Source organism: Triticum aestivum, chromosome 7B (assembly GCF_018294505.1).
Source record: "Triticum aestivum cultivar Chinese Spring chromosome 7B, IWGSC CS RefSeq v2.1, whole genome shotgun sequence".
NCBI lineage: Eukaryota > Viridiplantae > Streptophyta > Magnoliopsida > Poales > Poaceae > Triticum > Triticum aestivum.
This window is the reverse complement of record NC_057813.1, coordinates 389,991,439-390,135,617: the sequence shown is the minus strand read 5'-3', so window position 1 is coordinate 390,135,617 and position 144,179 is coordinate 389,991,439. Positions and strand designations below refer to the sequence as shown.

The 144,179-nt window shown below is 46.9% G+C and overlaps 1 protein-coding gene across 1 annotated transcript; it reads left to right on the top strand.

Moving 5' to 3' along the window:
* The first annotated feature begins 8,658 nt into the window (after nucleotides 1-8,658).
* LOC123160660 (BTB/POZ and MATH domain-containing protein 1) lies at nucleotides 8,659-10,634 on the top strand. The gene is made up of 2 exons (XM_044578490.1): nucleotides 8,659-8,798; nucleotides 9,249-10,634. The coding sequence occupies exon 2, from the start codon at nucleotides 9,278-9,280 to the stop codon at nucleotides 10,349-10,351; it is 1,074 nt and encodes a 357-aa protein (XP_044434425.1). The 5' UTR covers nucleotides 8,659-8,798; nucleotides 9,249-9,277; the 3' UTR covers nucleotides 10,352-10,634.
* The last annotated feature ends 133,545 nt before the right edge of the window (nucleotides 10,635-144,179 follow it).

Here is a 144,179-nt window from a genome sequence, read left to right as displayed (position 1 = left end):
GATCGAGAGAAGACCAAATCATATTGCACTGGATGCTCCTCCATCATGTGTGGTTCATTCTCATGGTTCTGGCTGTTGGTGAAACCACTTACGTTTGCAAGAGGAATTGCAGACTTCACAAACAAATTTGTCTTTCACTCTATACTGAATGTTGGCCCAGAGAAGCATCCATGTTAGTAGGAAGAACAGATGTTTTTTCTAGATCTTTGCTTTTGGAGCTACATATTTGTATATGATCTATGAATCATTGAGATGCATTAACATGTTGATCTTATGTATGGGGATCGTACTAGTTGGTTGTGAATTTGGGCTACTAATGTGAACATATTACAATATCAGGCCTGTGAGTCTCGTGTGAACATTTCGAACGGATCGGCTCTTACTACTGAGCATAGCTGATCCTTATTTCTGTGTTCTTAGTGTTTACAAGTTACTAGCAGTTCCTTATTTCTGTTCGCTCAGTGTTTACAAGTTACTGATCAATCACTAGCTAGCCTACTAATATGATCCCAGTAGTTTTAGTTGCGACGCGAGATCCGAAGTGGTTGTTTTTTGAATAAAAATGCCTATCTCTAAAGAAACTGACATGTTGTTCTGAAGAAAATGCCATGCGAATCTGAAGAAACTGCCAGCAAAAACTTTCACAAATGCCTTATCTCCCAACGAACATTCATCTTCTATTGCGATCCTACACATACACTATCCGACCAACTCGATCCTACGCGAATAACCCTCGGATCACGCACGTACCTCATCTAGATGAATCGAGCGCACTTGTTTGACCATCATGCCGACGTGCGACCCAGCACAGACGGGACGCACCACTGGCAGGACGGGACAGGATGGCACAATCATAATTTCAGTTTTTCTAGTTTTCCATGGCAAGCTGGCACGGTAAGCCATGCCTGCTTATGCATTGAATTCAGATGACTGCGATGACCGTCGCGTTTCCCGTGACACGCTGGTTCACCTACCTTCCGCCTATAATTATTGGTTCCTGATGTTCTCCGATGGCACCATCACCCAAGCCCCCATCGGCCCACCGTCGCTCGCCACTTCTCCTTGCTCTCGCCACGTCCATCATGCCCCCGCCAATCCGCAATAGGCGACGCCGGAGGCGGTCACCGCCGGAACTAGTGTTGAGTTTTTCACCGAAAGGTAGACGGAGGGAGGAGGCATTCTATCGGTCTTTAGATTGCAATGCAGAGTATGGGGACTTGTTGGAGCACGACTGCCTGGCGGTGGAGCAGTGTATCATCGATTTGCACCGCCAGCAGGGCATGGAGCAGTAGCGCACCGACGCTCTAAGTCGCGATCAGAGCGCCCGCAACTGGGCCGACTATGTGGAGGCCAGCGCACGGCAAATAGCCCCAGAGGCTGTCGGGCATGCACGCATTCGTGACACTGAATTTTACTACCAGCTCGTCAAGTGGGTTTCCCACTTAGAAGCCGAAGCTTCGGTGGACCACGCCGGCATGTAAAGGGCCAACACGCGCGAGCAATGCGGCATATCGCACCTCTGGCAAGTCTGAGGCGAGGATGAGGACGTTAGTGCCGGTGTTTAGCGTGTATTACAGATGGCGGCCGGCATCGTCTAGTTAGCTAAGAGTAAGTTAGTACTGGTACACTACTAGAGCATTAGTGGGAGTAGATAGTTAACTTGGCTATGATGGTTGTCAACGTGGAAGTTTAGTACTCTATATCTGGTTTAGACCTGTTTACTTTGCTCCAAATGTTGAACTTTCTGTTTGGACGTATGGAATGGGCTGCTATTTTTTAAATGGGTTGTATTTGTCTGCCACGGGTTTAGAGGCTGACATGTGGGCCTACTAGGTTGACGCATACACGATCAGGAGATGATTGTATGTGAAGAGGATGACAACAGGAACCCACCAGGGTCATGGCAGTACGCAAGCAAGTGACTCCTTATTTAAAGCCACAAAAAAGGTTCCTCCTAATGGATTTATGACATATGGGTCTCATGCCATTGTCAACGTAGTCAATAAACGATAAAATTGCACAATGAGCGGCTAACACCAGGGACCCAGCAGCTCACCTAGTTATTTTTGTTTTTGAGACAGAAGTAGGGTGTCAACTAGGCTGTGCGGGGCACTCTGGCCTATCTAGCCACCTTTTCTTTATGTTTACCACAAGACCAGCCCATTAGTTTTTTTCTTTCTCAAAATGGCTAGCCCACTTTTTTATTCTTTTGCAGAATACCCAACCGAGGCCTACTTGCTTTGTCAGCCCCGCTGGGCTACAAATCTTTCAAGACGAAGAGAGCTTCATTTGGCTTGCCCAGAAAATGGGCTATTAGTAACGTGAAATGGGTTGTACATTTTTAAAACACATCAAACCGGCAATTAGTTTCAAATTTCTTTTTTTTCATTTGGAGATTTTAAATTCCATTGATTTTTATGCGTGGACAATTATTTGGATTTTATATTGATATAAATTTATTTTTAAAATTAGTTTGAATGTGACTCAAAATTTCGGGATTAAAAACAGTTCGGACCGCACCGAAATATGCAAGATTTTGTATAATTTTTAAACTGTGGACACAATATGGGCTGTAATGCTAACAAAAAGGAATGTGGGCTCTAAAAAAACCTTAAGAATTAGCAAATGAGCTGTAAATTATTAGAAATAATGGCAGATGGGATGTATGATGTTTTCCACAGATTTGAGGCTGACTTGTGCGCCTACTATAGGTTGACGCGTACGCTTTCTTAAAAAAAGGTTGACGCACATGCTACGCCATGTCAACTTAGTCAATGCATAAGAGCAGTGACTGTTGGATGTCCATCCAACGACCGTCGTGCTTCTTCAGTCTCTGCTATTCCTGCTCCAGACGCTCAAACAAGCGCCAGCAGGACTGCCTGCTCTCTCCTCCCGTGGTCGGTTGTGCTGCCGCACAGGCCTCATCGCCCCACCCTACTCCCATCGTTGGTCTGGCCATCCCTCTACTCACCCACACCTGCTGTTATTCTTCGGCGATAACAGACGAACCAGTAAACCCCTGTACTCCCCTTCGCGTGGGAAACAATTGTCGAGTCTTCCCTGGCTCCATGTCGTTCCCTTCCTAGGCATCACCATTGTCCACTGTCCTGGTGCTCTCGGCACAGCATGGTCAACGAACGACATCCATCGGAAGTGGACTATACGTGGAGAGGCTGACAACTGGGTCCACGGCTGCATGCAAGGAAATGCCTCCTTATTACGTGCAAAATAATGATTCCTCCACCTGACAGCTGGGACCCACCGGAAGGGCCTCTATATTTCGCAAAAATGTTCCCCCCGCTGATAGCTCAGACCCACCAGCTATATCTTCGCACGCAAGGAAGTGCCTCCTTATTGCGCACAAAAAAATAAATACTCCCCTACTATCTGGGACCCACCATAGTGGGAGGCTGATCCGTGGGCCTACTAAGTTGACGCGGATGGAGGGCTTTGTCAACTTTGTCAATATGAACGATTCTAGCTCCAGTGACCGTACGATGTCCATCCAACGGTCGTAGTGCTTCTTCAGCCTCTGGTCTTCTTGCTCCAGCCGCTCAAACTAGCGTCGGTCGTGCCGCCTGCTCCTGCCTCCCATGGCAGCTCTACTGCCGCACAGGCCTGACCGCCCTACCCTACTCCAACCTCTGGCCAGTCCATCCCTCTACTCACCCACAACCCCTGTTATTCTGCGGCGACGGGAGGCTCACACCGCAGCCGAACCAGTCAAACCTCGTACTCCTCTCCGCATGGGCATCCACTGCCGCGTGTTCCCTAGCTCCCCACCGTCCCCTTCCTAGGCCTCACCATTGTACACCGCCTTGGTGCTCTCAGTGAGGCGTGATCAGTGTGGTCAAGTAACGACTTCCATCAGAACAGTACAGTACGTGGAGAGGCTGACAGCTGGGTCCACGGCCGCAGCAAGGAAGTGCCTCCTTATTACACGCAAAATAATGATTCCTCCACCTGACGGCAGGGACCCACCGGACGGGCTGCCATATTTCACGAAAATACGTTTCCCCCCTGATTGTTGGGACCCACTAGCTACATCTTCGCACGCAAGGAAGTGTGTCCATATTACGGGCAAAAAATATGATTCTCCCCCTGACAGCTGGGACCCACCAGCTATATCTTCACATGCAAGGAAGTGCCTCCTTACCTCCCTGACAGCTGGGACCCACCCGGTCAAACCATACGTAGGGTTGTTTGTCTGGTCGTGAACGTGTACATACATACTGGTCGATCGGTCTGTCTGCAGGCTGCAGCGATGAACCGTGGCCGAGTAAGGAAGGGCACGTGTCATAGTAGAGGCGCGAACATAGCATGTCACGCAATCCCATCTATATCGTGTACATGTACGTACATCCAGGGTGCAAGAAAGTAAATACGTCCATGTACGTACATACGGGCGGGGTCTCGAACGCCTACTCGCGCATACGTATGGACATGGCTCGTGTACATGGAGAGGCAGCAGAGAGCAGCGACGGCGTCCTGTTCATCGGCAGCTAACCGGCTGGGTCGGAGCGGAGAAACTGTGTCATGTTCATCGGGAGGCAACGAAATGCGTCTTATTCATCGGGAGCCAACCGGCTTGAACGGAACAGCCGAAACGAGGCTTGGCGTACCACAGAACGGAGGAAACGGCCTTCTGTTCGACTGCCTACGCTAGAAATGGGATCCTGTTCACCAGGAGGGGTCTGGCGTACCGCAAAACGGGAAAATAGACTTCTCTTCGACCTCCTATGGTCGAAACAGGGTCCTCTTGATCGAGAGGGGTGTGGCGTACCTCAAAACAGAGGAAACAGACTTCTCTTCGACCTCCTATGGTTGAAACGGGGGTCCTATTCATCGGGAGGGGTGTGGCGTACTACAAAACGGGACTCCACGGGCTACTCTCCATCCACCGTCTACTGCCTCGCTCCAGCCTCCACGAGCTACTGTTCATCCACCGTCGACCTCCTCCAACCTCCACCTGCGACTGTTCATCCACGACGTCTCCCTCCTGCCTCCACCAGCTATTGTTCATCCATGGGCTCCTGTTCATCTATCCTCCACTGGCTACTGTTCAACCACTCCTCCACGGGCTAATGTTCATCCAGCCCTCCACCGGCTACTGTTCAACCAGCCCTCCACGGGGTCCTGTTCATCCACCCCCAACCGGCTCGATCAAGGTCCTGTTCATCCAGCGGCAACGACCTCTAGCTACTACCACGGGGTCCTGTTCATCCAACCCCCACCGGGAACTGTTCATCTAACCCCCAACAACACTCATTGTTCATCAAGAGGCAGCAGGTTCGATCGGCTTCAGTTAGCAACAGTAGCGAAGGAATCGCTCGATCAGGTTCAGTTAATAGCCAGGGATCGATCGATCGCTCGGGTTCAGTAACGCGTACCCAGTGCAATCTCTCGGGTTCAGTAGGCGAATTCCTTGCTCGGGTTCAGTTAGAGCCTAACGCCTTGCACCCACGCGCGTACGTGTATGAAAGAAACGTGCAATCCCTCTGTGCATCGCTCGGCCCCGACCACCCATCGTAACCGGGAACTCCCTGATATTTTCCTCTCCCTCGCTTCTACCACGCCTTTTTCCTTCATGGACGGCCCAAAGAATGTCATGAAGCTGCGTCTCTGGCCCGCCTAGGACGAAAAGCCCATTTTCTGTCATGATTTTTTGTCATAGAAGTAGGAGCCCACCACATCTATGATGATACCGGGTTTTGTCATAATTATGGTCATAGAAGTGTCATAAGCATGACAGGAAAAAAATTCGTTCGGCCCAAAATGTCACGGATGTGTCTTTTTTTGTAGTGAACAATCATGCACAATAAAGTGCAGAGAAGGCTCAATTAATATTCATGAATGATCTGATCATAAACCCACAATTCATTGAACCCCATCAAACACACCACGAAAGAAGATTACATCTGATAGAACTTCAAGAACATCAAGGAGAACATTGTATTGAATATCAAAGAGAGAGAAGAAGTCATCTAGCTACTAGCTATGGACCCGTAGGTCTGTGGGAACTAATCACGCATCATCAGAGGACAACAAGGATGATGTAGAAGCACTCCCTGATCGATTCCCCCCTCCAACAGAGTACCGAAAAAGGCCTCCAAATGGGATCGCGGAAGAACAAAAACTTGCGGCAGCGGAAAAAGTGTTTTGGGTGGCTCTCTGTTGGTTTCCTGATTTTAGAGAATCTATGAAGGTGGAATTAGGTCAGACGGAGCCATGAGGGGCCCACAATGGTCTCCTCCCAAAGCTTCCATGGTCTCTCTTGTCCAGAAAAAAATCGTCAAAAAGTTCTGTAGCATTTGGACTTCGTTTGGTATTAATTTCCTGGAAAATCCAAAATAGGCAAAAAAAAACAACAACTGGCACTAGGCACTGGGTTAATAGATTAGTCCCGAAAAATGATATAAAATAGCATATAATTGCATATAAAACATCTAAGATTTATACTATAATAGCATGGAACAATAAAAAATATAGATACTTTGGAGACGTATCACGTACATACCAATAATTCACAAGGAGCCAAAATTACTGCGGCAAACTTGTCACCGGCTGAGAGAATCTACGTAAGCTCGAAATGTGTTGGTAGCAAACGGCCCGTCGAACTTGATGGGCGCCGAGATCTGCAGCACCACAAAGTCGTACTGCGTCTTCTTGAGGTCCTTGGCGAAGGTGGTGTCATAGGTGTCGCTGGGGTGGCATCAGATGTGAGGCCGAAGCCACTGCCCTCCAACTTGTCCATCTTGATGCTTCCCATGGCGCTGGTGGCCGTGCCGCCCATGGCCTGGTAGAAGGTGTTGGTGAGCGTGTCGGCGCCAGCAGGGAGGGCCTTGAGCTTCTTAACGTCCTGGTAGTAGAGCAGCGAGTGGAGGCATAGCGCTTCAATGGTGGCCACGGCAAACTAGTCTGACGGCGGCGTGGCGAAGTAGTCCCACTAACTGTGTGTTATGTGCAGATGTTAACTCTTAATCATATCCTGTGTATACAACCAAACACAGTGTAGTTGCGTGTGTTGAGCCAATGCAGGACACAAAACACCGTGCCAAAATCGATCCCCTAATGCATGCAACCTCGATGTGGGCAACCAAACTAAGTGCAGATGTTGATTTTTTGCTTGTTTCTGCTCAACTAGGCTGAAAGTGCGACAAGTATGCAATGCAGACATTTTTGAAGATGACAACCAAACACGTCACTAGTGACCGGCGAGCTCCGTGTCTGCTGCCGCGCAACCTGGAGAACATCATCGAGATGCGCAAGCTCTGGCTCACGGCTCGCGATGGAAAAGTGATACAATGGTGACGCACGACGACACACTCTCCCGAATCTGAGCCCGACCACTACAAATTGGAGCTCGGGCTCACGACAAGCAATGTCGAAGTCACACAATTCTAAGTGAAGAACAAGTGTTGCCTAATCCATCCATCCCCGCCTTTTCATGCCACATAGAAAATCCTTGTTTGGATACAGCCTTGAGGTTGTAAACAACTGGTATCGAAGAGTACATGGTACAAACTTCAAGGATTTGGAGGTGAGGGTTTGTTTCTAACAAACTCTACAACCTTAGGGTTTAAATCAGACTTCACTCACGGGGTGATCATCTTCAATTCATGCAGATTCATCCAAAGATGTGCTAGCATGCTGGAGGCTGAGGTTTCGTCGTGCATGGAAGGGGTGAGTCTGGCCATGGAGTGAAGCAGTGAGCCTCTTATTATTGAGACGAACTATAAGACAGTGGCCATAGTATCAGCAACCCTACACCCACTAGGTCCCTGTTACATCCTTGGTAGGAGCGACCAGTCAACTCCTCGATAAAATGACTACATGAAATAAAAGGCATCGGGCGTGAGCAAAATAGGGCAGACATGTACTCGCCGAGATGGGCCGGTCTTTAATTAAAACAATTGTTTGGTTCCGATCGGCCCCTCATGAAGTTGACATCATTTGTTAACAAGATTGTTAATGACATTTTTTTGCGGGAATCTATTCATCATGTCATGATTGTTCAAAGAATACATAAATAATAAAAATTGCATTGTGCATAGATAACCTAGCGACGACTACAAGTACTAGAGGTGCCGCCATCATCACCCCTCCCTCACCGAAGCCGGGCCAAACTTGTTGTAGTAGACAGTCTGGAAGCTGAGTACTCCCTGTGTACCGGTGCATTAGGCACATTACGAAAGTCAAATGATCCCCAAATTCTTAGGCGCAGTGCATTAACTCTCATCTCGTTTCTTGTTTCTTGACATAAATAAAGGAATCAACCAATAAGAGATATGGGGTGTGTATACTTTCAATGACTTTTTAGACTACCTAACATGGCATGCAGTGGTCAACTCATTGCATCCAATAGTATTAATTAGCAAATAAACATTTAGTTCTCTCATTTTCCCCTCAACCTTGTCACGTGCACAACCTAAGATAACTAATGCACTGATAAATGAAATTGATTGTTCATTTTGACACCGCAAGACCAACTTCAGCTTCACGCGCTGCCGTCTAAATTCATCTTTCATCTAGAGAATTTAACCCCCAGAGTTTCCTAAAAAAAGAAGAATGTAACCCCCCGGAGTAAAAGGGGCAAGGGTAAATGTGTAAAATGCAATAGGCAAAATAAAAAGGCCCCCCCCCCCCCCCCACACACACACAGCGGCCGCCTCTCCTCCCCTTCTCCATAACCCTAACCCCCATGGATCCCCAGAAAAACGCATTCTCTAGATTTGCCACACCCGCCAGCAACATTTGACGCGCCGGAATAGACGGACGGGACGACGGCGCCTCCAGAGGTATGCCTACTCTCCATCGCTCGCCACCTAGACTCTTCATTGTTTATCGCTGCTGACTGATCCTCGTGGTAACATTTGTTGAAATGGAAAAATAAGAAGAAGAGAGGCTGGTGGTGTACCTATGTTGCCTCAATCTTAAGTCCATCGACTTATCTTGCTTATTTTTTGGATGATTGAATCAGTTTCGTGTCCACTATTGATTCCAGTTAGGACAGCTATTGGGGTTTCTTCGGTGTGGACCAAGTGTGGGTCCTGTTGACCCATTCATGATTCACGATTTTTTCATTTTCTATGACCCATTCATGATTCACGATTTTTTCATTTTCTATTTTACTGCTGGAATTTGCACTTTTTAGTTGTATGGATCCGTATGGGTGTGAAGCAATGAGATGAATGTGCGGCCGATTTATTGTAGATATACTAACACACATGCTTGTGCAAATGTTGCAGGAACTGCACATCACAGCAAGCAAAGAGCAATGGCATCAACCACCGAATCGTCATGCACAACTCAGACCGTGCAAGGCACACATCGGTTCCAGATATGTCAGTTCAGTTATGGGAATGTTGGTGATGAGGATTACATCCGCTCAGGCACCTTCAGGGTGGGCGGATTCGACTGGGTTATTGTATACTGCCCGGACGCTGATGGCGATGATGGGGAGGAGTACATATCAGTTTATCTGGAATTGATGAGCAAGTATGCGGAGGCTTTGGCATTCGTAGACATGAGACTGATCAACCAAGTCACTGGAGATGCGTGTACAATATGTGCAGAGAACAGGGTGCCGAATCAGTTCAAGTCTAGCAGCTTCGAAGACGCTTCCTGGGGGCGTGAAAAATTTATCAGTAAACGTGCTTTGAAAGATTCAGGGTATATCCGAGATAACCGCCTTGTTATTGAGTGTGTCGTTACTGTGGTACACGAACTAAGGGTGTCTGAAAACAAAGCATCCTGCGAAATTGAAGTCCCTCCCCCAAATGCATTAGAGCATTTTGGCAAGATGCTGAAGGATAAGTCCAGAGCAGATGTGACCTTCAAAGTTAGAGGAGAAATGTTTCCTGCCCACAGGGCAGTGCTCTCTGCCAGGTCGCCAGTTTTCAAAGCGCAGCTAAGTGAACCCATGAAGGAGAACAAGATGCGGCACATAACCGTTGATCGCATGGAACCGGTGGTTTTCGAGGCTCTGCTCCATTTCGTTTACACTGATTCCTTGCCTACAATGGATGATCTTGACAGATCTGAAAGAAATGCCGTGGTCCAGCATCTATTTGCAGCAGCGGATCAATATGGTCTAGATAGGTTGAAGCTTATGTGTGAACGCATCTTGTGCCTGAACCTTGATGTCGATAATGTGGCTGTTGTACTGCGTCTAGCTGATCGATACGACTGCCAGAAGCTCAAAGAAGCCTGTGTCGACTTTTTGGTTCCTTCAGAGAGAATCGATGCTGTTGTGGCAAGCCGAGAATACGAGTCAATAAAGTTGGTTTCTCCCTCTCCATTAGCAGATTTGTGGGAGAAGAATACTCGTCCCCCCAAACGTTCCGTTTAGAACATGTCTAAGCTTTGGAGGATAAGCAAGTTCAGTCAGCAGATGTGTTATGAGTACTTCTGTCAACAAAACCACTTGTATTGGTGATCGTAATTCCACCAGTAGAAGTATTATGCTTATCCAGGCCCCAAGTGTCTCTGCCCCGAAAAAAAAGCCTGCCGATGTTTCTTTTGTCTTTTGGTTGAAACTGTTAGTGATTTGTTGCCCATGCATGTTTAAGCGTGTAATTGGAATATGTAGGTCTCTTTTAATTCCGCATATCTTGTCAAATGTTTTGGACTAACTACTTTGGCCCTTTGCTTTGATTCGCAACTTGGGGAGCAGTGGATTTAGTTCACGGTCGATCTCACACATGTGAGAAGTGATAATCCTTGTGATCCAGGAGATTTGCTAGTATGTGGTAGTGCTGAACTGATGACTGTTCAGTTCCTATTGTCATCTGCAGGTTAAAAATACTTTTGTTGTTGGGCTGTTTCGTGGCATCCTTTTTGTTTGATTTAGGCCTCCTTGATTTGTAGGAATTTTGTAGGTATTCTATGGGATAGAGTTTTCAAAGGAAAAGTTCCTTTTGGGACCTTTGGTTTGTAGGAACGGAGGAATCAACCCTTCATATTTCAAAGAAAAATAAATATTAGCCTAGACTCAATGAAAATTTTTCTATCAAACGTCATCTCTTCCTATGACATTTCTATCCTACGAACCAAAGGATGCCTAAAGGGTGGATAATGTGAACTTGCGTTAGAGCATCTATAAACGGACTTGGCAAATTCGACCCCTCAAATGCGCGACAGTGGCCGGTCACGTCTTAAATACTTGATTCTACAACCAGACACCTCAAATTAGAAATCTCAAATTCATATTATTACATGCAACGTGAAACCTAATCTAAGCGGAGCTTGCCTGATTCCGTTGTGCCCATGTCCGGCGGCTGGCTGCGCTCCCCAGAGTGTTGGTCCAGTCACCGATAAGGTAGAGTAGAGCATGGGACACAAGCCGACTCACGGGACTCAAGGCGCCGCCGTCTCCCATGCCCATACTCTTCGTCGTCGAAGCTCGGAACTTGAACGGTGTCGGTGGATGTCGGATCGACGATGGATCCGTCCTGGGACGAGCCGGCGACATCCACCATGACGCAGTTGCGGCGCCCGGACTGCTGCACCATACGGGCGCCAGAGAATGTGACTCCGCCTTGCCGACGTCTACTGCCGCGAGGGCTGCCGCCGTCTCCCGCATCCGCTGCCCGCACCGCGGGCCCAACGCACCATGTTTTTGTCGGACGACGCCCGTTGTGCGTCCATGGCCTCGGCGCATCAACGGAGAGGCTGCGTGTCCCCCATCGCGTTCGGACGCCAGACGGACCCCACCGCCTTTAGTGAGGCGGCGACAAGACACCTAGCACCGGATCCATGCGTCATTTGGGCGGACGCAATGGATTCCCAACGGAAGGAGTTCGAATGCTGTCTCGCACGGGCCTCCTCCCGGGACCGACGAAGCGTAAGTCGGATGACCATCTCCTCCTCAGGGCCACATGGGATGAGCTCGGGGTTGACGGATCTGGAGGTGAAGGACTCAGATCCGCTCGCCATGCCGGAGACGGCCGGAGATTGCCGGGACGGGAGCTTGGGTGACGGAGGAGAGTGGAGTGAAGTGGCTAGTGTTTGATCCGGCGAGCGGATGAGAAGTAATATATGTGGAGTTGGGTGGGCCAGTGATACATCCATTTTGCATCATGTTTTCCTACTGTTATTTATGTTGTTTTATTGTATAATAATGCCTTTTGGAGTAATTCTAATGCCTTTTCTCTCATAATATGCAAGGTATGCACCAAGGGGGAGAATTCTGCCAGCTAGAAATCTGGACTTGAAAAAGCTACGCCAAGCTACCTATTCTGCACAACTCCAAATGAGCTGAAACTCCCCGAGAAATTTTTATGTAATATTTACTGAATATTGGAGCAAATAAGTACGAGAGGAGGGCCACCAGGTGGGCACAACCCACCTGGGCGCGCCAGGAGGCCCAAGCGCGCCCTGGTGGGTGCTGCCCTCCTCAGCCCACCTCCGGTGCCCAACTTCTGGTATATATGTCATTTTGACCTAGAAAAAATAAGGGGAGGACATTTGGGATGAAGCGTCGCCACCTCGAGGCGGAACTTGAGCAGGAGCACTTTTGCCCTCCGGCGGAGCGATTCTGCTGGGGGAACTTCCCTCTTGGAGGGGGAAATCATCGTCATCATCATCACCAACAACTCTCCCATCTTGGGGACGGCTATCTTCATCAACATCTTCACAGCACCAACTCCTCTCAAACCCTAGTTCATCTCTTGTGTTCAATCTTTGTATCAAAACTATAGATTGGTGCTTGTGGGTGACTAGTAGTGTTGATTACATCTTGTAGTTGATTACTATATGGTTTATTTGGTGGAAGATTATATGTTCATATCCATTATGATATTTAATAGCCCTCCGATCTTGAGCATGTTTATCATTAGCGAGTAGTCACTTTCGTTCTTGAGGTCACGGGAGAAATCATGTTGCAAGTAATCATGTGAACTTGATATGTGTTTGATATTTTGATGGTATGTATGTTGCCATTCTCTTAGTGATGTCATGTGAACGTCGACTACATGACACTTCACCATATTTTTGCCTAAGGGAATGCATTGTGGAGTAGTTATTAGATGGTGGGCTGCGAGAGTTCTAGAATCTTAAAACCCAGTTTATGCGCTATTCTGTAAGGGACCGATTGGATCCAAAAGTTTAATGCTATGGTTAGAATTTATTCTTAATACTTTTCTCGTAGTTGTGGATGCTTGTGAGAGGGTTAATCATAAGTAGGAGGTTTGTTAGTAAGAACATCACCTAAGCACCGGTCCACCCACATATCAAATTATCAAAGTACCGAACACGAATTAAGCCAACATGATGAAAGTGACTAGATGAAATTCCCGTGTACCCTCAAGAACATTTTGCTTATCATAAGAAACCGTTTTGGCCTGTCCTTTGCCTAAAAAGGATTGGGCTACCTTGCTGCATTTTGTTACTACTATTGTTACTTGCTCGTTACAAATTATCCTGCTATCAAACAACTCCGCTACTCACAATTTTAGCACTTGCAGATAGTACCTTGCTGAAAACCACTTGTTATTTCCTTCCGCTCCTCGTTGGGTTCGACAATCTTACTTATCGAAAAGGGCTAAAATTGACCCCATACACTTGTGGGTCAGCAAGGCAATTTTCTGGCGCCGTTGGCGGGGAGTGAAGCGCTCTTGGTAAGGAAACATTATTACTACATGCTGAAATTTATTGTCACTTGCTACTATGGAAAACAATCCTTTGAGGGGTTTGTTCGGGGTATCTTCACCTCGACCGGAACCACAATTAGTTACCCCTAAACCTACTACACCTACTGAAAATATTGAATATGAAATTCCTTCAGGTATGTTAGAACAACTGCTAGCTAATCCTTATGCACGAGATGGAACCGAACATCCTGATATGCACTTGATATGTGTGGATGAAATTTGTGGATTATTTAAGCTTGCAGGTTTGCCCGGAGATGAAGCTAAGAAGAAGGTTTTCCCTTTCTCTTTGAAGGGAAAATCATTGACATGGTATAGGCTATGCGATGATATTGCATCTTGGAACTGGAACCGTTTGAAATTGGAATTTCATCAAAAAAATATCCTATGCATCTAGTTGATTGTGATCGGAATTATATATGTAATTTTTGGCCTCGTGAAGGAGAAAGTATCGCTCTAGCTTGGCGTAGGCTTAAGTCAATGTTATATTCATGCCCCAATCATGAGCTCTCAAGAGAAATTATTATTCAGAATTTTTATGCTCGGCTTTCTCGTAATGATCAATCCATGCTCGATACTTCTTCTATTGGTTCTTTTATGAAGAAGGCTATTGAATTCTGGTGGGATCTTTTGGAAAGAATTAAATGCAACTCTGAAGATTGGGAACTCGACGAAGGTAAAGAGTTAGGTATTGAACCTAAGTTTGATTGTGTTAAATCTTTTATGAATACCGATGCTTTTCAAAAGTTTAGCACTAAATATGGACTTGACTTTGAGATAGTAGCTTCCTTTTGTGAATCTTTTGCTACTCATGTTGATCTCCCTAAGGAGAAGTGCTTTAAATTTCACCCACCCATTAAATAAGAAATTAAATAAATGATAAAAGATAAATAAGAAACTATCATTTACAATGTTTATCCAGTTGTTCCAACTGCTTATATTGAAAAACCACATTTTCCTGTTAGGATGAAGGAACATGCTAAAGCTTCAACTATGGTTAACAAAAGTTATGTTAGAACACCCAAACCATCTGAATAAATCAAAGTTTAACCTAGTGTTTCTATGGTTAAAGATCTCTTAGTTGATAATATTGATGGGCATGTTATCTACTTCTGTAGTGAAGCTTCTAGAATTGCCAAACCTGAAGGAAAAGATAAACACAGACCAGTTGTGGGCATGCATGTTGTCTCAGTTAAGATAGGAGATCACTGTTATCATGGGTTATGTGATCTAGGTGGTAGTGTGAGTGCTATTCCTTTCTCCTTATATCAAGAAATTAAAGATGAAATAGCACCTGCTGAAATAGAAGACATAGATATTACTATTAAACTTGCTAATAGAGATACTATATCACCAATTGAGATTCTTAGAGATGTTGAAGTCTTGTGTGGCAAAATAAAATACCCTACTGATTTTCTTGTTCTTAGCACCCCACAAGATGACTTTTGTCCCATTATTTTGGTAGACCTTTCTTGAACACCGTCAATGCTAAAATAGATTGTGAGAAACAAACTGTCGGTGTTAGCTTTGGTGATGAATCTCATGAATTTAATTTTTCCAAGTTTAGTAAACAACCTCATAAGAAAGATTTGCCTAGTAAGGATGAAATTATTGGTCTTGCTTCTATTGTTGTGCCTCCTACTGATCCTTTGGAACAATATTTGCTAGACCATGAAAATGATTTGCATATGCGTGAAAGAAATGAAATAGATAGCATCTTTTTCGAACAACAACCTCTGCTTAAACACGATTTGCCTATTGAAACTCTAGGAGGTCCTCCTCCACCTAAGCATGATCCTGTGTTTAAATTGAAACAATTACCAGACACTTTGAAATATGCTTATCTTGATGAGAAGAAGATATATCATGTTATTATTACTACTAACCTTTCAGAACATGAAGAAGAAAGATTATTGAAAGTTCTAAGGAATCACAGGGCTGCTATTGGATATACTCTTGATGATCTTAAGGGCATTAGTCCCACTCTATGTCAGCACAAGATTAATATGGAACCTGATGCTAAACCCGTTGTTGATCACCAATGTTGATTAAATTCGAAAATGAAAGAAGTGGTAAGAACGGAAATATTGAAACTTCTGGAAGCAAGTATAATCTATCCTATAGCTGATAGTAGATGGGTAAGTTCTGTTCATTGTGTCCCTAAGAAAGGAGGCATTACTGTTGTTCCTAATGATAATAATGAGCTTATTCCACAAAGAATTGTCACAGGCTATAGAATGGTAATTGATTATAGAAAATTAAATAAAGCTACTAGAAAAGATCATTACCCTCTGCCTTTTATTGATCAAATATTAGAAAGATTATCTAAGCACACACATTTTTGCTTCCTTGATGGACACTCTGGCTTTTCACAAATACCTGTTTTGCAATCTGATCAAGAAAAGACCACTTTTACTTGTCCTTTTGGAACATTTGCTTATAGGCATATGCCTTTAGGTTTATGTAATGCACCTGGTACCTTTCAAAGATGTATGACTGCTATATTCTCTGATTTTGAAAAGATTGTTGAGGTTTTCATGGATGACTTTTATGTTTATGGGAAGTCTTTTGATGATTGTTTAAGCAATCTTGATCGAGGCTTGCGGAGATGTGAACAAACAAATCTCATCTTGAATTGGGAGAACTGCCACTTTATGGTTTACGAAGGTATTGTCTTGGGCCATAAAATTTCTGAAAGGGGCATTGAGGTGGACAAAGCCAAGGTTGATGCCATTGAGAAAATGCCATGTCCTAAAGATATCAAAGGTATTCGTAGTTTCCTTGGTCATGCTGGTTTTTATAGGAGGTTTATCAAAGACTTTTCTAACATTCTAGGCCTCTTACTAATATTTTGCAAAAGGATATTCCCTTTGTGTTTGATGATGATTGTATGGAAGCCTTTGAAACACTAAAGAAAGCCTTAATTACTGCACCTGTTGTTCAACCACCGGATTGGGACTTGCGTTTTGAGATTATGTGTGATGCTAGTGATTATGCTATTGGTGCTGTTCTAGGACAAAGAGTTGATAAGAAACTAAATGTTATTCATTATGCTAGTAAAACTCTAGACAGTGCTCAACGAAACTATGTTACTACTGAAAAAGAATTCTTAGCAGTGGTGTTTGCTTGTGATAAATTCAGATCTACATTGTTGATTCTAAGGTAATTGTTCACACCGATCATGCTGCTATAAAATATCTTATGGAAAAGAAATATGATAAACCTAGACTCATTAGGTGGGTTCTTCTGCTACAAGAATTTGATTTGCATATCACTAATAGGAAAGGAGCAGAGAACCCCGTAGCTGATAACTTGTCTAGACTTGAAAATATTCTTGATGACCCACAACCTATTAATGATAGCTTTCCTGATGAAACACTAGCTGCAATAAATGTTTCTCATAGTACACCTTGGTATGCTGACTATGCTAATTATATTGTTGCTAAATACATACCACCTAGCTTCACGTACCAACAAAAGAAGAAATTCTTCTATGATTTAAGACATTACTTTCGGGATGACCCACATCTTTATAAAGAAGGAGTAGATGGTATTTTTAGATGTTGTGTACCTGAGCATGAACAGGAACAAATCCTACGAAAATGTCACTCTGAAGCTTATGAAGGACATCACGTGGGAGACAGAACCGCTCATAAGGTATTGCAATCTGGTTTTTATTGGGCTACTCTCTTCAAGGATGCCCGTAAGTTCGTCTCATCATGTGATGACTGCCAAAGAATAGGTAATATCGGTAAGCGTCAAGAAATGCCTATGAATTATTCACTTGCTGTCGAACCATTTGATGTTTGGGGATTTGATTTCATGGGACCTTTTCCTTCCTCTAATGGGTATACACATATTTTGGTTGTTGTCGATTATGTTACTAAGTGTGTAGAAGCTATTCCAACCAGTAGTGATGATCACAACACCTCTATTAAAATGCTTAAGGAAGTTATTTTCCCAAGGTTTGGAGTCCCTCGATATTTAATGACTGATGGTGGTTCACACTTTATTCATGGTGTTTTCTGTAAGATGCTTGCTAAGTATGATGTTAACCATAGAATTGCTTCACCTTATCATCCTCAGTCTGGTGGTCAAGTTGAACTTAGCAATAGAGAAATAAAAATAATCTTACAAAAGACTGTCAATAGGTCCCGGAAGAATTGGTCTAAGAAATTAGATGACGCACTTTGGGCTTATAGAACGGCTTATAAAAATCCTATGGGTATGTCTCCATATAAAATGGTTTATGGAAAAGCTTGTCATTTGCCTCTTGAGTTAGAACACAAAGCATTTTGGGCAATAAAAGAACTCAATTATGATTTCAAACTTGCTGGAGAAAAGAGGTTATTTGATATTAGCTCATTAGATGAATGGGGAACTCGGCTTATGAAAATGCTAAGTTATTCAAAGAAAAAATTAAAAGATGGCAGGACAAAAGAATCCAAAAGCGTGAGTTCAAAGCAGGAGAATATATTCTTTTGTACAACTCTCGTTTTAGATTCTTTGCAGGAAAACTCCTCTCCAAATGGGAAGGACCCTATGTCATCGAGGAGGTCTATCGATCCGGAGCTATCAAAATAAATAATGCCGAAGGGACTAACCCGAAGGTTGTCAATGGGCAACGAATAAAGCACTACATCTTAGGCACACCCAATAATGTTGAAAGCAATGTTATCCAAACTTTGACACCGGAAGAACACATAAAAGAGTCCTTCCGGAATGGTCCAGGATCGTGAAAATAAGGAGGTACGTGATACAGTAAGTAAACGGACCCTGAAAAATCTGCAAAAATATTTTTTGTCAATTTTGGAATATTTAGAAAATTAGGGGAACAAGAAACTTTCGGGAAAGTGACCCTGGTGGGCACGATACACCAGGGCACGCCAGGCTTGCCTGGCGCGCCCAGGTGGGTTGTGCCCACCTCGGGTACTTTCCGGACTCTATTTTTCTTCCGTTCTACTTGTTCCCCAAGATAAAAAAATCTATATATACGTCCCAAACCTGTTAACCTCCGTGTCGAGGAGAAATCTCCTGTTTTCTTTTCTCTCTGTTTTCCTGTCAGATCTGAAATTATGTCGTCCCAAGACTCGCAGGGTGAGAGTTATGTTGCAGACTTTATCGCAAACCCCAAAGTCTATGGGGATGTGGAGCACTATGGCTAGACCTCGGAGGAAGAAGAAAACTACAATCCTAAGAGGAAGGAGGAGACAAGCTCGGAGGAGGATGGAGTTCCATTGCCCCAGCCTGGGGACATGCATGTTGAATTTAAAAATCCAAGTCTCCCCGATAAAGCAAAAGGGCCTAAGATCCAGTTTATCCCTTTTCGTCTCTTGCAGGAAAATAAGCAAGCTTTATGCAAAAAGGTGTTGGAGCTTGAGTGGGAGATCCTTGAACTTAAAGATGAGAATTCTGTCCTCAAGCGTAAGCTAAGGAAGAAAGACAAGAAACCTTCTACTTCATCACCACCATCTTCTTCATCACCACCAAAAGAAAACTGAGTATTGGGTATGGGCATGTTGGGGAACGTAGTAATTTCAAAAAAATTCCTACGCATAGGCAAGATCATGGTGATGCATAGCAACGAGAGGGGAGAGTAATGTCCACGTACCCTCGTAGACCGTAAGCGGAAGCGTTATGACAACACGATTGATGTAGTCGTACGTCTTCACGATCCGACCGATCCAAGTACCGAACGTACGGCACCTCCGAGTTCAGCACACGTTCAGCTCGATGACGATCCCCAGACTCCGATCCAGCAAAGTGTCAGGGATGAGTTCCGTCAGCATGACGGCGTGGTGACGATGATGATGCTCTACCGGCGCAGGGCTTCGCCTAAACTCCGCGATGATATGACCGAGGTGGAATATGGTGGAGGGGGGCACCGCACATGGCTAAGGAACGATCACGTAGATCAACTTGTGTGTCCTAGGGTGCCCCCTGCCCCCGTATATAAAGGAGGGAGGGGGAGGTGCAGCCGGCCCCCAAGGGGTGCGCCTGGAGGAGTCCTACTCCCACCGGGAGTAGGACTCCCCCCTCTTGCCTTGGTGGAGAAGGAAAGGGGGGAGGGGAAAGAGGAAAGGGGGGCACCGCCCCCCTCCTTGTCCTATTCGGACTAGGGGGAGAGGGGGCGCGCGGCCTGCCCTGGCCGGCCCTCCTCTTCTCCCTCATGGCCCATGTAGGCCCAATAACCCCCCCCCCCCCCGGGGGGGGGGGGTTCCGGTAACCCCCCGGTACTCCGAAAAAATCCCGGTTTCTCCCGGAACTTTTCCGATATCCAAATATAGGCTTCCAATATATCAATCTTTATGTCTCGACCATTTCGAGACTCCTTGTCATGTCCTGGATCACATCCGGGACTCCGAACAACCTTCGGTACATCAAAATATATAAACTCATAATAAAACTGTCATCATAACGTTAAGCGTGTGGACCCTACGGGTTCGAGAACTATGTAGACATGACCTAGAACTATTCTCGGTCAATAACCAATAGCGGAACCTGGATGCTCATATTGGCTCCTACATATTCTATGAAGATCTTTATCGGTCAAACCGCATAACAACATACGTTGTTCCCTTTGTCATCGACATGTTACTTGCCCGAGATTCGATCATCGGTATCTAATACCTAGTTCAATCTCGTTACCGGCAAGTCTCTTTACTCGTTACGTAATACATCATCTCGCAACTAACTCATTAGTCACATTGCTTGCAAGGCTTATAGTGATGTGTATTACCGAGAGGGCCCAGAGATACCTCTCCGACAATCGGAGTGACAAAACCTAATCTCGAAATACGCCAACCCAACATGTACCTTTGGAGACACCTGTAGTACTCCTTTATAATCACCCAGTTACGTTGTGACGTTTGGTAGCACCCAAAGTGTTCCTCCGGTAAACGGGAGTTGCATAATCTCATAGTTACATGAACATGTATAAGTCATGAAGAAAGCAATAGCAATATACTAAATGATCAAGTGCTAGGCTAACGGAATGGGTCATGTCAATCACATCATTCTTCTAATGATGTGATCCCATTAATCAAATAACAACACATGTGTATGGTTAGGAAACATAACCATCTTTGATTAATGAGCTAGTTAAGTAGAGGCATACTAGTGACTATATGTTTGTCTATGTATTCACACATGTATCATGTTTCCGGTTAATACAATTCTAGCATGAATAATAAACATTTATCATCATATGAGGAAATAAATAATAACTTTATTATTGCCTCTAGGGCATATTTCCTTCAGTCTCCCACTTGCACTAGAGTCAATAATCTAGATTACACAGTAATGATTCTAACACCCATGGAGTCTTGGTGCTGATCATGTTTTGCTCGTGGAAGAGGCTTAGTCAATGGGTCTGCAACATTCATATCCGTATGTATCTTGCAAATCTCTATGTCTCCCACCTGGACTTGATCCCGGATGGAATTGAAGCGTCTCTTGATGTGCTTGGTCCTCTTGTGAAATCTGGATTCCTTTGCCAAGGCAATTGCACCAGTATTGTCACAGAAGATCTTCATTGGTCCCGATGCACTAGGTATGACACCTAGATCGGAAATGAACTCCTTCATCCAGACTCCTTCATTTGCTGCTTCCGAAGCAGCTATGTACTCCGCTTCACATGTAGATCCCACCACGACGCTTTGTTTAGAACTGCACCAACTTACAGCTCCATCGTTTAATAAAAACACGTATCCGGTTTGCGATTTAGAATCATCCAGATCAGTGTCAAAGCTTGCATCAACGTAACCATTTACGACTAGCTCTTTGTTACCTCCATATACGAGAAACATATCCTTAGTCCTTTTCAGGTATTTCGGGATGTTCTTGACCGCTGTCCAGTGATCCACTCCTGGATTACTTTGGTACCTTCCTGCCAAGCTTATTGCTAAGCACACGTCAGGTCTGGTACACAACATTGCATACATGATAGAGCCTATGGCTGAAGCATAGGGAACATCTTTCATTTTCTCTCTATGTTCTGCTATGGTCGGGCATTGAGTTTGACTCAACTTCACACCTTGTAGTACGGGCAAGAACCCTTTCTTTGACTGATCCATTTTGAACTTCTTCAAAACTTTATCAAGGTATGTGCTTTGTGAAAGTCCAATTAAGCGTCTTGATCTATCTCTATAAATCTTGATGCCCAATATATAAGCAGCTTCACCGAGGTCTTTCATAGAAAAACTTTTATTCAAGTATCCCTTTATGCTATCCAGAAATTCTATATCATTTCCAATTAATAATATGTCATCTACATATAATATCAGAAATGCTACAGAGCTCCCACTCACTTTCTTGTAAATACAGGCTTCTCCAAAAGTCTGTATAAAACCATATGCTTTGATCACACTATCAAAGCGTTTATTCCAACTCCGAGATGCTTGCACTAGTCCATAAATGGATCGCTGGAGCTTGCACACTTTGTTAGCACCTTTTGGATCAACAAAACCTTCTGGCTGCATCATATACAACTCTTCTTCCAGAAATCCATTCAAGAATGCAGTTTTGACATCCATTTGCCAAATTTCATAATCATATAATGCAGCAATTGCTAACATGATTCGGACATACTTAAGCATCGCTACGGGTGAGAAAGTCTCATCGTAGTCAACCCCTTGAACTTGTCGAAAACCTTTTGCAACAAGTCGAGCTTTATAGACAGTTACATTACCATCAGCGTCAGTCTTCTTCTTAAAAATCCATTTATTCTCAATGGCTTGCCGATCATCGGGCAAGTCAACCAAAGTCCATACTTTGTTCTCATACATGGATCCCATCTCAGATTTCATGGCCTCTAGCCATTTTGCGGAATCTGGGCTCATCATCGCTTCCTCATAGTTCGTAGGTTCATCATGGTCAAGTAACATGACTTCCAGAATAGGATTACCGTACCACTCTGGTGCGGATCTTACTCTGGTAGACCTACGAGGTTCAGTAGAAACTTGATCTAAAGTTTCATGATTAATATCATTAGCTTCCTCACTGATTGGTGTAGTTGTCACAGGAACTGGTTCTTGTGATGAACTACTTTCCAATAAGGGAGGAGGTACAATTACCTCATCAAGTTCTACTTTCCTCCCACTCACTTCTTTCGAGAGAAACTCCTTCTCTAGAAAGGATCCGAATTTTGCAACGAAAATCTTGCCTTCAGATCTGTGATAGAAGGTGTACCCAACAGTCTCTTTTGGGTATCCTATGAAGACACATTTCTCCGATTTGGGTTCGAGCTTATCTGGTTGAAGTTTCTTCACATAAGCATCGCAGCCCCAAACTTTAAGAAACAACAACTTTGGTTTCTTGCCAAACCACAGTTCATGAGGCGTCGTCTCAATGGATTTTGATGGTGCCCTATTTAACGTGAATGCGGCCGTCTCTAAAGCATAACCCCAAAACGATAGCGGTAAATCAGTAAGAGACATCATAGATTGCACCATATCTAGCAAAGTACGATTACGACGTTCGGACACACCATTTCGTTGTGGTGTTCCGGGTGGCGTGAGTTGCGAAACTATTCCGCATTGTTTCAAATGTAAACCAAACTCGTAACTCAAATATTCTCCTCCACGATCAGATCGTAGAAATTTTATTTTCTTGTTACGATGATTTTCCACTTCACTCTGAAATTCTTTGAACTTTTCAAATGTTTCAGACTTGTGTTTCATTAAGTAGATATAGCCATATCTGCTCAAATCATCCGTGAATGTGAGAAAATAACGATACCCGCCGCGAGCCTCAACATTCATTGGACCACAAACATCAGTATGTATGATTTTCAACAAATCAGTTGCTCGCTCCATAGTTCCGGAGAACGGCGTTTTAGTCATCTTGCCCATGAGGCACGGTTCGCAAGTACCAAGTGATTCATAATCAAGTGATTCCAAAAGCCCATCAGTATGGAGTTTCTTCATGTGCTTTACATCGATATGACCTAAACGGCAGTGCCACAAATAAGTTTCACTATCATTGTCAACTCTGTATCTTTTGGTTTCAACACTATGAATATGTGTATCACTACTATCGAGATTCAATAAAAATAGACCACTCTTCAAGGGTGCATGACCATAAAAGATATTGCTCATATAAATAGAACAACCATTATTCTCTGACTTAAATGAATAACTGTCTCACATCAAATAAGATCCAGATATAATGTTCATGCTCAACGCTAGCACCAAATAACAATTATTTAGGTCTAAAACTAATCCCGATGGTAGATGTAGAGGTAGCGTGCCAACCGCGATCACATCGACTTTGGAACCATTTCCCACGCGCATCGTCGCCTCGTCCTTAGCCAATCTTCGCTTAATCCGTAGTCCCTGTTTCGAGTTGCAAATATTAGCAACAGAACCAGTATCAAATACCCAGGTGCTACTGCGAGCATTAGTAAGGTACACATTAATAACATGTATATCACATATACCTTTGTTCACTTTGCCATCCTTCTTATCCACAAAATACTTGGGGCAGTTCCGCTTCCAGTGTCTAGTCTGCTTGCAGTAGAAACACTCAGTCTCAGGCTTAGGTCCAGACTTGGGTTTCTTCTCTTGAGCAGCAACTTGTTTGCTGTTCTTCTTGAAGTTCCCCTTCTTCTTCCCTTTGCCCTTTTCCTTGAAATTGGTGGTCTTGTTAACCATCAACACTTGATGCTCCTTTTTGATTTCTACCTCCACGGCTTTTAGTATTGCGAAGAGCTCGGGAATAGTCTTGTCCATCACTTGCATATTGTAGTTCATCACGAAGCTCTTGTAGCTTGGTGGTAGTGATTGAAGAATTCTGTCAATGACACTATCATCAGGAAGATTAACTCCCAGTTGAATCAAGTGATTATTATACCCAGACATTTTGAGTATGTGTTCACTGACAGAACTATTCTCCTCCATCTTACAGCTATAGAACTTATTGGAGACTTCATATCTCTCAATCCGGGCATTTGCTTGAAATATTAACTTCAACTCCTGGAACATCTCATATGCTCCATGACGGTCAAAACGTCGTTGAAGACCCGGTTCTAAGCCATAAAGCATGGCACACTGAACTATCGAGTAGTCATCAGCTTTGCTCTGCCAGACATTCTTAATGTCTTCAGTTGCATCAGCAGCAGGCCTGGCACCCAGCGGTGCTTCCAGGACGTAATTCTTCTGTGCAGCAATGAGGATAATCCTCAGGTTACGGACCCAGTCCGTGTAATTGCTACCATCATCTTTCAACTTTGCTTTCTCAAGGAACACATTAAAATTCAATGGAACAACATCACGAGCCATCTATCTACAACAATCATAGACAAGCAAAATACTATCAGGTACTAAGTTCATGATAAATTTAAGTTCAATTAATCATATTACTTAAGAACTCCCACTTAGATAGACATCCCTCTAATCTTCTAAGTGATTACGTGATCCATATCAACTACACCATGTCCGATCGTCACGTGAGATGGAGTAGTTTCAACGGTGAACATCAATATGTTGATCATATCTACTATATGATTCACGCTCGACCTTTTGGTCTTCGTGTTCCGAGGCCATATCTGTTATATGCTAGGCTCGTCAAGTTTAACCTGAGTATTCTACGTGTGCAACTGTTTTGCACCCGTTGTATTTGAACGTAGAGCCTATCACACCCGATCATCACGTGGTGTCTCAGCACGAAGAACTTTCGAAACGATGCATACTCAGGGAGAACACTTCTTGATAATTTAGTGAGAGATCATCTTAAAATGCTACCGTCAATCAAAGCAAGATAAGATGCATAAAGGATAAACATCACATGCAATCAATATAAGTGATATGATATGGCCATCATCATCTTGTGCTTGTGATCTCCATCTTCGAAGCACCGTTGTGATCACCATCGTCACCGGCGCGACACCTTGATCTCCATCGTAGCATCGTTGTCGTTACGCCATTTATTGCTTCTACGACTATCGCTACCGTTTAGTGATAAAGTAAAGCAATTACAGGGCGTTTGAATTTCATACAATAAAGCGACAACCATATGGCTCCTGCCAGTTGCCGATAACTTCGGTTACAAAACATGATCATCTCATACAATAAAATATAGCATCACGTCTTGACCATATCACATCACAACATGCCTTGCAAAAACAAGTTAGACGTCCTCTACTTTGTTGTTGCAAATTTTACGTGGCTGCTACGGGCTTTAGCAAGAACCGTTCTTACCTACGCATCAAAACCACAATGATAGTTCGTTAAGTTAATGCTGTTTCAACCTTCGCAAGGACCGGGCGTAGCCACACTCGATTCAGCTAAAGTGAGAGAGACAGACACCCGCCAGTCACCTTTAAGCACGAGTGCTCGTAACGGTGAAACCAGTCTCGCGTAAGCGTACGCGTAATGTCAGTCCGGGCCGCTTCATCACACAATACCGCTGAGCCAAAGTATGACATGCTGGTAAGCAGTATGACTTGTATCGCCCACAACTCACTTGTGTTCTACTCGTGCATATGACATCTACGCATAAAACCAGGCTCGGATGCCACTGTTGGGGAACGTAGTAATTTCAAAAAATTTCCTACCCACACGCAAGATCATGGTGATGCATAGCAATGAGAGGGGAGAGTAATGTCCACGTACCCTCGTAGACCGTAAGCGGAAGCGTTATGACAACGCGGTTGATGTAGTCGTACGTCTTCACGATCCGACCGATCCAAGTATCGAACGTACGGCACCTCCGAGTTCAGCACATGTTCAGCTCAATGAAGATCCCCGGACTCCGATCCAGCAAAGTGTCGGGGATGAGTTCCGTCAGCACGACGGCGTGGTGACGATGATGATGCTCTACCGGCGCAGGGCTTCGCCTAAACTCCGCGACGATATGACCAAGGTGGAATATGGTGGAGGGGGGCACCGCACACGGCTAAGGAACGATCACGTAGATCAACTTGTGTGTCCTAGGGTGCCCCCTGCCCCCGTATATAAAGGAGGGAGGGGGAGGTGCAGCCGGCCCCCAAGGGGTGCGCCTGGAGGAGTCCTACTCCCACCGGGAGTAGGACTCCCCCCTCTTGCCTTGGTGGAGAAGGAAAGGGGGGAGGGGAAAGAGGAAAGGGGGGCGCCGCCCCCCTCCTTGTCCTATTCAGACTAGGGGGAGAGGGGGCGCGCGGCCTGCCCTGGCCGGCCCTCCTCTTCTCCCTCATGGCCCATGTAGGCCCAATAACCCCCCCGGGGGGGGGGGGAGGTTCCGGTAACCCCCCGGTACTCCGAAAAAATCCCGGTTTCTCCCGGACCGTTTCCGATATCCAAATATAGGCTTCCAATATATCAATCTTTATGTCTCGACCATTTCGACACTCCTCGTCATGTCCTGGATCACATCCGGGACTGCGAACAACCTTCGGTACATCAAAATATATAAACTCATAATAAAACTGCCATCGTAACGTTAAGCGTGCGGACCCTATGGGTTCGAGAACTATGTAGACATGACCTAGAACTATTCTCGGTCAATAACCAATAGCGGAACCTGGATGCTCATATTGGTTCCTACATATTCTACGAAGATCATTATCGGTCAAACCGCATAACAACATACGTTGTTCCCTTTGTCATCGGCATGTTACTTGCCCGAGATTCGATCGTCGGTATCTAATACCTAGTTCAATCTCGTTACGTAATATATCATCTCGCAACTAACTCATTAGTCACATTGCTTGCAAGGCTTATAGTGATGTGTATTACCGAGAGGGCCCACAGATACCACTCCGACAATCGGAGTGACAAAACCTAATCTCGAAATACGCCAACCCAACATGTACCTTTGGAGATACCTGTAGTACTCCTTTATAATCACCCAGTTACGTTGTGACGTTTGGTAGCACCCAAAGTGTTCCTCTGGTAAACGGGAGTTGCATAATCTCATAGTTACAGGAACATGTATAAGTCATGAAGAAAGCAATAGCAATATACTAAACGATCAAGTGCTAGGCTAACGGAATGGGTCATGTCAATCACATCATTCTTCTAATGATGTGATCCCATTAATCAAATAACAACACATGTCTATGGTTAGGAAACATAACCATCTTTGATTAATGAGCTAGTCAATTAGAGGCATACTAGTGACTATATGTTTGTCTATGTATTCACACATGTATCATATTTCCAGTTAATACAATTCTAGCATGAATAATAAACATTTATCATGATATGAGGAAATAAATAATAACTTTATTATTGCCTCTAGGGCATATTTCCTTCAGGGCACTCCCCTTGGCTTTCGCCAAGCTTGGGGGAGGTGCCCCGGTATCGTATCATCTCCACTATCTTTTGCCTTTATTTTCTTAATTTGATCAATGGTTATCTTTTGCTATTAGATGAATAAAAGTTCAGTTCGATCCTTTCTTTTTGTGAGTTTGCTTAGTGATCACTCCTTGTAATCATGTGTGAGATATATAATTAAGTTTAGTTTGAGTGTTGCCTTCTTTACTTTCTTGTTGCAATAAAAAGAAAAGATCATATGCTAATCTTATGGTAAGTGATGACATTACACAAGGAAAAGTAGTAGAAAATTTTATTGTAGATTGACAAACATAGCATTGGTCAATGATGCAACACATGAAAGAATTAATAAGGGAAGAGAAGATTCACATATAAATATACTATCATGGAATTTTTTTATGATTGTGAGCACCCTTCAAAATATTATATGCCAAAATTGTTGATGTTGGACAAGGAAGACGACTTAATGATTTATGTTTGTTCATATTCACATAGAAGTTATATTGTCATAGATCCTTCAACATGTGGTGCTTTCCCCTATCTTTGCTAGCCAAAAATTCCGCACTAAGTAGAGATACTACTTGTGCATCCAAAACCCTTAAACCCTTTCTTGTTTAAGAGTCCACCATACCTACCTATGGATTGAGCAAGATCCTTCAAGTAAGTTGTCATCGGTGCAAAAAGGGCAATAAAAATTGCTTATAAAAATGTGAGATCATTTAGTGTAGGGGAAGGTTGAGCATTGTACGAACTTGTGATGGTGAAGAATAAAAGTGACAGACTACATAACAAAGGTTGCCATCACAAGGGGCAATATAACCTGACGTTCTCTTGCACTAAGGGGTTGAGCATACAAACAAAAAGCGCATGGCAACCTCTGCTTCCCTCTGCGAAGGGCCTATCTTTTACTTCATGTATTTACTTTTATGCAAGAGTCAAAGTTTTTCTCTCTATTCCTTTTATTTTTCTCCTTTAGCAAGCATCATGTGGTGAGGAAAGATCTAGGCACATATGTCCAGTTGAATATGGGTAGCATGAGTTATTATTGTTGACATCACCCTTGAGGTGAGTGTGTTGGGAGGCAAAACTATAAGCCCCTATATTTCTTTGTGTCTGGTTGAAACGTTTTGCTCATGTGTACGAGGTGAGTGTTAGAAATCATAGAAGACTAAATGATGGTTGAGTATGTGGACTTGTCTAAAGGCTCCGATACGTGACCCTTCCTGAAAATATGATGAATTATAGTTGCAAAGTTGACTGAGAACATAGTTTGTTGGTTTCCAATAGAGATTATGCTTTATACTTCGATTTGTGATGAATTGTCACTTGTTCATAAGAAGTTTATGATCAAAGTTCTATGATAAAAGTTTTATATTAAAGTTTATTGCTGTTATAATAAGTCACATGATGCTGCTATGTTCATATTTTTGTTTTTGTCGACACCTCTCTCTCTAAGCATGTGGACATGTTTTTCGATTTCGGTTTTTGCTTGAGGACAAGCGAGGTAGCTTGGGGGAGTTGATACCTCCATTTTGCATCATGTTTTCCTATTGTTATTTATGTTATTTTATTGTATAATAATGCTTTTTGGAGTAATTCTAATACCTTTTCTCTCATAATATGCAAGGTATGCACCAAGGGGGAGAATTCTAGCAGCTGGAAATCTGGACCTGAAAAAGCTACGTCAAGCTACCTATTCTGCGCAACTCCAAATGATCTGAAACTCCTCGAGGAATTTTTATGAAATATTTAATGAATATTAGAGCAAATAAGTACCAGAGGAGGGCCACCAGGTGGGCACAACCCACCTGGGCGCGCCGGGAGGCGCAAGCACGCCCTGGTGGGTGTTGCCCTCCTCAGCCCACCTCTGGTGCCCATCTTCTGGTATATAAGTCATTTTGACCTCGAAAAAATAAGGGGAGTACATTCAGGATGAAGCGCTGCCGCCTCGAGGCGGAACTTGAGCAGGAGCACTTTTGCCCTCCGGCGGAGCGATTCTGCCGGGGGAACTTCCCTCCCGAGGAGGAATCATCGTCATCATCATCACCAACAACTCTCCCATCTTGGGGAGGGCTATCTTCATCAACATATTCACAGCACCAACTCCTCTCAAACCCTAGTTCATCTCTTGTGTTCAATCTTTGTATCAAAACTATAGATTGGTGCTTGTGGGTGACTAGTAGTGTTGATTACATCTTGTAGCTGATTACTATATGGTTTATTTGGTGGAAGATTATTTGTTCAGATCAATTATACTATTTAATACCCATCTGATCTTGAGCATGTTTATCATTTGTGAGTAGTCACTTTCGTTCTTGAGGTCACGGGAGAAATCATGTTGCAAGTAATCATGTGAACTTGATATGTGTTCGATATTTTGATGGTATGTATGTTGCCATTCTCTTAGTGGTGTCATGTGAACATTGACTACATGACACTTCACCATATTTGGGACTAAGGGAATGCATTGTGGAGTAGTTATTAGATGGTGGGTTGTGAGAGTGACAGAAGCTTAAACGCCAGTTTGTGCGCTATTTCGTATGGGACCGATTGGATCCAAAAGTTTAATGCTATGGTTAGAATTTATTCTTAATACTTTTCTCGTAGTTGCGGATGCTTGCGAGAGGGTCAATCATAAGTAGGAGGTATGTTCAAGTAAGAACAGCACCTAAGCACCGGTCCACCCACATATCAAATTATCAAAGTACCGAACACGAATTAAGCCAACATGATGAAAGTGACTAGATGAAATTCCCGTGTACCCTCAAGAACACTTTGCTTAACATAAGAAATCGTTTTGGCCTATCCTTTGCCTCAAAAGTAATGGGCTACCTTGCTACACTTTTGTTACTACTATTGTTACTTTCTCGTTACAAATTATCCTGCTATCAAACAACTCCGCTACTCACAATTTTAGCACTTGCTGACAGTACCTTGCTGAAAACCACTTGTCATTTCCTTCTGCTCCTCGTTGGGTTCGACACTCTTACTTATTGAAAAGGGCTATAATTGACCCCATACACTTGTGGGTCATCAACCAGCCCGGGTCCGACGTGACGAACGCGCCCAGGCGCCCCTATATCCGCCCCAAATTTGGGCTGGACCCGAGGGGTGTTGGTCAGCCAAGGCGATTTGAGACTCGTTTGACATGCCCATCTGGATCGAATTTTCATGGTCGGTCAATGACCGGGCCACCCATCCGAACATTTGAGGCGGGCTTTGGGGTGCATGGTTGTAGACGCTCTTAATGGTGTGTGTGTTCGCTGAGCCAAGAATAATCACAATCATCGATGGCTAAGTCAACATTTGTTTGCATGTGCTTAGTGATATGAAAATAATCACAAGTTCACAACCATCGATGGCTAAGTACACCCTTGACTTGTGTTGTAGGGTGAAACCCTATGCGGGATCTTTTCACTCTTGGAGGGGGAAAAGTGATGAACACACAATAACACAAGGAGAGGAAATCACTCAAATAAACCCAAATAACACATCCGCTAGAGTAGCATACATGAGATCCACAAGCATACAAGAACAATTCAAGGAAAATAGCACTAGGGTAAAAGTTCTTCCCACTAGGTGAGGTCTTGATATCCACAAGAGGATCTTCTCTAAGAGGAGGGCTTGATCTCCAAGAGGAGCTTCTCTAAAAGGAGGTCTAGATCTCCAAGAGGAGGAAGATGAGCAAAGCTCTCTCTTTGTCTATGTAATACTTTGGTAACCTCTAGAACAAGCTAGGTGAGGGGTACTTATAGTCTAGGGACGAAATTGGGAAAAAGAGGGGTACATGGGTCAAAAACCCATAGTGCACGCAGGCACTCTTGGAGGGGTCTGGGCACCCGGGGTAAAGGGGTCCGGGCACCCGGACCGGTCAGAGGCCAGCGGTCAGGTGCGGCCGGGCACCCAGGGCGAAGAGGGCCGGGCACCCGTAACGGGCAGGGGGCCAGGTGGAGGTGGGTCGGGCACCCTGGGTGTGATGGCTTGGGTACCCGGTGGCAGGGGGCAGCGCCCAGCAGGAGGGGGCCAGGCACCCGGGCCGGCGGGGCTGCGCCCAGGCAGGGGAGGCCGGGCACCCCAGTGTGGCTGCGGTGGTGCCCAGGCTTTGGCCGGGCACTCAGGGTGACCCGAGGCTCCATTGCTTCGCGCATCTCGAGGCTTCCCTCCTCCCCATTCTCCATGTGGGATTGGGTCTTCGGGTGGACTTGGTGATCCCTCCATGCTTCCTCGCGATCATCTCCGAAGTACCTAAGAATGCATAATGTGTCTCTCTGAGGTAGAACCAATTCTCATGTGAATCCGAACGAAACTCGAAGAGGAAGGAATTGACCTCGTTCTCGATGGTGCGTGCACGTGCTCTTGTCATTGGTCCTCTCAGTGCTTGTGGTGGTGATGGAATGTTCATGTGGATGGACAAGGGATGCTCCGCCTCATCTCACCCCGGGATAGATCCGTCCATGGATCGTGATCTTCATCACCATGGTACTTGGCCAAGTCCTTGACGTTGAAGATGTCGCTTACGTTATACTTGTCACGAGGAATGTCGATCTTGTAGGCGTTGTATTTGTAGCATGCGAGCACCTTGAAGGGTCCATCGGCTCTTGGAAGTAGCTTGGACTTGCGCTCCTTGGGGAAGGGTCCATGCGGAGATGTAACCATACGAGATTGCCCGGTTGGAACACCATCGGTGACTTGTTGATGTCGAGCTTGGTGGCAAGGCGGTGTACTTGACGCTCGATCATGGACCTTGTTTCTTCATGCATCTTCTTGAGGTAGGTGGATCTTCTGTTAGCGTCCATGTTTGCTCGTTCTTGTAGCGGTAGAGGGAGGATGTCCAATGGCGACAAAGGGTTGAAGCCATAGACAACCTCGAAGGGGGACTTGCCAGTAGTAGAGTGTCTTGCATGGTTGTAGGCATAATCGGAGATGGATAAGCACTCCTCCCACTCCTTGATGTTCTTCTTGATCAACACGCGTAGGAGAGTGGAGAGCGTTCGGTTGGTGACTTCCGTTTGGCCATCGGTTTGAGGATGATATGTCGTGGAGGATAGTAGCTTGATGCTGAGCTTGGCGCATAACGTCTTCCAAAAGTAGCTTAAGAACTTGACATCTAGGTTCAACACAATTGTCTTTGGCACTCCGTGTAACCTCAAGATTTCCCTACAAAAAAGATTTGCAACATGTGAAGAATCGTCTATCTTATTGCATGGGATAAAATGCGCCATTTTAGAGAATCGTCCACAACAAAAAAATACGGAATCCTTGCCATTTTGAGTCCTACGTAATCCAAGCACAAAGTCCATGCTAATATCTTCCCATGGTTGATGTGGAATAGGAAGTGGCATATGTAAACCATGGGATTGAGATTGTGACTTAGCTTTGCGGCATGTAGAACATCGGTTGGTGAAGCATGAGACATCGCGGAACGTCTTGGGCCAAAAGTAGTTCTTGGATAAGTAACAAACGAAGAGAAGACTCAGGGATTCTTAGTTTGTTAGCTCTCATTAGATAACCATTCTTGATATAATATCGTTCCCAAGATGTATGCGTCACACACTTAGCATAAGGAGTATCAAAAGTCACATCATGCTCATGCAAGTCTTTGATATGGTCAAATGCAACAACATGCAATTCAAGTTGAGTAACTAACATTCATTTGCGGGAAAGAGCATCCGCCACAACATTTTCTTTGCCCTTAATTTACTTTATCACATAAGGGAATGATTCAATAAATTCACTCCATTTAGCATGCCGTTTATTCAACTTGGTTTGACATTTAAGGTACTTAAGTGTCTCATGATCGCTATGTATGACAAATTCATGTGGGTGAAGATAATACTCCCAAACATGCAATACACGCACAACAACATACAATTCTTTGTCATAGATGGGATAGTTAAGTTGAGCACCAGAAATTTTTTCACTAAAATATGCAATGGCTCGCTTTTCTTACATCAAAACTCCACCAATTCCATTACCACTAGCATCACAATGAACCTCAAAAGTTCTGTCGAAGTTAGGCAAAGCAAGAATCGGAGCATGAGTAAGCAAAGATTTGAGCTCATCAAATGCGGTAGATTGCAAGGGTCCCCAAACAAAAGGTGCATGTTTCTTACTCAAGGCATGCAATGGTGTGGCAATAGTGCTAAAGTCTTTCACAAAGTGACGATAAAAACCTGCTATACCAAGGAAACTCTGTACTTGTGCAAATTAGTGGGTTGTGGCCAAGTTTTAGTTGCTTCGATTTTTGACTCATTAACATGAACACCCTTTGCTGACACAATGAAACCTAAGAAACCAAGCTTGTCAACACCAAAAGTGCATTTCTCCATATTGGCATAAAGACATTCTTTTCGAAGAGTTTGCAAAACGGCCCTACGATGATTTACATGATCTTTGATGGACTTGCTAAACACAAGTATGTCGTCAAAGTAGACCATAACAAACACTCCAATGTATGGACGAAGCACAAAATGCATAACACGCATGAAAGTACCGGGAGCTTCCGATAAACCCATAGTCATAACTAACCACTCGTACAAGCCAACTTTAGTTTTAAAAGCGGTTTTTCATTCATCACCTTCTTGAATGCGGATTTGGTAATAGCCACTTTTAAGATCAATTTTTGAGAAAGTGGTGACCGCTAAGCTCATCTAGTATATCATCAAGGCGAGGAATGGGGTGCTTATATCGAACGTTGATAGCGTTCATGGGTCTACAATCGGAACACATGTGAAAACTACTGTCTTTCTTAGGCACAAGGATAACCGGAACGGCACAATGGCTTAAGCTTTCACGTACATGGCTGTTGTCAATGAGTTATTGTACTTGCCATTCGATCTCCTTAGTTTCTTCGGGGTTGACGTGGTAGGGAGCCTTATTCGGAAGAGGTGCTCCGGGGATGAGGTCGATCCGGTGTTCGATGCCACGTATAGGACGACAACCTGGAGGTAGCTCATCGGGGAAGACATTCGCGAATTCCTGCAACAAGTTAGATAACAATAGAGGAGGAGGATTAGAATTTTTAATTTTTGCCACCTCATCTTTGCATAGTAGGACATAGTGGATGATACTTGATGGGTTCTCACACACTTCTCTCGTCTCTCTTTTCATGGCTAGGAGGACTAAATTTTTCTCTCTTGGCGAAGAGTCACTCAATTTGGGCTTGTGGCGCTCACTTTCTTTTTGGTGGTTCACACTCTGTAAGTGCATCTAGTGCCCCTTAGTGATTTTGGTGTATTGAAGACTTATAGGTTAAGCGACTAATATGTTTGCAAGTGTACACATGCTCTATAAGTCGATGCAGAGTTTGATATTTACGATGAAAGTCGAGCCCTAAAAATGTAAGTCTTTTGCTGAAGACTTTGGTTCTCTTGAAGATTTTGAAAGTGAAGAAATTGGTGTGACCTTGAAGAGTTGGATATTCATGTGAGGATTATGAAGCGTGAAGACTTTTGTTTTCGTAGTTTCATTTTCTCTTTCTTGAGTCATAGGAAACACCGTACTGTTAAAGGGGGTCGAGGTAATACTAAGGAAAGTGGTTTCCACGTGATGCTCATCTCAAAATCCTACACCTACCCAATCCTTTCGAGTGAAGCCATTGGAATTCTCATATCATTTTAGTCAATTTCTTCAGTGACAGAGATGAAGATCTTCTGGTCTCTGAGGAATTTGTTCTGACTGAGGAGTTAGGAATTCGCCAATGCAGATTGCCTACACAGCGAGGAACATGATAGCCCCGAGGAATTTGAACCTCAAATATCCGACCGTTGTTGTGCTATGCGCCAGCTGTCCCAAAATATCTACCCACCTAACGGTCATATCATTGAAGGGCATTTATGTCTTATCATGTCGTGCTGCTCCCTAGGCTATAAATAGCCGCCCCCTACAACCACTAGTTGGTTGGCTGCTCTGAGAGAAACTGAACTTGTCATTGAGAGCATCCCATCCTCCGAGGACTTTGAGTGAAAATAATCAAGTGAGGAAAAACCCAAAACCCAAACACCTACAACCCAAAGTGATTGAGCATCACTGAAGAGATTGTTCCTGTGTGGAACCGACACTTGTTACCTTTGAGGACTGTGCATCCTCCAGACGGTTAGGCGTCATGGTCTGAGCATCCAAGAGGAATTGTGGATCCCCGAGTGACCAAGTCTGTGAAGGTTTGTGTCGGCGTTCTGGGAACGGGGGTCCCCAGACTTGCCTACCTACGGCCTGCGGCGTGGCTCAAGTGGTGGCCCAGTATGGCCCGTCTTCATCAACCCAAGTTCAAGACCCTCGCGAGGGACCAAGCCTCACGGGGCGGATGACGCAAGGCTTCCTCAGGGGCGGCCTGATCAGGCAGGCTCGCAAGGAGGTGGAGAGATCAAGGCAAGGAGTACCTCGCGAGGTGCTCGTGACGCAAGCCATGATGATCAAGACCAGGTGGGCGCCAGGCGTGCGCCAGCCTATGTAGTGTCCTCATTTCCTCTTTGGTGCAAAGGGGGCAAGCGCAGGTGCGGAGTACCAAGGCATCAGGCAAAGGTTTCCATATCAGTGCAACAAGACCAAGACCAGCAGAGCGGCAGGACAGAGATCACCGTGGACCCCAAGACGGCGTCATCCCCAGTACCTTTGGCAGTCAAAGACCACCTTTAGTCAGGATAGCTTGTACTAGCTGCCCCCCCTTCAAAATGGCCGTTGTTGTCTCCCTTCACGCTCAATATTTGGGAAGAGGACCAGGGCCTCTCTATATAGAGATAGCCACCACAGTAGAAGGCATCTGGATCTCACCTAGAGCCAACAAAGAGGGATCAATTCCTCTCCAAGCACACCACCACAAGAACACCCCTCACGAGTCTGTTCTTCCTCTGTATTGTTCATCATCAGCCCCAGAGGCAATCCACCACACCACACACTGGATTAGGGTATTACACCACAACGGTGGCCCGAACCAGTATAAACCTCGTGTCCCTTGTGCTGTTCATCGTGCTAGCTTAGATTCGCGGTGAGGTTTTGGGGCGTGTATCGGTAGAGAGAAGATCTTCGTGCGCACCCCAGAGTTCGAACCTTAAGGGTTTAGTCGGAACCCGATATTTGACATTTGGCGCACCAGGTAGGGGTGCATCGGAGCTCTCCCTTCCGTCGGCTCGCCCTTCATCAACACCGCGCTTCGCCCTCATGGAGGAAAACGCACCGCCGGCTCCGGCGATCGATGCCAGCATTGGGGCCAGGGGGCTCCGAGCCTTGGCCCCCACCTTGCGACAGGTGCAGTGGCTGCACAAGTTCAAGCCAGAGATGCCGCCGCGCTACAACGGCGCGACAGATCCGCTGGTTTTCTTGCTGGCATACAAGGAGGCCGTCCTCAAGGCCGGGGGGACGACAAGGTCATGGCCAACTGGCTTCCCATGGCCCTCAGCGGCGTCCCGCGCGTGTGGCTGCTCCACCTGCCAACGGCTTCTGTGGCCTCCTGGGAGGAGCTATGCAATCTCTTCCTCACCCACTACACTGCGCCGGCGCCCCCGGTCATAGCAGCTCTCCTGGGTGGCTCGCAGGCGCCACCCTCGGGCCGCCACGTCAAGCTGTTCATCCGCCAGATTAGCGCAGCTCTCACGCGGCACGGAGCTCCTCCGAGTTGGGTGGCACCCAAGGTTGACCTGACCTTCAGCTCGGACGATCACCCCGTCAACACCGCCTGCTCGGGCGCGCTCCCAATGCTTTGCACGCCCACCATCTGCCAGGTGGCTGTCACTAGGACCCCCATCGACGGTGGTGCCGGCCTCAACGTCCTCTCGGTGGAGGCCTTCAGCCTCCTACATGTGCCGCTGGAACGACTCCAACCCAGCAAGCCCTTCTCGGGCGTCGGAGGTGGTTCCTCCGGCTCCCTGGGGCAGATCCGCCTTCCGGTGACCTTTGGCACCCACGACAACTTCTGCGCGGAGTTGGTCAACTTCGACATAGCCCACATCGGCCTCCCATACAATGCCATCCTCGGCTACCCCACCTTGGCCCAATTCATGGTAGCGACCCATCCGGCCTACAACCTCATGAAGATGCCCGGGAGCAGTGGCGTCCTCACCATAGCTGGAGATACCAAAGACACTCTGATAGCGTTCAAGCTTGCCCTCAAGACAGCCGCAGCGGCGCAACCCGCCAGCGCCGACACCTCCAAGGCTAAGGGGGCTGCACCAACCAAGAAGAAGCAGCTGTTCACCCAAGACAAGGCGGAGACCAAGCAGGTACAAGTTGACGATGATGGATCCTCCGACACCACCTTCACCATAGGTGCCAATCTCGACCCCGACCAGGAGGAGGCACTGGTGAAATTCCTATGCTCGAACAAGGAGGTGTTCGCATGGGAACCCAAACAGCTAGCGGGGGTCCCAAGGCAGGTGATCGAGCATCACCTGAATGTGTGCCCCAATGTGCGCCCCGTGAAGCAGAAAGCAAGGTGGCAGTCCACCAAGAAGTAGGCCTTCATCATCCAAGAAACCCGAAAGTTGGAAGCGGCAGGTGTCATTCGCGAGGTTCGCTACCCCGAATGGCTAGCAAACCCTGTTGTTGTGCCGAAAAAGGGAGGAAAGGAGTGCATGTGCGTCGACTTCACCAACCTCAACAAGGCCTGCCCTCAAGATCCATTCCCACTCCCTCGCATCGACCAAATTGTCGATTCCACCGCTGAGTGCGACCTGCTGTGCTTCCTGGATGCATTTTCGGGCTATCATCAAATCAAGATGGCGATAGAAGACAACCTTCCTAACCCTGTGCAGGGTGTACTGCTACACCTGCATGCCGTTCGGGTTGCGCAACGCGGGCGCGACCTTCCAGCGACTGATGCATATCACCTTGGGCCGACAGCTCAGGGGAAACGCCGAGGCCTACGTCGACGACATTGTGGTGAAGTCTCGGGAGGCGAAGACCTTGATTCAGGACCTGGAAGAAATCTTCGCGAGCCTTCATGAAGTGGACCTGCGACTCAACCCAGAGAAGTGCGTGTTTGGCATTCCTTCTGGCAAGCTTCTGGGCTTCCTCGTGTCCCATAGGGGGATCAAGGCCAACCCAGAGAAGGTCAAGGCGATCGAAGACATGAGTCCGCCGCAAACCCTCAGGGAAATGCAGAAGCCAGCCGGGCGCGTAACTACGTTAGGACGCTTCATCTCCAAGCTGGGGGAACGTGCCATGCCTTTCTTCAAGCTGATGAAGAAGAAGGGCCCATTTGAATGGACAAAGGAGGCCGACGACGCATTTCAAGACCTCAAGAAGTACCTGACCAGCCCTCCTGTGATGGTGGCACCGCGCCCTTAGGAGCCCCTAGTGCTCTACCTCGCCGCCATGCCCTACTCCGCCAGCGCAGCTCTGGTGGCGGTTCGGGAAGAGCGCTAGGTCAAGGCCGCATCGTGACCAGCCGCGACCCTGACCGCGGCAACACAAGACCAGGAAGGCCTCACGAACACCACGGCCTCGGCAGATGGAGACCAGCCTCAACAGGAAGACGCCCCCAGGGCTAAAGGGGCCTCACCAGGCGGCCAGGTGCTGGGGGCTCTGACGTCTCAGGAGGCGCCTAACTCTCCGGAGGGTACGGGCTTCGTCAGCATACCCACCCTCGTCGAGCATCCGGTGTACTTCCTCAGCACGGTGCTGCGGGATGCTAGGGCACGATACCCCATGCCTCAGAAGCTCTTGCTTGCACTATTGGTAGCCTCGCGTAAGTCGCGACATTACTTTCAAGGTCACCCCATCAAGGTCGTCTCGGCCTACCCATTGGAAAGGGTGCTCCAGAGCCCCAATTCCGCTGGAAGGGTCGCCGAATGGAACATTGAGCTGCAAGCATTTCAGTTGGAATTCAGCACGACCAAGGTCATCAAGGGAGCCGCGCTTGTAGATTTTGTGGCAGAATGGACAGAGGCGCCAGGGCTTGAAGCAGGTGAAGATCGGTCACTCTCCCCGAGAAGCGAGGCGCCGGATGGCTAGGTTATGTATTTCGATGGGGCATTCTCGCGACATGGTGCGGGGGCTGGCGCAGTGCTTATATCCCCCACTCAGGACAAGCTCTATTATGCCGTACAACTCTGTTTCCAGCATCGCGAGAAGGTCTCCAACAACATAGCAGAATATGAAGGCCCCGCAAGGCAAATAAAGGCACGGGGCAAGCCAAAAACAGCAAGTTAGCGGGCTTAAAAGCTACAGCAGCACTGGGGGTGAAGCGCCTCATCATCAAGGGTGACTCACAGCTCCTTGTCAACTTCTCCAACAAAGTGTATGAGCCAAAGGACGAGCACATGGAGTCGTATCTTGCGGAGGTGCGCAGGATGGAAAAGCAATTTTGGGGGATGGAGTTGCAGCATGTGCCCCGTGGCACCAACCAAGAGGATGATGACATCACCAGGAGGGTGTCCAGGCGGCTGCCTTAGGAGCCTGGCATTTTCGAGGAACGACTCTTCAAGCCCCCGGCAGCATCGTCACTATCAAGCACATCGCAACCTTGGGAAGAACTCCCTCAACCACCTGCCACAGGAGCCCCGGCCTGTGGCGCAACCTCGGGAGCACGCTTGCTCCTGGCGCTGGAGCCTCAGGAGGGATGCTGGACTACATAAATCAAGGACTACCTGATGCAAGGGACTCTACCAGAGAAGGAGGAGGATGCAGAACGCGTGGCCCGGCAGGCCACGGCCTACCGCGTCCAAGACGGAGAGCTCTACCGAAAATAGCCAAATGATGTTTCCCTGCGTTGCATCTCCAGGGAACAGGGGAAGGAGTTGCTGGCTGACATACATGGTGGGGATTGTGGACAACACTTGTCGTCACAGACCCTCGCCGGCAAGGCGTTTTGCAGCGGGTTTTACTGACCTACAACACTCAACGACGCAATCGAGCTGGTGAAGGCTTGCGAAGCCTGCCAATTCCATGCCAAGCAGATCCATCAGCCAGCTCAGGGCCTGCAGACCATCCCACTCTCGTGGCCGTTCGCGGTCTGGGGGCTGGACATCTTGTGCCCGTTCCCTCGAGCACCTGGGGGATACCGCTACCTCTACGTCGCCATCGACAAGTTTACCAAGTGGGCGGAGGTGGAGGCCGTCCGCACCAAGTGGGCAGAGGTGGAGGCCGTCCGCACCAAGTGGGCGGAGTTTGTAACCCTTCAGATTCTAACATAGTCGTCTTCCCCTTGCATGCCTTATATAGAAGAATGATGATTCAGTTATAAAACATGCTACAACAGAGATGGAATAGGTACTGAAGAATAGAAATGCATGACATATTGACATGTATTCCCTCCATCCGGAAATAAATGGATCGGTCTAGGCGTATTTCAGTTCTAGATACATCCAGTTTTATCCATTTCTGCGACATGTAATCCGGACGGAGGGAGTATGATGTAAGAGCTAGGGATACGATAGGACAACACAATAAAAAAACACTAAAAAACCCACTGCAGAACCAAAGTATTCAAACCCACTGATATGAGATAGTACACTCATGCAGCTCAGGATGCAAAACTACCAGGCAATTTTCCTTACAAAAATCAACATTGTGGCCTTTAATCATAGATTTTGCTACAACTAAATTTAGATCAGATAAAGGTTGGATTCACACTGATTAAGAAAATACATGCTGATGTAAAAATATAGTGATATGCAATGGGTACTTACATCGACATTGGAGCATAGAGAATTCCTGCAAGAATCTTTCCTCATAAATGATACCATTGTAGAAATTCTTCTATCTGTTAAGCTTATTTTCTAAAAGAGAGATGGGTAAGAAACATGTAGAAAATATGATCAGCATGCTATAAAATTTCATGATGCAAGGATACGCACACGCTTCTTAGAATGGAGTTGACATTTTTTTGCTGGACTGGAGCGGACTAGTTCTTTGGCCACTGGAATCTGCTTATTATCAGTAGGAGTTGGGTTTCTCTATGCTGAAGCAGTATCTATAAAAACTGGAGTTGGTTTATTATCTCCTGGCGTTTGGATCTTTTGAAAAGGCCTTGTTTGTAACCCTTCAAATTCTAACATAGTCGTCTTTGTTGGGGAACGTAGCAGAAATTCAAAATTTTCCTACGCGTCACCAAGATCTATCTATGGAGAGACCAGCTACGAGTAGAAGGAGAGTGCATCTACATACCCTTGTAGATCGCTAAGCGGAAGCGTTCAAGTGAACGGGGTTGATGGAGTCGTATTCGTCGTGATTCAGATCACCGATGATCAAGTGCCGAACGGACGGCACCTCCGCGTTCAACACACGTACAGCCCGGTGACGTCTCCCACGCCTTGATCCAGCAAGGAGAGAGGGAGAGGTTGAGAAAGACTCCATCCAACAGCAGCACAACGGCATGGTGGTGATGGAGGAGCGTGGCAATCCCGCAGGGCTTCGCCAAGCACCATGGGAGAGGAGGAGGAGGGAGAGGGGCAGGGCTGCACCAACGAGAGATCAAATCGCGTGTTATGGGCAGCCCCTAGGCCTCATATATATAGGGGAAGGGGAGGGCTGCGCCCCCTTTAGGGTTTCCCACCCCAAGGGGCGGCGGCTAGCCTCCAGATGGCATCTGGTGCGGCGGCCAAGAGGGGGGGGGAGGAGTCCATCCTCCCCAAGGCACCTCGGAGGTGCCTTCCCCCTTGAGGACTCTTCCCTCTAGGGTTCCCTAGGCGCATGGGCCTCTTGGGGCTGGTTCCCTTGGCCCATGTAGGCCAAGGCGCACCCCCTACAGCCCATGTGGCCCCCCGGGGCAGGTGGCCCCACCCGGTGGGCCCCCGGGACCCTTCCGGTGGTCCCGGTACAATACCGATGACCCCGAAACTTGTCCCGATGGCCGAAACAGGACTTCCTATATATAAATCTTTACCTCCGGACCATTCCGGAACTCCTCGTGACGTCCGGGATCTCATCCGGGACTCCGAACAACATTCGGTAACCACATACAAGCTTCCTTTATAACCCTAGCGTCATCGAACCTTAAGTGTGTAGACCCTACGGGTTCGGGAGACATGCAGACATGACCGAGACGTTCTCCAGTCAATAACCAACAGCGGGATCTGGATACCCATGTTGGCTCCCACATGTTCCACGATGATCTCATCGGATGAACCATGATGTCAAGGACTCAATCGATCTCGTATTCAATTCCCTTTGTCTATCGGTATGTTACTTGCCCGAGATTCGATCGTCGGTATATCGATACCTTGTTCAATCTCGTTACCGGCAAGTCACTTTACTCGTTCCGTAACACATCATCCCGTGATCAACTCCTTGGTCACATTGCGCATATGATGATGTCCTACCGAGTGGGCCTAGAGATACCTCTCCGTTTACACGGAGTGACAAATCCCAGTCTTGATCCGTATAAAACAATAGATACTTTAGGAGATACCTGTAGTGCACCTTTATAGTCACCCAGTTACGTTGTGACGTTTGATACACCCAAAGCACTCCTACGGTATCCAGGAGTTACACGATCTCATGGTCAAAGGAAGAGATACTTGACATTGGCAAAGCTCTAGCAAACGAACTACACGATCTTTGTGCTATGCTTAGGATTGGGTCTTGTCCATCACATCATTCTCCTAATGATGTGATCCCGTTATCAACGACATCCAATGTCCATAGCCAGGAAACCATGACTATCTGTTGATCACAACGAGCTAGTCAACTAGAGGCTCACTAGGGACATATTGTGGTCTATGTATTCACACGTGTATTACGATTTCCGGATAATACAGTTATAGCATGAATAAAAGACTATTATCATGAACAAAGAAATATAATAATAACACTTTTATTATTGCCTCTAGGGCATATTTCCAACAGTCTCCCACTTGCACGAGAGTCAATAATCTAGTTCACATCGCCATGTGATTAACACTCACAGGTCACATCGCCATGTGACTAATACCCAAGAGTTTACTAGAGTCAGTAGTCTAGTTCACATCACTATGTGATTAACACTCAATGAGTTTTATGTTTGATCATGTTGCTTGTGAGAGAGGTTTTAGTCAACGGGTCTGAACCTTTCAGATCCGTGTGTGCTTTACAAATCTCTATGTCATCTCCTAGATGCAGCTACCATGCTCTATTTGGAGCTATTCCAAATAACTGTTCTACTTTGAGCTATTCTAAATTATTGCTCCATTATATGTATCCGGTCTCTCTACTCAGAGCTATCCGGATAGGTGTTAAGCTTGCATCGACGTAACCTTTACGACGAACTCTTTTACCACCTCCATAATCGAGAAAATTCCTTAGTCCACTAGTTACTAAGGATAACTTTGACCGCTGTCCTATGATCCATTCTTGGATCACTCTTGTACCCCTTGACTGACTCATGGCAAGGCACACTTCAGGTGCGGTACATAGCATAGCATACTGAAGAGCCTACGTCTTAAGCATAGGGGACGACCTTCGTCCTTTCTCTCTATTCTGCCGTGGTCGAGCTTTAAGTCTTAACTTCGTACCTTACAATTCAGGCAAGAACTTCTTCTTTGACTGATCCATCTTGAACACCTTCAAGATCATGTCAAGGTATGTGCTCATTTGAAAGTATTATTAAGCATTTTGATCTATCCTTATAGATCTTGATGCTCAATGTTCAAGTAGCTTAATCCAGGATTTCCATTGAAAAACACCTTTCAAATAACCCTATATGCTTTCTAGAAATTCTACATCATCTCTGATCATCAATATGTCAACAACATATACTCATCAGAAATTCTATAGTGCTCCCACTCACTTCTTTGGAAATACAAGTTTCTCATAAACTTTGTACAAACCCAAAATCTTTGATCATCATCAAAGCATACATTCCAACTCCGAGATGCTCACTCCAGTCCTTAGAAGGATCGCTGGAGCTAGCATACCTTTTAGCATCCTTAGGATCGACAAAAAACTTTCTGATTGTATTACATACAACCTTTCCTCACGAAAACTGGTAAGGAAACTCGTTTTGATATCCATCTGCCAGATTTCATAAATATAGCTAATGCTAACATGAATCCGACGGACTTAAGTATCGCTACGGATGAGAAAATCTCATCGTAGTCAACTCCTTGAACTTGTGAAAAACTTTTTGCCACAAGTCGAGCTTCATGGATGGTGACATTACCATCCACGTCCGTCTTCTTCTTAAAGATTCATTTATCTTAATGGCTTGCCGATCATCGGGCAAGTCCACCAAAGTCCATGGATCCGTTCTCGGATTTTATGGCTTCGAGCCATTTATCGGAATCCGGGCCCACCATCGCTTCTCCATAGCTCGTAGGTTCATTGTTGTCTAGCAACATGACCTTCAAGACAGGATCACCTTACCACTCCGAAGTTGTACGTGTCCTTGTCGTCCTACGAGGTTTGGTAGTGACTTGATCCGAAGTTTCATGATCAATATCATAAGCTTCCACTTCAATTGGTGTAGGTGCCACAGGAACAACTTCCTGTGCCCTGCCACACACTAGTTGAAGAGACGGTTCAATAACCTCACCAAGTCTCCACCATCCTCCCACTCAACTTTTTCGAGAGAAACCTTTCCTCGAGAAAGGAACCGATTCAAGAAACAATCCATATTGCTTTCGGATCTGAATTAGGAGGTATACCCAACTGTTTTGGGTTTCCTATGAAGATGCATTTTATCAGCTTTGGGTTCGAGCTTAATCCTGAAACTTTTTCACATAAGCGTCGCAGCCCCAAACCTTTAAGAAACGACAACTTAGGTTTCTCTAAACCATAATTCATACGGTGTCATCTCAACGGAATTACGTGGTGCCCTATTTAAAGTGAATGTGGTTGTCTCTAATGCCTAACCCATGAACGACAGTGGTAATTCGATAAGAGACATCATGGTACGCACCATATCCAATAGGGTGCAACTATGATGTTCGGACACACCATCACACTATGGTGTTCCAGGCGGTATTAATTGCGAAACAATTTCCACAATGTCCTAATTGTGTGCCAAAACTCGTAACTCAGATATTCATCTCTATGATCATATCATAGACATTTTATCTTCTTGTCGCAATGATCTTCTACTTCACTCTGAAATTATTTGAACCATTCAATAATTCAGACTTGTGTTTCATCAAGTAAATATTCTCAACATCTACTCGAATCATCTGTGAAGTAAGAACATAACGATATTCACTGCATGCCTCAGCACTCATTGGACTGCACACATCAAAATGTGTTACTTCCAACAAGTTGCTATCTTGTTCCATCTTACTGAAAACGAGGCTTTTCAGTCATCTTGCCTATGTGGTATGATTTGCATATCTCAAGTGATTCAAAATCAAGTGAATCCGAACGGTCCATTTGCATGGAGCTTCTTCACGCATATATACCAATAGACATGGTTCGCATGTCTCAAACTTTTCAAAAATGAGTGAGTCCAAAGATCCATCAACATGGAGCTTCTTCATGCGTTTTATACCATTATGACTTACATGGCAGTGCCACAAGTAAGTGGTACTATCATTACTATCTTATATCTCTTGGCATGAAAATGTGTATCACTACGATCGAGATTCAATAAACCATTTATTTAGGTGCAAGACCATCGAAGGTATTATTCAAATAAATAGAGTAACCATTATTCTCCTTAAATGAATAACCGTATTGCGATAGACATAATCCAATCATGTCCATGCTCAACGCAAACACCAATCTCGGTGCTAGAGGGAGCGTGCGATGCTTGATCACATCAACCTTGGAAACACTTCCAACACATATCGTCAGCTCACCTTTAGCTAGTCTCCTTTTATTTCATAGCCTTTTATTTCGAGTTACTAACACTTAGCAACTGAACCGGTATCTTAATACCCTGGTGCTACTAGGAGTACTAGTAAAGTACACACTAACATAATGTATATCCAATATACTTCTATCGACCTTGCCAGCCTTCTCATCTACCAAGTATCTAGGGTAATCCTGCTCCAGTGTTTGTTCCCCTTATTACAGAAGCACTTAGTCTCGGGTTTGGGTTCAACCTCGGGTTTCTTCATTGGTGCAGCAGCTGATTTGCCGTTTCATGAAGTATCCCTTCTTTCCCTTGCCCTTCTTGAAACTAGTGGTTTCATCAACCATCAACAATTGATGCTCCTTCTTGATTTCTACTTTCGCGGTGTCAAACAACGCGAATATTTCAAGGATCATCATATCTATCCCTGATATGTTATAGTTCATCACGAAGCTCTAGCAGCTTGGTGGTAATGACTTTTGAGAAACTATCACTGTTTCATCTGGAAGATCAACTCCCACTCGATTCAAGTGATTGTTGCACTCAGACAATCTGAGCACAAGCTCAACAATTGAGCTTTTCTCCCTTAGTTTGCAGGCTAAGAAAATCGTCGGAGGTCTCATACCTCTTGACGTGGGCACGAGCCTGAAATCCTAATTTCAGCCCTCGAAACATCTCATATGTTCCGCGATGTTTCGAAAACGTCTTTGGTGCCTCTACTTAAACCATTTAACTGAACTATCACGTAGTTATCAAAATGCGTATGTCCGATGTTCGCAACATCTACAAACAACGTTTGGGGTTCAGCACACTAAGCAGTGCATTAAGGACATAAGCGTTCTAGTGTCCGCATAATCGCTACTGTCAACTTTCAACTATATTTTCTCTAGGAACATAACTAAAACAGTAGAACTATAGCGTGAACTACGACATAATTTGCAAAAGGTCTTTTGACTATGTTCAGGATAATTTAGTTCATCTTATGAACTCCCACTCAGATAGACATCCCTCTAGTCATCTAAGTGATTACATGATCCGAGTCAACTAGCCCGTGTCCGATCATCACGTGAGACGGACTAGTTAACGTCGGTGAACATCTTCATGTTGATCGTATCTACTATACGACTCATGCTCGACCTTTCGGTCTCCGTGTTCCGAGGCCATGTCTGCACATGCTAGGCTCGTCAAGTTAACCCTAAGTGTTTTCGCTTGTAAAACTGTCTTACACCCGTTGTATGTGAACGTAAGAATCCATCAGACCCGATCATCACATGGTGCTTAGAAGCGACGAACTGTAGCAACGGTGCACAGTTAGGGGAGAACACTTCTTGAAATTGTTGTAAGGGATCATCTTATTTACTACCGTCATTCTAAGCAAACAAGATGCATAAACATGATAAACATCACATGCAATCAAATAGAGTAGTGACATGATATGGCCAATATCATATAGCTCCTTTGATCTTCATCTTCGGGGCTCCATGATCATCTTGTCACCGGCATGACACCATGATCTTCATCATCATGATCTCCATCATCGTGTCTTCATGAAGTTGTCACGCCAACGACTACTTCTACTTCTATGGCTAACGCGTTTAGCAATAAAGTAAAGTAAGTTACATGGCGTTCTTCAATGACACGCAGGTCATACAAAAAATAAAGACAACTCCTATGGCTCCTGCCGGTTGTCATACTCATCGACATGCAAGTCGTGAATCCTATTACAAGAACATGATCAATCTCATACATCACATATATCATTCATCACATCCTTTTGGCCATATCACATCACATAGCATACCCTGCAAAAACAAGTTAGACGTCCTCTAATTGTTGTTTGCATGTTTTACGTGGCTGCTATGGGTTTCTAGCAAGAACGTTTCTTACCTACGCAAAACCACAACGTGATATGCCAATTGCTATTTACCCTTCATAAGGACCCTTTTCATCGAATCCGTTCCGACTAAAGTGGGAGAGACTGGCACCCGCTAGCCACCTTATGCACCAAGTGCATGTCAATCGGTGGAACCTGTCTCACGTAAGAGTACGTGTAATGTCGGTCCGGGCCGCTTCATCCCACAATACCGTCAAAACAAGATTGGACTAGTAACGGTAAGCATATTGAACAACATCAACGCCCACAACTACTTTGTGTTCTACTCGTGCAAATAATCTACGCAATAGACCTAGCTCATGATGCCACTGTTGGGGAACGTAGCAGAAATTCAAAATTTTCCTACGCGTCACCAAGATCTATCTATGGAGAGACCAGCTACGAGTAGAAGGAGAGTGCATCTACATACCCTTGTAGATCGCTAAGCGGAAGCGTTCAAGTGAACGGGGTTGATGGAGTCGTACTCGTCGTGATTCAGATCACCGATGATCAAGTGCCGAACGGACGGCACCTCCGCGTTCAACACACGTACAGCCCGGTGACGTCTCCCACGCCTTGATCCAGCAAGGAGAGAGGGAGAGGTTGAGGAAGACTCCATCCAACAGCAGCACAACGGCATGGCGGTGATGGAGGAGCGTGGCAATCCCGCAGGGCTTCGCCAAGCACCATGGGAGAGGAGGAGGAGGGAGAGGGGCAGGGCTGCACCAACGAGAGATCAAATCGCGTGTTATGGGCAGCCCCTAGGCCTCATATATATAGGGGAAGGGGAGGGCTGCGCCCCGTTTAGGGTTTCCCACCCCAAGGGGCGGCGGCTAGCCTCCAGATGGCATCTGGTGTGGCGGCCAAGAGGGGGGGAGGAGTCCATCCTCCCCAAGGCACCTCGGAGGTGCCTTCCCCCTTGAGGACTCTTCCCTCTAGGGTTCCCTAGGCGCATGGGCCTCTTGGGGCTGGTGCCCTTGGCCCATGTAGGCCAAGGCGCACCCCCTACAGCCCATGTGGCCCCCCGGGGCGGGTGGCCCCACCCGGTGGGCCCCCGGGACCCTTCCGGTGGTCCCGGTACAATACCGATGACCCCGAAACTTGTCCCGATGGCCGAAACAGGATTTTCTATATATAAATCTTTACCTCCGGACCATTCCGGAACTCCTCGTGACGTCCGGGATCTCATCCGGGACTCCGAACAACATTCGGTAACCACATACAAGATTCCTTTATAACCCTAGCGTCATCGAACCTTAAGTGTGTAGACCCTACGGGTTCGGGAGACATGCAGACATGACCGAGACGTTCTCCAGTCAATAACCAACAGCGGGATCTGGATACCCATGTTGGCTCCCACATGTTCCACGATGATCTCATCGGATGAACCACGATGTCAAGGACTCAATCGATCCCGTATTCAATTCCCTTTGTCTATCGGTATGTTACTTGCCCGAGATTCGATCGTCGGTATACCGATACCTTGTTCAATCTCGTTACCGGCAAGTCACTTTACTCGTTCCGTAACACATCATCCCGTGATCAACTCCTTGGTCACATTGCGCATATGATGATGTCCTACCGAGTGGGCCCAGAGATACCTCTCCGTTTACACGGAGTGACAAATCCCAGTCTTGATCCGTATAAAACAATAGATACTTTCGGAGATACCTGTAGTGCACCTTTATAGTCACCCAGTTACGTTGTGACGTTTGATACACCCAAAGCACTCCTACGGTATCCAGGAGTTACACGATCTCATGGTCAAAGGAAGAGATACTTGACATTGGCAAAGCTCTAGCAAACGAACTACACGATCTTTGTGCTATGCTTAGGATTGGGTCTTGTCCATCACATCATTCTCCTAATGATGTGATCCCGTTATCAACGACATCCAATGTCCATAGCCAGGAAACCATGACTATCTGTTGATCACAACGAGCTAGTCAACTAGAGGCTCACTAGGGACATATTGTGGTCTATGTATTCACACGTGTATTACGATTTCCGGATAATACAGTTATAGCATGAATAAAAGACTATTATCATGAACAAAGAAATATAATAATAACACTTTTATTATTGCCTCTAGGGCATATTTCCAACAGTCTTCCCCTTGCATGCCTTGTATAGAAGAATGGTGCTTTAATTATAAAACATGCGACAACAGAGAGATGGAATAGGTACTGAAGAATAGAAAGGCATGACATATTGACATGTATTCCCTCCATACAGAAAAAATGGATGGGTCTAGGCGTATTTCAGTTCTAGATACATCCTTTTTTATCCATTTCGGCAACATGTAAAACTGTATGCTAGCGGAATACATACAGAAATAACTAAGGCAACATACACGTGTATGATTGGGAAACTAAGATGGCATTGCAACAGAGCACTAGAACAACACTTTAATGTAAAAAATATGGTATGGTAGACAGATGAAGTACATACTGATGAATAACAATGCATAAGATATTCAGAAGCATGATGTCCAAATTAAGCAGATGGCATTGCGATAGAGTAGAATGACAGTACTTGAATTTCAAAACATGTTATCATGAATGGAATAGGTACTGAAAAACAGGAAGGCATGACATATTTACATGCATGATCAGCATGCTAAGCACATGGCATTGCAACAGAGTAGATACACTCCAGGACATTATATGCATGTTGTACCCATATCACAGGCCAAGTTAGAGGAAGGACCTTGTGGGGTGAAGAGGATTCATCATCTTTCTGCAAGTCTTCTGAAGAACTGCCTTTACTTGTTTCATCATATTGGGTATCATTGACATCAAGTTTATTGGCCTTTACATTGCTTTGTGAGGTTCTTGTGGATATATCAGTGTGTGCAATTATATCTGACATGGATGGAAGACAACTAGTAGTTAGATTTATGTAATGAGTGTCTGTAGGAGACGACATAAATAGTAGGGCTGGGGTTAACTAGCAGCAACAGGTCTCATAAACTAAAGGGAGAACACAGATGAAAGCTACAGAATATGTATAGTTTGTACTCGAGATTAACTAGATGGCACACAAAAGTATTAAAGAACAACATAGGTAATACTAGAAGTGGTATAATACTATAATCACCAGCCTCTAGGATAGCATTGGCTGATGGATGATAACTATGGAACAACGTTACCTAAAGAACAACTATCTTAGCTGAACTATGGAACAACGTTAACTCCTGAACAAGACCCGTAAGAGATCAGCATGAATATAGAGTGAAATGTGATGACCTATTTTCCATGCTTAGATGAATAACAAAGCCATAAATGTTGCACACAAGTAAGATGAGGGTACAACCTATCCGGCTGCCATCCATAGGAGTGAGCATCATGTGCTGACTTGTTGATGACCCTGCAGTTGTTGTGGCTGTCCATGTCGGGCACGCGCATTCGATGCAGGGAACCGTTGAGTGAGGACTATAGCTCCCTTCTGGTGTATGCTTCCCTTGTTGGAGCAGCTGCGGTGAGTCGGAAGACGGTGTGTCTGAAGATGTAGATAACGCATAATGTTAAGAACGACATATCTCTTTGATATGAAGAAATAAACTAAGAGATCAACAGCAAGGTACGAGAGTGGTCACACGTGTGTTGACTAAAGACTAAATTGGGGTCACATGATTTTATTTTATTTTGGTACTGTCCGATCTACGCTGGATGGCTTGATGGCTGTCTTGTGCCTCCTGGCTGACACTATTCGGAATCTTTCCCGAAAGCCAGCGACCAATGGCAGAGCAGCCTGCCTTCGCCGTCCGTGGCCCCGGCCAAAACCCCGCTCCCCGCCCCACCGCACTGCCGTGGTTGCGCCACACCCGGGCCAAACCACAAAGATTCCCCATCATCCAGATCCAGCGGCGGCAGTACCTTCAACCCATGCAACTCTAAAAGATAGCCATCTAAGCGTTGCTTCTGCGGCGAACTTGCGGCCCCGCACCCTTACGTTAGACACCAGCCAACCGGCAGCCTAGGAGCTCCGCCACCTCGAGGGGTGCTACTTCCCATTGGGAATCGATTGGCCCAGAATAAAAATTCAGACAACTAACGCCTAAATAAAGTGATTTGAGATGAGGGTGCGACCTATCTGGTGCCATGGTGAAGTAGGCAGGTCCAGGTGCCAAGTCGGTGAGGCCGACGCGGTTGCGGTGGCGACCGGCGGCAGGGAAAGAGTGATGTCGCGACGGCCGACGGCTACGGGGAAGCAGCGCCAGGACTCTGGACGGATCCGAAGTTGGAGCCGCTCCGGCGTCGTGAACAACGGCGGGGGTGAATCGGCTCCGGTACAGTTCACGCGGTCGTCGTCGAGGCAGCACCAGCAGCACGGAGTAAGAGGCACATGGCCCAGTGCACAACGGCAAATGGACAGCGTCTCTGGCATTAGGGAGGAGGGCGGCTGTGAAATTGGTGCAGTGGGGGGCGCCATGGAGGTGGGGCTGAGGTTTCGTGGCTCGGGAGAAGGGAGCTTCCTGGGGCGAAGGTGATTTGGCGCCCACGAGTTATGAATGGGGGCGGGCGGGGGGGGGGGGGGGAATGGGGGGGGGGGGGGAACCATGTCTTACGGACGCATTTGTCTGAAATATGAGGGGGAGTTACAGTTCTACCCTTGCCTATAGGCTTCTCGGCTTGGGTCTCTGTACTGAGGGTCGGGGATAGTAGAGTAACTTTGCTTCTCCCCAAATAGTGGGCGGGAGTGATTTCGGGCGAGGAGGGCGTGTTTTGAACTATAGTGGGTGCGAGCGATTTCGGGCAAGGAGAGCGTGTTTTGAAATAGTGGGTGCGAGCTATTTCGGGCGAGGAGAGCGTGTTTTTCCAACCATGGTTTATGAATTATTCAGCACATGTCATTTCGGTCAAGGAGAAGGCGCGCTTGGATGAAGTTACGAACCTACCCTCTATGTACAACGGGCCAATTGATGCGTGTCCCACATAGGACGGTAATTTCGCGTCTCCCATTTATTTGCTCGGGCGAATTCCACTGAGTAGAGATGATGTTTAACGGTTCGTTCAAATTTTGGGAGAACGAGCATCCACGTCTACCTTACCAAGTCGATTCGAATCAAATTTTGAAATATTAGCTTGCTATTTCTTTTTTAGATGGAGAGATGATGCTCAGGAGTAATGTGTCTTTACATGCTCGTTGCTAGTGATTTACTATATGAAAAATAGTTGACCCACTCAAAAACGCGAATCAAACCCAAAATGAAATATCTCGATTCAATGAAATAGCTCGTTCACTAGGTCAAAATAGTGAACTAAATCCAAAATTGAACACCTCAATCGAGTAGCATGTTGTACAGTATTATAGTACTCCATGAACATGTTGAAAGTCAAATTAATGAGCTTGTTTGATATAAGCATATATCCGTTCATGTGTGGATTGCACACAACATGTTCTCCAATTTAAATATCTCAATGCAAGTTTATATCGATACATGGTTTATATCAGTCTTTGATGCATAAAACGCGACCCCCTCTCCCGGACTCCTGTTCTCTCTCTCTCTCTCCCTCTCTCTCTCTCTCTCTCCGACAATCTTCAATTCTGTCGCACGCATCCGACACAAAAACCTTGTTGGTCCCTCTCCCTTTCTCCCCATCTCTCTCTCTCTCTCTCTCTCTCTCTGTGTGTGTGTGTGTGTGGGGGGGGGGGTCTTTCTAGTTCGCATGCATATATACACCATCTATAGGTCTCTCTCGCACACTATGTATGATACTCTAGCTAGTCCAAGCTAGATATCTTGGGTGCACTCATCGTACACACACAAATTCCTTGGCTCTTTGCCGGTAACTCTCTTACGCACCACTCTGTCGTCTCGGAGCTCTTCCTCCCTCTCTCAAACTCTCCATCCACCCGGGTCACACATACACATGCATATCTCACTCGCACTCGATAGGCCCATCTAAAACTCTATCTCTCTCCCTCGTTCTCTCTCCATCTCACACGCACACTGCTACGTCTTGAGCTTGCGTTGGTTTTCCTCGAAGAGGAGAGGGTGATGCAGCAAGTGTAGCGTAAGTATTTCCCTCAGTTTTGAGAACCAAGGTATCAATCCAGTAGGAGGCTCCTCAAAAGTCCCACGCACCTACACAAACAAACTGAGAACTCACAACCAACGCAATAAAGGGGTTGTCAATCCCTTCACGGCCACTTGCGAAAGTGAGATCTAATAAAGATAGTATGATAAGATAAATATATTTTTGGTATTTTATAATATAGATGCAAATAAAAGTAGATTGAAAGCAAATATGATAAGAGATAGACCCGGGGGCCATAGGTTTCACTAGAGGCTTCTCTCAAGATAGCATAAGTATTACGGTGGGTGAACAAATTACTGTCGAGCAATTGATAGAAAAGAGCATAGTTATGAGATTATCTAGGCATGATCATGTATATACGCATCATGTCCATAACAAGTAGACTGACTCCTGCCTGCATCTACTACTATTACTCCACACATCGACCGACTCCTGCCTGCATCTAGAGTATTAAGTTCATAAGAACAGAGTAATGCATTAAGCAAGATGACATGATGTAGAGGGATAAACTCAAGCAATATGATATAAACCCCATCTTGTTATCCTCGATGGCAACAATACAATACGTGCCTTGCAACCCTTTCTGTCACTGGGTAAGGACACCCAAAGATTGAACCCAAAGCTAAGCACTTCTCCCATGGCAAGAAAGACCAATCTAGTAGGCCAAACCAAACTGATAATTCGAAGAGACTTGCAAAGATAACTCAATCATACATAAAAAATTCAGAGAAGATTCAAATATTATTCATAGATAAACTTGATCATAAACCCACAATTCATCGGATCTCGACAAACACACCGTAAAAAGAGTTTACACCGAATAGATCTCCACAAGAGAGGGGGATAACATTGTATTGAGATCCAAAAAGAGAGAAGAAGCCATCTAGCTAATAACTATGGACCCGTAAGTCTGTGGTAAACTGCTCACAACTCATCGGAGGGGCAAGGATGTTGATGTAGAGGCTCTCCCTGGTTGATTCCCCCTCCGGCAGAGTGCCGGCGAAGGCTCCAAGATGAGATCTCGCGGATACAGAAGGTTACGTTGGTGGAAATTGTGTTTCGTGGTGCCCCTCGATGTTTTCGGGGTACGTAGGCTTATATAGGAGGAATAAGTACATCGGTGGCCGCCCGAGGGGCCCACGAGACAGGGGGCGCGCCGTACAGGGGGGGGGCTCCTATCTCGTGGCTTCCTCGGAAGCTTCTTGACTTGCACTCCAAGTCCTCTGGATCATGTTCGTTCCAAAAGTCACGCTCCCGAAGGTTTCATTCCGTTTGGACTCCGTTTGATATTCCTTTTCTTTGAAATACCGAAATAGGCAAAAAAACAGCAATATGGGCTGGGCCTCCAATTAGTAGGTTAGTCCCAAAAATGATATAAATGTGTAAAATAAAGCCCATAAACATCCAAAAGGGGTAATATAATAGCATGGAACAATCAAAAATTATAGATACGTTGGAGACGTATCAAGCATCCCCAAGCTTAATTCCTGCTCGTCCTCGAGTAGGTAAATGATAAAAAGAGAGTTTTTGATGTGGAATGCTACCTAGCATAATTCATAATGTAATTTTCTTTATTGTGTCATGAATGTTCAGATCCAAATGATTCAAAATAAAAGTTCATATTGATAAAAGAAATAGTAATACTTCAAGCATACTAATCAAAGTAATCATATCTTCTCAAAATAACATGGCAAAAGAAAGCTCATCCCTACAAAATCATATAGTTAGGCTATGCTTCATTTTCGTCACACAAAGATGTTCCCAACTTCTATACCCCCGATAACAAGCCAAGCAGTTGTTTTATACTTAAATAATCTCAAAAAATTTCAACCTTCACGCAATACATGAGCGTGAGCCATGGATATAGCACTATGGGTGGAATAGAATATGATGATGGGGATTGTGGAGAAGACAAAAAGAGAAAGTCTCACATTGACGAGGATAATCAACGGGCTATGGAGATGCCCATCAATTGATGTCAATATGAGGAGTAGGGATTGCCATGCAATGGATGCACTAGAGCTATAAATGAATGCTCAACAAAAGAAAACTAGTGGGTGTGCATCCAACTTGCTTGCTCATGAAGATCTAGGGCATTTGAGGAAGCCCATCGTAGGAATATACAAGCCAAGTTCTATAATGAAAAATTCCCACTAGTATGAAAAAGACAACTTATGAGACTCACTATATGAAAAACATGGTGCTACTTTGAAGCACAAGTGTGGAAAAAGAGATAGTAAAATTGCCCTTTTTATTTATTTTCTTTTTTTCTCTTTTTTTTCTTTTTCTTTTTTTCTTTTTTTGGGCCTTTCTTTCTTTTCTTTTGGACTTTCTTTTTTTTTCTTTGGGCAATGCTCTAATAATGATGATAATCACACTTCTATTGATTACAATATAAGAATTACAACTCGAAACTAGAACAAGATATGACTCTATATGAATGCCTCTGGCGGTGTACCGGGATGGTGCAATGAATCAAGAGCGAAATGTATGAAAAATAATGCATGGTGGCTTTGCCACAAATATGATGTCAACTACATGATCATGCAATGGCAATATGGCAAAAGCAAAGTATGTCATGATGATGATGAGCGGAACGGTGGAAAGTTGCATGGCAATATATCTCGGAATGGCTATGGAAAGGCCGTAATAGGTAGGTATGGTGGCAGTTTTGAGGAAGATATAAGGAGGTTTATATGTGATAGAGCGTATCGTATCACGGGGTTTGGATGCACTGGCGAAGTTTGCACAAACTCTCAAGGTGAGAAAGGGCAATGCACGGTACCGAAGAGGCTAGCAAAGGCGGAAAGGTAAAAGTGCGTATAATCCATGGACTCAACATTAGTCAAAAGAACTCATATACTTATTTCATAAATTTAGAAGTCATCAAAAACCAAGTACTACGCGCATGCTCCTAGGGGGATAGATTGGTAGGAAAAGACCATCGCTCGTCCCCGACCGCCACTCATAAGGATGCACAAGCCAGGTACACTTCACGTTTCAAATTTGTTACACAACTTTAACCATACGTGCATGCTACGGGACTTGCTAACTTCAACACAAGCATTCTTTGAATTCATAATCACCCAACTAGCATGAGTTTAATATCACTACCTCCATATCTCAAAACAATTATCATGTATCAAATTGATCATAACATCCAATTCACTTCCTATGATAGTTTTTATTATACCCAACTTGGATGCCTACCATTCTAGGACCAACTTTATGACCATAGCAAATACCATGCTGTTCTAAAATACTCTCAAAATAATATAAGTGAAGCATGAGAGATTAGAAATTTCTTCAAAATTAAGATACCACCGTGCTCTAAAAGATATAAGTGAAACACTAGAGCAAAAACTATCAAGCTCAAAAGATATAAGTGAAGCACATAGAGTATTCTAGTAAATTCTAATCAAATAGGCTTCTCCCAAAAGGTGTGTACAGCACGGATGATTGTGGTAAACTAAAAAGCAAAGACTAATATAATACACGACGCTCCAAGTAAAACACATATCATGTAGCGAATAAAAATATAGCTCCAAGTAAAGTTACCAATGAACGAAGACGAAAGAAGGGATGCCTTCCCGGGGCATCCTCAAGCTTAGGCTTTTGGCTATTATCGAATATCTTGGGGTGCCATGGGCATCCACAAGCTTAGGCGCTTGCCATCCTTTATTCCGTAGTCCATAAAAGCTTTACCCAAAACTTGAAAAGTTCACAACACAAAACTCAGCAGGAAATCTTATAAGCTCCGTTTGTGAAAGAAAACTAAACCACCACATAAGGTACTGCAATGAACTCATTATTTGTTTAATTTTGTGTTAAACCTACTGTATTCCAACTTCCTTATGGTTCATAGACTGATTTACTAGCCATAGTTGCATTGAAATAAGCAAACAACACGCGAAAAACAGAATCTGTCAAAAACAGAACAGTCTGTAGCAATCTGTAACTAGCGCAAACTTCTGGAACTCTAAAAATCCTACAAAAATAGGAAGTCCTGGAAAATTTGTTTATTGAAGAGCAGGAAAATAATCAACGCAAAAACCACGTTCCTGTGATTTGACAAAATTATATTTGTGCGCGCAAAGTTTCTGTTTTTCAGCAGAATCAAATCAACTATCTATAGGTTCTACTTGGCACAAACACTAATTAAAAGATAAAAACACATCTAAACATAAGGTAGATGGAAGATTTATTACTAAACAGGAGGAAAAACAAAAAACATAAAGAAAATTGGGTTGCCTCCCAACTAGCGCTATCGTTTAATGCCCCTAGCTAGGCATAAAAAGCAAGGATAGATCTAACGAGTGCCATCTTTGACACTAAATTCATCAGTAGCACGCATGATAGATTCATAAGGTAATTTGACATTATTTCTTGGAAAGTGCTCCATGCCTTTCTTTAAGGGAAATTGGAGTCTAATGTTCCCTTCCTTCGTATCAATAATTCCACCAATTGTTCCAAGGAAATTTCTACCAAGAATAATAGGGCAAGAAAGATTGCAATCTATATCAAGAACGATAAAATCTACGGGCACCAAATTTCTATTTGCAACAATGAGAACATCATTGATCCTTCCCATTGGCTTCTTAATGGTGGAATCCGCAAGGTGCAAATTTAAAGAGCAATCATCAAGATCATGGAAACCTAGAATATCACATAAAGTTTTCGGAATCGTGGAAACACTAGCACCCAAATCACACAAAGAAAAACACTCATAATCTTTAATTCTAATCTTTATAGTAGGTTTCCACTCATCATTAAGTTTTCTAGGTATAGAAACTTCCAAATTAAGTTTTTCATCATAAGATTGCATCAAGGCATCAACAATATGTTTGGTAAAAGCTTTATTTTGACTATAAGCATGAGGAGAATTAACAACGGATTGCAACAAGGAAATACAACTTTTTAAAGAGCAATTATCATAATCAAATTCCTTGAAATCTGAGATAGTAGGTTCAATATTATTGGAAGTTGAGGATAGAATCCAATCTCACTTTTACCAAATTTAGCATTAAGATCTAAAGATTCCGAATTCTTGGGACGCCTTCTAGGCAAAGTTGATTCATCATTAGTCCCATAATCATCAAAATTCATATTGCAAAACATAGATCTAATAGGAGACGCATCAATAACTTTAAGATCCTCATCATTATTTTCACGGAAACTAGAAGAACACGCTTTTATAAAGCTATCTCTTTTAGCATGCAATCTAGCGGTTCTTTCCTTACACTCATCAATGGAAATTCTCATTACTTTGAGGGACTCATTGATATCATGCTTGAGAGAAGAAGATCTAAGTTTAAGAGAATAAACATCAAGCGAAAGTCTATCAATGTTCCTAGCCAAATCATCAACTTTGAGCCATTTTTCTTCAAGCAAAGCATTAAAATTCTTTTGAGAAATCATAAATTCTTTAACACTATTCTCAAAATAAGAGGGCATCTTATTAAAATTACCATAAGAATTATTGTAGGAGTTTCCATAATTATTAGAGGAATTACTAGGGAACGGTCTAGCATTAAAGTTTCCTCTATAAGCGTTGTTTCCAAAACTATTCCTACCAACAAAATTCACATCCATAGATTTATTATTATTCTCAATCAAAGAAGACAGAGGCATATCATTGGGATCAAGAGGAGTATTTTTAGTAGCAAACATCTTTGTAAGTTCATCCATCTTTTCACTCAAAATATTGATTTCTTCTATAGCATGCACTTTTTACTAGAAGATCTTTCGGTGTGCCATTGAGAATAATTACCCATAATATTATCAAGTAATTTTGTAGCATCTCCTAACGTAATTTCCATAAACGTTCCTCCCGCGGCCGAATCTAAGAGATTTCTAGAAGCAAAGTTCAAACTAGCATAAAATTTTTGTATGATCATCCATAAATTCAAACCATGAGTAGGGCAATTACGAAGCATCAATTTCATTCTTTCCCAAGATTGGGCAACATGCTCATGATCAAGTTGTTTAAAATTCATAATATCGTTCCTAAGAGTGATGATCTTAGCGGGAGGAAAATACTTAGAGATAAAAACATCTTTGCACTTGTTCCAAGAATCAATACTATTTTTAGGCAAAGACGAAAACCAAACTTTAGCACGATCTCTAAGTGAAAACAGAAATAACGTCAATTTGACAATATTGTTATCCGTATCTTTCTTCTTTTGCATATCACACAAATCAACAAAATTGTTTAGATGAGTAGCGGCATCTTCACTAGGAAGGCCGGCAAATTGATCTTTCATAACAAGATTCAGCAAAGCGGTATTGATTTCACAAGACTCAACATCATTAAGATGAGCAATCGGAGTACTAAGGAAATCATTATTATTGGTATTCGAGAAATCACACAATTTGGTATTATCTTGCGCCATGGCAACAAGTAATCCAATCACACAAGAAAACAGAAAAATGGCAAGCGAAAAAGAGAGGAGGAGATTGGGAAAGAGAGGGCGAATAAAATGGCAAGGGTGAAGTGGGGGAGAGGAAAACGAGAGGCAAATGGCAAATAATGTAAATTTGAGGGAGATGGGTTTGTGATGGGTACTTGGTATGTCTTGACTTGAGCGAAGACCTCCCCGGCAACGGCGCCAGAAATCCTTCTTGCTACGTCTTGAGCTTGCGTTGGTTTTCCTCGAAGAGGAGAGGGTGATGCAGCAAGTGTAGCGTAAGTATTTCCCTCAGTTTTGAAAACCAAGGTATCAATCCAGTAGGAGGCTCCTCAAAAGTCCCACGCACCTACACAAAAAACCGAGAACTCGCAACCAACACAATAAAGGGGTTGTCAATCCCTTCACGGCCACTTGCGAGAGTGAGATGTAATAAAGATAGTATGATAAGATCAATATATTTTTGGTATTTTATAATATAGATGCAAAAAGTAAAGATGCAAATAAAAGTAGATTGAAAGAAAATATGATAAGAGATAGACCCGGGGGCCATAGGTTTCACTAGAGGCTTCTCTCAAGATAGCATAAGTATTACGGTGGGTGAACAAATTACTGTCGAGCAATTGATAGAAAAGCGCATAGTTATGAGATTATCTAGGCATGATCATGTATATAGGCATCACGTCCATAACAAGTAGACCGACTCCTGCCTGCATCTACTACTATTACTCCACATATCGACCGACTCCTGCCTGCATCTAGACTATTAAGCTCATAAGAACAGAGTAACGCATTAAGCAAGATGACATGATGTAGAGGGATAAACTCAAGAAATATGATATAAACCCCATCTTGTTATCCTCGATGGCAACAATATAATACGTGCCTTGCAACCCTTTCTGTCACTGGGTAAGGACACCGCAAGATTGAACCCAAAGCTAAGCACTTCTCCCATGGCAAGAAAGACCAATCTAGTAGGCCAAACCAAACTGATAATTCGAAGAGACTTGCAAAGATAACTCAATCATACATAAAATAATTCAGAGAAGATCCAAATATTATTCATAGATAAACTTGATCATAAACCCGCAATTCATCGGATCTCGACAAACACACCGCAAAAAGAAGATTAGATCGAATAGATCTCCACAAGAGAGTGGGAGAACATTGTATTGAGGTCCAAAAAGAGAGAAGAAGCCATCTAGCTAATAACTATGGACCCATAGGTCTGTGGTAAACTACTCACAACTCATCGGAGGGGCAAGGATGTTGATGTAGAGGCCCTCCATGGTCGATTCCCCCTCCAGCAGAGTGCCGGTGAAGGCTCCAAGATGAGATCTCGCGGATACAAAAGGTTACGATGGTGGAAATTGTGTTTCGTGGTGCCCCTGGATGTTTTTGGGGTACATAGGTATATACAGGAGGAATAAGTACATCGGTGGCCGCCCGAGGGGCCCACAAGACAGGGGCCCGCCCTAAAGGGGGGGCTCCTATCTCATGGCTTCCTCGGAAGCTTCTTGACTTGCACTCCAAGTCCTCTGGATCACGTTCGTTCCAAAAATCACGCTCCCGAAGGTTTCAATCCATTTGGACTCCGTTTGATATTCCTTATCTTCGAAATACTGAAATAGGCAAAAAAACAGCAATATGGGCTGGGCCTCCGGTTAGTAGGTTAGTCCCAAAAATGATATAAACGTGTAAAATAAAGCCCATAAACATCCAAAAGGGGTAATATAATAGCATGGAACAATCAAAAATTATAGATACGTCGGAGACGTATCACACACACACACAATCTCATGCCTAGCTAGCCAAGTATGATGGTCTCTCACTCAATTGTAGGCACACGTAGTCCCCCCTATATGTATATGACTAGCTAATCTTAGTCTCCATCACAAACATGTGCATGGTCTATCTCGATTTCTCTCGAGGCATCTTTCTATCGCGCACGCACCTCCCTCGATCTCCCACCCATATAGTCCCCTCACGATCTCGAGGGGATCTCTCTATCACAAACACACCCTCTCTCCCTCCCCATGCGTCAATGCCATCCATGTGTACCTCTCGACCTTTGTTCCTTGTTGGCCAGACCTCTATTGGACATGTGCTACAGGGGTGTCTCTCTCTGTTGCAAACAATCACACACTAGCAATCTTCGTGTATCTCCTCACCTCGCTTTTCCATCTCGGAGATGCATGCATGATATGTTCGCATAAGAAACGAAAAAACACACACTCTCTCTAATTTATCGTTTGTTGTCACTTTATCTTTCACACACATACTCTTTTTGCACACTTACTCATTCTCCTTCACACGCACTTGATCTGTCTCGACTTAGGCACTCTCCTCGGTCCATAGCACATAGATTTATTGAAAAGTCAAACATCACAAAATTTGACCATGTACGTGGAGAAAAAAGAATTACATCTAGTACGACAAACATATACCATTAGATTCACCATGAGATGTAGTTTTGTATGATGTATCTTTGGTATTGTAGATATAAATAACATTTGCGTAAACCTGATCAAAGTTTCCAAAGATCGACTTCTAAATTTTTTACATGCATTGCATTATTGAGCGGATGGAATATCTCTTTCCCCCTCTCAGCTATCTGATGCACCACTCAGCCTTATCGGGGCTCCTCAATCTCTCTCAAACTTTATTGGTCAGTTTGGTTCGTGACCTGACCCTCATGCCTTGATGGCTAGTACTGCCTAGTGTGGACGTGAGATGTAAAATATTTCTGCCTGGCCAGGCTTGTGTGGTGCTGAAGCATTTGGTTCATGCCTGGGCCAGGCAAAGCATCAACCTCCAATCAATCAATCCATGCATCAATTATTCAATGCTAATATCCATCCATGTTGCTGTTAGCCTCGTGGCCACACGACCAGGCACGGCCATGCATTTGAAATCGGTCGCCTGGGCCAGGCTACTTGCGATGTCTGGAGTCCAGCCAGGCTAATTAAAGTGCAAGGGAACCCAGGCCAGGCGGGCTTTCTTTTTCACAGGGTAGCAACCAAAAAAGTGTGCATGAAATCCAGCCACAACCCCAGGCCAGGCAAAAGATGCTCAGGACGCAAGCCAAACTGACCTTATATCTCCCTGGTTCACACATACACATGTCTCGCTCGCGCTATACATATAGACCCATCCAACACTCTCCGCCCTTGTTCTCTCTCCATGTGACCCCCCCTAAGTACCATAATCCCTCACTCCATCATAGGCGCAAGCCCTCCCCCCTCTAAGTATGATTATCTCTTACTAGCCATCAGGAACACACGTATTGTCTCCTTCCATCCATACATCTATCTCGATATCTCTCGGGGCATCTTCTATCGCGCACACACCTTGTCACTCGATCTCCCACCCATGTAGTCCCATCACGATCTCTAGGGGATCTCTCTATGACAAACATACACTCTCTCCTCCCCATGTCTGCATTTTCTCCGTACGTCTCTTTCGACCTCTCTCCCTTGTTTGTCAGACCCCTCTTGGCCACGTGCTAGGGGTCTTGCTCTCTCGGTTCCAAACAACCACACACTATCTCCTGACCTTGCCTCCGTTGTCAAAGATGCATGTGTGATATGTTTGCATAAGACACGCACACCTTTTCTCTACCCTTATCATGTGTTGTCCATGTCTCTTTCACACACGCACACACACTTTTTTCGCTCACTCTTTCTACCTCTCTCTCTCTCTCTAGTTAGGGACTCTGTCACGTCCATAAGCATATGGATGTTTTGAAAAGTCAAACCTCAGAAAAGTTTGACCAGGTATATGTGGAGAAAAACATTTACATCTGGAACGATCATTAGATTCATCACAACATGTACTTAATTCATACTATCATTTATCTTTGGTATTGTAGATATAAGTAATTTCTTTATAAACTTGGTCAAAGTTTCAAAAATTTGACTTTAAAAAAAATGTTGGAACTACATTATCGAACGGAGGGAGTAGCTCTTTCTCTCTCTATGCTATCTCTCACGGGCCTCCCCTCTCACTCGAACTCTCTATACCGACGGATTATACACTCACTGTGTCAGCGTATAGCTCCGTATATTGTTTAGTTGACCGGTCAACCAATCCACATGCTGCCTTGTCAGCTCATGTTCTGTATCTTCGTGTGCTGGCCCATGTGATAGTGGGTGAAAATAAGTAAACTATGTCGGATTTCGGGTTCCGGCAGACCCTTGAGGTTCGAACACTGGGGTGCGCGCGGAGGTTTCACCTTCTACCTACCTGTTCCTCGCCGAATTGCTAGGATCTAAACTACGAGAAGAACAACACAAGAGACACAAGATTTATACTAGTTCAGGCCACCATTGTGGTGTAATACCCTACTCCAGTGTGTGGTGTGGTGGATTGCCTCTTGGGCTGATGATGAACAATACAAGGAAGAACAGCTTCGCGAGGGTCTGTTCTTGTGGTCTCTCTCTTTGGCCGGATGGATCTGTGTCTTTGCCGTCCAGATGGATTGATCGATCTCCCTCTACCCTGTGGGTGGCTGGTCCTATTTATAGGCGAAGGCCCTAGGCCTCTTCCCAAATATTGAGCGGGAAGGGCGCCAACAATTGGCCAATTTGAAGGGGAACATCTAGTACACTTATCCTGACTAAAGTTGGTCCTCGCCTGTCAAAGGCTCTGGTGGTGATGCCGACTTGGGCTCCACGGTGACCTCCATCCTGCCGTTGGACTGGTCTTTGTCTTGTTGCACCGAAATGGACGCCTTTGCTTGATGCTCTCGCCTACGCTTGCTCCCCTTGCACCAAAGAGGAAAGAAGGACACTGCGCGGGCTGGCGCCTGGCAGGCGCCCTTGGTCGTCATGGCTTGCATCATGGGCACCTCGTGAGGTACCCCGCCTTGAACTCTCCGCCTCCTCGTGAGCCAGCCTGACGAGGCCGTGTCTAAGGAAGTTCCTTGTCGTCCGCCCCGCGAGGCTTGGCCCCTCGCGAGGGTCTTGAGCTCGTGCTGATGAAGATGGGCCGTGTTGGACCCCCCTTTGAGCCACGCCGCAGGCCGCAGGCAGGCAAGTCTGGGGACCCCCGTTCCCAGAACGCCGACAGTAGCCCCCGGGCCCAAGGCGCGCCCGAACTTGGCCGAGCAGAGAGGCGAAAGGGCAAGTGCGAAGCGTCGCGGGCCCTAACAGCTTGCGGCCTTGGGCACCGCGTGGCGGTTGATTGGACGTGGGCGGCACTGTTCCCCCACGCCTCCTCATTTGGTGCCAGGCTAGGTGGACTTGCAGTTGTACACAGCCACTCCCCTTTGCTAGTGCGCCTTCTGTCCTTCCTCCTTTCGAACTCCAGCTTCCGCTTCGAAGCCAATCTCGAACCTTTCCCCCCCTTTGCGTTGCCATGGCTCCGACGAAGAAAGGGAGAGGGAAGGGACCCATGCCTTCGCCTTGCTCGCCGCCGTCGGCGGCCCCCGCCATGGACTGGTCGATCATAGTCAATCGAGAGGGTTTGGACAAGGTCAGTTCGGCCCTGGCCACCATCTTCAAGGAATGCGGGAGGACGACGGCCTGGCCCGTGTCTCGGTTCTCCATCGATAAGATAATCACCAAGGTCCCTTATTTCATCGACACCTTGTGGGCGGGGCTGATTCCCCCCTTTTCGGATTTCTTCATCGCCGTGCTCTCCCATTATTAGATCCACATGATGCATCTGGGTCCTGACTCCATTGCTCTTCTGGCGGTCTTCGCCTTCGTTTGCGAGGCTATGGTTGGCATCATCCCTTCGGTCGCCCTGCTGCGCAACTTCTTCGCTCTGAACCTCGTCGACCCAGCCCAATGCTCGGGATGCGCGAGCTTCGTCGCTGCACCTGAGATGGCGGCCTCAGGGATTGACTTTGGTCTTCCTCCGCCCGCACCTGGGTTCCGAGAGCGGTGGCTGTATGTGGACGTGGGGGTGCCCAGCCCCCTGCTGTCGAAGCCGACCTCACCTGCTGTCCCCAATTCGGGCTGGGGCCAGGAGACGCTCACAAGCCCCCAGCTCTTCTTCGTATGGCGTCGCTTCGAGTGCTTGAGATCGCTTCAGGTGACAGCGCCCAAGGTGGTGAAGGAGTTCCTACTACGCCGGGTCGCCCCCCTCCAGTGCCACTCTCGCTGAATGTGGGCCTTCAACGGACGCGGAGATCGCATGAGGCTCCAGGAAGAGGACCTGACACCTGAAGCGTTGAGGAAGGTACTCTTGGTTCTGACTGGGGACCCCAACCCTGGCAGCATCCAGCAAGGGGGGGCCTTGCTGTACCTCTGTTCAGGCAGGAGAGACTTCGTGAATCAGATGCCTGTTTTCGATGATTGGGGACCGCACCCCGCCGGCCTCCAGGGGCCTCGTGAGAATCCAATCATAGTGGCCGCCCTTTCAATTGGTCGAGGCGGTTCTTCCTCAAGTGGCGGAGCAGGGAGGCATGAACCTCCGGAGGCCGAGGGTGCCCCTGCCGAGGCGACAGTACCGGACAACGTTCAGGAGGGAGCAGCCCCTGAGGCCCACGCTGCCGGGGCTGAAGGCGGCGAGCAGCCGCCTACGGTGCATGGGGCCGAGGCCTCTGAGGCCCCGGCTGCTTTCCTTGATGGGGCGACCAGCGACGCGCATCAGGCAGACACCCCTGACGCGGGCCGCCCTGATGCTTCCTCTTCGCCGCAAGCTGACCCCTGCGCTGAACTCTTGGGCCGCTTCTGTGTGGACTTTGAGGCCCTCCGGAAGAGAAGGGAGGCCCTGGGCGACGATTACCCTTGTCGCCTGCTGAAGCGCAGAAAGTACTTCGCCATCGATGAGTAAGCCTTCTCCCTCCCTAGCTCCAGATTCTTCTGTTGCCCTTCCTGAACCTTGCTCCGTAGGGCCCTTCCCCCCGAGCTCACGGAGATGACTGAGGAGCCATCCTCCCTGCTTCCGCCTTCGCCACCGCCTTTGGTCGCTCCAAGCGGTGGAGCCCTTGTGGTGAGGTCGATCGAAGAGATGAATCACCCCGAGGCGCAACGCGGCCCCACGCGCCTCGTGGCCTTCCTTTGCGAGCCTTCTCGGGGCCTGGCTAGCCTGCCGTGGGCTTCTCGTCTGGTTGTGGATAGTGATTGGCTAGGGTATGCCCAGCGCTCTTCACTTGGGGATGGACCAGCCCCAAGCCGGGCATCTGGCGAGGCACGCCCAGTTGCTTCAATGGTGCCAGCCCCTAGCCCCCTGCCCGGAGGGGGAGCATTGATCAGTGCCCCCCGGCGCTTGCTCGGGGCGGATGACAGCGTGGAAGACGTACTTGAGCGTGCTCGGGAGCGTCGCGCTCTCCGCCAAGGGTTCCTTCGAAGGGCGGCTGACGGGGTGAGCCTGCTTGGTGAAGAGCTTGCTGATGAAGGTGCGCGCCTTGAGGTCGAGGGCCTACGTTTGGTTGCGGAAAGGCGTGAGCTAGAGGCGGCAGTCGCCCTTGCGCGCTGCCAACGCGATCCTGACGATGAGGAGGCCAAGGCATCGCTGGCGGCCTCTCGGGTGGCCCGTTCCCAGGCCGTCGAGGAGGCTCGGGAAGCTGACCAGCGGCAAGAGGCGACGGAAGAGCGGGCACGGGAACTCCTAGCCTGGTGCCGCTCACTGGAGGAGCAGGTGGAGCTTCGCGAGGCATCCCTCGCGTCGATGAAGGTGACCTCCGGCGACCCAGCGGAGCTTCAGAAGCGTGAGGAAGCGTTGACATTGGAGGCTGCCGAACACGCTCATGAGTACGAGCGCCTGGAGACAAGGGAGCGCCTGGTGACACGAGAGGAGAACGATGTCGCTGCGCGGGAAACCCATGTCTTGGAGGAGGTCAGACCTCGGGTGGCAACGGCGCGCTCAAACCTCGAGCGCGAGTTCGAGGAGAGGCTGGCATTGATCCGGACCGAGGCTGAAGGCAGGACCACCGCCTTGAGGACCAAGCTGGAGGAAGCGACGCGGCGGGGTGACGGCTTGCGAGCCGCACTTGAAGCGGCGCAGGGGGAGTCGACTACTTCCCGTGTCGAGGTGCTTCTTCTTCGCCAACGGCTGGACGAGGCTGAGGCCGTTGCGCGCCAGAATGCGGACGAGATACGTCAGCGACGGCTCCTGGAACATGAGCATGCCCCCATGCTCGCCACGCTTTGGGAGAGAGCCAACGCGGCCTTGGGAAACATCTGCGAGGCGGCCGTTGGCGCGCCGCATGCAACCAACTACGCCGGCAACCTCCAATTCTTCACCGACATCGTGACACAGCTGGAGGCACGGTCGGTCAGGGCCAACAGGTTGGTGGAGGAAAGGAGCCGCGCCCTGCTCGGGTGCGCCTTCTCCCGTGTCTTCAGCCACCTCCAGAACATGGACCCTCACTTTGACTTTGACGCCGCCATCGCCCCAGTTCCCCAGGCCGTCTGGGGTGACCTGGCGGACTGGGTGGAGGACAACGTGGACGCTCTTGTCAGGGCCTTCGCCTCAGACGATGATGACGCGATCATGGCCACCGACGAGGGCGGCGTTGTGAATGGCCCTGACGCCGCCGGCGATAATGCAGAAGGTGATGGCGAGGCCAGCGAGGCCAGTGACGGTTCGGGTGGTGCTCCCGAGGATGCATTGGGGGATTTATCCGATGGACCGTGCATTGCTCCTGTTTCCTTACCCTGCATGAATAGAACTCAGGCTTTTCGACCTGCCGATTGTAAGATCATTTTGGGAGGGGGTGCCCCTCATGTAAAGCTTATGTTCAGCGTACTAGTGGGTGTTGTATGGCCCACGTGCCCGCGCCAAGCGGTTGGCTAGGTGAAGAACCGGATGGCTGGTTTACCTTTCTCCCGTGCGGGCCCTGAGATAATACACGGGAGGCTGTGGTGTCTCGAATCCCTCTTGATCGAATCCGTAGGATCTGTAGTGAAAAAGCCTCCTGAGGGGGATACGGCGGCGGCAGTCTGGGCTGCACGCAAGCTATGCCAGACCCGGCTCGCGAGGGGCTCACGAGGGGAGGCAGCTGAGGCGAGGTCGTAACCGAAACGCGAGAGATTGCTCGAACGAGACTAAGCACCCCTTCCCCGAACACACGCAAATCTCAAATCCGAATCCAATTTAAATCCAGCGGGGGAAAGCAACAACCAAGGGAAAAGCAATGAAGGCAAAAAAAGGCCACTTCCGGCACCTAGTCTAGTCTTGGACGTCTTCTCACCAGTGCGGAGCTAAGTGCTGCCACTGGGCATGGGAGGGAGCCCCAGGGCCTGAAGCCGGCGCCCCTGAGACTCCGGGGCATGTACAGCCCCACTCATTATTACGTGAGAGTGTCACGGGGCGGCGAGCTTCACAGGCACTGGGCCTTCCTCACAGGTACCGGCCTTGCTTCATATTGCCAGACGAGGGCCCCGCCTTGCGCCACACTCTAGTGCCATCGACGACGACCGTAAACCAAGACGCCGCCGATGGGGTAGAGCGGTCGCCAGCGGTTCCCCCGATGACCACGGGTCCTCCGCCAGGGGCAGGCCCTGAGGCGCCTCCCCAGCGGAGGGCCTACCTCCTGGGAATGCCTTGCTCCGAACGCCGCGGTGGTGATGTCGAATCTCGGCCCCTCCCCTGCAGCCCCCGATGCCCTTCTCCTGAGGGGTAGGAGGCTGCGGGAGCGGGGCAGCTGCTCGCTGCGGCGACCTGCATCTCCTGCGACCCATGATTAGCGTATGCCTGGTCCTGAGGAATTAGCGGTACCCGATAATCGTCGCTTCCAGCGTGGCCGGTGGGGCTGCCACGGGACTCCTGGAAGAGCTCAGCTTCTGGTGCCTCGTCCCCCCAGCTTGGGCTGAGGAGCGAGCCTTGTTTGCCCTCGCGCGGGTGCCCTTGGTCCAACACGCAGGGCACGTACTCTTCGGGGACCGCCACCCCGAAAGCCACGTCATAGTGCTCCGCATGCTATGCAGCTTTGCTTGATGCGCCAACCTGGGGGTGGTGATGCGGCGGCCCACTGGGGCCGTGGGTTGTGGTGAGTCCTTCTTCGCTAGCGGGGAGCGGAGTCAGCGCAGCCGCTGGCCCGGTGCCGACGGCTTCATTGGTGCCGGGGTAGCCTTGGAGCCCGCGGGCGCGTGTGGGGCCCCCACGCGGGCTGCTCTGGGCCTAATATGGGAGTTGAGTGCAGAAGGGGTGAGCCCCCGAGGCAGCGAAGCCCAGGAGCTCTGCCACCCGCTCTAGCAGCACGTCACGGCCGCCTTCCATCAGCCTGCACTGCAGCAGCTCTTGGGCCACCGTGAGCGCGGCCCTTGAGTTCGCCTGCTCCCGGCGAGTGTATGGCGCCGTGGCCGCGGCGTGGTTGGAAGCTCTCGCTGCCGACCGCGGCTGTCGCGGTGTGAGAGCTGTCGGGGTCTGTCCGCGTCGCCCACGGCCCGCAGCGCCCTGCGGACCGCGAGCTGCCTGGGCTGGGCGAGCAGCTCAGTGCCGGCAGGCTAAGCTGCCCAGGGGGAAGGGTTGCCCGCTTGGTCGCCGGAAATGGTGATGACGATGCGGCGGGACACAAAGTGGCGGAAGGTGGATTCCGGCGCACCCCTACCTGGTGCGCCAAATGTCGGATTTCGGGTTCCGGCAGACCCTTGAGGTTCGAACACTGGGGTGCTCGCGGAGGTTTTGCCTTGTACCTACCTGTTCCTCGCCGAATCGCTAGAATCTAAACTACGAGAAGAACAACACAAGAGACACGGGATTTATACTGGTTCAAGCCACCATTGTGGTGTAATACCCTACTCCAGTGTGTGGTGTGGTGGATTGCCTCTTGGGTTGATGATGAACAATACAAGGAAGAACAACCTCGCGAGGGTCTGTTCTTATGGTCTCTCTCTTTAGCCGGATGGATTTGTGTCTTTGCCGGCCGGATGGATTGATCGATCTCCCTCTACCCTGTGGGTGGCTGGTCCTATTTATAGGCGAAGGCCCTGGGCCTCTTCCCTAATATTGAGCGGAAAGGGCGCCAACAATTGGCCAATTTGAAGGGGAACATCTAGTACACTTATCCTGACTAAAGTTGGTCCTCGCCTGTCAAAGGCTCTGGTGGTGACGCCGACTTGGGCTCCACGGTGACCTCCATCCTGCCGTTGGACTGGTCTTGGTCTTGTTGCACCAAAATGGACGCCTTTGCTTGATGCTCTCGCCTGCGCTTGCTCCCCTTGCACCAAAGAGGAAAGAAGGACACTGCGCGGGCTGGCGCCCGGTAGGCGCCCTTGGTCGTCATGGCTTGCGTCATGGGCACCTCGCGAGGTACCCCGCCTTGAACTCTCCGCCTCCTCGTGAGCCAGCCTGACGAGGCCGTGCCTGAGGAAGTTCCTTGTCGTCCGCCCCGCGAGGCTTGGCCCCTCGCGAGGGTCTTGAGCTCGTGTTGATGAAGACGGGCCGTGCTGGGCCCCCCTTTGAGCCACACCGCAGGCCGCAGGTAGGCAAGTCTGGGGACCCCCGTTCCCAGAACGCCGTCAAACTAGAGGCCCATCTGACACGCGGTGAAGTAAACAAAGTTGAAACCACTCAGGGTAGCACCCCGCACGCTAGTAAATTGAGGGTGCATTGAGGACACACTTCTTGCGCGTGAAGGACGCACTCGCGCACAATTCACCACTATGCGGCGGCATGCACAGAAGGACGCGCTCGCACACACCCAGCACACAACACACACCAGCACACGTGTACACCGGCGTCGCCGCCGGTTGAGATGGACGGCGAGGCAGCCAACAAGCGGAGGCGGCTCGAGCCAAAACCGCATTCGGCGAGCCTGGACTTCATGAGCAACCTCCCCCGACGACATGCTGCTCCCCACCAAATCTGCCGTGCGGACCGCCCTGCTCTCCCGGCGGTGGCACCCCCTCTGGCGCTGTGCCCCCCTCAACCTCACCGTCGACAGCTGCCTCTACGACGGGGATTGCAAACGCATGGCCGCAGTCTCCAAGATCCTTTCATCGCACCCTGGGCCAGCCAGACGCCTTGACATCCGCATGTTCAGTACCAACTGCAAGGTCCAACCCAAGTTCGACGAGTGGTTCTTATCCCCCGCCCTAGATCATCTCGAGGAGCTCAGCTTTGAAGCTGGACGATGTCGCTCTCTGCCGCCGTCCGCGCTCCGCCTCACGCCAACGCTGCGCCGCGCCAGCTTCAGCTCCTGCTATCTTCCCCAGATTAATGCCGCGCCAGCCCTTCTTCTCCCTCAACTCGACCTCTTAGACGTTGTCATCTCGAAGAAGGCTATGGAGCACCTGCTCCGTAGCTGTACTACGCTCGAGTACCTTCGTCTTGAGCAGATCCACCGGCTCATTAGCCTCCACATCGCCTCGACGAATCTCCAATGGATTTATGTGTCTTGCTGGCCCCGCAACAAGAGATCAATTGGGAAGAGATCACTCCAGCTGTTCCACGTTATGGTCATTGAGAATGCGCCTTTCCTTGAGAGATTGCTTGTATAGGATCTAGAAGGTCCAACAAAAATTAGGGTCATTGACGCGCTGAAATTGACAGCGTTGGTGTACTCGTCTGCCAAATTCTTTGAACTCTTTATTGGATCCGTAATCGTTCAGGTACGACACTCATCTTCTTCTCCGTTTCTTGAATTCACATTTTTAAATTTCTTCTTGATGTATTTACGACCGTCTTCTAGAAAATGATTCCCACAAGCTTGACCCAGTCCATGCGCACAGTGAAGATCTTAGCACTAAAATCTATCGGCCCCAATCTGGATCAAGTTGTTGGATTCCTTACATGCTTTCCGTGCATGGAGAAGCTACTCATCGAGGTGAAACTTCTTTCCTATAAGTAAACGGTAATCACAACGTAGCTCAATTTTTTTTGTAATTTTGCCAAATTACGATGAAAAGTGTAGTGTTCAAAACTGCATCTACGCACTGCACCGAAAGAAATGTTTTTAGTATTTTTTCTCACGTGATCACCTGCATCGTTTTTATGCTGTACTACTATAGTAGCCTAGGCTAGTCATAGTGGAAAGTAAGTTAGAATACTCCAGTAACTCTATGGTTACCCTAAGAGCAAGTACTACCTTCGTCCTGGTTTACTCTTCCAATTATGTAGTATCAAAATTTGACCATAGATTTAACTGACAAAATGTTAATGCATGTCACTAAGAACTATATCGTTGTATTCGTATTTGAACAAAATTTCAAATGGTGTAATTTTTAGTGACATGCATTGGCATTTTCTTAGGTAAATCTATGGTCAAAATTTTATACTAAATACGAGGTAGTATTCCCTCCGTCCCAAAATTCTTGTCTTACATTTGTTTAGATACGGATGTATCTAACACTATAATGTAACTAGATACATCCGTATTTAGACAAATTTAAGACAAGAATTTTGGGACGGAGGGAGTACAAAAGTGGGCTATGTCGGCCAAAACATGTGCCAAATTCACTTGTGATGCATTTGGCAACAATGCCCCTCCATTGCTCACCTGGTGCCCCAATCTGGATCACCTACTTTGCTCCGGTGCCAAATTAACTAACGCAATGAAAAAACACTGCATGGGAGAGAGAGGACCGAGGCAATAAAAAAACACTTGTTTGGGAGAGTGAGAGGCTGGTGTAGTTGGTTTGATTGATTTGTTTATACATGTTGGTCTGTGTGCACAACGGTGCCAACTCTCTCACATCGCGAGAGCGGTGCCAAAATCTTTTGATTTGACATCGATGCGTATTATGTGGCATACTTTTGTGAAATATGGCATCGGCCACATAGTGGAAGGCACCAAATGCCCAAGCTCTTCACGTGCTCCTAGTTAAATGAGAGGAAACAAAAATAGAGAGAGGGTGTGTGAGAGAGAGAGAGTGTGTGAAAAAATATCAGTAGCCAGCCAACCCTGTCGTGTGAGCGAATGATATTGGTACCTCTTGATGACACGACAATCTTATACAGCCAACTATTCTAATTTGTTCTCTTCTTTTGCAGATAAAAAAAGACCCGAAAGTGAAAAATGTGCTGCACTATAACAATCTCATTGAATGCCTTGATCTCCATCTTACATAAATTGATTTGATCGACTACGGAGGCAGCATATCTGATATTAAATTGGCTAGGTTCTTTGTTCAAGAGGCAAGTGTGCTCAAGGTAATGAGGTTTGGCGTTCTCTGGCGCAACAATGAATGGCGTGCTGATCACCGCAAGCGTCTAAGCCTAAATGACAAAGTCTCCGTAGAAGCTGAATTTGTTTTTGAAACATCAAGTGGCCAGAGACTCGAAAACTTATTTGCCCATTAGTGATTTGTCAGGGCAGTGGATTTTAGTTTGTACGATAATGCTGCATCCACTTAAAGTAACAGAAGTTCTTACGTAAACTTACTAGTAATTCCCTCTTCGTAGGTGCAGCATTACTCCTAACATTTGTAATATCAGTTTGAAACTTGTAATATTGCCGTGCCCTATTCCTGCGTTTTCAAAATCCTGCGAATGAAACAGGTCCTGAGTTGGTGATGATGTTGTGCCTCCCATCTTTCACCAATAGCCGTCGGATCTAGATCTGATGCATACAAACCAAGCCTCTCCATTTTTGCAAAAAGATGCCCGCACATGTTCCCTATTTACAAACAACTCCTTGTCTCTCACAATCAGCCTTATCTCCTCCCCACCACATCTAGAAAGCTATGGAAAAATCTGGTGCGATGGCAACTACCGGCGCCGTCCACCCCCAATCTTTGTGTTCCGTGCAATGCACGGGCATCTACGCACGGGAAATTATGTCGAACAGGGCTAGTTGTAAGAAGGCTAGCTCTACAGCCATGATGGTAGTGATTGCAGACGGTGACGCTGACTATGGTATGCCGAACACGGCGCCTATACTCAGGTGTCATCTCCGGCGCAGGGTCTTGTCACTTCACTGTGAGGAGCAGCATGTAATAATTTGACCAACGGGTAGTACAGTGCTAGTACTCCTACTACATTGGTAGTACTACTACTAGTACTAGTAGCACCACCGTTTGGATTTAGGAGTACTACCACGTCCATCTGGATTTTAGTATTTGACTAGCAATATCTAATAATGCATGTCACAAAAATGTACTACTCCCTCTGTAAATAAATACATGGTGTTTTATTCCTATCGGCGAGAGAACTTAATGTCTTTTTGCTAACTAGAGTACTAATAGGATTATATGCAATGAACTAAGCACTGCATGTCATGTTTGGTAGTCTCAAGTCACTGAAAGCATGCACGGCCCACATCTCTCATTGGTTGATATGTCACGAAATAAGAAACAAGGAGGGAGTTAATGCACCGTGCCTAAGTGTTTTGGGATTATTTGGTTTTCGTAATGTGACTTACACACAACATTTTTGTTTACATGCATTAACATTTTATTAGTTAAATCAAAGGTCAAAACTTGGCACAAAATGCAAAGGGGATCAATAAACCAGTAAACATCAAACTTCTCTCATTTGGCCCCAACTAGAGGTCCAGTGAGATGACTATACTGCACCGGCACGAAGGGGGACGCAACTTCATTGACTTACTGCAACTGCCTTTGGGTGAATGACACGTGGTCCCAAGGGGTGGTTGGCCCACCTATCATACAGCCAAAGGCAGGTGCAGTAGAGGGCCGAGGAGTAGTATGAAATCCTACACACCTATGCACGCTAAACAAGGGCAAGAGTGATCAATCGAATCGCAAGATCAGTTGACTAGAAGCTAATCTAGACCCATGGAGGCGATGAGCGTGAGCATCAGCCGGCTGTGCCAGATGGTCCATGACGCCGACCTGTGGCCCGGCACCGAGGAACGTCTCCATGTAGTATTGCTTGAGGCCGCCAGGGTGAGGGGCCGCTTGGATGACAGCTTCGTCTCCTTGTTCGATAAGGTCCTTGTCGGTTTCCTCGACAAGTTCACCGTCGTCAAGAAGCTCACGGACGACTTTGACGTACACCTCCAGCCGATGCGCCCATGCTCTTCGATGCCCGCCACCCTCAACGGCCACTATGGTGACAACCTCTTCGACACACTGGTGGCCCTGCGACTGCTCGCCGTCGCGCCGGAGAATGTCCACCTCGAGGTCGCGCTCGCCGCGCAGCGCCTGGCGCAGGAAGACACCATTGACATAATCACCCACGTCTATGCGCAAATCGTCCATAAGGACTACTACATGCAAGAGGAGGACAATAGGATGCTGGCCTTCTTGGACCGCAGGGCAACCTTGGACAACATTGTTCAGAAGCACGTTGACCTCGCCGCCAACGCCGCTGCTCCTCACACGTCGGTTGGTGACCCGGCGCACTAGGGCGTGAGGATGTCGTTGATGGATACATATGTATTTTTATCTTTCCGTCAAATCCATGTAGTAGTATATGATACTACTAGTAATTATATTACCTTTCGCATCAAGTTCATAATTTTCGTACGTACTCCATGCATGAACGGCGCCAGAACCAAACTTCTCATTACTCTAGGCAAAATCGTTATTTTCAATCTATCAGTCGCGCCATGGAGCAGATCCAAATTTACAAGTTACGAGTTCAAAAGGAAAAGCCTGCCGTATTCGCGTCGCACCCCCACACGGTTGGTCCGGCACGCTGCTCAAGCGGGAATGCGTGTGGTGTTGCATTTTCACTTACAAGTGGGACCGTAGTTGAGCAAACCGACTACCGGCAAACCCCCACCCTGCCCACCGCGCGATGGCTGAGAAAACAGGAGGGGGAAGAGATGGCTATAACACAGACTCCAAGAAAATTTGTGTTGGATGGGACTCGTGTGGGTGGTGTGTGCCGTACTGCTAGACGTGAATGCTAGTTATGGCCCATGCCACCACACTATATCGAGCCTATATCGAGGTACGTAGAACAAATTTCCTGGAGTCCGTGCTCAGCCCTCCTCTATCTCTCTTCTCAGCCAGCCAGCGGACGCGCGGAGCACATCGTCTGTTTGTTCACATGCGGTCCCACATGTCAGTGAAAACGCAAGAGGACCCACTGAACCTGCACATCTTTCACCTCAACGTGCTGGTGATGAAAAACAAATCCAACAAAGATCTTTGGGGGCCGCTTTTGGAGTTACTCAAGAGTAGTAAGATTCTATTTACAGTTTAACCCAAGATGCACATCACGTGGCTTCAACTACCACTCTATTTTCTTGCATGACACGACCTGGATGTTGGATGTCCCACATGTCGGCAAAAGGAGGAAGAAGCGGACCAAATCTTCGGTTGTGCTCTCGGATTAGACTAGTTGTGCTAACTTAAAATTTTTATTGTGTACTTCCTCCGTTCCAAAATACTTGAGTTCCATTTGTCCAAAAATGGATGTACCTATATACTAAAACATGTCTAGATACATATATATTTTGACAAATAGAAGACATGTATTGTGCAACGGAGGGAGTAGAATGGATGCAAGTTTTGGTATTGGGAAGAAGAGTACATCCATATATTGATAGAGAGCAATTTAGTAGATGTTCTAGCACTTTTTAGCTAGCATAGAGGCTAGATATGAGACTAGTGCACTTGTTGATACTCCTACTAGAATAGAGCCTAGACATGAGACTAGATGCGAGGAAGCAACGTCTACTTCTTTACACTCGAATAAGAAAGAAGCACACAAGATCGAGCCTCCGCAGATCAACAATGAATGCACCGAGAAGGCACTAATCCAACTTACAGGAGCAGTTATGGAAGCTGGAAATCTTCTAGAGTAGTAAAATGTATTAATGTGGTTCTTGTTTTCTTTGGTCTTGCTTTTCTAGTCAAAATTATCGTTGGAGTTTGTGCAAAATGGAGGTCCATTTGGGGTCGTGCCTTGGAGGTGGCCTTACAAGTGGGACCGCAGTTGGGGAAAACGACTAATTGCAAACCCCCACCTCGCCCGCCGTGCGATGGCTGAAGTTAGAGAAATGACGATGTTGAAGAGATTGCTCTAGCACGGACTCCAAGAAATAATATGGTGTCAGATGGATGTCGTAGTGGTGGCGTGTGCCGTACTCCTGGATGTGAATGCTTGTTCTAGCCCATGCCACCCTACTACTCCTACTACTTACTATATAGTACTAGTATCGAGGATTCGAGGTGCTGGTTACGTACAGCGAACACATTAACATATGGCTACAGTAAAAACACCCGCCCGACGCGCGAAGCATGTGAAGCTAGTACAAATAGTGTACTACTATTGTTGATTGGCCTCATCCTATAACCTGTTGTAGTGCATGTACAATTATGTATTTGGAAAATATTTTTTTGCCTCGTCGCACCACTCACTCAGAGAAGCGACTCGAAAGCCATTCATAAATTTTGTAAGTTTATCACAGGCATATCATTTTATTACATACAACAAGTCATCAACCCACATCGACAACGAGGATACATTATAAATACTAAAGTTTTCACCACACAACAAATAACAAGCAATGAAATGAACTTCAACTCAACCATTCCTCGGCGTTGGAAGCACTTGCTTTGAACCACAAGTGATTCTCTGGGACGGGCCATCCATTGTCGATCTAGAGACCAACGCATGACTGATCATCCAGGCCGAAGCGGCCTACTATATCAGTACCAGGGTAGGGAACCACCCAAATGTCCGAGGTAGAGACATAGTTGCTTCTCATAAATGGTAGTAACGTTGTGTCAACAACAGTTGGATCGCCTTTCACCATAATTGGATAGTTTTGTCCAAGGAAGAGCAAGTTTTCTCCAAGACTACCAATTCTGTGCCAGGGAGAAGGAGTTGGCGTTAGCACACTAGTATCCATCCCGAATACCATGCAACGGGTGTTGGAATAGGTCCAGAGAGTGCGACCATGGGAGACTACACCTGCTTCCTTAGTAGAAACATCATTAGTGGGATGTATACACACAAGAAGAGGTGATCCATTGGAATTAGTTGCCAGGCGCCACAGAGTACATGGGCGCTGCTCGTCGTCATGCTCGTGATCATCACCATCGTCATCCCCCCTTGGTTATAAAAATTTTCAAGTATAGGTGGTGGAATGTTCACAAGACCTTGGAAACACAAGAAGAAGGTTAATTAGTAAAGGGAAACTTGCTAGCCCGCATGCATGTGGATGAAACAATTATAATTACGGTGGAAGACAAATGTACCAAAATCATAAGGATTCCATGCAAAAATAGTGCCACGAGTGGTGGCAGCAAACACAAGGCCCTCATGATGAATTGCATCACTGTACTCATCCGTGTACAGAAACTGATTTTGAGCAATATTCATCCAGTCAAACCACGAAGGATGGCAACAAGCTTGTTGAAGATAGCAACAACTTCATAGTTGTTGTAATTCCAAGAGTGGTTGGGAACTTGACAAATTGCTATCTTCCGTAGAAGACAGTCACCATGATCGTATTTGAACATGCGTACAATACCGGTGTGCTCAACCTCTAGGCAGTATGCTGAGATTTTTGTAAGTGGAACCCGGTCACGAGTGTACACATTCACAAGTTCCCACTCACAGTTGGACCCAATGTAAACAACCCAATCTCCATTTGCGCCTGCCCAAGCCTTATTCTCAAGCGATGGCATCTTAACATCATATGTATCATTATCAAGCGGCATCAACTTGCACAAGGCGAGGCCTCTGTCGTCCCCGCCCCAGTCATCAGGGTCACGGCGAAGAAGATAGGGGAGATCAAACCGCTCCTTGACTCTTGGGTTCCTTGTAATGATGTTATTAGTTGAGTCGAGAATGGGCTTGAACGAACCTGCCATGCTAGCCGAGGTGATGATGTCACACCGATCAATGAGTTCCTCCACCACGTCATCTTTCAGATCGGGGCAAGAATAACGGGGTCATTTCCGGCCTGTTCCCTCCATGGAGAAGATGATCGAACAATGGCAGAAGAAAGGGTGAAGGGCTGAAGGACAGTGGAGGAGGGAGAGGAAGAGCGTGCGACAACAGTTCCAAATCGAGAGGGAAAGGCGAAGAGTCGGTGGATGGTTGCCAGTTTGCCATGGTTCACGAAGAGGCTCCCCGGCCTACACGTCCGTTCGGAAATACTACTAGTAGAAAAGGACTCGCCGCCGTCTCACTGATATGTTGGAATGGGACCACATGTCAACGAAACGGTGTGTAATTTCTCGTGCAAAATGCGATCTAGCCGCGTTGGCCCGAGGTGCCACATTAGTTATCAACCTTTATTTTTTTAATGGCGTGCCGTTCAGTTTTGAAGCACGACTAACTGGTACTGTACGCAGAGAAAATATAAACTACTCTACCACTACTCCACCTCCAGTACTAGTAGTATAAAAAGATATATAGGCTGGAGCTTCAATGCTTTCTTGCTAAGGGCTGCCCACTTGCTTCTCACACTACCACCATCTCTCCAGATCTAAAAAAGACGGCCTCTCTCTCCCTCCTCATCGGTGGTCACAGATCCGCCGAGGAAGAAAAGGATGTGCAGCGTTGACGCACTCGTCGTCGGCGAGCGAGGTCACGCACTGACGATAAGGTCGTCCTCTCAGACCTTGCGCCCGCGCGGGATGGCCTCCGTCCCCAAGCTTGCTGCCGTAGTGTGTGCGGAGGACGATGACCACGAGCGAAGCCACTTCCTGCCGACCCTCAGGTATGCTACCTCTTTTCGAACCATACCCTTGTTCTATTGCCCCATCCGCCACGTTGTTGCATGTGGATATTTTTCCACTCCACCATCTTCCCAATTTTCTATCCTATGCTCTGCTGGCCACGCAGATGAAAACCATAATTTGCACTATTAAAGGAAACCCTACTTCATGCAGACTAATCCATGTCTGGGTTGAATAAGGAAATGAAGGGAGACTGTACTGTCCAAGAGAGTAGGCATTGAACCCGCATCTAGGTTGAAAAGGGAAAAATCAGTAGCTAAGGCACGAGTCTCGTGTCTCTTGGTTGAAGAAGGGTAGAAAGGCATGACAACGCAATAGAGAATGACCAGGTCGATCGGTTTGTTGTCCTCACATAGGAAAAAGGTGGCTAAAGAGAACAAAAATGGGACATAATCCACATATGCTGCCTGGATATTTGTTTCTCTGGGCAACCATACCTCCCTCACCACTCTGCGTTCGTGGAGGTACGTCGTACTAGTGCGCCCACTGTCCGAATGGGCCTCCCATGCTCTTATTGCCACATTTTTTGCTGTTAGTATAATGCCAACAGTCAAGTCAAGCAATGCTACTGCTAAAGTGATGCCACATTTAACTAATGCCGCTCTCAGTCTAATGCCACCGATAAATTTAACAATTTTGCTAGAACTCATCTAGATGAGATATAATTTGGTCTCACTCACCTTTCATAGCCATTGGATGTGATGCTATAAGATGCGTGTGTGCTGACGTGGGTTGTTTTTGTTCTTGATTTCCAGGTGAATGAGACCAAATTATATCTCTTTTAGATGAGTTCTAGGTACTCCCTAAATTTAAGCAATGCCATTTAATGTCACTGGATTATTTTAGGGTTATCTGTTGATTCTGGATGTATTAAAGATTTTTCAGCTAAGGCATTCTAATGTTGTTGCACAGCAAGTATACCAACGATGAAACTTGTTACTACCTTCAGATTTTTGCACTGTTAATGCTTATAGATTACATACCTCACTTTCATGAGATAAGTTATTTTTTTGTACAGCATCACCAAAATGGCAAGGCGCTTATGTCATTTTATTTTGGTTAAACTGCACATAAAATTATGAAGACAAGAGGAAAGGTCAAGAGTGGGCACCTCCTCCTCCGGCTGTTCTCTTGATTCGTTCGATCAAGTTTTTATGTTAAATCGATTATCAAGATTGGGATAGCAATTTTTAAGGTCCCCCCGAGTTCGAAATGATATTTACCTTGGAGGTACATGGTTTGCAATTTTTTTATACTATCATTAGTTAATAATGCTAGTTACCTTCAGACTTTTGTAATTAGTTTAATGCTCATGCACAGCTAGTATACCAATGCTGAAACTTGTCACCTTTACATTTTGTATTGTTAATTCTTATAGAAATCTTCCAGTGCTAGAGTTTATTGAAATCTGTTCAGCAAAACCATTGTACTGTACCCTATAATAAACTAACTACTCTACTGTTGCACTAGCCACTGGATTAGTGTATATTTGTAGTATTCAAATGGTGTTGCATTAGCGTATGGACATAAATAAAGTGTGGCAAGCTTTCCCAGATATGTGCTCAAGAAAACTACTACCTGGTTTTCTAAATACTAGACGTTTGGGTACTTTAAATTGAACCGTGAAAACGTCTTATATTTAGGAACAGAGGGTGTAAAGTTCACTCAAATTGTCCCGGTAAAGATAGTCACACCTTTGTTAAAATTAATGTTCATTATGTTATCGGAGGACGTCTGTATGTTTGTCTCTAATGCTTGTAGACTACATACCTGACATCATGATGTAATGTTAAGTCATTTCCTTTTGTACAGTGTCACTGAATTGTCAAGGCGGTGATGACATTTTATTTTAGTTGAACTACACAAAGTATGCTTAAAAGAAGAGGAAAGGTCAGGAATGGCTCAATTTTTTAGAAAAAACTATGCATGCCTTCCTGACATCAGCCGTTGTTGCTTTATTTATTCCTTCAAACAGGTGGTTAGAAACAGTCTTGCTACCTTTTCCCATTAAGAAATTGGAATGCTTATATTTGTGAGTCCATGCTTCAACTAGTGCCACTTTTATAGTAATCACACTTTCAATATCTATGCAAACAGGGATGCTCGATTTTAGTGGAACTGCACAAAAAGTCCAACTGGTTCAACATTAGGAGCATGTTTTTTTCCAAACCTTTATATCCAATTGGTGGCACTATGAGCTGTTCATTACGAATGTACATGGTTTGCTACTATCATGCTACTCTTTTTGTACTGTCATTAGATAGTAATACTAGAGGTTTGCATGTGAATTTATTGGCATGGTGGACCTACATTGGAGGTGCAGGACATGATTCAATGATTGGATGCTCAATTTTGGTTGTATCGATTTCACCTCTTCCATCACTGCTAACATGGATATCCTTGGTCTGATGAAGAATAGGTGTTATATTTCTGCTCTGAACTAGCAAATCAATTCAGTATGAAATTGTCCAGGGAAAAACATAACTGTATCAGATTTTCCAGTGCAGAACATGACAGATGCTAAGCGGAAGAGAGATGTTTAAACCGAAAATACATGGTGTGGTATATGTTTACTAGCTGCTTGATATTTGTGCAGACAGAGATGTCTGCACGTTGCTATTTGGCAAACAAACAAAGTGTCCGCAATTTTGGTTGAACTGCACAAGAGAATAGTATAGTCACTGCATGCAGTGCCATTTGAAAATAGACACAGAAAGATTGGATAGTCACTTCATGGACTGCAGAAAAGTAGTGCTGTACTATCTATTGGCCAACACTAGGTGCTTCATTGCTTTGGTCTGATTATACAATGGGCATCATTTTGCCTAAGTTAAAGTTTGTATCCGAAAATAGTCTCGCGGTGTGATCGAGAGAAGACCAAATCATATTGCAGTGGATGTTTCTCCATCATGTGTGGTTCATTCTCATGGTTCCAGCTGTTGGTGAAACCACTTACGTTTGCAAGAGGATTGTAGACTTCACAAACAAATTTGTCTTTTAGTCTATACTGAATGTTGGCCAAGAGAAGCATCCATGTTAGTAGGAAGAACAGATGTTTTTTCTAGATCTTTGCTTTTGGAGCTACATATTTGTATATGATCTGTGAATCATTGAGATGCATTAACATGTTGATCTTATGTATGGGAATCATACTAGTTAGTTTTAGTTGCGACGCAAGATCCGAAGTGGCTGATCTTTGCTTTTGGAGCTACATATTTGTATATGATCTTGAATCATTGAGATCCATTAACAGTTACTTATTTCTGTTCGCTCAGTGTTTACAAGTTACTGATCGATCACTAGCTAGCCTACTAATGCGCTCCTGGCAGTTTTATTTGTGACACAAGATACGAAGTGGCAGTTTTTTGAATAAAAATGCCTACCTCTGAAGAAATTGACAAGCTACACTATTGATCCTACACGGATAAATAGCAGATCACACACGTACTACCTCCTTTCCGGTTTGCAGGGCTCAATTCAAGAAACGGCCTACTTGATCCTACACGAATAAATAGCGGATCACACACGTACTAGTACCTCCTTTCCGGTTTGTAGGGCTTAATTCAAACCTCTCACAAACCAAGGTACTCCCTCTGTCTGGGTTTATTAGTTCCGTGAGCAAAGCATCAAGACCAAGGCATGGCAATAATTAACGGCATGCAGAAGTTTAAGCCTAATTAATTCCAGTGATTTAGGTGGCTGCATGCGTGCCCTCGGCTGCGACTCGTTGCATGCTGCTCCGCGTACTGGCTACGAGCGATTCTGAGTGCCTGCATGCAGCTGGCCATAATTAAGGCAGCTAACTGATGCAAAAAAGATGCACTTTAATTGTTGCAAGCTTTTTAAATCCGTGGAATCATTATTGACAAGGAGGGAGATGATTCGAGTGCACTCGTTTGACCGCCATGCCGGCGCGCGACCCAGACGGGATGGGACGACACAATCATAATTTCAGTTTCTCTAGTTTTCCACGGCAAGCTGGCGCGCTAAGCCATTATGCATTGAATTCCGATGAACGTCGCGCTACCTTCCACCTATAAGTACTGTTTCCCGGCTTTCTCCGGTGGCACCGTGACCCAACTCGCCATATTCTCATAAGCCCCTACTGGCCCGACATTGCTCGCCATGTCCGCCATGCCCCCGCCCGTCCGCGGTAGGCGACGCCGGAGGTGGTCACCGCCGGAACTAGTGTTCGGTTTTTCACTAGAAAGCAGACAGAGGGAGGAGGCATTCTATCTGTCTTTAGATGGCAATGCGGAAATCGAGGAGTTGTTGGAGTGCGACCACTTGGCGGAGGAGCAGGAGTTGTTGGAGCGTGACCGCCTGGCGGAGGAGCAGCGTATCGCTGATTTGTGCTGCCAGCGGGACATGGAGCAGCAGCGCACCGACGCTCTGAGTCGCTTTTAGAGCGCCCGCAACTGGGCCGACTACGTGGAGGCCGGCGCCTGGCAAATAGCCCTGGAGGCTGTCGGGCACGCACGCATTTGCAACGCCGATTTTTACTACCAGTTCGTCAAGTGGGTTTTCGGCTTGGAAGCCGAAGCTTCGGTGGACCACGCCGGCATGGAAAGGGCCAACGCGCGCGAGCAACGAGCCCTATCGCACCTCTTGCAAGTCCGAGGCGAGGCGCAGGACGCCGGTGCCGGCGTTTAGCATGTACCACGGATGGTGGCCGGCATTGTCTAGTTAGCTAAGAGTAAGTTAGTACTTGTATGCTACTAGAGTATTAGTGGGAGTAGATAGTTAACTTGGCTATGATGGTTGTTAACATGGAAGTTCAGTACTCTATATGTGGATCAGACCTGTTACTTTGCTCTGAATGTTGAACTTTCTGTTTGAACTTATGGAATGGGCTGTTATTTTTTTTAAATGGGTTGTATTTGTCCTCCACGGGTTTAAAGGCTGACTTCTGGGCCTACCAAGTTGACGCGTACACAATCAGGAGATGATTGTATGTGGAGAGGATGACAGCAGGGACCCGCCAAGATCATGGCAGTACGCAAGCAAGTGCCTCCTTATTTCAAGCCAATAAAAAAATGGCTCCTCCTAGTGGATTTCTGACATCTGGGTCTGTCAACGTAGTCAATAAATGAGAGAATTGCACAATGAGCGGCTGACACCAGGGACCCAGCAGCTCGCCCAATTATTTTTGTTTTGGGTTAATTTGATAAATGCCACACCAAATCTGGTGTATCTGAGAAATGCCACTACAATTTCCAGACTTTGAAAAATGCCATTTCATGCCATTTCTAGTGGCATTTTTCGAAGTCTGGAGTGGTGTTTTTCAAAGTTTGCAAACTGCAGTGGTGTTTTTCAAAGTTTGCAAAAATTGCGATGGAATTTTTCAAAGTTTGGAAATTGCAATGGCATTTTTATGAATCGCCATAATTGGAGTGGCATTTCTCTAATTTCTTTTTGATATGGAAGCAGGGTGTCAACTAGGCTGTGCGGGACACACTGGCCTGTCTAGACAACCTTTTCTTTTATGTTTACCACAAACCAGCCCAATAGTTATTTTTCTTTCTGAAAATGGCTAGCCCAATTTTTTTGTGATTTGTCAAGTCAGTCGCTTTATCAGGCCCAGACGGGCAATCTCCCGTACGTCTCCCTCCCGAGCCGCCCCCCGTGTGGGCGACCGGGAGGCCCTAGATCCCATCGCCGCTGAACCTCCCCCACTCCTCCTACTCCTCCCTCGCCGCCACCCAAGGGCACGGCCAGGCGAAGTCTAGCCGTCACCGGCGGCGGCGGGGACTCGGGCCCTCTCGCTCGGGTGGGGCTGGCGCGGGCCGGTGCCGCCGGGCCGGTCGCCATGGCGGGTGGTGGCGGCGCCTCGGCAACGTCGATTCCCCACGACAGGAGGCCTTGTAATCTGGTGCATTGCGGTCGCCAGGGACGGCGGCAGCGTGACCGGATCGGTTCGTGGCGGCACGGCCAGATTGATCGCTGGTCGGCCGTCGGCACGGTGGTGGGTGTGACTCGTCGGTAGCTGGGCGGATTCGCGGGATTCTACCCTTGTGTGGCCCTTGACAACGCGGGAAACTACGAGGAAACCCTAGATCTCCTTGGGATCGAGCGATGGCGGCGCTTTTGCGTTGTAGTCCCTCTTTAGGGCATTGTTTTGGAGTTTGCTCCGGTTGAAGGGACCAGCGACGTCGGCGGCGCACGTCTGGTGGAGCAACTGCCGATGAAAATCGCGCCAACTACGGTCATGGCGGACGATGGCGGCATCTTAGATGTCGTTCCCTTGTCCAGGCATCATCGTTGCAGTCTGCGTCATCAGGCTCGGGATGCTCCAGGGGAACCCCTAGATCTGGGTCTTCCGGATCGGACGATGATGGAGTTTTGTCGCTTTCCCTCCTGGAGGCATCATTTTGGAGTAAGTGCTGGCTGGGGGGATGGTGGAGCGGTGCTTCATCTCACACATCGATGGCGGCGGATATCGGCGGCGTGGCGCTGTGGAGGCTCAGCGTCCGATGCACGGAGATGGACTCACGCAGGAGGAGGTTGATGTCTGGCGTCATGGTGACGTCGATGGCAGAGTGGCTAGACAAGGTAGAAGCCTCAATATGATCTGAAGACGGACCTGTGAAAGATGGGGGCGACGACACACGAGTGCGTTTGACCGGATTGTGCCCCAGACCCGGTATGTGGCTCGGCTGGGGCTTCCGAATATGTTTCGCCTTCTGGCTTTTGATGTTAGACTTAGGTGAGTGGTTTGGGTAGTGGCCCAGCTAGCACCCCTTCATCATTTTGGATATGAGTAGCGGCATGTGTTGCCAAGATGGTGGATTCAGGCACATTGTTGTAATGCTTTGTACGGTCCTCGAGAATAATCAATAAAGTGGCCGTATGCATCTCCCAGATGCAGAGGCCAGGGGTCATCCTCCTTTTCTAAAAAAAATTAGGCCAGTTGGGCTGCAAATCTTTCAAGACGAGGAGAGCTTTATTCGGCTGGCCGAGAAAATAGCCTATCAGTAATGAGAAATGGGTTGTACATTTTTAAAACACGTCAAACCGATAATTAGTTTCAAATATCTCTTTTTCATTTCGAGATTTTAAATTGCATTGATTTTTATGCGTGGACAATTTATTGGATTTTATATTGATATACATTTATTTTTAAAATCAGTTTGAATGTGACTCGAAATTTTGGGATTAAAAACAGTTCAGACCGCATCGACATATGCAAAATTTCGTATAATTTTTTAACCATGGCCACAATATGGGCTGTAATGCTAACAAAAAGAATACGGGCTCCAAAAAAAACCCGTAAGAATTAGCAAATGGGCTGTAAATTATTTGAAATAATGGCAGATGGCCTGTATGATGTTTTCCACAGATTTGAGGCTTCCCTAAAAAAAGCATGACGCACAAGCAATGACTGTTGGATGTCCATCCAACGGTCGTCGTGCTTCTTCTATCTCTGCTCTTCCTGCTCCAGCTGCTCGAACAGGCACCGGCGGGACTGCCTAATCCCTCCTCCCCGTGGCCGGCTGTGCTGCCGCGCAGGCCTCACCGCCCCACCATACTCCCATCTCTGGCCTAGCCATCCCTCTACTCACCCACAGTCCCACACCTGCTGTTATTCTCTGGCGACGGCAGATGAACCAGTAAACCCTCGTACAGTCGTACTCCCCTCCGTGTGGGAAACAATTGCCGAGTCTTCCCTCGCTCCGTGTCGTTCCCTTCCTAGGCCTCGCCGTCGTCCACCGCCTTGGTGCTCTCAGCATGGCATGGTCAACGTGGTCAACGCCGACATGCATCTGAAGTGGACTGTACGTGGAGAGGCTGACAGCTGGGTCCACGGCCGCACGCAAGGAAATGCCTCCTTATTACGCGCAAAATAATGATTCCTCCACCTGACATCTGGGACCCACCGAAAGGGCCTCTATATTTCGTGAAAAAAACATTACTGCCGCTGACAGCTTGGACCCACCAGCTATATCTTCGCATGCAAGGAAGTGCCTCCTTATTACGCAAAAAAATGAATACCCCCCTGCTAGCTGGGACCCAATATAGTGGGCCTACTAAGTTGATGGGGACGAAGGGCTTTGTCAACTTAGTCAATATGCATGATTCTAGCTCGACTGACCGTACGATGTCCATCCAACGGCCGTAGTGCTTCTTAAACCTCTGATCTTCTTGCTCCAGCCGCCCAAAGCAGCGCCGGTCATGCCGCCTGCTCCTGCCTCCCGTGGCCGGCTGTGCTGCCGTGGAGGCCTCACCACGCCCATACTACTCCCACCACTAGCCAGGCCATCCCTCCACTCCAGTCACCAACACCCCCTGTTATTCTGTGGCTACAGCAGCACAGCCGAACCAGTGAACCCTCGTACTCCTCTCCGCGTGGGCATCCACTTCTGCGTCTTCCCTGGCTCCGTGTCGTCCCCTTCCTAGGCCTCGCCGTCGTCCGCCGCCATGGTGCTCTTGGCACAGCATGGTCAATGTGGTCAATGACCGAATTCCATCAGAAGAGTACTGTACGTGGAGAGGCTAACAGCTGGGTCCACGGCAGCCGCAAGGAAGTGCCTCCTTATTACGCGGAAAATAATTATTCCTCCACCTGACAACAGGGACCCACCGGAAGGGCCACCGGTATTTCGTGAAAAAATGTTTGCCCCTGACTGCTGGGACCCATCGGACAGGCCACCGTATTTCGCGAAAAAAACGTCCCCCCCGCTGTCAGCTCGGACCCACCGGAAGTGCCTACTTATTACGCACAAAAAATGAATACGCCCTGCTAGCTGGGACCCACCTTGGTGGGAGGCAGTCTTGTGGGCCTACTAAGTTGATGGGGATGGAGGGCTTTGTCAACTTAGTCAATATAAACGATTCTAGCTCCAGTGACCGTACGATGTCCATCCAACGGCCGTAGTGCTTCTTCAACCTCTGGTCTTCTTGCTCCAGCCGCCCAAAGTAGTGCCGGTCGTGCTGCATGCTCCTGCCTCTCGTGGCCAGATGTGCTGCTGCGGAGGCCTCACCGCCCCCTACTATTCCCATCGTTGGCCAGGCCCTGCGGTGATGGCTGCCTCACACCGCAGCCGAACCAGTGAACCCTCGTACTCCTCTCCGCGTGGGCTTCCACTGCCGCGTCTTCCCCGGCTCCCTGTTGTCCCCTTCCTAGGCCTCGCCATCGTCCACCGCCCTGGTGCTCTCGGCACGGCGTGGTCAACATGGTCAAGGAACGATTTCCATCGAACATGGACTGTACGTGGAGAGGCTGACAGCTGGGTCCATGATGGCCGCAAGGAAGTGCCTCCTTATTACGTGCAAAATAATTATTCCTCCACCTGACAGCGGGGACCCACCGGACGGGCCACCGTATTTTGCAAAAAAACGTTTCCCCCCTGAATGCTGGGACCCACCAGCTACACCTTCGCACGCAAGGAAGTGCGTCCGGGCAAAAAAAAGATTTGCCCCCTGACTGCTGGGACCCACTAGCAACATCTTTGCACGCAAGGAAGTGCTCCCTTGACTGTTGGGACCCACCAGCTACATTTTCGGATGCAAGGAAGTGCCTGACAGTCGGAACCCACTTGGTCGAAGCGTACGTAGCGTTGTCATTCTGGTCGCGAACGTGTACGTACATACTGGTGGATGTAGAGGCGCGAACGTGTCGTAGTAGAGGCGAGCACGTGTCGTAGTATAGGCGCGCATGTAGCATGTACACATACGTACAACGGCTAGAGTGCAAGAAAGAAATACGGCCACGTACGTATGTACATACGGGCGGGGTCTCGAACACCTACTCGCGCATACGTATGGCCAGGGCTCGTGTACATGGCTGGGTCGGAACGGAGAAATAGCGTCGTCGTTGTCTTCATGGGGAGCCAACCGGCTGTGTCGGAACGGAATGCGTCGTCGTGTTCATCGGGAGGGCTTGGACGGAACAGGCGATGGAAACTAGGCCTGGCGTATCGTAGAACGGAGGAAACGACCTTGTGTTCGACTGGCCACGTTCGAAATGGAATCCTGTTCATCGGGAGGGGTCTGGCGTACCGCAAAACGGAGGAAACAGACCTCCTACGGTCGAAACGGGGGTCCTGTTGATCGGGAGGGGTGTGGCGTACCGCAAAACGGACGAAACAGACTTGTGTTGGAGCTCTACGGTCGAAACGGGGGTCCTGTTGATCGGGAGGGGTGTGGCATACCGCAAAACGGGACTCCATGAGATACTGTTCATCTCCACCGCCAACCTCCTCCAGCCTCCACGGGCTACCGTCGACCTCCTCCAGCCTCCACGGGTTCCTGTTCATCCAGCCTCCACCGCGCACTACTCCACTGGCTACTATTCAACCACCCCTCCATGGGCACCCCTCCACCGTCTACTGTTCATCCAGCCCTCCACGTGGTCGTCCTGTTCATCCAGCCCTCCACACCATGGGGTCTTGTTCATCCAGAGGCAACGCCACTGCTCACTATTCATCCAACCCCCCCCCCCCTCAATGCTCACTGTTCATCTAGAGAGGCATCATCGATCGGCTTCAGTTAGTAGCAGTAGCGAAGGAATCGCTCGATCAGGTTCAGTTAATAGCCATCGATCGATCGCTCGGGTTCAGTAACGCGTAGCCTGCAGTGCAATCACTCGGGTTCAGTTAGAGCCCAACGGCTCGCTCGGGTTCAGTTAGAGCCAACGCCTCGCACACACGCGCGTACGTGTACGAGAGAAACACACATCGCTCGGCCCCCGACCTCTCACCGTAACCGGGAACTCCCCGGAATTTTCCTCGCCCCCGCTTCTACCACGGGTTTTTTCATCATGGGCGGCCCAAAGAATGTCATGCAACTGCGTCTCCGGCCCGCCCAGGACGAAAAGCCCATTTTTTGTCATGATTTTTTGTCATAGAAGTAGGAGCCCACCATATCTATGATGATACCGGGTTTTGTCACAATTATCATCATAGATGTGTCATATGTATGACAGAAAAAAATTTGTTCGTCCTGAAATGTCACGAATGTGTCTTTTTTTGTAGTGGCACATGATATGTGTTTTGCTTGGAGCGTCTTGTATGATATGAGTATTTGCTTTTTAGTTTACCACAATCATCCTTGCTGTACACACCTTTTGGGGAGAGACACACATGATTCGGAATTTATTAGAATACTCTATGTGCTTCACTTATATCTTTTGAGCTAAACAATTTTGCTCTAGTGCTTCACTTATATATTTTTAGAGCACGGCGATGGTTTTATTTTGTAGAAATTGTTGATCTCTCATGCTTCACTTATATTATTTTGAGAGTCTTTTAGGACAACATGGTATTTGCTATGGTTATAAAATTGGTCCTAGAATGATGGGCATCCAAGTTGGGTATAATAAAAAACTATCATAGAAAGTGAATTGGATGCTATGATCAAATTGATGCTTGATAATTGTTTTGAGATGTAAAGGTGGTAATGTTAGAGTCATGTTAGTTGGGTAATTATGAAATTGAGAAATACTTGTGTTAAAGTAGGCAAGTCCCATAGCATGCATGTATGGTAAAAGTTGTGTAACAAATTTGTAGCATGGGGTGCTCTTTTGATTGCCTTCCTTATGAGTGGAGGTCGGGATCGCGCGATGGTTAACTCCTACCTACCCTTCCCCTAGGAGCATGCGTAGTAGTACTTTGCTTCGAGGGATAATAAACTTTTGCAATAAGCATATAAGTTCTTTATGACTAATGTAAGTCCATGGATTATATGCACTCTTACCCTTCCGTCATTGCTAGCCTCTACGGTACTGTGCATTGCCCTTTCTCACCTTGAGAGTTGGTGCAAACTTCGCCAGTGCATCCAAACCCCGTGATACGATATGCTCTATCACACATAAACCTCCTTATACCTTCCTCAAAACAGCCACCATACCTACCTACTTGTGCTTCAAAGTAGCACCATGATCTTCATGATAGAGAGTCTCCTATGTTGTCACTTTCATATACTAGTGGGAATTTTTCATTATAGAACTTGGCTTGTATATTCCAACGATGGGCTTCCTCAAAGTGCCCTAGGTCTTCGTGAGCAAGCAATTTGGATGCACACCCACTTTGTTTCTTTTCTCGAGCTTTCATATATTTATAGCTCTAGTGCATCCGTTGCATGGCAATCCCTACTCCTCATGTTGGCATCAATTGATGGGCATATCCATAGCCTCGTCAATGTGAGACTTTCTCCTTTTTTGTCTTCTCCACACAACCTCCATCATCTTATTCTATTCCAATCATAGTGCTATATTCGTGGCTTACGCTCATGTATTGCGCGAGAGTGAAAAAAGCTGAAGCGCATTAAAAAGTATGAACCAATTGCTTGCCTGAAACTAGGGTTGTGCATGATGGGAGTATTTTGTGTGACGAAAATGAAGCATAGCCTAACTATATGATTTTGTAGGGATAAGCTTTCTTTGGCCATGTTATTTTGATAAGACATGGTTACTTGTTAGTATACTTGAAGTATTACTATTTTTATGTCAAGATGGAATTTTATCTTCTATCATTTGGATCTGAACATTTATGCCACAATAAAGAAAATTACATTGAGAAATATGCTAGGTAGCATTCCACAAAAAAATCTGTTTTTATCATTTACCTACTCGAGGACGAGCAGGAATTAAGCTTGGGGATGCATGATACGTCTCCAACGTATCTATAATTTTTGATTGTTCCATGCTATTATATTACCTGTTTTGGATGTTTATGGGCTTTATTATACACTTTTATATCATTTTTGGGACTAACCTACTAACCGGAGGTCTAGCCCAAATTGTTGTTTTTTTTGCCTATTTCACTGTTTTGAAGAAAAGGAATATCAAATGGAGTCCAAATGGAATGAAACCTTCGGGAGCGATCTTTTCGGAACAAACGCAACCCAAGAGACTTGGGTTGGACGTCAAGCTGCAAACGAGGCGGCCACGAGGGTGCCCGGCATGCCCTAAGGGGGTGGGCACGCCCCCCACCCTCGTGGGCCCCTCGTTGCTCCACCGACGTACTTCCTTCGCCTATATATACTCCCGTACCCTGAAAACATCCAGGAGCACCACAAAACCCTATTTCCACCGCCGCAACCTTCTGTACCCGTGAGATCCCATCTTGGAGCCTTGGCCGGCGCTCACCCGGAGGGGGAATCGATCATGGAGGGCTTCTACATCACCTCCAAGGCCTCTCTGATGAGTTGTGATTAGTTTACCACAGACCTTCGTGTCCATAGTTATTAGCTAGATAGCTTCTTCTCTCTCTTTGAATCTCAATACAAAGTTCTCCTCGATCTTCTTGGAGATCTATTCGATGTAACTCTTTTTGCGGTGTGTTTGTCGAGATCCGATGAATTGTGGGTTTATGATCAAGTTTATCTATGAGAAATATTTGAATCTCCTCTGAATTCTTTTATGTATGATTGGTTATCTTTGCAAGTCTCTTCGAATTATCATTTTGGTTTGGCCTACTAGATTGATCTTTCTTGCAATGGGAGAAGTGCTTAGCTTTGGGTTCAATCTTGCGGTGTCCTTTCCTAGTGACAGCAGGGGCAGCAAGGCACATATTGTATTGTTGCCATCGAGGATAAAAAGATGGGGTTTATATCATATTGCTTGACTTTATCCCTCTACATCATGTCATCTTGCCTAATGTGTTACTCTGTTCTTATGAACTTAATACTCTAGATGCATGCTGGATAGCGGTCGATGTGTGGAATAATAGTAGTAGATGCAGAATCATTTCGGCCTACTTGTCACAGACGTGATGCCTATATACATGATCATGCCTAGATATTCTCATAACTATGCACTTCTCTATCAATTGCTCGACAGTAATTTGTTCACCCACCGTAATACTTATGCTATCTTGAGAGAAGCCACTAGTGAAAACTATGGCCCCCGGGTCTATTTTCCATCATATAAGTTTCCAGTCTACTTTATTTTGCAATATTTACTTTTCAATCTATATCATAAAAATACCAAAAATATTTATCTTATCTTATTATCTATATCCGATCTCACTTTCGCAAGTGGACGTGAAGGGATTGACAACCCCTTTATCCCGTTCATTGCGAGGTTCTTGTTTGTTTGTGTAGGTACGAGGGACTTGCATGAAGCCTCCTACTGGACTGATACCTTGGTTCTCAAAAACAGAGGGAAATACTTACGCTACTTCGTAATATGTGAGTTCCTTTCCTCTTCAAGGGAAAACCAACGCAGTTCCTTTCCTCTTCGTAATATGTGAGTTCCTTTCCTCTTCAATGGGTTGGATGAGATTTACCATGGAATCAAGTTAGTTTTGTTAGGGTTTGATCCCTAGTGTCCACTATGTTCTAAGATTGATGTTGTTATGACTTTGCCATGCTTAATGCTTGTCACTAGGGCCCGAGTACCATGATTTCAAATCTGAACCTATTATGTTTTCATGAATATATGTGAGTTCTTGATCCTATCTTGCAAGTTATAGTCACCTACTATGTGTTATGATCCGGCAAACCCCGGAGTGACAATAGTCGGGACACTTCCTTGTGATGATCGTAGTTTGAGGAGTTTGTGTATTCACTAAGTGCTAATGTTTTGGTCTAGTACTCTATTAAAAGGAGGCCTTAATATCCCTTAGTTTCCAATAGGACCCTGTTTCCACGGGAGGGTAGGACAAAAGATGTCATGCAAGTCCTTTTCCATAAGCACGCATGACTATATTCAGAATACATGCCTACATTACATTGATAAACTGGAGCTAGTTCTGTGTCACCCTATGTTATAACTGTTGCATGATGAATTGCATCCGACATAATTATCCATCATTGATCCATTTCCTACGAGCTTTTCACATATTGATCCTCTCTACTTTACTTCTCCGTTGCTACTGTTACGATTGCTACAAAACTGCTACTGTTACTTTTGCCACCGTTACCTTACTTCCACACTACCTTTCTACTAAATAATTTGCTGCAGATATTAAGTCTTTCAGGTGTGGTTGAATTGACAACTCACCTGCTAATACTTGAGAATATTGTTTGGCTCCCCTTGTGTCGAATCAATAAATTTGGGTTGAATACTCTACCCTCGAAAACTATTGCAATCCCCTATACTTGTGGGTTATCAAGACCTTTTTCTGGCGCTGTTGCCGGGGAGCATAGCTCTATTCTTTGAGTCACTTGGGATTTATATCTGTTGATCACTATGAGGAACTCGAAAGATGAAAGAACCAAGATTTTTCCCTCAACTACGAGGGGAGGTAAGGAACTGCCATCTAGCTCTGCACTTGATTCACCTTCTGTTATGATTAAACTTGCGACACCTACACCTGCACCAGCTATTGATTCTAATATGTCGCATATTATTGATGATGCCACTTCTGCTATGCATGATGCTTATGATGAAACTACTTTTCTGCTTGATAATATTGTGCCATTAGGTGAATTTCTAGATGAACAACTTGCTAGGGTTAGAGAGAATGAAATTATTGAAACTGATGATATTAATGAAAGCGATGAAGATTCTCCCCCTAGATATGAATTCCCTATTGTGCCTAAGGGTTATGTTATGGATGAAGAAACGGCTAGAGACCTTTTTGCTTGCAATGACAGATACGATCTTAAGAAACTATTAGTTAGGCTGAAAGAAAAGTCCTTGAATGCTAGAATGAAATATGACCCCACTTTTGCTACTTCACCTATCTGTGTTACTGATAAGGATTATGATTTCTCTGTCGACCCTGAGTTAATTACTTTGGTTGAATTTGATCCTTTCTATGGTTATGAATCTGAAACTGTTGTGGCACATCTTACTAAATTGAATGATATAGCCACCCTATTTACTCATGAGGAAAAAATTCACTATTATTATATCCTTAAATTGTTTCCTCACTAAAGGGTGATGCAAAGATATGGTTTATTTCTCTTGCTCCTGGTTGTGTGCGTAGTCCCCAGGATATGATTTATTACTTCTCTGCAAAATATTTCCCCGCTCATAAGAAACAAGCTGCCTTAAGGGAAATATTTATTTTTGTACAAATTGAAGAAGAGAGTCTCCCACAAGCTTGGGGGAGGCTTCTCCGATTACTTAATGCTTTGCCTGATCATCCTCTCAAGAAAAATGAAATACTTGGTATCTTTTATAATGGACTAACCGATGCTTCTAGAGACCACCTGGATAGTTGTGCTAGTTGTGTTTTCAAGGAAAGAACTGTTGAGCAAGTTGAATTGCTATTGAATAATATATTGAGTAATGATAATGATTGGACACTTCCTGAACCAACTCCTAAGCCAACTCCAAAGAAAAGGAGTATTCTATTTCTCAGTCCTGAAGATATGCAAGAGGCAAAGAAATCTATGAAAGAAAAAGGTATTAAAGTTGAAGATGTTAAGAATTTACCACCTATTGAAGAAATACATGGTCTTGATAACCCGACACAGGTAGTAAAGGTAAATTCTCTCTATAGATTTGATAAGTGTGAAATCCCATCTACTAAGTTTGCTAGCCAATGCTTGGATGAGTTTGATGATTTTATTGTTAAACAAGAAAACTTCAATGCTTATGTTGGTAGACAATCGAAACGCAATGCTTACATGGTTGAACACTTGAGTGATTTTATGTCTAGACTTAAATGTGACCTTAAGCTTATTAGTAAACTTGCATCCATGGTTATGTAACATCCCAATTTTCAATTTGGATGTTATACATAGATTATTCATATGCATACATGGTTTATTGCATTTTTTTGTTTAGTTTTGGTTGCGATCCAATATATATTAAGCAACTCAAGGATCCAATGAGAGAGTTGGAGGTTTCTTATAATTTTCATTTTTGAATTTATTCAAAATTGAAAAGTGGATCGATTTGATTTCAACAAATTCTTTCCAATTATTTCAAAATGATAAAAATAAAAGAGAGAAGATAAAAGGACTTCTTCAAAAGAGAGGATAAATGTTGGAAAAGAAATTTGGAAATAAAATTATTCTATTTGAGTTTTATTTGCAATTTTATTTGGTTGCATTTTATTTAAATTAGGGAAAAGATGCATTTTTAAAAATTGCATTTAGTCCAGAAAAATGTTTATATTGTCCCAGATATTAGGAGGGGATGGTGAAAATTGTTCCTGTAATTTTAGGAAATTTTTTAGTTTTTTTTTATTATTCTTCATGACGTTGTTTAAAAAAAATTGCGCGTCCCAAAACTGGGCCGGCCCAGCCGAAGACAGGCCAAGGCCCAGCCGTCGACCGCATTCCCACGCGCGTCGCCGCATCCGAGCCGGACTCCGGCTAGGAGTCCGTGCCCCCGTCGCCGCTGGTTGCCCCTTGCCCAAGTTGGACCCCCAACCTCCTTATAAGCCGACCCCGCCGCCCCTCCTCCCCACAAACTGCCGCCAGCACCGCACCGCGCCACTACCGCCGCTCGCCGGTTGCGTCGCTGCCGCGCCGCCTTCCCGTGCCGCCCGCCTCTGCCGCTCGCGCCGCCGCCCGCCATTGCCGCCAAAGCCGCCTCGCCCCACCGGAGCCGCACCGCCTGGTAGTTGACCTCAACCGCCGCCGCCGGCCGAAGACCGCTAAAAACCGTCCTGGTTCGCCAGTTTATTCTTTGTTTTTTAGTTTCGATTTAGTTAGGTTAGATCGGTTTTATTTTATTAGACCGTTTAAATAACGAACGTTCACCTGATTAGATCTTTTAACAAACGAATTAGTTCGTTAGTCTCTGTTGGCAGACGTTCGTCCGATAGATTTTTCCTTTTCTGTTTATTTTCGGCCAGGGACCTATTCGTGAATATTTTTATCGCGATTTAGCCCCTAATCTCAAACTAGCGTAACTTTTAGCACGTTTATCCATATTAGATGAAACCAACGCCTAATTCTTTGTAACAATCCCCTCTTTCCAGTAAACCAACTTGAACATGATTTTGACAATTTAAAATTTGAGTTAAGTTCAGATTAGTATTTTCATCTTGTTTTGTTTGTATCTTGAGTTTCGTAGCTCCGCTTGAGTTGATTCTTTCTGTAAATCATAGCTAATCACATGTACCTACTGTTAAGATTGAATCCACATAAAAATAATGCTGTTAGAAGTTGTTTTCTGCTTAATTTAGTTGTTTGCTTGTTTTTGAGTTTTATTTGGATCTTTTCGCGGTTTCTTTTTTGCTTCGTTTTCTTAATTGCTTATTATGCTACTGTTTGTCTATGCTAGATTTTTCGGAGTGCGAAGCTTGTTACTATGAATCTGTAGAGTTTTCTGATCGTCAACAAGGCAAGTTACACTTTGATCATACTCTTCTATACCGAGTTTTTACTATGCATTAGTGTTGCCTCTCAGATATTTGCATGAGTAGGATTGGGAACATGTGGTTTGGTTGTAGTACTTGAGGTAGGAACCTATTACCTTTGATCACCCCGAGAATATACGTTATGCTCAATTGTTGCTTAGCCGTGCTCGTAGACAGGGATTGGATCATGATACACATGGAAGTTGTGAGACATTATAATTTTGGACAACATTAAGGTGGCAACTTTAATACACATCTGGGTGGATTTGTTGGGGCACCTGGAGAAACCAGTGCTTGCCCGTTTGGGAAATCCTGGAGTACCCGTGTGATTTTTCCTTGGTTTGCCACCCAGGCTCAAAGGGCTCATAAGATATTTCATGCCTAGAAACTTTCGTGTGCAGCCACAAGCCATTATGGGATCTGGCATAGTTGAGTAAGTTGTGTGAGCTCTTAAAGTGGTGGACTAGCAGATGTAGGGGAAAGTAGGTGTATCGGTCTACCCAGAGTAGAGAGTTAATGCTTTATAAAGACTATGTCTCGATCTTCCGATCATGAATGCGGTCGAGTCTTGTGGGGAATACTGCGCAACCTCTGCAGAGTGTATAAACTAATCATGGTTATCTGTGTCCCCGGTCATGGACAATTTGAGTATTAGAAGTGGATATTATTGTTGACCTCATCACTCTTTAATTAATGAATTGGGTTTAATGATGATACTTGTTTAAAGGTGGGATTTGAGTTAGAGGAACCTTCTCAAATATTGGTTTAGCCTTGCAGTAAATAAAATGTATTCCTTTGTTGTAGGGGAAAATTAGCTTTATGCAAAACATTAAACTTAGAGCCTCCACCAGCCAAATATGCATGGAAATATAGTTTCTTGCATTCATTTGCTTTACAGTGTAACTCTGCCAGCATATTCCATGTGCTGACCTACACGATTGCAACGTATCATGTTGCAGACTTTACCAATGAAGAATAAGGTGCGATAGGTCGTTGTCATGCACTCAGCTAGAATATTTAAGAATTTCTGGCACTTAGAACAAACTAGTGTACCCACCATTTGGCCACGAGGGCACAGGGCATGGCCACCCCACTAGGGCGCGCCACCTGCCCCGTGGACCCCATGTGGACCCCCTTCACTTATTCCAGCACCCACACACTTCGTCTTCCTCTAGAAAAATCATCCAGTATCTCAAACCCATGTTCTAGCTCGTTTTGCTGCCATTTTCGATCTCCTTGCTTGAAGCTCTATTCCCAAAACTGCTTTGGGGGATTGTTTTTCGGTATGTGACCCCTACAATGGTCCAATTAGTTTTTGTTCTAGTTCTTTATTTATTGCAAATTTTTTCTACTGAGGTGACCCTGTTCTTGAGCTTGCATGTCAAATTTGTATGGTCCAAAGTAGTTTTAATGCATGATATAGCCTCTATGCACTTGTGGGAGTAGTTGCTATCAATCTTGTTGAGTTTGGTTCACTTTTATTTTGAGTCACTAAAAATTTTAGAAATTTTTCATAGGAAGAAAATGTTTACGAAAATGTACCAAGGTGGTTCTTTGAGGAAGCAAGAACCTAGGCTTGCGATACATGAGTCGGACCTTGAACCACCAAGGGAAGCTCAAGTGTGGCCTTGTGAATGGCCGTCGGAAGAGTTTATGGTCCAAGTAGGCTTCAGGGATGAATTTGAGGTGTATGTGCATAATGTTGATCTTGAGGACTTCGTATCAAATAAGTGCCAACAATACTATTACCTTACTGATTCATTTGTGAGGAGGTTTAAATTTTCATCCACGCGCAATGCTCATACTGTTTTATTTGACCTCTATGATAAATCATATACCATGGGCCTTGAAAATTTTAACACAACTTGTAAAGTCCCACAGTGGGGCAACTTTAGTGAGTCTCGCAAATCTGAATATAAAGATTTGCTTGCTAATATCACTGTGGGAGAAACTAGAGAGATCACACAAGCTACCATAGGGAGCATTCATTTCCCTTCCATACATTACTTTGCGCTCTTTACAGGTAGATGCATTAATGGTAAAGATAAGCTTTGTCACATCTATGTTCCAGATCTTAGTGTTCTCAAGAGTGCGGTATTATGTGATAAACAATATAACTTGGGGTCCATTGTTGCACGGAGGCTACATCTTAATGGTAAAAGTGGAGATTTGTTCGGTGGAATTTATGCAACTCGTTTAACTGATTATCTTGGTGTACCCATACATGGAAATGATATTGAATTGCCACCTGCTTATCTAGATTATAATGCTATGGTTCGCCATCAGTTTCTTGAGAGGAACGAACAATTCCTTCAGTACCGACTAATCTTTGACAGATGGCGTACTATCCATATTACTCTCCCTGCTCCTACTTTCTTTAACTTTCAGGAAAACAAAAGATATTTTATAACTAGGGAGGAGGCAAATGAATACAAGAGGAGGACGGAGGTGGCTCGCCTCCAGGCTGCAGCTCTCCAGGAAGTAGCTGCTGCATCCTAGTACAACCCCGATTACAACTTTGGATATCCACCAGGCCAGCCATGGGCATAGACCAACTTAGGCCATAAGGCTAAGCTTGGGGGAGTACGTATTTCTCACTGACATTACATTCATGTTCACACACTCATTCTAGTTGTCGGTGTTCATACTTTTTCATTGTACTATCCATGCTAGTTTATTTTCTTTTCTTGCTTTCTTCTTGTGTGTTTGAAAAACTTTGAGAGAAAACCAAAAAAAGTAGTTGTAGCTTTTAGCTAGTTTATTTTCCATGCTTGTAGTAGTAGTAATAAAAGAAAACCCAAAAAGATTTCCCGTTCTTCTTTTTCTTGTTGGGAGCTTTCCCGTGTAAATAGTTTTATTTACCTTTGAATTTCTTTTCTTTTCTTTGGGGGTCAAGAGGAGAAGACCACGCTGAAAATGTTGAGTGGCTCTCATATGCATTATTGTTGATCTAATCAAGATCCCGTATTACCTTGTCTTCTCCTTTGTATTAAATGCTTGCAGATTCTAGCTTAGTCCAATGCACATGCACTATTATTATTATCCACACCGTTCGGTCATGCAAGTGAAAGGCAATAATGACGATATATGATGAAATGATTGAGATGAGAAAAGCTGGTATGAACTCGACCTATCATGTTTTTGTAATATGATTAGTTCATCGTTCCTGATTCATCCTATTATGAATGAAACATGTTTGCAATGACAATTAGAGATTATAGTTATTCATGTCATGCTTAATTAGCTAGGAGTTTACATGCTATTAAAATGGTTGTGATATGGTATGATAGGGTGGTATCCTGCTTTCAATGATTCCAGTGGCTTGACTTGGCACATGTTTACGCATGTAGTTGTAACAAAATCAACATAGCCTCCATGATATTTATGTTCATGGTGATTTATATCCTACTGATGCTTGCACTCATTATTGGTTAATCTTAATGCATGTTCATGGCTGTTGTCGCTCTCTAGTTGGTCGCTTCCCAGTCTCTTTCTAGCCTTCACTTGTACTAAGCGGGAATACTGCTTGTGCATCCACTTCCATAAACCCCAAATTTGTTCCATATGAGTCCACCATACCTTCCTTTATGTGGAATTTACCTGTCGTTCCAAGTAAATTTGTATATGCCAAACTCTAAACCTTCAAATGAAATTTTGTTTTGTATGCTCGAATAGCTCATGTATCAACTAGGTTGGCCATATCTTCCATGCTAGGTGGGTTATTCTCATGATGAGTGGACTCCGCTCATATTCATGAGAAAATGGCTGGTAACCGGGATGCCCAGTCCCATGCTCAAATCAAATCAAAATAATTGCAAACAAAACTCCCCCAGGATTGTTGTTAGTTGGACAGTACCCGTTGTTTCAGACCAGCCATGGAATGTGCTTGTTGGTGGTGGGGGAGTATACACTTTACCATTCTGTTTGGGAACCGCCTATAATGTATGTAGCATGGAAGATATCGAGATCTCCTAGTTGTTATGTTGACAATGGAAGTATGCCGCTCAAAATATTATTTATCTCTGTTTCCAAACTCGAGCTCTGGCACCTCTTCAAATCCCTGCTTCCCTCCATGAAGGGCCTATCTATTTACTTTTATGTTGAGTCATCATCTTCTTATTAAAAAGCACCAGTTGGAGAGCACTGTTGTCATTTGTATGCATTGTTATTAATTTACATTGAGTATGACTGTGACTAGATCACTTTTGCCATGAATTACAATGGCTAGTCAGTCCTTGATCTTCGGGGGTGCTCTCCATTTATGTTTTGTGGTCTCGGAAAGGGCTAGCGAGATACCATCTTGTTATATCATACTATGATTGTTTTGAGAAAGTGTTGTCATCCGAGATTTATTATTATTGCTCGCTAGTTGATTGTGCCATTGGTATGAGTAAATGTGAGACCTAAGTGTTATTGTGAATGTGGTTAGTTCATAATCTTTGCTGAAAACTTGAATGTTGGTGTCAGGACCCCGACTCAATGCCACATCGATCTAGCATGTAACATCTGATATCACTTTGCAGCCTCACGCACGGTATTCCCACGGGTGTCGCCTTACCTTTCCCCGGGACCGTTTGCGCCTTTTGGCACACGTATATGACAGTGTCGCTAGCATCCATATGATAAGGAGCCCGGGCTGACATGGCTAGTCGTAAACCCAAAGTGGCACAGACTTACAAGGACAGGCATCCATGACCCAGCATCGAACGTGTCGGTCATCAGCGAGTGAATCCAGGCTGTAGCACTGGGCTAGCAGGACTCCGGTGAACCGGGCTGTAGCGGGCTAACAGGACTCCGGTATCCATCGCGTGACATTTCCCCGAAGGGACGGACACAGGAACGAAGAAGGACACATGCCGGCCAGCCTAAGTGTTCCGAAGCAGTAGCAAGCTACCATGGCTCGGTGGAAACACTAGGGGACATTTCCCGGTAAGAGAGGCTACTAAAGATAAACAACTAGATAGTCCGATCCCACACATACCAAGCATTTCAATAACATACACACAATATGCTCGATATGTGCAAACACAACATGGCATCACAACATGACTCTACGACTCAAGTATTTATTCAATAGGCTCCGAGGAGCGAGATATTACAAACATGGGTCTCATGACCCAACAATCAGAGCATACAAGTCAAAGCACATGCGGAAGCTTAACATGTCTGAGTACAGACATCTATAAATGAAAAAGGCTGAAAAGCCTGACTATCTACCAGATCCTGCCGAGGGCACAAGATCGTAGCTGAGGTAACAAGCTAAACGTCGAAGTCCACGCGGTACTACTAGCGAGACTGAAGTCTCTCTGCAAAAACATAAATTAAGCAACGTGAGTACAAATGTACCCAGCAAGAATTACATCAGATCTAACTACATATGCATCATTATCAACAAGGGGATGGTGGAGTTTGACTGCAGCAAGCCAGCTTTGACTCTGTGGCTATACTAAACTACGACTGCAATGTAACTCTTTTAAGGTGGCGCACATGAGTCCACATATTCACCATATCAATACACCACTATGGATCCGCTCCCGTCTCCCTACGAGAACGCCATCCATAGCACTCACGCTTATCTTGTGTATTTTAAAGTATCCACTTTCACTTGTCTATGAACTGATATAAGCAACCCAGAAGTCCTTTTCCGCGGACACGGCTATTCGAATAGATGATGTTAACCCTGCAGGGGTGTACTTCTTCACACACGCTCTCACCACTTACCGCCGTTTACATGACATGTACTCGGCAACCTTCAAGAGGAAGCCCAACGTGGGTGTCGGCCATGGCCTGCCTAAACACTCAAGTCTCTAGTCCAGGTTTATCGCCTATTCGGGTTCCATCCATGAGGAGATCCGGCCGGAGTTTCGCTCACAGCCCCAAACGATGTGAACAGGGTTCCCGAGACACCAAACGGGCGCCCGGTACACCGTGCCACGTGCCTACCGCATCACAGCCCACCCCTCCGGTCAGCGCTGCCCACGGCCTCCAGCATACTACAAACACCAGAAACTACTTGCAACTCCTGGACAGAGGACAAGGGTGATCAAGAAGCCGAGAGGGTCCATTGGTTTCGGGCCCAATGCGTGGTAGTAGCTGAATCATGGATCACAAACACAGAACTCAGTTCCTGAGGACGGCTGCAATGAGACAACCCACCATGTACTCCTACATGGCCTCTCACCGCTACCTTTACCAAATCGTATTCACACACTTAGCTCACACACAGTAGGACATGTTCACACACCTCTGATTCATCCCCGATGAATCAGACCTGACTCAACTCTAAGCAGTAGCAGGCATGACAAACAAGAATGAATGAGTAGGCACAACAGGGCTCAAACAACTCCTACTCATGCTAGTGGGTTTCATCTATTTACTGTGGCAATGACAGGTCATGCAAAGTATAAAGGGGTTCAGCTACCGCGGCAAGTAACAGATGAATCGTTGTTGTCCTAATGCAGTAAAAGAGAGCAGGAGCGAGAGAGTAGGTTTGTATCGGAATGAACAAGGGGGTTTTGCTTGCCTGGCACTTTTGAAGATAATATAGTTCTTCATCGGTGTCATCGATCTCGTCGTCGGAGTCACGTCTATCGAGAGGGGACAAACACCGGCAAACAAGAAAGAACACAATCAATGCAATGCATAATATGATGCATGCTATGACATGGCAATATGAATGTGTTTTGGGCTAATGCACCTAGCTATGATTTAAATGAGGTTGGTTTGAATACATGATTCAAATTCCAACTCCATATATGGTTATTTAAATGCCATTTAATTGATTTGTGCTAAACAGCAGCTATAAGTTATTCTAACATGCATGAAAATGGTACAGATGGATTCCTTGAATTTTTTTGATAATTTTTCATATATAAATTATTTAATTTGGAGTTACGGTTGAATTTCTATGATTTTTAGAAGTTTATACAATTTTCTGGAATTTTCTGAATTATTTTAAATCCAAAAAGAATTAATTGCGTCATCCTGACGCCAGCATGATGCCAGCGAGTCAACGGCCAGGTCCAGGTCAAACCTGACGTGCGGGGTCCACACGTCAGTGACACAGGAACTAATCCCGGTCAAACCCAGCGTTGACTGGGGTTTGACCAGGGGTGGGGCCTACTGTCAGTGGCTGTAGGTTGTTTAGTTAGTTGGGTTAGCTCCTAGTGACGTTGCCACATCAGCTCCCGCCGGAGTTTCGCCGGCGACGACCTAAACTGCGGCGGCAACTCGCCGGACTTGAGCTGCGGGCGACGGATGGATGCGCGAAGGCCACCAGGGGGTAGCCCGCGCTCGACCGCGTCTAGCTGAGCGATCGGAAGGCCTCGGAGTTGCCAGAGATGACGGCGGCGAGCACAGAAGAGGCGGCCGGAGCTCGGGCGAGCTCGGGGTCGAGGCCACAGCGGTCTTGGCGATGCGGGGTTAACACCTACGGCGTCTACGCGGTGCGGCGAGAACGTTGGACGCATGCCCGGGACCGAATGGTCACCGGAGTGTCATCGCCGGCGAGCTTTGGCGGCGGCGCTGTCGGGTGAGAAAGGCACGGCGGCTACGGCATACTAGGGAGAAAACGGAGAAGGGGAGGAGGATCAGGAGCTCACAGCGGTTCCAGTAGGCTTCGAAGCGGGCTCGGGGAAGCGACGATGGTGGCGAATCGACGGTGAAGATCCTCGGCGGCCGGCGATGGAAACGGCGATGCCGGCGACGTTGTGGCGCGTCCGTAGTTCCATGGCTTGGTGGAGAGGATGAGGAAGACGTCCCGGAGCTCTTGGACAGGTCAGGGGAGCAAGGGGGTGGCTGTGGCCGCGGTAACGGCATCGGCGGCGACGAGCTCCGCTCGGTGGGGAAGAGAGAGGGATCCAGGGGGAAAGTGAGGGTGAGGGAGCGAGCGGGGAGGGTCCAGGAGATGTCGTGGCGTTGCGGGAGACGTCCAGGGGAGGAGGAGGCAGCCAGGCAGGGAGGAGGTGGCCGGGGCGTGTGGCCGCGCGCGCCGGGCGCGTGCACGTCCTCCTGGCAGGGAGGAAGACGACAGGGGAGGAGAGGTGGGCTGGGCCAACAGTGTTGGGCCGCCAGGTGGGTGGGCCTCAGGTAAGCGTCAGGTAAGTCCTTCTCTCTCTCTCTTTTATTTCTATTTAATTTTGTTTTCTATTTTCTGTAGTTTGTTTTGATTTAGTTTTAGACACTAAACCATTTTTATTGCTTCTGATAATTATGGTAGGGACTAGTAGGATTATTCCAAAGCCCTTCATCAAGGATCAGAATTATTGGACATATATTAATTCATTAAGAAATATATATCCAATGCAAATAGTTATTTATTTAATTCAAAGGCCCAAAATAATTAACTCTGAGATACCAAAAATATTGTTTTGAGTTTTTCCTCTTTGCAATATTTTCAGAGACTAAGAGGAACATTTGCTTGGACTTCTTTGAGAAGATTTTAATGTTGATCATTTTTAGAAGGTTTCTGAGGCTTTGAAAATTCCCCAATTCAAATTTCATTTAAATTTAGACATGATGCATGGATGCTAGAGCGAAAACAATCAAGGGCTGATCTGGGGCTGTGACAGCTCACCCCCACTAAACAAGAATCTCGCCCCGAGATTCAAGACGTGAAGTAAGAGGAAAAGGGGGAGTCAAAAAAACTATCACAATCTTCATGATCCAATTGCCCTTCTCGGAGATGGTGATCCATTCCATCATCTTGGTCTTGACGTCTTTTCTTTCGAGATCTTCACTCGACACGACAACAGAAAGAAGGGGAAAACCCTACATAATTTACTCGTCTTTGAAGATCGAGCAACTCAAGATCAGTTCATGGAGAGACGTAAGAACAACTCTTGAGTTGAGACACCAAACACACATTAGGAATGATGGTAAAGAAATGGATGACGAAGGTTCAAATTGGTAGGCAACCATTCCACGCTTAGATAAAATGGTGGATGGTGTCAAGGTGGCGAAGAAATAACTGCCAGGATTCCGTAACGGGCACCTTGGGAAAAGTGACGCAAAGAACTATTCCCTTAAGTGGCAAAAAGAATTACTTTTGATTCAGAGATCATTGAAACTCTTCATACCAGCCTAAGGCAATTCACAACGATCGTTTGGTGGAGTGCAAAGGAATGGTACACCCGGACTAGAATGGATGATGTGGACTACCTTGTTGAAGACAACACAATGGATGATTTTTGCTTATCACCGGAAATGGAAGAGACCCATGGTAGAATGGCACATTGGCGGTGCAAACTGGGAACAAAAATGCAAATGCTAGGAATGATTCTGGTAACTGGGGAAGAACCCAACAATAGAGAGTGAATTCACTGTTTGAAAGGTCATAGCATTGCCGAGGAAACTGAGAGCATCCCAGTTAATGTCGATGATAACACGTAGCGCTTGTGCGTGCTCTCAAGAACTTGAGCATTTCCATAATCATCAAGATTTTACCAACATCCGTGTCAAGGATCCTGGCAACACAACATACTACCATGATGGCTAATGATGGATGATGCAGATGCAAAGGAAGATAACACCTTCTTAGATTTCACCCTTGGCGGGGCCAAGGAAATAAAATCTGGATGATCGACCGAGAGACATTTAGCACTCCGCTTCTAATGTTCTCCTTGATGTGCTAGTGTAACCCATTCATAGATATGGTTTGATATCTAGAACATCAAGTAAAAAGGTCGGACTTCGGAACACAGAAATCCATAGGGGCAACTAGGGAGTAAATCCTACGAAATCCCTATGGGGAGGTGGCCAACTTCCTCAATCAAGATATTATAATAACAGGTCTTCCAGCTGGGTGTGTTGGCCACGACATCCACTTTACCGGTTTCCGAGGGACCGATATTATAGTTCTTGGGAAATGTTCCAAACCATCATATCTGCCTGAGATTCAGATCTGGTTGTTGTCAGGATATTCCAGACTTATCGAGTCTAGGAAGATAAATGAAAGTTTGCAACACAATTCGACGAGATAACGTTGCGAGATTCTCGGGAAATGAACTATGATAGCAAACTCCAAAACATGAGCTGGTTTTGCTACACACGTGTGAACACGATGTCCTAGACAAGCATGACCACGTGGTAGTCTTACAATAAAACACTATCGAGTTCAGGTTGGGAACCATCAACGAGGGTATCGAAGTCCTTACATAAGTCCGGATTAGATCTTATGAAGGAACTCCTTCTCCTTGAACAAATCAATCAGTGGCTTGGTGTGCTAGGGATACATATAGATTGAAGGTTGCAAGTCTTCAAACCACAGAATTCTTCGCACGTGTGCATGCCTGATTTGGAATGATTCCAAAGAAAGCAACATTGACTTTCTCGAATCCACGGCGGCAACTTGCATCAGATGCACATGAATTAAAGGAAGTCACTACCTTCATCCAAACATATGCTTCATGAACGAAACACGAAGAAATGCTTACACAAGTTTCCAACACTAGGTTGATGTTCAACATGACTCATGGGAGAGACAAAATGCTGCTGATGGGCTCAACAACAACTCATCGAGATTTCCATGTAAATGGAATTCCATAATTATGTGAACAAGTGATAGCATTGGTCAGACCCAAAAGATATAATGGTGTATGCTCGAGGGATCAACCACGAGTAAGACAACATTACGAGCATCGTTGGTACTGATTTGATTTGACGATAGCCCACACTCAAATCAAAGGATTGATAAGACAATAGGTCCAGCAACTGATCATAGGGACCAATCGATGAAGATATCATCTTTCTTCAACACACACTACACAAGAATATCCCTTTGGAACGAACTAAGTCAGGCAAGCTTTTATCTTCCAACTCTCCAAGTTGTTGTCTAGCTTAACCAACTAGCTCAGGGATATCTAACACCGATTCTTGGAGAGAAGGTGGTTCACAAGAAACCAACTTGATCACGAGCTCAACACAGCGGTCAGGTGACAACCTGGTAATACTTCCGAGAAGATCTTCGGAAAATCACGAACCACCGGTATGTTACTAAGCTCGAGAACAATCTTGCTTTCCAGGGCAAGACGATATGATCAAATAAGCAAGGATTGGCACTATCCTAACTCACTGATCGGAGAGTGCACCAGAAATAAGGACTAGGTAGCACAATCAACCTTAGGGTGACGATTCAATAATCAACACGCTAAGAATGAGGTTATCATCCATTTAACTACCAAGCAATGGAGTTGCTAGCAGTATTGATTTCACACACCACGACTCACTTGTCGGCATTCCGGTTACAATAACACAGGAACCGAGGAATGAACAATGATGGCAAGAAGTATCACTGTACCAAGAGTTCATAGGATGGTGTGCAATTCCTATAACAATCCCGATATAAAGATGGTAATACTCCAAGGTAGAGCAGAGCAAAAGCAAGATTAGCAATTTGATCTGCGGAGTACGACTTCTTTGATTCTCCTAGTCATTCCGCGATAGAATGGCTTGACGGACCACAAGAGTAATAGGCATCGATAAACGAACGCACGCATACTCTTGACTATCAATTGATAGACGAAGGTCAGTAGACAGCTAAAGAGGGACAACTCAAAGGAACATGTAACTTTCTGAGTTGTGGATGCATAGATTAGTATGTCGAACCAAGTTCAACAAGTTTCTTCCGAATAACCCATGCAGAAAAGTAGAACTGGCAGAGTCGCAATATAGAATAGAGAACTCATAGAGGGCCTGTTGTGATCTTTTGATCCAACAAACTTCTGCCATAATGGTTCATGGTATTTGGAAGAACGATATACCACAGACCTCGAGGACTATCGCAAAGGTTACTAATATACTAAAGGAACTAGCAAAACCATCAACATGATGTAAGTAGAGTGAATCTCGGGTTCAAAACCCAGGAATAGAATACCTACTACTAAGTAGCATCACGAGATGCTTTCGAGAATGATGGTCAGAATCTTCACACTGGGAACACAAAACGTTGCTAGATTACTAGGTGACTCCCTAAAACACCTAGGGTCATAATAGTAACTCCAACATATATGTCGAGGCAATAAATTACCTCAACGCACCGGTTAGTGTGCTTATTCTGACCATAAGGGACATCGGGAACGGAAAGAAAGGATTTGCAAATGCATCAGACTATTTAGAAACCTGGGATGACTCGGACAGCATAACGGCTGTAAATGCTCAAAAGGTTTGGAGACATACTACAAAATGGTGGCATAGCCACTCAGAAGCACAATACCAAGGTTTCGAGATCAACAGTTAACATACGGAAGTAATAGGAACTGAAACGAGGCTTAAGTCCAACAATCTTACAAGTCTACAGATTAGTAACACGTGATCCTGATAGAAAGAGGAGATAGCCTAGTTCCTTAACCCCGCAGGAAAGATAAGATGACTCAGATCAGAAGGCATAAGGTATAAGGAGTAAAAAGAGCCTTACGTTCCATCCCACAATCAATTCCCTTATATAACTAAAGGATTTCTAGACTCAACTTCGACCAGTTTGGCTTGGTAATCCTACAGGCAGTCAAGCTCTGATACCAATGCTGTCAGGACCCCGACTCAATGCCACATCGATCTAGCATGTAACATCTCATATCACTTTGCGGCCTCACGCACGGTATTCCCACGGGTGTCGCCTTACCTTTCCCCAGGACCGTTTGCGCCTTTTGGCACACGTATATGACAGTGTCGCTAGCATCCATATGATAAGGAGCCCGGGCTAACATGGCTAGTCGTAAACCCAAAGTGGCACAGACTTACAGGGACAGGCATCCATGACCCAGCATCGAACGTGTCGGTCATCAGCGAGTGAATCCAGGCTGTAGCACTGGGCTAGCAGGACTCCGGTGAACCGGGCTATAGCGGGCTAACAGGACTCCGGTATCCATCGCGTGACATTTCCCCGAAGGGACGGACACAGGAACGAAGAAGGACACATGCCGGCCAGCCTAAGTGTTCCGGAGCAGTAGCAAGCTACCATGGCTCGGTGGAAACACTAGGGGACATTTCCCGGTAAGAGAGGCTACTAAAGATAAACAACTAGATAGTCAAATCCCACACATACCAAGCATTTCAATAACATACACACAATATGCTCGATATGTGCAAACACAACATGGCATCACAACATGACTCTACGACTCAAGTATTTATTCAATAGGCTCCGAGGAGCGAGATATTACAAACATGGGTCTCATGACCCAACAATCAGAGCATACAAGTCAAAGCACATGCGGAAGCTTAACATGTCTGAGTACAGACATCTATAAATGAAAAAGGCTGAAAAGCCTGACTATCTACCAGATCCTGCCGAGGGCACAAGATCGTAGCTGAGGTAACAAGCTAAACGTCGAAGTCCACGCGGTACTACTAGCGAGACTGAAGTCTCTTTGCAAAAACATAAATTAAGCAACGTGAGTACAAATGTACCCAGCAAGACTTACATCAGATCTAACTACATATGCATCATTATCAACAAGGGGATGGTGGAGTTTGACTGCAGCAAGCCAGCTTTGACTCTGTGGCTATACTAAACTACGACTGCAATGCAACTCTTTTGAGGTGGCGCACACGAGTCCACATATTCACCATATCAATACACCACTATGGATCCGCTCCCGTCTCCCTACGAGAACGCCATCCATAGCACTCACGCTTATCTTGCGTATTTTAAAGTATCCACTTTCACTTGTCTATGAACTGATATAAGCAACCCAGAAGTCCTTTTCTGCGGACACGGCTATTCGAATAGATGATGTTAACCCTGTAGGGCTGTACTTCTTCACACACGCTCTCACCACTTACCGCCGTTTACATGACATGTACTCGGCAACCTTCAAGCGGAAGCCCAACGTGGGTGTCGGCCACGGCCTGCCTAAACACTCAAGTCTCTAGTCCAGGTTTATCACCTATTCGGGTTCCATCCATGAGGAGATCCGGCCGGAGTTTCGCTCACAGCCCCAAACGATGTGAACAGGGTTCCCGAGACACCAAACGGGTGCCCGGTACACCGTGCCACGTGCCTACCGCATCACAGCCCACCCCTCTGGTCAGCGCTGCCCACGGCCTCAAGCATACTACAAACACCAGAAACTACTTGCAACTCCTGGACAGAGGACAAGGGCGATCAAGAAGCCGAGAGGGTCCATTGGTTTCGGGCCCAATGCGTGGTAGTAGCTGAATCATGGATCACAAACACAGAACTCAGTTCCTGAGGACGGCTGCAATGAGACAACCCACCATGAACTCCTACATGGCCTCTCACCGCTACCTTTACCAAATCGTATTCACACACTTAGCTCACACACAGTAGGACATGTTCACACACCTCTGATTCATCCCCGATGAATCAGACCTGACTCAACTCTAAGCAGTAGCAGGCATGACAAACAAGCATGAATGAGTAGGCACAACAGGGCTCAAACAACTCCTACTCATGCTAGTGGGTTTCATCTATTTACTGTGGCAATGACAGGTCATGCAAAGGCTAAAGGGGTTCAGCTACCGCAGCAAGTAATAGATGAATCGTTGTTGTCCTAATGCAGTAAAGAGAGCAGGAGCGAGAGAGTAGGTTTGTATCGGAATGAACAAGGGGGTTTTTCTTGCCTGGCACTTCTGAAGATAATATAGTTCTTCATTGGTGTATCGATCTCGTCGTCGGAGTCACGTCTATCGAGAGGGGACAAACACCGGCAAACAAGAAAGAACACAATCAATGCAATGCACAATATGATGCATGCTATGACATGGCAATATGAATGTGTTTTGGGCTAATGCACCTAGCTATGATTTAAATGAGGTTGGTTTGAATACATGATTCAAATTCCAGCTCCATATATGGTTATTTAAATGCCATTTAATTTATTTGTGCTAAACAGCAGCTATAAGTTGTTCTAACATGCATGAAAATGGTACAGATGGATTCCTTGAATTTTTTTGATAATTTTTCATATATAAATTATTTAATTTGGAGTTACGGTTGAATTTCTATGATTTTTAGAAGTTTATACAATTTTCTGGAATTTTCTGAATTATTTTAAATCCAGAAAGAATTAATTGCGTCATCCTGACGCCAGCATGATGCCAGCGAGTCAACAGCCAGGTCCAGGTCAAACCTGACGTGCGGGGTCCACACGTCAGTGACACAGGACCTAATCCTGGTTAAACCCAGCGTTGACTGGGGTTTGACCAGGGGTGGGGCCTACTGTCAGTGGCTGTAGGTTGTTTAGTTAGTTGGGTTAGCTCCTAATGACGGAGCCACGTCAGCTCCCGCCGGAGTTTCGCCGGCGACGACCTAAACTGCGGCGGCAACTCGCCGGACTTGAGCTGCGGGCGACGGATGGATGCGCGAAGGCCACCAGGGGGTAGCCCGCGCTCGACCGCGTCTAGCTGAGCGATCGGAAGGCCTCGGAGTCGCCGGAGATGACGGCGGCGAGCACAAAAGCTGCGGCCGGAGCTCGGGCGAGCTCGGGGTCGAGGCCACAGCGGTCTTGGCGATGCGGGGTTAACACCTACGGCGTCTACGCGGTGCGGCGAGAACGTTGGACGCATGCCCGGGACCGAATGGTCACCGGAGCGTCATCGCCGGCGAGCTTTGGCGGCGGCGCTGTCGGGTGAGAAAGGCACGGCGGCTACGGCATACTAGGGAGAAAACGGAGAAGGGGAGGAGGATCAGGAGCTCACAGCGGTTCCAGTAGGCTTCGAAGCAGGCTCGGGGAAGCGACGATGGTGGCGAATCGACGGTGAAGATCCTCGGCGGCCGGCGATGGAAACGGCGATGCCGGCGATGTTGTGGCGCGTCCGTAGTTCCATGGCTTGGTGGAGAGGATGAGGAAGACATCCCGGAGCTCTTGGACATGTCAGGGGAGCAAGGGGGTGGCTGTGGCCGCGGTAACGGCGTCGGCGGCGATGAGCTCCGCTCAGTGGGGAAGAGAGAGGGATCCAGGGGGAAAGTGAGGGTGAGGGAGCGAGTGGGGAGGGTCCAGGAGATGTCGTGGCGTTGCGGGAGACGTCCAGGGGAGGAGGAGGCAGCCAGGCAGGGAGGAGGTGGCCGGGGCGCGTGGCCGCGCGCGCCGGGCGCGTGCCCGTCCTCCTGGCAGGGAGGAAGACGACAGGGGAGGAGAGGTGGGATGGGCCAACAGTGTTGGGCCGCCAGGTGGGTGGGCCTCAGGTAAGCGTCAGGTAAGTCCTTCTCTCTCTCTCTTTTATTTCTATTTAATTCTGTTTTCTATTTTCTGTAGTTTGTTTTGATTTAGTTTTAGACACTAAACCATTTTTATTGCTTCTAATAATTATGGTAGGGACTAGTAGGATTATTCCAAAGCCCTTCATCAAGGATCAGAATTATTGGACATATATTAATTAATTAAGAAATATATATCCAATGCAAATAGTTATTTATTTAATTCAAAGGCCCAAAATAATTAACTCTGAGATACCAAAAATATTGTTTTGAGTTTTTCCTCTTTGCAATATTTTCAGAGACTAAGAGGAACATTTTCTTGGATTTCTTTGAGAAGATTTTAATGTTGATCATTTTTAGAAGGTTTCTGAGGCTTTGAAAATTCCCCAATTCAAATTTCATTTAAATTTAGACATGATGCATGGATGCTAGAGCGAAAACAATCAAGGGCTGATCTGGGGCTGTGACAGCTGGCTTTACATATTTGCAACAACAAGATCAAACAGAGTTTGTAAAAGTTTTTCTTTACCACTTTCAGTTTGTCAACTGAATTGCTTGAGGACAAGCAAAGGTTTAAGCTTGGGGGAGTTGATACGTCTCCAATGCATCTACTTTTCCAAACACTTTTGCCCTTGTTTTGGACTCTAACTTGCATGATTTGAATGGAACTAACCCGGACTAATGCAGTTTTCAACAGAATTGCCATGGTGTTATTTTTGTGCAGAAATAAAAGTTCTCGGAATGACCTGAAACTCCACGGAGACACGTTTTGGAATTAAAAAAAACATTGGTGAATGAATCAACAGAGGGGGGCCCACACCCTGTCCACGAGGGTGCAGGGCACGCGCACCCCCTGGGGTGCGCCCCCTGCCTCGTGGGTCCCCTTGACATCCACCGACCTCAACTCCAACTCTATATATTCACGTTCGGGGAGAAAAAAAATCAAAGAGAAGGATTCATCACGTTTTACGATATGGAGCTGCCGCCAAGCCGTAATCTTCCTCGGGAGGGCTAAGATGGAGTCCGTTTGAGGCTTCGGAGAGGGGAATCCGCCGCCATCATTGTTGGTGTCAAAACCGGCGGATCTCAGGTAGGGGGTCCCGATCTGTGTGTCTTAGGCTAATGGTAATAGGAAACAAGGGACACAATGTTTACCCAGGTTCAGGCCCTCTCGATGGAGGTAAAACCCTACTTCCTGCTTGATTGATATTGATGATATGAGTAGTACAAGAGTTGATCTACCACGAGATCGTAGAGGCTAAACCCTAGAAGCTAGCCTATGATGATTATGATTGTGATCGTCCCTCCAAGGACCAAACTCTCCGGTTTATATAGACACCGGAGAGGGCTAGGGTTTACACGAAGTCGGTTACAAGGAAGGAAATATAATATCCGGATCGCCAAGCTTATCTTCCACGCAAAGGAGAGTCCCATCCGGACACGGGACGTAGCCTTGAATCTTGTATCTTCACGCTCCAATAGTCCAGACGAAGTATATAGTCCGGCTATCCGGATACCCCCTAATACAGGACTCCCTCAGTAGCCCCTGAACCAGGCTTCAACAACGATGAGTCCGGCGCACAGTTTTGTCTTCGGCATTGCAAGGCGGGTTCCATCTCTGAATAGTAATCATCGAACACCTGAACCGTGTCCGGATCTGCAAGATGATCTTCACATACGGCCGTAGAGAAGCATAGCATAAATCTGCTCTGCTGGCAATTTCTGGTTCGTCGTGCTCCTACATCGTGGCCCGACCCAACACGAACCGGTTTTTCTTAGCCCACTTCAATGCGCGTTGTGAGGCGGTTTTATTGGCATGCCCTGCAAAAGCAGAGATCGTGTTCCCCTTATTGTGGCATCTTCCATCAATACGGGTGTGCGCAACCCCACGACGACTGTTGGTATGACTCCGTGTTTTTAGATAAGTCACAAGAGGTCACGCTGAGGACTCTTGATATTCACCCCCTTTATAAAGGGGCCGAGGCTTATACCTCTTTTCCACCACCCTTGCGCCTTTTTGCATCTCGAGTTCTAACACCCGAGACCCAAGCTCAAACACCCCGGATCTTCCACTATGTCCGGATCCAACCTTCAAGGCCGGTGGGTGGCCTCCTGGATCAAATAGGAGGACATTGCGAGGCTTAGGGAGGTCGGATATCTGACTGCCGACATCCAGCACAGGCTTCCTGCTCCAGGGCAAGTCATCCCTACTCCCGAGCCTAATGAGAGCGTTGTATTTGTTTCTCACTTCCTCCATGGCTTGGGCCTCACCCTTGATCCCTTTGTGAGGGGCTCATGTTCTATTATGGGTTAGCTTTTCATGATCTAGCTCCGGACGCTATCCTCCATATCTCGTCATTCATCACTGTGTGTGAGGCTTTTCTCCACGTCACTCCACACTTCGGCTTAAGGCTCAAGACCTTTAATGTGAAGCCAAAGATGATTGAGGGGCGACATGCAGAGTGTGGAGGTGCCGTAATAGCAGGAACGTCGATGCCCCATGGCCAAAGGTTTCTTTCCCAGAGGTATCCGATCTGTGGCAGCAGAGGTGGTTTTACGTCACGGCTCCCAGAGGCACAACGTGGGTGGCTGCCCCGACTTCCGTTCGGGCCCTCCATCACAACTGGCGTCATGGACCAATGTAGGACAGGATTGGGGGTCTGCTAGTGATGTACCCACACTACAGAGCCGCATCCGGGAGCTTCTTGAGAGGGACATTAACCTCGTCAGCATAAGTCAGGTAATGCTAATCCGAAGGATGTTGCCGTGCAAACGCCGGCTTCTCCGGATGTGGGAATTCAACCCAGAGGGTCCGCGGACTATTCTGCACTACTTCTGCCTGACGCTCGAAGGGATGTCCAAATTATTCTTTGGACCACAAGTAAAGTGTCCGGACACCATCGAGGATGCGGGCCTAAGCTGCAATCACCCAGATACCCAAGTAAGTAACCCCGAAACCGAACACTTCGTTTATATTTATCATAATCATTATTCTGAAAATCCTCCGTGGCTAGGAATGGCTCAGCAAGGCAGAGAGAATCAGGTGTCCGGCGCCACTTCCCAAAGGCTCATCTAGTCCTACCATAGCCAAGATGCTTGGCTGGGTGCTTAATAAAATGCCCTCAGGGAAAAACGAAGGGAAGAACAGAGAAGACAAACTTCACACACTGCACATCCAAACCGGGGGAATTTCTACCTCCCCTAAGGAGGATAGTCTGGGAGGGGAGTCTAAAGCCTCCTTCCCGCGCAGGAAGAAGAGGGCCGCCTCCGAAGACTTGGAGACGGAGGTGCCCAAGCAGGGAAAAAAGCGTCACCAGGGGGGCCTGCCCCGAAGGGCGGCCTTACCGCGTCATGCCCGTCAACGGGCCAGCCCTCAACCGAGCTATGAGTTAATCGTAATTTTGAAGGTACTGTGTTTCTCCGAGAACAATAACCAGGATTCATTTTTTGCAGTCCGGCTAGCAGCTCTTATCGACAGTGTTCGTCTTCGGGGGATCTCCCTCCAGAGATGATGGAGAGTGAGACCCCACCAACCTCTCCGCCTCATGAGGCGGGCGACCCCGAGGTGTCGTCACGGAGGAGTCCGGATCTGCCGAAGCCAGAAGCTAATCCTTCAGCCGCCCTGAGCCCGGAGCGTTCGGCTCCCACGGGGGGATAATGAGAAGGGTCCGACATAGTTCAGTGTCCGGCCGGACATACTGACGGGCCTTCTGGAATGAGCTACACTCTCCGAGGAGCACCGCTCATTAATGAGCACGGTGCTCAAGAAGATTTCATCCACCATAAGCGGTTTGAATGAAGCATTTACGAGCCTGCTCAGAGGATTTGAGGTATGTAATGAAAAATACATAATTTTTTGGCTGTGAGGCACGCGCTAGGTGTGCTCCATATGGATAGTAGCCCCTGAGACTCTGGTTGCCTGCCCTAGGCGGCAAACGGAGGATCATATTGTGTAAGTAATGATTGCGCTGTATATATGCACAGGTGTCTAAGGATCCGGCAGCCAACCGGTCCGTTGAAGTTGCTAAACTAAGGAGGCAGATTGGAGCTATTGATGCCGATATCACGCTGGTGAACGAGCGGCTTAACGAGACACAAGGTATGTGCTCTGCTTTCCTTATTGTGTTATATAGGAAAAATTGAGAGGAGCATAATATTAATGCGATATGCTTGGACTGCAGACGGTGCTGCTGCCGTGGAATCCCTGAGGGCGGAACTTGCCCAGGCCAAGGAACAAGCTCGGACTAGCAATGCGGCTGCCCTAAAGGCGGCCGAAGAGTTGAGAGCCGAACAGCCTGCTCATCACCGAAGCGAAGACAAGATAGCCGAAATGGCTGTGGAGCTGAAAAATGCCACCGACCGGTATGAGCTCCTTGAAAAGGAGAATCAGGTTAATTCGGCTGACCTGAACGAGGCACTTAATGCGGCCAAGGAGATGCGGACCGAAATCAGGGATGTGCGGGAGTGTCGGGGAAACTGATCCATGAACACCTATGGGGCCGGCGGACCGGGCCCCTTTCGGTTCGGCGGGGGGGTGGAGGTCGCATGAAGAGCGGATCGAGGCGAAGCACACGAGCAGTTTACCCAGCTTCGGAGCTCTCCGGAGAGATAATACTCCTACTGCTGCTTGTCTGATTGTATTGTGTTCTTGCTCGAGAGAGTTAAGTGTTTTTCTGGCTTCCGAATGAGTCGAACCCCCTCTACGTTGCGCATGGGCCTCCTTTTATATGCTCAAGGGGTCACCGACAGGTGGCAACGCAGAGAAGGGTAAAAGCGTAAAAAGTGTTGCAGTTGGTACACCTACTTGCACAGTGTATCCTACCTAACCCTGACGGCAGGGGACAAAGGCATTAAATGCCCGTCTGTGTCGCCCAAACAGTGCAGAAAGGTACCGTTAGGGACGCCACCGTTCGCCACGATGGCGATCTTGTCAGCGTCGCATGCCACCGCGCACTGCTGGCTGCACAGCCTCTCGCCACGCGCACCTGTTAAGGCCCCTAGGGCGACACGTTGGTGGATGCACTGGAGCGTGGGTACAGGGTGGTTACTTGCCGCGGCAAGCGCCTTGCCGCGGTCGTCGTCTTGTCGCGCCCGGAAGCTTGTCGCTCACCAGGCCTTGAGGTGTCTTGGTTGATCTTCCCGGCAAGCTCCTCTTGCCGGGGCCTTGTTGCCTTGCCGGGACGCGTGGCACGTCGTGGCAAGTTCCTTGGGATGCCTCGGTTGGCCTTCCCGGCAAGTTCCTCTTGCCGGGGCCTTGTCTCCTTGGCTTGAATACTTTGTTCTCGAATGGCTCCAAGGGAACCACGGAGGACCTTGGCGGTCGCCCGGCAAGCCTTGCCGCGGGGTGTTGCAACTGCCCGTGCACAAGTTCGGGATACTAGGGTACCCCTACTCTAGTACACCGACAGGAGCCCCCGGGCCTGGGCCACACACGGTGCCGAGCGCTTTTGGGCCAGGCCCAAAACAGGGCACGGGCACACGCGGCCTGGGTCACGCCGTGTCCTGCTCCGTATCCACCGCGCCCTCCCCGAACGGCACGCATTGAATGCTGCGGCATCGTGGGAGAGATCGTGGGAGGTTTCTTTATTCGGACGGGCGAAACGTCCGCCCCCTCCCTCTTTATAAGCAGGGGAAACAGGGGCAATTCGTCCACGTCGCCGGTTGTTGCTCCATTCTCACAAACCTCCGCCGCTCCCCCCTTCTTCCCGAAGTCGAAGGAGAGCAGCGCTCCGCCCCCCATTGCCACCAACATCACCAACGCCGCCAACTTCCTCCACCACCTCCGCCATGGCTCCGAAAGGCGACAAGGGGAAGGGCGTGAAGTCGGCCGAGGCGCAGCGGCTCGCGGCGCTGCGGAAGGAGCGGTCCCTCTTCTCCCCTCAGCTCGGTGCGAAGGAGCCGAGGGAGTACTACTACCTCTTCTGGTCGATGGAGACGCGAGCGCATCTGCGCACGAGGGTACTCCCGGCCACCGCTTCGAGACTGGCTCCGAACGGGTACCCCTTTTTCGCGTTGTTCTTCTACTGCGGGCTCTGCCCGCCTTTCTCTGAATTCTTTTGCGACATCATGAACACCTACGGGTTCCGCCTCCTTGACTTCACCCCCAACGCCGTTCTGACCATGGCAGTTTTCGCACATATGTGCGAAAACTTTGTCGGAGTCCACCCAAACGTAGCCCTTTTCTGCCACTTCTTCATGCCTCGGGTTGAGAGAGGAGAGCCTCTTGCCGGCGGGATCGCTTGGATCTCGAGAGTCGGCAAGAAGGAAGCATATCTAGAGGGTGAGCTCCGCAGCAAGTGGGAGGAGTGGAGAGCAGAGTGGTGCTGGATCGTCGAGGAGAACCCGCAGCCGTTCACTGCCGTGCGCCAAGCCCCAATAGTACGTGGCAATGATTGGAGCAACGTGGCCCCGGAAGATGACAGGCTGAAGATTGCCGTCACCCGCATCCTTCGCCTCAGGCTTGCCGGGCTCACTGTAGGCGCTGTAGGCGCAGATTTCCTTCGCCGCCGTATCGCCCCCCTGCAGGAGAGGGGGAGACCCGCCTGGGAGTTCAAGAACTCGGCGGACATCATGAGGCTGCGCCCGGGCCTCAATTTCAACTTCACGGTCTTGGAATTGGACGCGATGCTTCTGGAGCTGTTCAAGCGCGACCCTCAGCACCCATTTATGTTGCCGCGGAATGTCATTCCGCTGTGCAACAATTCTTCACTTGACCGCATCCGCGCGATGATGCCATTGTGTGATTCTCACGGAATCGCCCCAACTTGGCAAGAACATGCGTATGATGTCGTGCGGGCGTTCTTCGATGACTTGGTAGAAGTGCCGGTCCGTGCTGATGAGCAGAAGAGCCTCACCTGCGACACCACAGATGCGGAGATGCAGCGCATCGCCACCAGGCTGGAAGAGGCGGCAGCGGCTGCTGCCGCGGGCGTGTTCGGGTTCACCATGGAGGAGGCAGAGGCAGCAGAGGCGGCAAGCCTTGCCGAGCGCGAGGAGTTTGCCGGCGAGGAAGATCTTGCCGGCCCTAAAGCTGAGCCGAGCAAGCCCGGTGAGGAGGATCCCGAACCTTCAGACAGCTTGCCGCAGGCGGAGCCCCCGGCTCCGGAAAGGAGGCGTCTTCGCAAGGCGGCGGACATAGCGGGGCAGCAGACTAGTCAGCAGCCGCCGAGCCGTGCGACACGCTCTACCGCGGCAAGCACTGTTGCCGCGGGAGCGCCTCACGCCGCTGCGGCAACTGGAGCGGGGTCTTCTCGGTCCGCCACCACTGCTCCTGCCAAGCGGGAGAGGGAGCCTACTCCTCCGCCTCGCCGCACCGGAGGCGAGCCGGACTTCGATCTCTCCGCGCTCAGCTCCGATGACGAAGAAGAAGAGTAAGATCCCCTTGCTGTCCTCGTAGTTATTGAATTCTCGCTATCTTGTTGCTTTCGTCTTGTATCTGACTTGCTTCGATCTGGATCCATTCCTTTTCAGGACGCTGGCCCAGAGAGCGGCGAAGAGAGCCAAGGCCCTAGTGATTGTCATCGAAGATGATCTCACCGTGTCAGCAGGGGGTGTGTCTGAGACCACCTTGACGGACCCGGCAACTACTCCCCAAAGCAGCCCCCAGCGCAGCCCCCAGCGTAAGTTTATAGTTTACTTCCTGCTGTCAGGTCCGCATGGGTGCTCTTCTCTCTATTGATATCTTATCTATTGGATTTGTGTAGGAGCAGAACAGCCTCATCAGGAATGCCCGGAAGCTGCTCCCGAAGTGCCATCTACTTCGACTACGCCACCAAGGGAGGAGTCCCCGGCAAGGGAGCGCTCTCCGGCAAGGGAGAACTCTCCGGCAAGGGGCAGTTCTCCGGCAAGGGACAGTGCCAGCGATCCTCCGGTGGTTGAGAACACGACTGCAGATCCAAGCACAGGTAACCCTTTTGCCTGAAAAACTCCCCTTGGGTTCTTCTTCTGATTTTCTTCTTGAACATTTACTTGACCTTTCTCCCCTCTTCGGTTGTCAGATCCACCCGCCACGGAGCCGATGGAGACAGAGGCTGCCGGCGAGGAGGACGCGCGCGGCAACAATGACGACGCCACCGCCACCGAAGAAGAGGCCGGTGCTAATGATCCCGCCGGCAAAGAGGCCGCCAAGGCTGCCGCCGCAGAAGCGGGCGAGGGATCCGGCGATCGCACTGACGGCCCCGAGGCCGCAGGAGCGCCAGGCACTGCGCCGACCGCCGATCCCTCTGCCGACGCTGCAGCGCCAGGCTCCGAAGAGCCCCAGCCCGATGCCTACTTGAAGGCCGGCGACGGTATCTTCATCAAGCTCCCCTGGGCGTCAAGCTCCAGGGCGCCGGTCGAGGGAGAAATCCTGGACAGAGAGGTGCTCGCCTCTGCTGGGCTAATGGTGGTCGACACGCCAAATAGTAGCAGCGACGAGCCTGAGGAGGAGCGGCTGCTGCGGAAGCTGACATCGCTTTACCACGCCCGCCAAGCCAAACTGGCGTCCCGAGAGGTGCTTGTCGCGAAGGCGGGGGTTGATATTGAGAAGCGCGTGGAGGAGCTCCGAGGCCTCAGGCAGGAAGCTCTCCGGTCCTTGGCGGAGGAGCGGGAGCAACTTCTCGAGGAGCGGAAAGCCTTCCTCCTCGAGAAGGCTGAAGCTGAAGAGAAGCAACGGCTTGTCGCCGAAAACTTATTCGCGCAGGAAGGAGAGTTGGCGCAGCGCAAGGTGAACCTTGACAGCCACGAGGAGGAACTTGCCGCGAGGGAGCAAGCAATTGGCGGGGCTGTCAAGGAAGCGAGGGATGCTGCCGAAGCTGCCAAGGCCACCAAGAAGGAGCTGGAGGTGAAGGTGGCGCAGCTGGAAGCCGATCTCGGGGCGAGTGGCGAGGAGCTTGCCGCTCTCAAGCGTGAGCGCGAGAAGGATGCTGCCGCACATGGTGAGCTGCAGGGTCTTCTCGCTGAGAGGAGCAAGGAGCTCAGCGCCGCCAAGGACTCCAACGCAGATCTCGAGCTGAAGCTGGCCACGTCGACTCAGACGCTGGACGGCGCCAGGGAGCAGGAGGTGGTCTTGTCGGAGAAGATCAAGGCCGACGAGGCGCTGCTGGCGAATGCTGCTGCCGCCCATGACGCCTTCAGGGAGACAGTGGAGCATTGGACTGAAGGTCTTGTGGATGCTGCTGCTGCCATCAACGGGGAGTTGGCGCAGCTGGGGATGGAGGATTTTGGGTATCTCTCCGACGAGCATCTCCAACACAGCGCCAAGCTCAGCCTGTTCTTCAAAGGCGTGGCGACGGCCCTCCAGCGACTCCGGGAGAGGATCCCAAAGCAGCTGGCCGATGAGTCGCACAGGATTTGCGCGGGGGCTCTCCAGAAGGTGCTGATGAAGGTGGCCTTCCGCAATCCAGGCCTCAACTTCACCAACGTCCTCAAATCCTTGCCGCCGGATGCTGATCGGGATGCGCTCAAGGCCCTTGTTGCACCCATTGTGGACAAGGTGAGCGAGATCAAGAGGGTTGAGGGCGATCGCGTAGATTAGGCCGCCCTTCTTTTCTTTTTCTTTGTCGCCGCTGGTCATGTCATGAGAACATTCTGTTAGAGCTGCGACAAGTCATCTTGTAATATAACTCTGTCTTGGGTAGAGATTTGCTATGTTATTTCCTTTACTTGATTCCCTGCTTTGTATGTTTTTACCCTACGCTTTTTAGGGAACTTGTCGGTGCAGGCACATTTGCCGCGAGCGCTGAGTGCGGGACATCAGCAGCCTGCTGGTGATGCCGCTTCCGACAAGAAACCTTGTCGCAACTAGTCGCAGCTCACTTAAGTTGTTGAGCGGACTCGAAACAAAGTAAGGGCGCAACTAGCTACGAGTTGGTTCCTCCGCGCACAGGTTTTCCATACAAAGCACGGTCGTTCAAGGAAGATAACTTTAAAATTTATAAACTAATTGCTCAAACTTTGGAAACTTGTGGGAGAGGGAACCTTCCTTTCCTTTTAGAGAAAAAGAAAGAAGATAAAATAAAGGCATGGAGCCTTATAGCTCGTTATTGCTTACCAGGGGTAGGTGCTGCACAAAGTGTCAGCTAACGCATGCAAATATAAAGTAAAAAGCATGAAATTGACAAGATGTGCGGAGCACATGAGCCTTACTTATGCACGGGATCTGCGCCCGGCTTTGTACAAAGGATTACATGCAACATCGGCAAGACTTGTACAAAAGGTGGTTGTCGGAACGGGTTCCGGCAACCGCGCCCTACGGGTAAAACTTACAAAGATGCTCAATGTTCCAGGAGTTGCTCACCGATACGCCATCTTCGGTCTCAAGGTGGATAGTGCCAGGCCTAGTGACTCGTTTCACCCGATAAGGGCCTTCCCACTTAGGCATCAACTTGTTGGAATTCTTGGCGGACTGAACACGCCGAAGAACAAGGTCGCCTTCCTCGAAGCTTCTGGCTTTAACTTTGTGGCTATGGTAGCGGCGCAAAGCTTGCTGGTATCGAGCAGCTCGTATAGCAGCCTGAAGACGATCCTCCTCAAGGAGCAGCGCGTCATCTTGTCGCAGCTGCTCTTGCTCAAGCTCATCATAAGCGAGCACTCGAGGCGACCCGTATACGAGTTCCATGGGGAGAACTGCCTCTGCTCCATAGACTAGAGCGAAAGGTGTCTGGCCAGTGGCTCGATTTGGCGTCGTCCTGATCGACCAAAGAACCACTGGCAGCTCCTCGATCCAGTTTCTTCCGCACTTCCGCAACCTGTCGAAAGTTCTGGTCTTGAGCCCGCGCAACACTTCAGCATTTGCCCTCTCCTCTTGACCATTGCTTCTCGGATGAGCAACAGAAGCGAAGCAGACCTTGGCGCCAAGATCTTGGACGTACTGCATGAAGGTGCGGCTCGTAAATTGCATGCTGTTGTCAGTGATGATCCTGTTAGGGATCCCAAAACGGCAAACAATCGACCTGAAGAACTTGACTGCTGACTGTGCTGTCACCTTCCTCACTGGTTCCACTTCTGGCCACTTTGTGAACTTGTCGATTGCAACGTACAAGTACTCAAAGCCCCCGACAGCTCGGGGAAAGGGGCCGAGGATATCGAGCCCCCAGACCGAAAATGGCCAGGATAAAGGGATCGTCTGGAGAGCTTGAGCTGGCTGGTGTATCTGCTTGGAATGGAACTGGCACGCTTCACACTTGGTTACTTGTGCAGTTGCATCCTGGAGGGCTGTCGGCCAAAAGAAACCTTGCCGGAATGCTTTGCCGGCAAGTGCTCTTGCGCCAATGTGGTGACCACATATGCCTCCATGTATCTCTGCCAACAGCTTTTGTCCGTCTTCCCGGTGAATACACTTCAATTTCACACCGTTGAGTCTTCTTCTGTACAGTGTGTTGTCGACAAACTGGTACATACTTGACTGCCGGGCTACTCTTTCCGCTTCTTCTTGCTCTTCGGGAAGTTCTCCTGTCTGAAGGAAATGGACAATCTGTTGTGCCCATGCTGGAGCTTGCGGCTCGACAACAAGGACTAAAGGCACATCTGCTGCTGCGGGAACATCCGCTTCTACGGCAAGAACCTGTGGCTCTGCCGGAGCTTGATGTTCCCCGGCAAGCTTGCCGGAGCAAAACTTGTCGGGAGCGTCTGCTTCAACGGAACAAACCCTAAGGCTTGTCGGAGCAGACTGCTCCTCAGCATCCTTGGTGTTGATTTTGGGGACCTTCTTGGCGGCGGCTTCGGGGAGCTCTGCCGGAAAGTAGTCACCAGAAATCAACTTCCTCTTCTTGCTCTGTCCAGTTGATGGCGTTACGGATGGTTGAGTCAGCTTGAGCACAAAGATCCCTGGTTCCACAGGTAACTTAAGTGCGGCGCACTTTGACAGGCCGTCGGCAATGTCGTTCTGAGCTCTTGGAACATGCTCCATCTGCAGGCCGTCAAAGTGCTCTTCTAGCTTTCTCACTTCATCAACATAAGCTTCCATCAACGGACTCTGATAACTCTTGTTCACTTGGCGGACGACAAGCTGTGAGTCACCCCTGACAATGAGCTTCTTGATCCCAAGGTCTACTGCGATCCTGAGGCCGGCAAGCAAACCTTCATACTCTGCAGTATTGTTTGTTGCTTGCTCCTTGGGAAAGTGCATCTGGACTACGTACTTGAGGTGCTCTCCGGTGGGTGCAACAAGTAGCACGCCAGCACCGGCGCCTTGCAGCGAGAAGGCACCATCAAAGTACATCAGCCACTCTTTGCTTGATTCCTTGACGGGGATGCTCGTTTCTGGAATTTCTTCATCTGGTGTTGGCGTCCACTCTGCTATGAACTCTGCCAATGCTCTGCTTTGGATAGTTGAAGTGCTCTCAAACTTGAGGCCAAAGCTTGACAGTTCTAGTGCCCACTCGACAATCCTGCCTGTTGCTTCTGGATTTTGCAGTATCCTCTTCAACGGAAAGCGAGTGACAACTGTGATCTCATGTGCTTGGAAGTAATGGCGCAGCTTTCTCGAGGCCATGAGGAGGCCGAAAAGCAATTTCTGCACACCAGAGTACCTTGACCTAGCCCCCTGCAGAAGGGAACTGACAAAGTAAACTGGGCGCTGCACCATTCTCTTCTGCATCTCTCATGCTCCTGCGCAGATCCATCCTTGTCGGGACCAGAGCTTGCCGGCGAAGTCCCTTGCTTGTCGCTGGACGCACTTGCCGTGGTTGCCGGCTCATCATCCGCCTCCCTCTCCGCCACTAACGCAGCACTAACCACTTGATTGGTTGCCGCTATATATAGCAGCAACTTCTCTTGTGGCTTAGGTGCGACAAGTGTTGGAGTGGAGGACAGGTATCTCTTCAAGTCCTGCAGCGCAGCCTCCGCTTCCGGAGTCCATTTCATTGGACCTGCCTTTTTCAATATTTTGAAAAATGGCAGGGCGCGCTCAGCAGACCTAGAGATAAACCTGCTGAGAGCAGCTACACAACCGGCAAGTCTTCGTACATCCTTGACGCGCTTTGGTGCTTCAATCTGCTCAATGGCCTTGATCTTGTCGGGATTGGCCTCAATTCCGCGTTGAGACACAAAGAACCCGAGAAGCTTGCCGGAGGGGACTCCAAACACGCACTTCTCGGGGTTAAGCTTGAGGTTGATCTTGCGCAGATTTGCAAAGGTTTCGTCTAAATCTTGAATTAGGGTCGCTTTGTCCTTGCTCTTGACCACTATGTCATCCATGTAGGCTTCCACATTTCTGTGCATTTGCGGTTCAAAAGCGTCATGGACTACCCTTGCAAATGTTGAACCAGCATTCTTCAAACCGAAAGGCATCCGTACGAAACAGTATGTGCCACATGGGGTAATGAATGCGGTCTTCTCCTCATCCTCTTCTGCCATGAAGATCTGATGATATCCTGAGTATGCATCAAGAAATGAAAGCAAGTCACATCCGGCCGTGGAGTCAACAATCTGGTCGATGCGCGGCAAGGGAAATGGGTCTTTGGGGCAAGCTTTATTAACATCGGTAAAGTCAATACAAAGCCTCCATTTCCCGTTTGCCTTGCGCACGACTACAGGATTGGCCAACCACGTAGGATGGAGCACTCCTCTGACAAGGCCTGCTGCTTCCAATTTCTTGATCTCTTCTGCAATGAATTCTTGGCGCTCCAATGCCTGTTTCCTGACTTTCTGCTTGACGGGCCGCGCATGAGGACAGACGGCAAGATGGTGCTCGATTACTTTCCTGGGAACACCGGGGATGTCAGACGGTTGCCATGCAAACATGTCGACGTTCGCCCGCAGGAAAGCAACGAGTGTGCTTTCCTATTTAGGGTCGAGAGTGGCACTGATGGTGAAGGTACCACCAGTGCCGTCCTCCTTGGCGGACACCTTCTTGGTCTCTGGTGGAGCTGCCATTGTCTTCTTACACTTGCCGGTGGAGCTCGATGGTGCGTCCTCGACGGTAGCGCAGCACTCCGAAGAGGTGCGCTTGCCGGAGTGGGCATCAGAGCTCTTGCCGGACTTGGTCTTCTTCTTCCCCCGGGAGCTTCAACGGCAAGTGAGTTGCGATCTGTTGCGGCTGCTGCTTCCCGGTAGATCTTGTCGGCGCAGATAAGAGCATCCTTCTTGTCGCCAGGGACAGAGATGACACTTATCGGGCCTGGCATCTTCAGTACGTTGTATGCATAGTGAGAGGCTGCCATGAACTTGGCGAGTGCTGGACGGCCAAGTATCCCATTGTAAGGCAATGGAAAGTCAGCAACGTCAAAAGTGACCCTCTCAGTCCTGAAGTTCAACTCGCTGCCAAATGTTACCGGCAACGTGATCTTTCCCTTCGGCTTGCTCCTTCCCGGATTGATTCCTTGGAATGTGCCGGTCTCTTCGAGCTCGCTATCAGGGATCTGGAGTTTCTGGAGTACCGCGGAGGAGATCAGGTTCAAGCCGGCCCCGCCGTCAACTAGCATCTTAGTGACCTTGAGGTTGCGGATAGTTGGTGAAACCAACATCGGCAAGCACCCGACCGCAGTTATGCGATCAGGGTGGTCCTCAATATCAAAGATGATAGGCGTGCTGGACCATTTCAGAGGCTTGCGTGACTCGACGGGTGGTTCTGCCGCATTGACTTCCCGCACCCACTGCTTGAGCTGGCGGTGTGAAGTATGCAGAGAAGAACCACCGTCAACGCACAGGACCTCTGTGGCTTTCTGGAACTCCTATTCATCGGTCTCATCTTCATCCATATCTTCATCGTCATCGTCATCTTCATCCTTTTCGCGGCCGCGGGGAGGTCTGTCTCCTTGCCGCTGCTTGGCCTTGCCGCGGCGTCCTCCTCGGCCGGGACGTTTCTTGCTGGCTCCTCCAGCACCTTCCTGGGCTTTCTCCTTGTCGCGCCGCTCGTATTCAGCCTTTTGCTGCTCAACAAGCTGCTCGACCTTCTTGCAGCTCTGGAGGTCATGGCCCTTGGTGCGGTGGATCTTGCAATACTGCTTGTTGGTGTTGTCCTGCTTGTCGGCGACCGCCACAGCTGCGGCAACCTCCTTGCCGGAGCTACCAGCTTTGGCTTTCTTGCCGGACTGCTCAACGACTAGCACCTCTTTGCCTTTCTTCTTCCTGTTGTTCCGCCGCCGGTTTTTCCTTGCCGGGGCAGTCTCCTCACTATCAGATCCTTCTGCTCCTGTATTCTCTCCGGGGAGTTTCCTCCCTTCCTCAGCACGTGCACACTTGTCGGCCAGGGCATATAGCTCACTGACGTCTCTGATCTTGCACATCGCCATCTCCTCCCGCATCCTGCGGTTTCGCACGTTCTGATGGAACGCGCTGATTACCGCGGCAGGGTGGACATCTGGGATGTTGTGCTGTACGCGGCTGAATCTCTTAATATACTTGCGCAGGGGCTCTCCTTCCTTCTGGGCGAGCAAATGAAGATCGCTCTCTTGGCCATGAGGCTTGTGGCCGCCTGTGAAGGCGCCGACAAACTGATGGCACAGATCAGCCCAGGAGGATATGGAGTTGTCCGGCAAGTGCATGAGCCAGGATCTGACATTGGGCTTGAGCACCAGCGGGAAGTAGTTGGCAAGGATCTTGTCGTCCCGCCCCCAGCAGCTTGCACCGCGATGGTGTAGATGCTGAGGAACTCCGACGGATGCGTCTTGCCGTCGTACTTCTCTGGTACATCTGGCTTGAAATTCTTCGTGCTGGGCCACTGGACTTGCCGCAGCTCACGAGTGAACGCAGGGCAACCTACCGCGTACGGCAAGTCGCCTGGTTCCCCTGGCGCATGCATGTCAACAGAGGGCCCAGCGCGCTTGTCGGATTGACGTCGCGCTTCTCTTCGGCGCTCGATGCGAGTACGAGCGTCTTCTTGCTGTCGTTCGTGAAGAACTTGGCGCTGATCGCGACGAGCTCGTGGATCCGATGACGCAGTGGAGTCGCTGTCGAGGTGGATCCGGCGAGTCGGCGATCTTGGCCTTCGGGGTGGAGAGTGCATGGTGGTTGCACCCCCACCGGTTTCGTCGCCACCGGCTCGTGCCTGGCAGTCCTGCCGCGGCTGCGATGCAGTTGGCTGCCGCGGAGTGTCGCCGTTGGCGAAGCCGATGAGACTCTGAATGGTGGCCCTCCATTGGTCGATCTTGTCTTCCGCTGGAGGGTAATCCAGGAGCAGCTGAGCTCGCGCCAAAGCTTCTGCTGGAGTGGTGGGCGGCAGTGGCGAACGGTGCGAGGAGCGGGATATGCTCAGACTTCTGACTATGTTAGAAGGAGCAGCATCCCGTCCAGGCGACCGTGTCTCGCTCGTGCCAACACGTTGGCGTGCATGCTGGTCTTGAGCACCCCGAGATCCACCAGCTCGATCTTGTCCCAACGAACGTATGGTACTGCGAATACCATGACGCTGTCGGTCCTGCGCCTCCTGAGATGGGCGCGGGACATGTACGGACGCCGAAGTCTGTGCAGCCTTGTCCTTGGACCTGGCAGCATCGTGAGCTTCCTCGTCGACGTCCGTTCTTCCGCCGGCGTCTACTCCACCACCCGTTTGCTCCGGTGGTGGTGGAAATGACGTGGACGGAGCAGCTGCCGCCGAAGTCTTCTTCTTCGGTGGCATGTCGATGAAGAAAATGAAGATCTAGCTCGTGTGAACGCCGGATCAGGTTCACGCAATCTCGACGCCCCCTACCTGGCGCGCCAAAGATGTCGGGGAAACTGATCCACGAACACCTATGGGGCCGGCGGACCGAGCCCCTTTCGGTTCGGCGGGGGGCGGAGGTTGCACGAAGAGCGGATCGAGGCGAAGCACACGAGCAGTTTACCCAGCTTCGGAGCTCTCCGGAGAGATAATACTCCTACTGCTGCTTGTCTGATTGTATTGTGTTCTTGCTCGAGAGAGCTAAGTGTTTTTCTGGCTTCCGAATGAGTCGAACCCCCTCTACGTTGCGCATGGGCCTCCTTTTATATGCTCAAAAGGGGTCACCGACAGGTGGCAACGCAGAGAAGGGTAAAATGTAAAAAGTGTTGCGGTTGGTACACCTACTTGCACAGTGTATCCTACCTAACCCTGACGGCAGGGGACAAAGGCATTAAATGCCCGTCTGCGTCGCCCAAACAGTGCAGAAAGGGACCGTCAGGGACGCCACCGTTCGCCACGATGGCGATCTTGTCAGCGTCGCATGCCACCGCGCACCGCTGGCTGCACAGCCTCTGCCACGCGCGCCTGGAAAGGCCCCAGGGCGACACATTGGTGGATGCGCTGGAGCGTGGGTACAGGGTGGTTACTTGCCGCGGCAAGCGCCTGCCGCGGTCGTCTTGTCGCGCCCGGAAGCTTGTCGCTCACCAGGCCTTGAGGTGTCTTGGTTGATCTTCCGGCAAGCTCCTCTTGCCGGGGCCTTGTTGCCTTGCCGGGACGTGTGGCGCGTCGCGCAAGTTCCTTGGGATGCCTCGGTTGGCCTTCCCGGCAAGTTCCTCTTGCCGGGGCCTTGTCTCCTTGGCTTGAATACTTTGTTCTTGAATGGCTCCAAGGAACCACGGAGGACCTTGGCGGTCGCCCGGCAAGCCTTGCCGCGGGGTGCTGCAACTGCCCGTGCACAAGTTCGGGATACTAGGGTACCCCTACTCTAGTACACCGACAACGAGCTTCAGCTAGAATCGCTGGAAACTACTAACATTGGAGATATGACCTAAACTACTCATGATTGTGAGAAACTTGGAGATAACAAAGTGTTTAGATTTTACAGAAAATTTTGGTGTATTTGTGTCTTGTAAAAATGCTAACACAGCAACAAACAGAAAAGTGTCTATTGCGTTTATTTATAGTTTCAAAAGTTAGCCATTTTTGCAATCACAGGTTGTACCCAGTATTTCTACTAGAACGACTATATAGTGTAGCACTTTCACTTAGCCATGGGAGTTTGATGGTGGGGATACTATGTAGCCCCTGGTACCTTCGCGTGCATCCGAATACGGGCGCGTGTGTACATGACCGGGAAACAGTCCTTCGTTAATGCGGAGGAATCCTAAAGATTCCGGTAAGTCTTCGAGTGGTTGAACAGTCTCTCGCTGTATCATGATAGTCAGTTTTCGGCTTTCTCTACTGAGGTGCTCATCCGAAATAACCAGGGCACAATCGCAGTAGTTCTCCTTTGGCCGCCTTAGCCGATAAGAACGGAATGTAAGGTGGCAAACCCAGGAGCCAGGCAAACCTAACATTTTACCAAAGACATGATTCGGAGTTGATGCATATAAGGCCAAACTCGTGACGCCGAACACTCCCGAAAGTATTCGGACTTTGCAACATAAAATGGGCGGAAGAATGCCCTTTTATTATGAACCATGTAGTTCCAGGTATGTGCATTAATCTGTCGTGGCGAAATGCCAATAAAGACAGTATCCTCTGTGGGTATACTACCCATGGGGTGTGGAAACAACAAGAGACAATAAAAAAGGTTTACACAGGGGCTTAATCTAAAGAGAAACATGTGAGCGGGGCCCTGCTGCACGTCTGCGCCTTTGTCTCTGTTGTGCCGTTTCCTGGAAGGGTATCACACGAATTGTGTCTGTAAAAAAGAAAAACTTGTGTAGAAGAATGTAACGTAAGCATGCGATGGATAGTAAAAGTGTAAGACATTGACCTGCTAATAAGGTCAAGCCAAAAGTGGGGCTGTATTAAATATCTATAGCCCCTGGTGTCCTCTATGGGATTACGTACATGGTGCCCTAGCCCAGGTTCATCCGAGCTGCCGGACTCGTCTAACCGTGCCCGTGGTCTTAACGACCAGTTATACTTTCTGGTGTTAGAGCCCTTAGAGTCCGGCTGCTAGAGCCATCGCATATTCCTCCACGCGTGAGGAGTGCTTTGTGTTTCCGTTAACGGTGATGACACCGCGTGGACACATCTGAGTGTGAGGTACACAATAATGTGGTTACGTGGCGGGTGAATGTCTTCCCGATCTAATGCTGATAGCGCTTTTGGACGATCTGAGAGTAGTTCTTCGCTTCTGGACGTTGACGTGGAGCGAAAGTTACTCAGTATATGGAGCTTCCTGGCCGTGGCTTCAACGGCCTGGTATCTTCAAAGTGGTATTGCTTTGGCTATTCTGATGGGTTATTCCTGCGAACAGTGTCCTTGTATATTAAATTAGACTAGTTGCCTGCCGTACCATGAGGACTGAGTAAGATGGCTTATATGTCTCCAATGTATCTATAATTTGATTGATCCATGCTACTTTATCTACTGTTTTTGGACTATATTGGGCTTTATTTTCCACTTTTATATTATTTTGGGACTAACCTATTAACCGGAGGCCCAGCCCAGAATTGCTATTTTTTGCCTATTTCAGTGTTTCGAAGAAACGGAATATCAAACGGAGTCCAAACGGAATGAAACCTTCGGGAACGTGATTTTCTCACCAAACGTGATCCAAGAGACTTGGACCCTACTCCAAGAAGTGCCAAAGGCGGTCACGAGGGTGGAGGGCGCCCCCCTGGGCGCGCCCCCCTACCTCGTGGGCCCCCTGCTGCTCCACCGACGTACTCCTTCCTCCTATATATACCTACGTATCCCCAAACGATCAGAACAGGAGCCAAAAACCTAATTCCACCGCCGCAACCTTCTGTATCCACGAAATCCCATTTTGGGGCCTGTTCTGGAGCTCCGCCAGAGGGGGCATCTACCACGGAGGGCTTCTACATCAACACCATAGCCCCTCCGATGAAGTGTGAGTAGTTTACTTCAGACCTTCGGGTCCAAAGCTAGTAGCTAGATGGCTTCTTCTCTCTTTTTGGATCTCAATACAATGTTCTCCCCCTCTCTTGTGGATATCTATTCAATGTAATCTTATTTTTGCGGTGTATTTGTTGAGAACGATGAATTGTGGGTTTATGATCCAGTATTATCTATGGAAAATATTTGAATCTTCTCTGAATTCTTTTATGTATGATTTAGTTATCTTTGCAAGTCTCTTCGAATTATCCTTTTTGGTTTGGCCAACTAGATTGGTAGTTCTTGCAATGGGAGAAGTGCTTAGCTTTAGGTTCAATCTTGCGGTGTCCTTACCCAGTGACAGAAAGGGTTGGAAGGCACGTATTCTATTGTTGCCATCGAGGATAACAAGATGGGGTTTTTATCATATTGCATGAATTTATCCCTCTACATCATGTCATCTTGCTTAAGGCGTTACTCTGTTTTAACGTAATACTCTAGATGCATGCTGGATAGCGGTCGATAAGTGGAGTAATAGTAGTAGGTGCAGAATCGTTTCGATCTACTTGTCTCGGACATGATGCCTATATACATGATCATTACCTAGATATGCTCATAACTATGCTCAATTCTGTCAATTGCTCAACAGTAATTTGTTCACCCACCGTAGAATATCTATGCTCTTGAGAGAAGCCACTAGTGAAACCTATGGCCCCCGGGTATATTCTCATCATATCAATCTCTATCGCTTTATTTACTTGCTTTGTTTTTACTTTGCCTTTTACTTTTTACTTTGCATCTATCTATCAAAAATACCAAAAATATTATTTATCATCTCTATGACATCTCACTCTCGTAAGTGCGTGAAGGGATTGACAACCCCTAATCGCGTTGGTTGCAAGTAGCTATCGTTTTGTGTAGGTACGAGGGACTTGTGCGTGGTCTCCTACTGGATTGATACCTTGGTTCTCAAAAACTGAGGGAAATACTTACGCTACTTTGCTGCATCATCCTCTCCTCTTCGGGGAAATCCAATGCAGTGCTCAAGAGGTAGCAAGAAGAATTTCTGGCGCCGTTGCCGAGGAGGCTCACGCAAGCAAGTCAACCATACCAAGTACCCATCACAATCCTTATCTCTCGTATTACATTATTTGCCATTTTCCTCTCATTTTCCTCTCCCCCACTTCACCCTTGCCGTTTTATTTGCCCTCTCTTTCCCAATCTCCTCCTCTCTTTCCCGTTTGCCTTTTTCCCGTTGCCTTTCTCTTTGCTTGTGTGTTGGATTACTTGTTGCCATGGCGCAAGATAATACCAAATTGTGTGATTTCTCGAATATCAATAATAATGATTTCCTTAGTAGTCCAATTGCTCCTTTAATAATGATGAGTCTTGTGAAATCAATACCTCTTTGTTGAATCTTGTTATGAAAGATCAATTCGCCGACCTTCCTAGTGAAGATGCCGCTACTCATCTAAACAATTTTGTTGATTTGTGTGATATGCAAAAGAAGAAAGATACGGATAACAATATTGTCAAATTGAAGTTATTTCTCTTTTCACTTAGAGATCATGCTAAAGTTTGGTTTTCATCTTTGCCTAAAAATAGTATTGATTCTTGGAACAAGTGCAAAGATGCTTTTATCTCTAAGTATTTTCCTCCCGCTAAGATCATCACTCTTAGGAACGGTATCATGAATTTTAAACAACTTGATCATGAGCATGTTGCCCAATCTTGGGAAAGAATGAAATTGATGCTTCGCAATTGCCCTACTCATGGTTTGAATTTATGGATGATCATACAAATTTTTTATGCCGGATTGAATTTTGCTTCTAGAAATCTTTTAGATTCGGCCGCGGGAGGCAAGTTTATGGAAATTACGTTAGGAAATGCCACAAAATTGCATGATAATATTATGGATAATTATTCTCAATGGCACACCGAAAGATCTTCTAGTAAAAAAGTGCATGCTATAGAAGAAATGAATGTTTTGAGTGAAAAGATGGATGAACTTATGAAGATGTTTGCTCCTAAAAATACTCCTCTTGATCCCAATGATATGCCTTTGTCTACCTTGCTTGAGAATAATAATGAATCTATGGATGTGAATTTTGTTGGTAGGAATAGTTTTGGAAACAACGCGTATAGAGGAAATTTTAATCCTAGGCCTTATCCTAGTAATCCTTCTAATAATTATGGAAATTCCTACAACAACTCTTATGGAAATTTTAATAAGATGCCCTCTGAATTTGAGAGTAGTGTTAAAGAGTTTATGAATTCGCAAAAGAATTTTAATGCTTTGCTTGAAGAGAAATTGCTTAAAGTTGATGATTTGGCTAGGAACGTTGATAGAATTTCTCTTGAGATTGATTCTTTAAAGCTTAGATCTATTCCTCCTAAGCATGATATCAATGAGTCTCTCAAAGCCATGAGAATTTCCATTGATGAGTGCAAAGAAAGAACCACTAGGATGCGTGCTTCCAAAGATGCCTTTATTAAAGCGTGTTCTTCCAATTCCTATGAAAATCAAGATGAAGATCTAAAAGTTATTGATGTGTCCCCCATTAAATCTTTGTTTTGCAATATGAATCTTGATGAAACTGAATATGATCTTCCTTTACCTAGAAGGCGTTCTAAGAATTCGGAGTTTCTATATCTTCATGATGAAATTGATGAAAGTGGGATTTAAATAAATAAAAACCGAGATGTTGCTAAACCCACTATTTTGGATCTCAAGGAATTTAATTATGAAAATTGCTCTTTGATTGGTTGTATTTCATTGTTGCAATCTGTGCTAGATTCTCCTCATGCTTATAGTCAAAATAAGGCCTTTACCGAACACATTGTTGATGCCTTGATGCAATCTTATGAAGAAAAACTTGAGTTGAAAGTTTCTATCCCTAGAAAACTCTATGATGAGTGGGAACCTACTATAAAATTAAAATTAAAGATTATGAGTTTCATGCTTTGTGTGATTTGGGTGCTAGTGTCTCTACTATTCCCAAAACTTTGTGTGATTTGCTAGATTTCCATGATTTTGACGATTGCTCTCTAAACTTGCATCTTGCGGATTCCACTATTAAAAAGCCTATGGGAAGAATTAATGATGTTATTATTGTTGCAAATAGGAATTATGTGCCCGTAGATTTTATCGTTCTTGATATAGATTGCAATCCTTCATGTCCTATTATTCTTGGTAGACCTTTCCTTAGAACGATTGGTGCAAATATTGATATGAAGGAAGGGAATATTAGATTCCAATTTCCCTTAAGAAGGGCATGGAACACTTCCCTAGAAAGAAAATAAAATTACCATATGAATCTATTATGAGAGCCACTTATGGATTGCCTACCAAAGATGGCAATACCTAGATCTATCCTTGCTTTTATGCCTAGCTAGGGGCGTTAAACGATAGCGCTTGTTGGGAGGCAACCCAATTTTATTCTGTGTTTTTTGTTTTTGCTTCTGTTTAGGAATAAATAATCCATCTAGCCTCTGTTTGGATGTGGTTTTGTCTTTTAGTTAGTGATTGTGCCAAGTAGAACCTATAGGATAACCTACGATGATAGTTGATTTGATTTGCTGAAAAACAGAAACTTTACGCGCACGAATATAATTTTGTTAAATCATAGGAACGTGATTTTGCGTTGATTGTTGTTGCTTCTGTTCAGTAAACAAATTTTCCAGAACTTCTTATTGTTTTAGAATTTTTAGAGTTCCAGAAGTTTGCGTTAGTTACAGATTGCTATAGACTGTTCTGTTTTTGACAGATTCTGTTTTACGTGTGTTGTTTGCTTATTTTGATGAATCTATGGCTAGTAAAATAGTTTATAATCCATAGAGAAGTTGTAATACAGTAGGTTTAACACCAATATAAATAAAGAATGAGTTCATTACAGTACCTTGAAGTAGTCTTTTGTTTTCTTTCTCTAACGGAGCTCACGAGATTTCTGTTGAGTTTTGTGTTGTGAAGTTTTCAAGTTTTGGGTGAATTCTTTTGATGGATTATGGAACAAGGAGTGGCAAGAGCCTAAGCTTGGGGATGCCCATGGCACCCCCAAGATAATCCAAGGACACCAAAAAGTCAAAGCTTGGGGATGCCTCGGAAGGCATCCCCTCTTTCGTCCACTTCCATCGGTAATTTACTTGGAGCTATATTTTTATTCACCACATGATATGTGTTTTGCTTGGAGCGTCTTGTATTATTTGTGTCTTTTCTTGTTAGTCTACCACAATCATCCTTGCTGTACACACCTTTTGAGAGAGCCATACATGAATTGGAATTTGTTAGAATACTCTATGTGCTTCACTTATATCTTTTGAGCTTGATAGTTTTTGCTCATGGTACTTCACTTATATCTTTTGAGCGTGATAATTTTTGCTCTAGTGCTTCACTTATATCTTTTAGAGCATGGTGGTGGATTTGTTTTAAATAAACTATTGATCTCTCATGCCTCACTTAGATTATTTTGAGAGTCATTAATAGCATGGTAATTTGCCTAATGTTAATATACTTGGTATTCAAGATATGTGAAACTTTCTTTTGAGTGAATTGAATACTAAGATAAGTTTGATGGTTGATAATTGTTTTGAGATATGGAGGTGATAATATCAAAGTCGTGCTAGTTGGGTGATTATGAATTTGAGAAATGCTTGTGTTGAAGTTTGCAAGTCCCGTAGCATGCACGTATGGTTAAAGTTGTGTAACAAATTTGAAACATGAAGTGTACCTGGCTTGTGCATCCTTATGAGTGGCGGTCGGGGATGAGCGATGGTCTTTTCCTACCAATCTATCCCCTAGGAGCATGCGCGTAGTACTTGATTTTTGATGGCTTCTAAATTTTTGCAATAAGTATATGAGTTCTTTTGACTAATGTTGAGTCCATGGATTATACGCACTCTCACCTTTCCGCCTTTGCTAGCCTCTTCGGTACCGTGCATTGCCCTTTCTCACCTTGAGAGTTGGTGCAAACTTCGCCGGCGCATCCAAACCCCGTGATACGATACGCTCTATCACACATAAACCTCCTTATATCTTCCTCAAAACAGCCACCATACCTACCTATTATGGCATTTCCATAGCCATTCCGAGATATATTGCCATGCAACTTCCACCATCATCATCATGACATACATTACTTTTGTCATATTGCCATTGCATGATCATGTAGTTGACATTGTATTTGTGGCTAGGCCACCATGCATTATTTTTATACATGTCACTCTTGATTCATTGCACCATCCTGGTACACCGCAGGAGGCATTCATATAGAGTCATATCTTGTTCTAAGTTTCGAGTTGTAATCCTTATGTTGTAATCAATAGAAGCATGATGATCATCATTTTTAGAGCATTGCCCAAAAAGAAAAAAAAGAAGAAAGGCCAAAAGAAAAAAAAAGAAAGGCCCCAAAAAAAGGGAAAAACAGAAAAAAAAGAAAAAAGGGCAATGCTACTATCTCTTTTTCCACACTTGTGCTTCAAAGTAGCACTTTGTTCTTCATGTAGTGAGTCTCATATATATTGTGCTTCAAAGTAGCACCTTGTTCTTCATGTAGTGAGTCTCATAAGTTGTCTTTGTATACTAGTGGGAATCTTTCATTATAGAACTTGGCTTGTATATTCCTACGATGGGCTTCCTCAAATGCCCTAGGTCTTCATGAGCAAGCGAGTTGGATGCACACCCACTAGTTTTCTTTTGTTGAGCATTCATAGCTCTAGTGCATCCGTTGCATGGCAATCCCTACTCCTCATGTTGACATCAATTGATGGGCATCTCCATAGCCCGTTGATTAGCCTCGTCAATGTGAGACTTTCTCCTTTTTTGTCTTATCCACACAATCCCCATCATCATATTCTATTCCACCCATAGTGCTATATCCATGGCACACGCTCATGTATTGCGTGAAGGTTGAAAAAGTTTGAGATTATTTAAGTATGAAACAATTGCTTGGCTTGTCATCGGGGTTATAGAAGTTGGGAACATCTTTGTGTGACGAAAATGAAGCATAGCCTAACTATATGATTTTGTAGGGATGAACTTTCTTTTGCCATGTTATTTTGAGAAGACATGATTGCTTTGATTAGTATGCTTGAAGTATTATTATTTTTGTGTCAATATGAACTTTTGTCCTGAATCTTTCGGATCTGAATATTCATATCACAATTAAGAAGATTTACATTGAAATTATGCCAAAGTATCACTCCACATCAAAAATTCTTTTTTATCATTTACCTACTCGAGGACGAGCAGGAATTAAGCTTGGGGATGCCTAATACGTCTCCAACGTATCTATAATTTTTGATGGCTCCATGCTACTTTATCTACTGTTTTGGACTATATTGGGCTTTATTTTCCACTTTTGTATTATTTTTGGAACTAACCTATTAACCGGAGGCCCAACCCAGAATTGCTGTTTTTTTGCCTATTTCAGTGTATCAAAGAAACGGAATATCAAACGGAGTCCAAACGGAATGAAACCTTCGGGAACGTGATTTTCTCACCGAACATGATCCAAGAGACTTGGACCCTACTCCAAGAAGTGCCAAAGGCGGTCACGAGGGTGGAGGGCGCCCCCCTGGGCGCGCCCCCCTACCTCGTGGGCCCCCTGCTGCTCCACCGACATACTCCTTCCTCCTATATATACCTACGTATCCCCAAACGATCAGAACAGGAGCCAAAAACCTAATTCCACCGCCGCAACCTTCTGTATCCATGAGATCCCATCTTGGGGCCTGTTCTGGAGCTCCGCCGGAGGGGGCATCTACCACGGAGGGCTTCTACATCAACACCATAGCCCCTCCGATGAAGTGTGAGTAGTTTACTTCAGACCTTCGGGTCCATAGCTAGTAGCTAGATGGCTTCTTCTCTCTTTTTGGGTCTCAATACAATGTTCTCCCCCTCTCTTGTGGAGATCTATTCGATGTAATGTTCTTTTTGCGGTGTGTTTGTTGAGACCGATGAATTGTGGGTTTATGATCCAGTATTATCTATGGAAAATATTTGAATCTTCTCTGAATTCTTTTATGTATGATTGAGTTATCTTTGCAAGTCTCATCGAATTATCCTTTTTGGTTTGGCCAACTAGATTGGTAGTTCTTGCAATGGGAGTAGTGCTTAGCTTTGGTTTCAATCTTGCGGTGTCCTTACCCAGCGACAGAAAGGGTTGCAAGGCACGTATTGTATTGTTGCCATCGAGGATAACAAGATGGGGTTTTTATCATATTGCATGAATTTATCCCTCTACATCATGTCATCTTGCTTAAGGTGTTACTCTATTTTTAACTTAATACTCTAGATGCATGCTGGATAGCGGTCGATGAGTGGAGTAATAGTAGTAGATGCAGAATCGTTTCGATCTACTTGTCTCGGACATGATGCCTATATACATGATCATTACCTAGATATGCTCATAACTATGCTCAATTCTGTCAATTGGTCAACAATAATTTGTTCACCCACCGCAGAAAATTTATGCTCTTGAGAGAAGCCACTAGTGAAACCTATGGCCCCCGGGTCTATTCTCATCATATCAATCTCTATCGCTTTATTTTTACTTTGCCTTTTACTTTTTAGTTTGCATCTATCTATCAAAAATACCTAAAATATCATTTATCATCTCTATCAGATCTCACTCTCGTAAGTGACCGTGAAGGGATTGACAACCCCTAATCGCGTTTGTTGCGAGTAGCTATCGTTTTGTGTAGGTACGAGGGAATTGTGTGTGGTCTCCTACTGTATTGATACCTTGGTTCTCAAAAACTGAGGGAAATACTTACGCTATTTTGCTGCATCATCCTCTCCTCTTCGGGGAAATCCAACGCAGTGCTCAAGAGGTAGCAATGGTATCCATCGATTATTGGGTCAAGCACCAAGGCATCTGATCCTCCGTGCCGAATACTAGTCAGGCAGTCCATGTGATCGAAAGTGATCGGACAAGCCGACCAGTGGTTAGGTTTGGGTACGACGGGCTCTATAGCGTATGCGTCACTAAGCGCGCATTCGTGCCTTCTCGTGGATGTGTGGGTCGCGTGGATCATGTTTACTATTTTTACCTCTGGTGGCAATTTTTTCTGTCCCCCAGTGTTCGGCTGGCGAGGCTCATCCTCATCTTCACTTGGTGTTTCCCTTCCCTTGTGTTCGGCATTTAATTTGCCGGCCTGCTTCAAGACCCAGCATTCTCTGTGGGTGTGGTTCACAGGTTTGTCGGGGGTGCCATGAATTTGGCACAGCCTGTCCAGGACTCTGTTCAGACCGGACGGTCCCTCTTTGCTTCCTTTAAATGACTTCTTTTGCTGACCGGGTCGAGAGCCCCTGAATCCGGCGTTGACCGTTGTGTTGTCCGGGCTCTCTTCCTTGTTTTGACGTTTGTTTTTATTGCGCCGTGGCTTCCCATTGACATCCCTTATTTCAGATGTGCTTGGGTCCCTGGTGCCTTTACGGGCCAACCAACTATCTTCACCCGCGCAAAAGCGGGTCATAAGGCTTGTTAAGGCTGCCATTGTCCTCGGCTTTTCTTGGTCGAGGTATCTGGCGAGCCACTCGTCTCGGATGCTGTGTTTGAAGGCCGCTAAGGCTTCGACATCCGGACAATCGACAATTTTATTCTTCTTAGTGAGGAATCTGTTCCAAAGCTTGCGGGCGGACTCTCCGGGCTGTTGGATTATGTGACTTAAATCGTCTGCATCCGGAGGCCGGACATAAGTCCCTTGAAAATTGGCCCTGAAAGCGTCCTCGAGTTCCTCCCAACTTCCAATTGAATATTCGGGGAGG

Excerpts from the sequence above, each read along its gene's own strand:
- LOC123160660 (XM_044578490.1), top strand. The coding sequence starts at position 9,278 with ATGGCATCAACCACCGAATCGTCATGCACAACTCAGACCGTGCAAGGC.